This window comes from Myzus persicae, unplaced genomic scaffold, assembly GCF_001856785.1.
Source record: "Myzus persicae strain clone G006 unplaced genomic scaffold, MPER_G0061.0, whole genome shotgun sequence".
NCBI lineage: Eukaryota > Metazoa > Arthropoda > Insecta > Hemiptera > Aphididae > Myzus > Myzus persicae.
The window spans coordinates 1-131,542 of NW_019104046.1; the positions used below are offsets into that span (position 1 = coordinate 1).

General features: G+C 29.8%; 2 protein-coding genes and 2 long non-coding RNA genes across 4 annotated transcripts; all 4 read right to left on the reverse strand.

Annotated features, from left to right (window-relative positions):
• Positions 1-12,280: 12,280 nt before the first annotated feature.
• On the reverse strand, positions 12,281-19,887 carry LOC111038046 (SH3 domain-containing kinase-binding protein 1). The gene is made up of 12 exons (XM_022320972.1): positions 19,307-19,887; positions 19,046-19,238; positions 18,762-18,916; positions 18,634-18,670; positions 18,418-18,554; positions 16,313-16,427; positions 16,120-16,197; positions 15,218-15,405; positions 14,662-15,093; positions 14,314-14,581; positions 13,483-13,754; positions 12,281-13,408 (listed from the first exon to the last, which is right to left on the reverse strand). Exons 2-12 carry the CDS (start codon positions 19,047-19,049, stop codon positions 13,268-13,270), a joined length of 1,827 nt encoding a protein of 608 aa, XP_022176664.1. The 5' UTR covers positions 19,050-19,238; positions 19,307-19,887; the 3' UTR covers positions 12,281-13,267.
• Positions 19,888-36,435: 16,548 nt separating this feature from the next.
• On the reverse strand, positions 36,436-64,884 carry LOC111038045 (tyrosine kinase receptor Cad96Ca-like). The gene is given in 7 exon segments (XM_022320971.1): positions 36,436-37,815; positions 43,986-44,164; positions 45,036-45,188; positions 45,366-45,615; positions 46,232-46,969; positions 51,846-52,093; positions 64,504-64,884. Coding segments are annotated over 7 exon segments (2,145 nt in total). The 5' UTR covers positions 64,571-64,884; the 3' UTR covers positions 36,436-37,305.
• Positions 64,885-71,742: 6,858 nt separating this feature from the next.
• On the reverse strand, positions 71,743-76,820 carry LOC111038050. The gene is made up of 3 exons (XR_002604934.1): positions 76,339-76,820; positions 72,958-73,010; positions 71,743-72,537 (listed from the first exon to the last, which is right to left on the reverse strand). It is a non-coding gene; the product is annotated as an uncharacterized LOC111038050 (long non-coding RNA).
• A 34,102-nt stretch (positions 76,821-110,922) lies between these two features.
• On the reverse strand, positions 110,923-115,715 carry LOC111038047. Its single transcript, XR_002604933.1, has 3 exons — positions 114,645-115,715; positions 112,128-112,412; positions 110,923-111,049 (listed from the first exon to the last, which is right to left on the reverse strand). It is a non-coding gene; the product is annotated as an uncharacterized LOC111038047 (long non-coding RNA).
• Between the last annotated feature and the right edge of the window lie 15,827 nt (positions 115,716-131,542).

Sequence of the window (131,542 nt, forward strand, 5' to 3'; positions counted from 1 at the left end):
AGTGAATAAGGACGTATATTTACCGAGTGGCTCAAAACAACTGCCAGTGTTTAAATTAAACTATTATAATATGTTAATGAATATCATATTATTAAGATTCACCAAATCGTGATGAAATATCCTTCGAGTTTTTGTTACATGCAGGTATACTAGCAATTAATTTATAATTAATTGGTTTTTTTTGTTTTTAATTTCAAAACTTTTTAAATTTGTAATAGTTAATACTTAGTAGTAAATCGATTACAAATTAAAATAATTAACATACTATATTATGAAAATAATTAAATTGCACTTTTTGTTGGTCATATTACACAATATTCAATCACAAATAAATTAGGAATAAACGCGCGGCAACACTATACCAGTTTAAAGCCTTATTGCGACTTTTATATATTATCTTTTGACCTTTGTTAATCTTTGTAAATATAGATATTGTATCAGCTGTATAATATTTTTGTGAAAGCTTGAGACCCGCCAATAGGCATCTATAAATATACGTTCTCTCCAAGCATTCCAATCCGTCACATTAACTTTATCACTGACGCCCTCTGGTATACATAAAGAACACATCTTTACATATAGTGGTATTCAATTACATAATGTTATCAAACTTACATAAATCAGTTATTTTTTAGTTCTTGCCAAAATAGGCACTCGGACACCACAGGCCCAACCGTGGTTGAAACAGGTGCGCGTCTGTAATCCAAAACATATCCTTTTAAGTAATGTCCGACAACACTGATAGCCGATTAAAACGTGATCGCCCCAGAGACTTACAATACATTGATATGCAAAAAAACTTGTTAAATAAAGAAATCCTCAATATAATATGAAGAGGATGTCAGCGCACCATTTGTTTTCACTATCCGCGGCCTACGTACAACATACTACATTTTCGTTTAGTAGACCCATCTTTGTGTTATTAATTTCAATATTAGAGTGAACTCATCTATTATCAAACTCTGAGTTGAGGACATTATCTGTATCCCTAAGTTCGCAATTTTATAATATTCTAATTGTTGTGTAAGTTATAAGCTTGTAAATTATTACAATCCAAAAATTCCTTCAAATTGTATAGAAATTAAAATACCATACAAAATCCACACAGGTTGGGACACAGGTAATGTTCTTAACTTAAAGTTTGATAGTAGTTGAAATCGCTATAATATTAAAAGTAATAGCACTGCAGAGCAGGTTCTGCTAAATGTAAATATGTTGCGAATGGGTCAGTGAGAGATAACAAATACTGCGCTGACATACTCTTAATATATATTAAGTAGGTACATCACACATTTAAGCATTCCTCGGGAATAAATCCTGCAGTGCCATATTGTGTGGACAAACTTCAAAAAAAAAAATATCTTTCGAGAGGTGTGACAAATATAGATCTGTCCCTCTATTATACACTTGTCCTTTATGTCCTGTAAGTATTTAATTCCTGTCGTTCACTTACGTAGAAATGTAGAATGCGTAATATTTTGTTGCAAATGAATAAAATCATGTGGCTCGGTGATTTAGAACTCGATTGCAACTTTCTGTGATGAAAAAAATAGTTTGGGAACCGCACAGAGTTGTACAATATTATCTGAGTATTGACTAATTGTAATAGCCATGAGTTATAATGTGAAGTATAAATGTTTCAATGCCTACCATAAAATGTAACATTTCATTTTGAAAATGAGTAATTACACAATAAACATTAAACATGAAAAATTATTGGTCATACGCCGATTTACTATAGCTATGTGCCTATGTATAAGTATGTACCTAAACAGTTAAAACAGCATAAAAAACATGAAATGCACGTCATAAAAATTGATAAATGCAAAAAAGTCGCAGTCTATAATTATATAACTGTCGTATAATCTCTATTAATAGTGCAGTAAGAGCACACATTTTCTATAACATTTATATCATATCCTAATTATTGTATAAATATTTTGTTTATTTGTTCAACTGAAATTCACGCCCGAGAATAGTTTTTGGCGAGCAAGCCTAGTAAATTTGGTTATACCTCACTTGTACGTGCCTATAATTTATATTCGATAGTATAACAGGTTTTTTTTGTTTATAATTATTTTGATCCTGCTAGAATTTCTAATTTTTCATAGAAGCTTGGTCCAGCCAGGCATGTAACTTTGAATGAGCTATGTAATTTATACCAATAGATTTTTGTTGTGATGTTTCAACATGTGGTTGTATAATATTTTAGTTAGTAATTTAATAAAAGTAATAAAATAAATAAAATAAAATGTATGTTTTGTTAGTATGTATTTAAGTTTAATTTGTAAGTGCATATAACTTAATAGTGCACATAAAATAATTTGTATTTTTTATTTTTTTTACATAAAACATTAACAAGTATTTGATTAATAACAGTGAGTCTTTAACTTGTTTTTTTATCGTAGTTTTTGTTTTTCTAGCTTATGATTAAAATAAATAAAATAAAATATGTAATTAAGTAGATGCGGCTTATGAATCTCCTTCTTATTCTTTCTAATTCCTCGCATACCTAAGGAGTATCCTGTAATAATACATACTTCTTTTTTTCGATTGACACAATATTTTTTTCTATCAATTGTTTTGATGATTTTTTTAAGTATATTGATGTACTTACTTAAAGCACAGTGTTTCTCAACCATTTTTATTCTAAAACCCATTGTTGATCAAAAGTGTCACGCCCTTAAATCATTTAAAATTGTTAAAGTGTTTTAATAGGTAAAACTTAAGTTATAAAGTTGTCAGTTGAAGACTTTTGTTTGTTTTAATAAATAAAAACTTGAATTATATAATTATATTTTTTATTCAACCCCTAACCTCATAAAATTGGCTCGGAATTTTTATTGTGAGATCTGGTCATTAATTATCCGAAAACTTACAAATCTACAGTAAATATAATAAACATCACAGCCAAATGATATTGTTACTTTATAATTTAGTCTGAAAACAAAATTAATTCTTCAACAATAATATGATTATTGTAAATTAACTTAAATAACAAAATCTAAAGTTTAAAAAAAATGTACACTATATTTTAACAATACATATTTAACAAAATGTATACATTTAGTGGTAGAAAGTACATATTTAATAGCATGTTCAAATATAAACCATAATTTTATTCTAAAATAAACGAAAAAATTGACATTACAAAAGTATTTACATTACATGCTATATAAGTACATACATATAAAAAAAAAATGAGTGAAAATGAGCTTAACTTGATATAATAAATTATAACATCAATATGATCAAAACAATAATTTAATTTACAAAATGATTGTAGAGAATCCATTTGAATTACAAAACAATACTATTTTATTAAATTTAGTCAGTGTACATATTTATTTTAAAGTACTTGGTATTTACTTTATAAAGCAGAAGTCACTTTATTGCATTTTTACATTTAATAGTTCATTGTTAACTAATAATTCATGATATTTACAATGAAGGATTTTTTTTCTTAAATATTTTAAGAACAATAAAATTGTTTACACACTTATTCATCCAAACAATGTAATTAACGTATAAAAGAAAAAAAAATTCGTCCGGCGCATGTTTTACTGCGCCGCTTAGAGGGTGACCGCAACCACTCAGTTGCTGAATGTAATTCATTATTACCGAAATAATTAGAAAACAATTTTTGTTCGTGAACTTGATTTACATAAATAAACTTGCAGCTTTGTTATGATACTTGTCTGGTTGGTTTTTTATTGAAATAGTGTTATTATTAATAATAATCAGATGCATCAACATTCAACACCCTAGCGTAAAATTAATTTATGTAGCTTGTGAAAATCATAACTATATTGTAAATCTCTAACCTCTATAATATTGTATCAAAAAAATCCTTGAACAAAAAAAAATAAATTTTTGTATTAAAATTGATATTCAAATAGATTTCCAAATAATTAAGTTCTTTACAGTTATATCTTATATTACTTAAAATATGTTTGTACAAAGAAAAACTATGTTCTGAAATGAAATATGCAGAAAGTACATAACTCAGGTTGATACTTAATAGTTAATACAACACAATATTTGATCAGATTTGATTCATCTTGTGTGCAAACACAGGTGCAATGTCAATTAAAGTCAGTCTTTTGTTATAGGTGTTTAAACTATTATAAGCAGTGCTGGAGAGTTGCAGCAGTTGCTAATTATTATTTATTTTTGGCTCTGTCAGATAGTGCCACTGAAACTCATGTCAACATTATGTTACAATTATCTCGAATATTAAATTTGAAAATTCTGTTCTTTTTTTGTACTTTTGTTATTTTAAAAATGAGGGAAATATTTTATTCCTGCGTTTTAAATTTATTGACCAGTTGTCCATTGTCACACATTATTAGTATCATGTTTTGCGACAAAGTCAGTCGCTCACAAAACTCAGACGACATTTGGACGATACTTTAATAAGTGACTCGCGCTGTAAATATTATCACATTTTCTTATTCTTATATCAGTATAATATCTTAAGAAGACGTTTCGCCCACGTATGTGTAGGTATATTGTCTTCATATTACAAGTGCATAACTTAGCAAAATATTCAGCAGCTGTCATATTAATTAGTCTATTCAGCTTCGTTAGTTTTAATATTAGAATAAATTTACCTAACATCACACTTAAAGATATAAACATAATCTGTGGTCGGTTACAAGACGTGTTTTTGTGATATTTTAATTTCGAGGCGAGTAATCAGTGTACCTATATTGTGATGATAATATTTTACTCGCTTAAAAATTAACATATCGATTAATACTTTCCCAACAAACCACGAAATATATTGTTACCTTTAAGTTTGATAGTAGGTGAGTTCATAGACGTCCACGTGGGCGGGGCAGCAGAGAGGGACGAACAGGTCCAACTGCCAGAGCTGGTCCACTGCGGTATAATGTTCTACAGGAGATATTAAGTTATTTATCAAAAAAGTGTGTTGAATACAGAGCTAATCTCTTTTTTGTGTTTAAATATGTCTATATTTAATACAGCTGACCAGTGACCACTGTATAGTATTATTATTATTAACATGCATTGAAGGTTGATATGACGTATATCTAGTATAATAAATCGATCAAAAACTAAAAATAACTAAGGTTTCTCGTGTCCCATCACAAACGATACAGTAGGTACACTATAATATTCATTAATTTATAATATTAATTTCATTAATCGCTCAGGTCATGTATAGGCCATTTGTGTAAAAATTAAATGGTCTCGTAAAAATGTTCGATGCACTTGACTTGAAACTCTGGGCACGCCTATAATGGGTGAATTCACTTTAAGGCCGAGTTTCCAATATGCCACGAGTGTATAGTGTAGAGTTGAATATTGTGGTATTTAATTTGTAGTCTGTGCCCTGTAGGTAACCGTGTTACCGACATTTTGTATGACCTATATTATAGGTACCTATTAAATGTATGGAACAAGACACGCGTGGAAGTGAAAAAGCGACTTTATATATTAAAACTAATGAAGCAACACGAGAACTTCTGAACTCAAATTTGAAATGTTGCGAACTATCAGTAATAAGATGAAGACAACACGCATGCGAATGAGGTGTCCTCTTTATTGCGTATTTACACTTATGTATGCGTGCAGACGTACAGCGGTATATCTATATTTATCAATTTATAAGATAGTTTATAAAAGCCCAGTAAAGGCTCAAGTACAGTGTCTATGGAAATATAACAACTTAAAATTAATATACAATAATGACTCTCGTTCAAAATTCAGGGCATATGTGTACTTGATATTGGAAAATGACTATAAACGTATCAATTAATAATATAAATCGTTTATGGAGCTCCTCTTTAATTAATTTAATATGAGAGTGCACTTCTAATTATTTCCATTAGAACGGTGGGACGAAGCGTTTTATTTTATTAAAATAATGTTGTAATTGCCAATTGGTAATTATTGTTTCGCAAAGTTGTACCTATTCAAAAATATTTTTTCAAATTCAATTTGATGATGTTTTTTCGTGATAACGCGGTCAAAAATATTACATCTAATGAGTCCGTGATCATTAGTGTTTTATCTATTAATCATTATTACAATTTATGATTAATTACCTAATTCGTTAGAAATGTTAGAATATACTTTCATATTTTAACCATCAGATTTATGTTAATAAATGACAGGTAAAATAATATTTATCATAATTGATGGTAAATGTAAGTAAGTAGTAGGTAGTACAATTGGTATTTGGTATATTATATTTCGACTACCTATATTGTTGAAGGTATAGATCAGAGGTTCCCAAACTTCTTATTGTGCGACCCATTTTGAATTTTTTTTTAAATATAGCGACCCACAATATCAATGAATGACCTTTTTTTTTTTTACCATACAACAGAAAATTAAACTATTTTATTACATTTTATGTAATTACGAAAAAAATGTATAATAAGTATAATATATAGTATTTGACACGGCCGCTGGTAAACTCGTAATTGTCATACTCACAGATAAGGATTGACGATAAAACTGAATTTGAACTTTGAACATCAACGAAAAGTAATAGATGATTATATTTTTGTATTATTTAAAAAAATAGTGCGACCCACCAAAAGTATAATCGCGACCCACTTTTGGGTCGCGACCCACAGTTTGGGAACCTCTGGTATAGATGGTTGGGGCACGTTAGGGGTGTGTAACCCACTGGCTAGGTTGAGTTTAATTATTTTAAGGAATGCTAATTTTTCGAATTTGAGCACTAGGTCATTGATTATACCATTATTATAGGTACCGTAGTATTATTATTTATAGCCAATGATAGAGTTCTTATGAAAATAGATAGGAACTCGTTAAAACGTTATGTTGCTAATTTTCTAAATATTCCCAATTCATTACATAATATTTGCATTGAAAAGTAAAAGCATAATAAAATAATAAAAAAATTACCTCTCCGGGACTCGGACGAATAAAATAGAAACGAAACGATGTACCTACGATGTCCATATATATGCATTGCTATAAACCTATATTACATTAAAATATATTTATGTGTAGAGCGTACCTGTACCTGTGCGTCTCTATTATTTATGACGCTGACCGCAATAATTAAAATACGAAAATTATTACGACCTCGACTCGAGGGCCCGTTCCGGGTAGTTAAACTACCTATGTATTATTATTACTATTATTGTTATTATTTTTACACATTATCTTATTGGAACGCTCAGTCGGGAGTCGAGAGCGGCGTGAACTTAGGTCATGTATATATATATAACACGGTTATATATTGCATATTATATGGTCTGAAAAAAACAAAACAAATTATAGGATTTCGTGGATTTTTTTTTCGTCTGCTTTTTATGGGTACGAGCAAAATAATACAACACAATATAGCCTTCGTTTCTGCAAATGAGTATATATAGTCACGGACCGATCGACTGTAATTATATAGGTATGCGCGCCGCCGTAAGTACGTATATTATGCATTATATGATCTGTACGTCTATGTATATACTTAATATAATATAATATTTTAAAACTACCATAACATAATATAATATCACTATATCAACTATAATAATATAATATATAGTCCCGAAATTATTTATTGCACAATATGTTTGTAAAATATGTGCCACATTCGTGTTATTAAAGCGCTGCTTAGCATTGTGCACGTGATGAGTCTTTTCAGTATATTTATATAAATTATAACTTTGTGTTCGCTTTTTATTGCATTATATTATGTCAAGTACTGAGAGACTTCTGTGCTAATCATTATTTTTTTATAGTAATATTATATTATATTATTATTAGTAAATTGTAATCATTTTTTTTTTTTTGGAAAAATAATAATAAATATGCATTCGTCAATGCTTTCTGTATTCGTAATATTATAATATCTTCCTGATGTATCTACCTATAGGGCCTACTATACTCATGTACCAACCTAATAATAATTTACTCTCCGGAGATGTCTTATTGTTGCACTGAAATCAAAACCAGACATCTCAATTTATACATCTTTGTGGGTACTAAACAATCGGGTTGATCTACTAGTCGCTGCACCAAACGACACAGTTATTTTTTTTAATAATATACAACCAAAAATCAATTTTGATCCAAATATGGAGATATTTTTTTATTGCACTGGGGTGTCTTCAAATGCATTTATTTTCATTGAAAATGAATAAATGTCAAACTGTGTCGCTATTATGACATATATCAATTGTCAAATTTTGTAGTAACATTGGTTAAAATTTATAAGGTTACCTTAACCTAATAAATTTATAAGTTATAAAATATAACGATTACCAACAGATGTACGCAAGACCACGGTGGGTAGCGAAAAATCTGGAAAAATTTTTACTGTCATTCGAGTCCGGCGAGTCTGGACGTCAACGGGTTACCTACGAAATAATCGAACACATATGTAGATAATCGTTTTGGTGTAAATTACAAACACTTTTTTTCAACTATGCAACGGTGCAAATCATACATACCTACCCTCATTTTTGGTGCAAATTACAAACACCATTTAGGATGGTGCAAATTACATGATATCTTTATTTTCCCCTCTTCCAGACATATTTTGTTACCTATATTTCCCTAATACAATCACCCTCGGTTAATATTATTTTTTGATTAAAAACAAACATCATATTTTCTATAGGTATAATAGGTACTACTGCTATTCATATAATCAATAATATTATCAACAACATGACCTATACCAAGTCTGATTCAAATTTATATAACAGTAATCATATTTAAATGGCTTACAGTTTTCTTGTCTTGGGAATATTTATATATTTATGTATCATTCTTAAAAATAAATTCAAATCGTTCAATTCCAAGATTACGATGATATTATGTAGCTGATGTTAACATCAGTATACCTACTGGCTACTATATATAGTAGCAAATCGCAGGTATTACGCTAGTAGGGTGCCTAATATTTTTTAGTGAGTACTTGCACTATACTAAAATTTTACTTCCTATTTCAATAGATCTTAGGACTATCAATAATCTATTTACCCTCCGCAAAGAAGTTTCACTACAGTAATTATATTTTTATTTTATGTTATATACAAAATATAAAAATAAAATATTGTAATATTGTCTAAAATTAAATAAACAGAAGTAAATTGTTAAATTCTATATATTATTTTTTTTATTAGTAATCCTTTAATAAAACAAAAATGAGTTGACTATATTGTCATTTGTCAGTAGTCAGTACATTTTTCTCCGCAATGTTCGATATGTTTTTCTACATCCATCATCATTCACCCAAATGTGCTGTTTTTATTTTTGTCATTCTTTTACTTTTATAATCTTGTAAATTGTATAAACTTTCGGAAAAACTCTCTTACCTATTTAAGTACAAGACACTTATGCAAATGGAAAAATCAATATAAATTTGTAAGCTATATGAATAAGTTAAAAAACAAAATTAATTGAAAATGTAACTCGATATATAGCAAAAACACAATAAATATTAAATGCAATAAATCTCTTCATTTATTACAACCCGTTTTTATACTGGTAATTTATCTTCATTTTCATGAACTATTATTTTTTTATACGAATAAAATGTACCATTAGGCTTTTGCACGATATATATACATGAAATATCAGATTAATAAATTAATAATATGATAACATTATTAATTACAAAGAAAAATTGATCTGGTCTTGGTAGGAATGATTAATTGTTATTGGCTACTGTGGACATAATTTTTTTGATGTTGGGGAATTTTTCTCAAACTTTGTTCTACAAATCGGTGGATAAAAATTACCCTGTAACCTAGTATTAACTGAATTACGAATGCAGAGTCGTTCTTGTAGACGGAGAGTGTCAATGTGCCCCTTCAATAATTTCTCAGTAAAGTCAACACGAGATTTATTTCGCTGCCGTTCTGATCTTATTTTGTTTTAACGAAATTACTTATTCAATTCGTACAAATTAAACAACTATGATAAAGCCTCATCCGAAAAAAGACTTGTCGAGGCCTAGTAGCCGACACTGTCAATACGTCTTGCCCACATTTTTCGCAGTAAGTACTCGCAATTGTTTTTTTGTTAAAATTAAACTTAACTTTGCAATATATTTTTCCTTTTACATATTATATCCTAAACAAATATATAGTATCCATGTACCGTCCGATGGGTATTGGACAAGATGCATGTAGGAGTAGGTACGTTAAAATAATATCTGAACATTTGGTCGAGATACTCAAAACTCCTCCCACAAGTCAAGCACCGGGTACCTATGCACGATGCGTCTAAATATATTCATAACACCGAGGTGTATACATATACATATATCTCCATAGGTTTACCTACCCACGTTTTATTCGTTTCGTATAAGTACCCACTACCTACGACCTATCTAGGTATACATTATAATACTCGCCGACGGACCAGCGAAATGTTTATTAATAATATTATTATCATCGTTTACAATATTATATATTTTTCCGTTTATATATTTAGCACATTATAATATATTATTATTTTATTATACATTTAATGCGAGTATAAAATATATAATATATATTATACCCATTATATACGATTACACGAACCGGTTTATCGATACGTTTACCAATTTATTATCACCGAAATCCCGTTAAATCGACGGACGGAAAAAATATGTAGATGAGCGATAACTAATGACACAAAAAATAAAAATAAAAATGTATTATTTATCTTGTGTACGTTGTATACGTACCTACGTACCTACCTACCTACCGGCTACCAACCCACTTTTAAGTTTTCTAAAGAGTAGGTATAATGTGTACAGTGTACAGTCACTGTACATTATTGGACATCCCTACATCAGTACCTATCGGGATAACTCGAATTATTATAATGTAGGATAATATTATGTAGAATAGAAGCCTGAAGTGGTACATCGTACATAATATAGGACGCCAACAATTTTTATGAGTTTCTTAATCAAAATAATTTGCAAAATGTTCGTGATTTAAAAGAATTTTGTCAACATTTGAACTTTAGAACCTCATAAAAAATGATTGTGGATTTACGTTCGACTTTTTTTTAATTTCCTCTAGCAAAACCTTACGATCAACCATGTATTACATTTTCAAGTTTAGCGAAATTTCCTAGCAAAATTTTTTTTATCGTCATTTATTTAAAAAAACTTATGATAATCAAACATTTCATGTGCCTATACATAGCTCAATATGAGTCAAAATTTAAAATATTTTGAAGATATCATGGTGTGTAGAAATGCTAATATAAACATTAAATATTCACTGAAAATGTTATGCATCTGCAGTAATTATTTTTAGACCTTTTGCACTATTTTAGGCACGAGAAACTTTCTATTATTTTAGTTGTTTTTTTCAATTATATACGATAAGAGTTGTTATGTTTGACAATCACATAGTTCCTCATAACTCATAAGACGTAAATTCATACTAGAACCAAAAAAAATCTTAAAAATATATGAACTAGACTAGGCAGATAGCTTAATGGTAATTTTTTTTGTCAAATATGCATTTCTTAAATGTAAAAATTTTTTTTGGCATTTGTTAACCATATTATATATGGTTGGTGATTATGGATAAAATGGAAATCAAAAAAGAGTTTATATATTATAATAACCATAATATAATTACATATGAATATATTTTTAATACTTTTATTGGAAATAAAAATTAACAATTTATAAAATATATATGACACCGTTGGACAACTTACAATAGTTAGTAATAATAATAATAATAATAATAATAATAATAATAATATTTCAATAATGATACATTTTTCTATGATAAAAATATTTATAATAATCAATGGTATATAATCGTATAACATTGTTATTGGCATAGACATTTCATATTTCGGATAAATAATGTTTACAAAATGTTCATAATTATTTATCTGAATAATCACTATTACAAGATTTTATTTATGAAAATATAGGTATGCATTGTAAAATTAACTAAATAAATATTACTGGTCGTTTGAGGGACAGTCAATTAGGGTGAGGGGAGAATGCATAATATTTTTAATTTCGTAAAACATGACATGATGTCGTGTAGAGCATATTGTGTGCAAAATCAGTCGTTTGCCTATTTTTTAAGCATATAATTTTTCTTTAAAAAATACAATCAAATACATTTTATGTACACAATTCGTTGAACAAGAATATTAAACTAAATATTTTCTAAAAATAAATTAGTATAAAATAAAAACTATTAAAATTATTAAAAAATTAATACAATTCATATAAAATTGAAAATAAGAGCCTATCATAATAATGGTAGTAAACGGTTTAGCCATGACTGAATAATTTTTTAGCACATTTAATATTTAGCGGTATAAAAATTGGACTAGGGATTTAATTAATAAACATATAAAAAATATAATTTATATTATAATAGAGTATGTAAATGGATATCAATTTGCAAGTCACATAAAATTACAAATGAACATCCGATTAACAACATTAACTTTTTCATACATTGATTTTCAAACACCATAGACCCCATATTCCTGGCAGTCTAAATATACATAACGAAACTCAACAGAATACACTAATTGCACACTATTGCTAAAAACATTTCTGGGTAAGTACATTTTTTTGAATATATAATGAATAATAATGTGTGTAACTCTAAGGAATGTAAAAAAATCACTGAAAAATTTATTTTGTAAATAAACTCTGGTGGCAGATACACAGTTCAAAATTGAACTTATCTCTATATGCTACTTTCAAGATATTATAATAGAGGAAAAATTGAATAATGTTTATATTGAGAACTAAGAAGTTAGAGGTAATAGTGTGAAAACTGAATTGATAATTTACTGTCAGGAATGCCACTGTTTATCACATTTGGTGTTCAAAATGAACTAAAAAATTCAAGGAATGATTAGAATACAATAATAATAATAATAATAATAATACTTAATTAAAAATATTAATGAAGATGATGAACAATTTGACTCTAAAGACTAGAAGAATAAAACAAAAATATATATAATGTGCAAGGGACATGTGTATTGGTAATCACAAAAGATAATAATCAGTACTAATTTTTCCAATGAGATAGAATACAGAATCAGGATTAGAGTTCTGGATTTGACTTTTGGAATAAATTTCAATTATCGATACTAATTGATTAAAAATGAACAATTAACGTAATCATGATATTCAATGCATGGCTACTCGTGAAATAAATAAATTATAAGCAACAAATTGGTAATGGTCTTAAGTACTTGTTTGATTATCTTTTCATTATTATAACTATTAATTTATACAAAAATACTGTTGTCCAAGTCAAACTCTTGTTACGAGTTCCATAATCTTTTTTATTTCTTTCTCAATATCCATACGCTTTTCCGTTTCCACTTCCAACTTTGTCGACAACTTATCAAGTAAACTGTTTTGCAGTTGAACGGTAGACTCCAATTGTTTCACCTAATAACCGCAAGTTAGACGATTTGAAATAAAATAAAAAGTAAAACATTTACACTCTCAAATGCATTAATTACCTTTTCATTTAACACTGCTATTAGATTTCCATCTACTAATGGTGTCGACAAACTAAAATCGGCTGACATAGGTGTAACAGGACTGGTTGGTGTGCTAACTGTGACCGGTTCGGGTGTGGTTAGAGGTGGCACGTAACCAGGAGGTTTAAAAACAACACCACCTAAGCCCACTGAAGTCAAACCTGATCTGGATGTAACTGTTGTGGTTTCTGAACTCTCTGATGTTATGGTGGTTGTAGATGGATTGATCATCACTCGTGTTCTACCACCACCTAATTTAAAAATATTATATTGAAAACAAAGCAGGTAAGTAGGTAAAGCTTTGCTGTATATTAGGTGTCTAGAGTCGCTGTAATGGTTGTGTTAAATTTGAATTCAATAATTGTATACGAAAAACAAATCTAATCGGAGACTGTATACAAGATTTTGTGGTGCATAGAAAATGCTAATGCATTATGTGAACATTGCATGTATCTACTATTATTTTTTAGTGTTGCACTAAATGACAAAATCATTATTCTCAAAAACTGGTTTTGCGTAAAAATCACAGTTTTTCTTCAGTTTTAACTTTAGACCACTCAAAGTACCAACTTAATAACCAGAAAAGATTTTGTTAAAGAAAACTGAAGCATTTTAACTACTCCAAAAAGTGAAGACAGACACACAAAAAAAACAAAAAACAACACACATACACCATTGTAAGATCAATACATTCATTGCTTTGCTCAGAATCTAAAACTATATTAATTTTAGTCAATATTTTTTGAATTGTAAAGACAGATGAATAGTGTAAAATCATATAAGTTAAATATATAACTATAAGAAACATACCTATCACAGAATTAGCAATTGATGATTTCTTTGCCTGATTCATCTTCAACTCTTGAACCCATGGAGCCTTCTCTTTATCCACACCGGGTATTCCGTTCGTTGGTGGTGAATCCAATGCAGGATCATCCTCACTGGATACATTAAATGCTGCAGATGGTGGCCTTCTTCTAGGTGCCTTAGCACGAGATGCTGTTGGATGACTAAGCATGGCAGTTCTCTCTATTTGATCAAAATCAGGACTCTTGGGCTCAGAAGAATTATTATCATGCTAAATAAAATAAAATATGCATTAAACAATAAATTAGCAAATAATACAGCCAATGTGTATGTTTATATTAAAATACATACATTTGTAAACACTAATGAAGTAGGGGATGATTCTGGTGTAACATGGTATATTGATCTACTCATACTTGAGCCATCTGGCGAATCAGACGATTTCTTCATGGAACCCACAGACTCTGAACGTTTTACAGCTATAGAGCCGTATTGTTTAGAATCACCAATTTCAGACGTTATATGCTTCATCTTATCTGTGTTATTTTGTTCAGAATTCAACATGGATTTAATACCACTTATAGTTTTTGACAAGGAAGACGTGGAAGAACTTTTGGCAGTGGGTGGTTTTTTGGTCGTAGGTGGTGGTGGTGGCAAAGCTGGTTTTTTGCTCACCCCTGGTCCCAAAGATTTATTCTCCATTTGGCTCTGAAAAACTTTGCGCAGTGAAGCCGTTGTGCCGCTACGTGGACTACTGACTGTTTTTTCGGATTTTGTTGCCAACTGAATAAACAAAAGTAAAAAAAAAAACAAATAAAAAAATTTAAAAAACGTGTGATCACGATGTATTGTAATTTGTAATATTATAGCCTATAGGTAAAATAATTATAGTAATAATAAAAAATACCTCATCTTGATTCATAATTTGGACAAAATTGTCAGGAAACACACCAATTCTTCCTTTGAGCTCTCCTTTCCACCAGCCTTTGTCTTCTACTTCACGTGATAAAATAGTAACTATATCGCCTTCAGCCAGTGAAAGTTCATCACTATTGACAGCTTCGTAAGGGAAGAGTGCAACACATACTTCTTTAGCTGTATAAAATTAGAATAATGATAAAATAAGAGATAAATTTGTATTTACCCATCCCATGAAATAATAATTAGCTTAACATTTAAATTAATATTATTTGTATTGTGCATATAAATTGAATATGACTGGATGATAACTGTAATTTAAGAATGTCAAAAAGTAATACACATTTAATTGTATTTAAATTATTTGCAATGATTAGATTAAATTTATTTTAAATACTGAAATAAAATGTCATCAAATGCTCATTTAGGATTAAAATATTAAAAACGCTTACAATGAAATAAGTGAGACAATCTCTGTTTGATTGATTTCATAACTTATGGACAACTTTTAAAGTGCGTAACGAAAATTAGAAAAAAAAATAATATGATAGAATCTAAAAAGAAAAATTATTAGGTATACTTTGAAAAGTATCATTTCTCATTATCATAATTGCTGTTAATGTCAGGAATAACTGAGGTCTGAAATATCACTAAAATAATATAATTAAAACTTAACATATTGAAATACGGTTTATCTTTCAAGTGATTACTAATAATCAGTATTGCAGTCATATCCTTTTATCAGTTTGTGTTGGTGTAAAATAGTAGTTTATTTACTAAATCCAATTTATTATAGTACTACACGAGTATTCAATTGATACGTTGAATACATTAAAAAAAATTATTTTTATTAATAACTTTACTTAGCAATGTGATACTAAATGTTTATACCTGGTTTTGGAGGTAGAACTGGAGCATTGGATTCAATATTATTATCAGCAGTTTTGATTGGTTCCACAATAGATTTTTCTAAATAAAAATAATTTTATTGAAATGTAATACACATTTATGTCATATTTTTAAAATTGAAATAGAAGTTGTTAATTTTTACACAGATTATATACTTAAAAATAATAAAAATTACCTTTCTTGATGCTTTCTTCCTTCTTGAGGGATCCAGTTGAAGTTTTGGAGTCGCTTCTACTAATACTCTTAACATCTGATATTTCAGTGACATAGTTGGATGGAAATACACCAATCTTAATTTAAAAATAAGAAATAGGTGTACACATTTATTAATAATATCAGATGGTCAGTAATAAATGCATTACAAATAATAATTGTGTAAGAACTAAACAATAATACAATTTTTGTTTTTAAATACTTTAAAAAAATTATCAAAGATTTTAAAATGGAAAACTGTTAAAATGATGTCTAAAGAAATTATTTTATAGACTTTCACATACAAATAGTTTTCTAAGTATTCAACTATTCAACTTGAACAGTGCCTAAACAAATAATTAAAAATAAAAACTTAAGTTTCTTTAATTGGGTCAGAAACTTTATATGAGCATAACATTTTAGTCTAGTAAAAATATTAAGTTTTTCAAACATGTTAAGATATTTTAACTGAAATATGTAAACATATAAACATTTAAATTGTTTATCTGTTACTTTTAAAGAAAAAAGTAACACATGACAAAATATTATAAGTTATGGTATAATGCTCATTTAAGAAAAAAATAAATATATATACTACACACAATTAATTAAGGTACTTGAACATTTTTATGTCTGTAAGAGTAAAACCAAAATTTAGAGAGGATAAATACAATTTATTTTTCAACTTTAAATTTACACCTATTCAATTTAAATTGCAATCAAACAATATAAAATATTTAGTATTTACAGATTAAAACTGTTGTAATATGAAAATAATTTATTTTATTTTCTTGTATTTTATAAACTGATGAATTTAAAATAATTTAAGTTTTGACAATTCTAATACTTAATACTAAAGCATACACAGTTGTTTTTTAATAATTTAAATTAAAAAATAAAACATTTTTTCAGGGATAGTAATATTCACTATTAACACCAGTTTATTGAGAAATGTATTTTAATAATTAAGGTAAGTAAAAAAAATAAAACTCTTATTATCTACGGCCATTCAAGTTTAATAATAAGAACATAAATGTCAGTTTAACCTTCTAAATAATCATTTATTTAAATATTAATCATTAAGTAGGTATTTGTGCAATAAAAATACTGTCGTTTTCTTTATTGTAGTAGATAAATGAGTGTTTCGATAATATTATTATTAATCAAATAGTATTCTAGCCGTCTGAATATTTTAGAATGAAAGTAATAATTGGTAATTAAAACAATTCAATAAAAAAATCCACTGATTTATTAATCAACAATTAAATGAAAAGAAAGCACCATTATTCTGTCAAACTAATTTACCAAGACAATAAAGAAACAATTTATTCATTTATTCACATGCAATCAATGTGAATTAATTTGCTGTATAGAACTGAGTTACAATATGAGTAATTTGGTCATAGACAAATTCAAAAAGTTGAGTTTGTGTACTGTCAAATAATATTAGTGCTTACCTATTATTATCATGAAATGTGGAACTTTAAAATGGTAAATACTAAGTTGAGCATAATTTAAAAATCATAATATTTAATAATACAAAAAAGACAAATTGTTAAACAAAATTGATGTTCATTGAAAATATTAAATTTACCTATATTATTTTTTAAAGATCAAAGTTTACATAATGTTTGACACAGTTAATTATTTAATTTTAAAACAAATTATCACTTGTTAATGCTTATAACATTTAAACTGTATTAGGACAATGTGTATTACTTACACAATAACATCTAACAAAATTAGTATCAGAAGAACAGGTAAAAATAAGAAATGGTATTTAAATATCTACAAAACAATCAAATTGGTGATAACTGTATTGTAAAAACATCAAAAACATCAAATCATTCAATAGATTATAATATCAACCAAAAATTTAGATTTTTTTTGTGAAGTTAGTTAAGGAATTAAAGATTTTTGAGAGGATTTTATGAGAAAAAAAATAATTATTGAAGAATTTAATAAGGTGTAGAATAAATGGAGATAATGAGGTCAACATATATTTAAGGTTGGATAAAGATAAAATACTTAAGTATTTAAATGTAAAAATGTTATTAATATTTTGTGTATAATGAAATCAGTACTCACTTCATTCCTAAGCTCTCCTTTCCACCAACCTTCCTCGACCTCGCCAAGAACCTCAATTACATCGTCTATGTTCAACTCCAACTCGTCTCTGTTTGCTGGTTTGTAACTGAACAACACTTTACACTTTCTAGCATTTTCTAAAGATAAGACATTTTTGATAAAAAAAAAAAAATGACAAATAAGACCAAACCATTTTTATAAAATGGAATCACTCACTTTTTCTCAAAACGACGCCGGCCGAAGTATGAACAATCTATTGGTACAGTAACGACACAAATATTAAATTTTATTAAATTGATGAGGGTTTCGGGTTACAGCCAATGAATAGTTAGAATCGTACTCACCTTAACGTAGGTGTCGGGAAACATTCCTTTCTTGCCGTCCTTGTGTCCTTCCATCCATCCGTCGGGCATGGGCTTGACATCGGTGATGACGTCCCCTTTCTTCAACGTCAACTCGTCGGGTTCGCTGGGCGCGTAATCGAATTGGACCACGGCTTCTGTGCACACGAAACAAACAGATAGGTAAACATGGCACGATAGCAGTTATAATCGGCTGACGATTAACAAGTACAGACGCACAGACGAACGAACAAGCAAACAACGGACGAAATGTCATCAGCACTTACCCATGTCTGGAGGTCGGCTGCTGTGTTGAAACGCAACGGCCGATGGCGTTTTTCATCTATCGCATCGGCGGCGGTGGCGATGGCACGTCGTCATGACGTCGACCGAACGAACGAGCACGCGAAAGACTACCTACGTGCGTTCCCGGAAGGTGATCGCGGCGCGGTGTTGCTAGTAGTTAATACTCCGATGATTCTACAGCGATGAGATCATAATATTATTATTATTATTATTATTATTGCTATCGTTGTTTATTTTATTACTTATATAGGTAAGTGACTATATATATTATTGCTGTGCTGTTATCGCCGTGATAACTCTGCGAGGATTTTCGCGTTTCGTCGCAGTCCGACCGACCGACCGACAACCGCCACCGTCGTCGCAGTCGCCACTCGGTGCGTGCGCGTGTATATCACCGCCCGTTATCGCCGCCACGCGCAATCGCCGGCGACACGACTTTCCCGCGAAGTCTACGACGGCGATCGACACTAGGCGGCATTGGCCGATCGAATTCGCGATGCGAACCTCGTACGGTTTTTTTTCTCTATTTTATCGATAAATCGCTGGTAGTTGGGTTTCAATAAAATACGTTTCCCTCGTTTCCGTCGAACGATCCCAAACGCTCATCAGTTGTCGGCTATATTATTTTATTGTATTGTTAATACAATATATTATAATATTAATCTTCGCGTGTCGAGCGACGCGGAGGAGGAGTGACGGCGTGACGTGTCCGCGTTGAAGACGTAACGACGTCGACACGATATTATTAATGATAAAAAATATGTAAGACTCGGGAATTTTTTTGTTTAGAGTCGTTGACGACCGACGACGACGACCGATTCGACCGAATGACTGGCGCGGCGCGCGACTCCCATTTTACGCAGACCGCCCGCCCGCCTATGTTCCACCCGTCGTCCACGCACGCTGGAGCTGCTGTTGTTGCGGCGGCGGCGGCGACGTGTAGCCACATCAAGGACGCGAATTTTCCCCGTCCCCGTCCCCCCTCCCCATCGACACCGATGGCAACGCGTTTTCTCCGTGATAACGGTAAAGCCGCCGCCGCCGCAAAAAATATAAAAAAAAAAAAAAAAATAATATACTAAAAACGTCGTGTATCGGCTCCAACCTGCTGCTCACGCGTCTCCTGCCGAACAGGTGATCCCCGCCGCGTACTTGGTTTATATTTCACCTGTACTTTTCGTATTTCTTTTTCTAGTCGTACACTCGTATCACTTCGGTTTTACACCGCTCGACTTCGTAATTTCAGTTGTGGTTCAGCTCAGTGCTAACACAGATATTTTCAATAGGGGGATGGGGGGATGGGGGGTTACATATATAAATTATATGTTTAAATATATCAACTTTTTTTTTAAAAAACTATTGCATTTTTACATTTATACGTCGTGTATGGAATAGAAAATGCCAAGGGGGTCTTAATTCCCTCCACCACGCACGAGTTTGGAAGTCACTATATCTATATATTCATTTATATCTTTTCAAAACGTTTATCATTATTTCCTTTAAACAATATACATTGTATAATTTATTTTTAGGAAATGTGTTACCCTAACCTGACTATATACTGACCTAACTGCGTTTTTCACTGTAAGATTATTGACGTGTCCGCGGGGTAACCTATTTTTATTTATTATTTTTTGTGTCCATAGAAATACACTTCTCTACCTGTCATAATATTTCTCAACAATTCGAACATCATAATTTATTTACACCATTCCGGGCGGTGTACGGAAGACGTGCGGCGATGTTACACTTACATATTATTATATTATTATATACCTATTATGATAAATGTCTATAATATGCTCTCGATTTGCGTTACATAAGAGCTTCGATGTTTTTTTCTTCTATTAAATGCAATATAATATGCGCATTTATTATTATGTCATACGGCAACCCCTTTTTTTCTACGTAGATATTATTACAATGGGTGTGTGTGTAGTGTGTGCACTGTATATATATATAAGAACTGAGAAGGTATATACCTATTAAAACAATTACGCACGCATCATCGTATAATATATGTATGTATGTGTGTTAAATGTATATATATGTGCGTGTGTGGTGTAAATGTGTAATTCGTTCGAATGACTGCGCAGGATCGACCGGGGAGAAAAAAAAACATTCAACGGCCCGGTGTACACGTCTTATACAGGTTACTGCTGCACGTTTCTCGGAATACGAGTACCACATCATAGGACATTACTATGTAACCTATATTATGTATAATGCCTATATAATATAGGTATACCTAGGCTGTAAATCGTGTGTACCTATACATTATATTGTGGAGTACCGCTACAGTGGTATACATATAAACGTATAACGTGAGGTAGTTACCAATAATATATTATTATCATCATCGCTCTCGTACCTATAGGACCAACTCCATAGGACATTATTACTTTTTATCAGTATAGTTCAATTACTTTTTGTGCACTGCATTCTGCGAACCTTGTAATATGCCATAGCTATTATTTCGAAAAAGTTACGAGAAAGTACGAAAACCTGATGGGCATATTGGTGAATCAGAATAAAAACTGTTAAGCTAAAGCTTTAAACTGTTTTAAATATCGTAATTCTAAACAGATTTAGACTTGAATTCTGCAGTAGGTATACCTATCATCATATTATAATTATAACTTGTAACCTAGATAGCTAGATACCTACTACTAAACATGCAAAAACAATGATACACCGCCTAAATGTGTAACCTATAAAGAAGTAAGAATGACGATTGTATTTGTAGAGAATTTCGCAACTGTCAAATACGTCTACTTACTTTATACAGTTAAAAGTAAGAAGGTACATTCGTATTTATAAATATTACGAAGAAAATATAATCCCACTATATTTTTGAATTCTTAGCGGAGCTATAGGCAATGAATACGTTTTACTGCAATAACTTATAGGGTGATTTCTGGTAGAATTTTTGATGTTGTTTTAGTTCAGAAGGGGGAAGACGAACTAAGAAATTGATAGAAAATGAATAATATTAATTTTTAATTTTTAAGTAATTTGGAAAAACTAACAAAAGACAGCAGAATAACAGGAATATTTACTCAACACTCCAGTGCGGCGTGTATCATAAAAAAAATTGGTGTTGCTCAAATAATTGTACGTGATCTACTCCTCAAATTATTGTTACACAGCCTATAAAATGTTCTATTTTTCTTCTATCAGTACCCACTCACCCACATTAAGATGTTGCCCAAATGTTGCCTGACCACGTGAGCAACACTTGTACCCCAGCTATATATATTGCACGCCACTGCAACAACTGCAGAAGTTTCGAACAAATCAATTTTGATTTTGTTGTAATTCAGAAAGTGACAATCGAAGACTTAAAAGTTTAAATAATACTTATATTGTCATTTTCTTAGACACGATGTAGGTACATTTTAAAATATTTTGGCTCTTTTGTGCTATATATATATAGATAATTGTTTTATTTGAATTTTATTATTATTATTTATTTATTTATTTCTCAAAAAACAAGAATACTTTTTGTTTAGAACATTTTTTTACTGGGTTAAAAAGCTTAAAAATTGAATACATTGTCCCTACAACATTTTGATGGACGAATAAAACGTATACGATAAGCTATCTTAATTTATTTTATTATTGATTAAAATTTCAGATTTCACTACTATTTATAATAAAAATTAATAATAATATGCTAATGCTATTATAGGTAAAACATTTTATTATATAGGTATATATTTGAATTCTACATCGTATGCCTAAGCCTAATATAATATTATATTTAAAAATAGTATCGATAACTTAAGATTAAAAATCACCAACGGAATGTACACACTTGTGCAATTGAGCGATTATTTGTTCTAAAAATTGAACTATGAACATTGACATTCAGTCTTTTGTTATATTTAAACGTTAGATATTTCGTTAGATAAATAATGTACAAATTTTAGTAGTTTTAATTTGTTTTTAATTTGTAAGCTATTTAGTAAAACAGAGTTTTCAACTAAAATAATAATGTTTGAGAATACGATAATAATGTTATTTATCATACATTTTAGAAAACTTAGTTTTTTTTTTATAAAAATCTTATCTTTAAAATCTACAACGATTTATTTTGGGCGGTACTGGTTTACGCACAAATACCAAAAAGACAACTTTTTTGGGCACAAAACTACCACTCGTTTGGGAACAGTTGAGCCGTAAACATGCACATGGTTTGCGCACAGTTACCTTATGGCCTAACCTTTTAATACCAACTTAATAAGTAAATTATTAAAGTACCTACATACATTTTCCTTCTCACTTAACAGACTTAGGACTGTCTATGAATATATTCATAGGTGTGGTTAAAAATGCATGTTAATACTTGCTTATTATTAATAATAATTGTTAATAAATTATGTTAAAAATGCATATAATATAATGTTTGTGTAAAATGAGTTAATTTTAATTTTAATATAGTGATATAGATCTATAGTCGATATGATTGGGAAACGTGACTATTATTTTCCGTAATAACAGTTTCCCATTATTTGTAAGTATTTCATTCGGTCTATTTCGCCAGATCTATATTTTGTCCATAAGCTTATGCGATGTTCGACTGATTCTATTGACTCCTTACGGCGATAATTATTTATACTTTTGTTGATTGATGTTATTTTTAAATCTGATTCCGTTTGTATTTTAAGAATAATAAAATAATAAAACTTCACTAATTTCTAAATCCATGTTCAGTAAATATAGGTTAGAGTCATAAATTCTATGTATGCACACTATAAGTTCTCGAGACGTACTGATTGTAAGGAATTTAATAACATTTCCGTACTCTTTATCGATGATTATCATTGCCTACTAAATATAGTTATTTTCCGGTGGAAGACATAAGCACCAAAATGAGATAAGAAAAAAAAAGTGGTATCGTACAAAAGCGCCAAAATCGTGTATCGTACATAAACTCATACTCCAAGTTCATACTCAAAAGTTTAATCTTAATCGACAAATGTATAAGCTGATTGTCACATAGACAGTTGTGTGTGAGCAGTTTTGTGTTGTAACATATTGTTATAGTACCTATTTCGTAAGCATTCGTTAAAATGGATTTTACAAAAATTGTTACGAATGAAGGTGTTGTGTGTATTTTGTTTAAAGAGCAAAAATATAGAAAATATTCTATATTCTAATATTCTATATAAAAATATTCTTATAAGACAGCAATTTTCAAATAACTATTTATAGAAAATAATATTAATATAATATAGTATACATATATAATATCATTTTTATAAGATATATCAATTTAGAAAAACTACTTATATAAAATATTTATTTTGGCGCAAATGATATGTCATTTTTAACAGTTAAAAGTTAAGTTAATGAAAAGCCAAAAGTAACTAGTTAAGTTAAAAAGTTAATATAAAATTAACTTATTAACTTAACTTTAACTTTTTAACTCGTTATTGCCCAGCCTTGCATTTTTGCACCTTTGGCGCTTATGTCATATAGCCTTATTTTCGTGTGCGCAAACCAGTTGTACATTTAGGATAACCGTGTGCGCAAATGAGTTCCTATTTTTCAGGTAAAAATTATAAAATGTGCGCAAACAAGTTGCAGCCTTTATTTTTAAACAATAAAAATACAGCCACATAGAAACAATACCATTTTTAAATATACAAGTGATGTTTAATATCATAAATCATAATGTAATAAATAAAGTATTTACGAACAGGAGGAATTTCACTGTTTTTTCCTGCTTTCAGACATGACTACATCATCGTCAGCTGCAGCAGCAGCATGTACGTAATACTATAATAATATTACCTTGTTCATTGCAGAAATGACTTGTTCATTGTGAAAAACTAAAACAAACATATAAAATATCGATATGCACCCAGGTAGGTTCTGTCTATTTAATATTTTCATAATAATATATGTCATATGAGTATATGACTATGAAACATTTTGTGTGCGTCTATACTCTACCGGCATTATGTAGTATTTATACCGTGTTATACCTACGTCCTACATTACATAGTACATAATATTACATACCCATACTATTTTTTGTATTCATCATTCACAAATTCAGCAGCTAAGGTCATTAGTCATCAGTTTAAACATCATATTTTTTATTAAACGTCTAAATACATTAAATTAAATTATTGTATTTATATATTTTATACGATATATATGGAACAATGGAATATTAATGGAATATAGATTGCTATTGACTATAATATTTTAAAATGTTTATATCTAGTCCAGTGCATGATTTTTGCCTCGGGGCAATGAAACGTCTACTGAAATTTTGGGCGAGGGGTCAACAAAAATTCCTTCAGCAAAATGTGATACTGTTAATATAGATTTCAATAGTTTAAAAGATTACTTATCCCATCAGAGTTTGTCTGGTTATCAAGGTTTTTAAATGACCTAGAATATTGAAAATCAAACGAGTTCCGAACCTTTTTATTGTTTACAATTATCCTATATTGTATTAAAAGGAAGGCTTAAAAATAATTTTCTTTAAATTTCATTAAATTACATGGTGCATTAAAAATGTTGATAACCCCAAGCAGGGAAGCCTATGTTTAATTAAGAGTGGAACTGCAAATAATTCGTTCGATTTTGGGGCACATTTTGTTACCCACAATATTCACAGCTTAATTAATCCTCTATTTTATGTTAAAATACATAGTTGTTTAGACAATTTCAGTACCTATAAATTTGAAAATTACTTGAGGCTTAGAAAAAATATTTCTCATTCAGTTTCCGTTACAAGAAGTTGCTAATATAAGAAGTAAATAATATGTACGCTGGTCATGAACATAATAATTTAAATCAAATTTTTAAATTAAGTGAGGAATGTAATATATAGATTTAATAACATTTTCAGTAAAAATCTAGATTGCACTTTTTATTTAACTATACAACTTAGCAATTCAAATGATATAGGTAATATCCACTCAGTATAGGTTCCCAAAAATAATAATGAAATGTTAATTACAAGTAGTTGCAGCAGTTGAGCATATTTTAAAATTAAAAATGGAGATATTTTTTAAATATTTTAAACGTTTTAAAATTATTTCATTTTTTTTATGATCCATTTGAACCATCAGTTATTGGCTATATTATTGTAAGTAATAGAGGGGGATTGAAACATTTATACTCCCACAAAAGAAAAAAAAAGTTGGTTCATATCATAAGGACCTCTCAGTACAACCATTGTGATCTGTATAATGTAAGTATACATGCATAAATGAATCATACGTAATTAAATAATTGTAATAAAGTTATGTAGATTCGTGATGCACTCAGCAGTGCCACCCAACCTGGTACTTTTTAGGTGTTATTGTATTATTTTTATTTTATTTATTTTAGTAGGTCTCTAGGCCACTGTATTTTGAGTCTCCTACGTACATTGCCGGAAAGTGAGATGAAGGATAGTTGTTTGATTAGCGGGTACTGTGAGAGTTTAAGTTAGTATGAACTTTTAGTAATATAATTTTACCCATTAATTATAAAGGTAGGAATTTTTAGGTCTTTGCAAATGGATTGAAATGCCTAAAGCATTTTGGCGTTGGATGGCTTTGCAGAGCCCTATAATTGATACCGTATTTCCAATCGGGTCGAATTATTGACTTGTACTAGGTAAGTTTATTGGATTATAATATTTATAGTTAAAATAAGAACTTAAATATGGTTTGCCTGTTTTTTAAAAAAAAAAAGCCATGGTTGACATGACATTATATAATATGTTATCCTCCCGCATATACCAATACACCCTGTACTAAATGTATTACTAAAAGTATATTATTATATGTTTGTCTTACAAAATATTGATCGTTAAAATAATTGTGTTGACTTTTTGGGTGTTTTATTCACATATTTATTAATATTAAAAAAAATTATAATTATGTTGTGAGTAAACGTCGTATCGTCACTCTGTCCATCTGTGAGCACATTAGGTCAATTGAATTAACCTTGACCGTTTGTTAACAATTGCAGAAAAAAATAAATGTCGAAAGAAAATCCATTCATACTAATTACTAAATAATATAAACTTACACTGCGTGCACGTCACAATACGCGCGACAGTTTAAATTATATAAATTATATATTTTACTTCCACACACAACATCTATATATTTAGGTTAGGTAGTTAGATGTTTTTAGTAGTGTGATTTCTTTTTACGTTAACCTGGTTATTATATCATGCTATTGTAACTTGTAAGATTTCAAGTATAAATTAGATTTCAGTTTTTTTAATCACTGTTAAATGCACTTAATTATGGTTTCTTGTTTGTGTTTTGTTCGAAATAAAAACAATTTTTCAAAGACATTTTAGGGTAATGATTTGAGTTACGACTAAAAGACTACAACAACCTTCAACCTCTAAACAAAAATCTTAAGAGTTATGTTGATAACATTTAGACTAACAAATATAATTATTGAATGTTAAAACAATAGCTAAATAGGTAGGCACTTAAAATATGTTTATGTAAGGTTCAGTTATCTATTTGGTAGCCAATTAAATTGCTGGATTGGCAGAAATCAGAATCGGCATATAACAAATCCAGATAAGAAATTTTGTTTAGCATATTTTGGATTCTTCCGAAATGATGTAGTTATTTAACTGTTACATTTTAATGTCTAGTAAATAATAAATATTATGAAGGTTAAATGATGTGAAAAATTTTTCTGGAATTCAAATACTATTGAAAAATTGAAAATGTTCACTATCTTTTATTAGAAATATATTTAAATTTTTACCTTTATAGATTCACAAAAGTTTTATGATAGGTATATATGGATTTTTATCTACAACCATTTTAATTGCAGATTGGTAACTCGAGGAACTCCAAATCGTATAATCGTTAATCGCCGTCAAGTTTAAAACTACAGTTGAACCTTTTTTTTATCAGGTATATTTTAAAGTGTTTTGCATAGCAAGAAAAATGTACAGTCCTTACTAAAAAATAACAATAAATACATGTGTTGAACAGCGAAACCCTTGGCAACGCCTTTAAGCTATTGTAAAATACTTAAGTTCCCAATAGCTTTTCAATGGGTTTTCTTGAGTTTGTGGTTGAACTCAATAACGAATTATGAGTTTCTTATTGTTTATTGTTTTTATATTTTATACAAAGCATAGTATATTACATACGCAGCATTAGTAAGTCCCAACTGCCTTCAACTCATCATCCAATAATTTAATCTCAAAAAATAATAATAAAACAATTTGATTTCATACCCAAATTTAAAAATAAGAGGTATTTATAGGAACTTATAATTATTTTTTCTAGTTAACCAAAACTCAACTTGTCGTGTATATTATATAATATGTATACTGTTATGACACGTACTTTATAATACCAAGTATGTATATTAATATACTAACAAACAAATTTGGTCAGCTGACAGCTGTTCTATAAAATATATTTATTTTGTAGGATTGTCGCGTTGTGCAGTGCGTAGTTAAAGACTTAAAGCACAAGTCACCACATGTCCACATTATAGATATAATGATAATTATAATAATAATATAAAGAATTGATAATTTAATCATGGTTATTATAAATTATGATATTTATTTCGTGGTTCCTATATAAGTAATTGGTGTTGAGCCCTTAGTAATATATACATCACGAGTATTATTAAAATATTTTTTACCTACTTATTGTTATTATTATTATTACCGTGTTAAGAATGGTTTGTGGGGAGCTAAACCTAATAATTTTTTATGTTGTAGCGTCCAATTGAAAATAATAGCCGCGCCGTGTATAATAATTAATAATATTATAGTATTATTGATATTATTCAATATGAATTTTCGCAAGAACTAAGTTGTGCGGTCTGATTTACAGCTGCTGCTAACTGCTCGTCTTGCGTCTAGGTGTTTTTCCGTCAAGATTTAAAACGAGCAGCTGCGGTGTGCGTCGATCTCTAGAATCTTTATTATTATGATTAAATTACAGATAAGCAGATTATAAATCATAATGTTGCATGCACAGTCCGACAGACACGGTGGATTGTAATGCTGCATGTATATATATTATCATACTTTTATTGTTGTTTATTGTGTATCGATTGTCGATCAAACTTATTAACTTTTATTTTCCTCCTTGTGCCGTATATTATTATGTACACGCAACACACTGTTGCAGCCACAAATCATAATATCTAGTTATATTGAGAGAACTGAAGTTGTCTTATCATTAGAAAAAATATGTACATAATAGGTACCATAGTATTGGAAACTGCAGGATCATCCTTAAGTGAAACTAAAAATCTCAAGTATTTCAAATGTATTTAAAAATTCCAAGAGTCAGAATTTGAATATATATCTATCTGACTATCTGCGTAATGTAAGCACGCACATAGGGTGAGCAAATCCCCCTGTACAACTATTTATATATATATATATATATACACCTAGGTATAGTTAACATAATATGATTAGCTTAACGCATTAACTGCTACACAGGTTAGGTTAAGGAATATGTCATCGGTGCATTCTGCAGCGAAGAATGGACCGCTCTGTATTATAAGGCACCTATGTATATAAAATAATGTATACAGCTATACAATCATTATTGAATTTATCTACTCTCTTTAATTTTTTTTTTTTGTATCGACTCGCCAGTCGCAGAGATAATTATTCGTCCGACGTGCCAAGCCGAGCCTCGCAGTGATTCGCGCCTATAAATATATTTATTATTTATGCATATAATATATTATGTATATAATACCATCGATATCGTATATATATAATTATTAATGTGTTTAAAGCGAAAACGCGAACACGCCGCATAGGTACTTCTATGCATACGACAGATGAATCATCAGTAAGAATTTCGCGTTAGGTTAGGTTATCCGCGATCCTCGAATAACCTGAGAGCGTGGTGTGCGCACGCCCAGGCGACCAGTCGAAAGTTTTTTTTTTATTATTATTTTTATATTCAAACAAATTATATGACTACGCCGTGACGGATTTCAGCCGATTTGCATAAATTACGCGTAGGTAGCTCTAGTATACGATATATATACCTAAATAATATAATGCATCTATATAGGTATATATATATATAAATATGAAATGGTGGTTTTTCACCGGATTTCTAGGCAATAAAAACGCGGCGAATACGGTGCACGGAGCGGAAACGAGTCTATCGTCGTCGTCGTCATCGTCGTAGCTATCGAGAGAGCCGAGTCATTTGTCGACGAGTCGGAAAATCCATTCCAGATTAATTTGGCTCGTTTTACAACCGAGACGACGGCGACGATCGATTATATTATTATTACATTGTTTGACGTACAGTGAGTGAATTGTAGTGCTATTATAATTATTATAATATATAGGTACCGTACTACCGTTGTGTGCACTTGCTGTATAAATAGGTAGGTAATTAGTAATTACAATATAGGGTGTAACAGAAAGATCTGGAAAACGATGCTAGTTAAACGTATGACAAAAACTGTGAAAATTATATGGATAATTTAAGAAATATACTAATGCCAGGCCATGTACCAGAATTAATATTTAAAAAAAAGTTTTAAATTAATTTAGGTAACTGCTCTGAAAAAATATTGATATTTAAAGAATGAATTACAAACTGTTCTTATAATTCGAGTTATAAAATACGCCGTTTTGAAATTAAAAAAAAAAATTGAAATCAATTTATAAAATTTTTATTTTCAGCTTTAAGAAAAAAATGTATGCTATAAATATGTCGCAAAATTTAAAATTATATATAAAAAAAATTTTAATATTGATTACCTATGACGAAAGTTATTGTATTAGTCAGTTATTCCTGTTACATCCTGCATATTGTAATACAGACGTATATAGTAGTAACTGCAAACACTCGTGCGGTCGGAATTAGCAGCAGTTATAATACGTATTAATATTAAATAGACTCATATAGAAATGAGTTTTATTTTCGTAATCGACGTCCTAAATATAATAAAAAAAACAAATAGACGCCAATAAAAACGTTAATTCAGATATTTTATTGTTTTAAGAGTTTGCACGTTTTACGATAATTTTTAGTGAAATCGATAGCTATATTTATACAATTATATACAGCAGAGCGTATTTTATTTATTTGGTATAACACCTGTTTCAGCAGAAAAAAAGCACTATACGATTCTATTTTATAACTCCTACTTATACCATATCAATTGTTGAAATTTTGTCAAATATGGTTATAATATAATATGGGCTACTATAACTGCATACTCATACACGTAACATTTATATTTATCAAAACACAATACTCATGGCTGTGAATATTTTCATTGAAAATATTATGATGTATCACTTATTGTTATATTTATATTATTATAAAAAATGATGTAAAATATATAAAAATACGTTAGAAAGTAAAAAAATGCCTAAATATGTAAAGTAAAATTAGATTTTTCTGAATAAAGTAAGTATGCAACAAATTTTTAACTAAGATAAAATTGTTTATGATCAAACTAAAAAAGTCATCATCATCCTATATTATTTATAAGTTGTTTAGCTAACCCATCAGGCATTGCTCGAGCCAAAATTTTTTTTTTTTAAAGTAATGTGTAATGTATTATTTCTAATAAGTAATAGTTATTATAATAGTAATATAATATGTAATCTATGGCTAACCTATAAATAAACAAAGATATTATTGAGATAAAAACAAATTTCTGAATGAGCTATCTTTTAGGCTTTAATTGGATAGGTATAGGGATTGAAAAATCAAACTATAACCACCCTTTACATTTCAAGGAATATATTAGTAAAACTTTTTGTAGAAAACGGCCCAGTAGTAAATTACTAAAAAAAAAAAAATATTAAATATAAATATGAACACATGTACCTATGTACTCATACTGTCATACTTATAATTAGTAATTACCGTGTGGTGTTCCTATAACAAAATACAATATATTATGATGAAAATAATGTAAATTTATAAACTAGTAATAGGTAGTAATGATTAATTTATCATTCATTAATAATTGATATTTATATAATATCATAAAATATTGTATCGAGAAAAGTTTTACGAAGACCTCAACAAGACGCAATTATATTATAGTTGCGTTGTTTTCCTCTGCAGTATATTATATCCATAGGATCTACTGTTATTAGATCAGCTTAATAATATGATGTCATGGTGGTCATAATTTTTATGTACAATAATCGTGCACAGTGCACACGTATCATGATGGCGTCGGATGACTTTCGTGCCGACAAAACGTTACGGTATACGATATTGAATAATGCACATAATATTATTTATAATAATACAATACACGCGTCCGTCGTGTATAAAACGCTAAACTCGGCGCAAATCACACGAAACATAATATTATTATATTGTATGCGATATGATTAATTCGTGCAATTTACTCAGTGCCTATATCAGCCTCACTGCGGCTGTTGACGACCCGAGGACATAATATAACATAACCCCTCGAGAGAATGATTTCGAAAATCCTTGTCTGAACTGCACCAGGAACATTATTGTGTAAACATTACTTACTTTCTTTCTGCGTCATTTCTTTGTACGCGCATTTGTGTGTAATTATGTGTGTATAAAATATAAATAATTATACCGATATTACCTACTCGTTGTAAGTACCTACACTCCATATTTCCGTTATTCGGCAACGTTAATACCAAATACCAATATTGTAGCCGAAGATAACATTTTAACGATTAAACGAAAAAAGTGTCTTACTCTGTTTTTACCCCGGTATTAGTTAGAAATCTCACGGATAAGATAATTGCGCTCCTAAAAATTATTTTTCTGTTTACTGGACACAATCATAAGTTATGGCAGGGGGTACTCGATCTAAAAATGGTGAAATACACAGCCAATTTAAGATTTATATATTTTATACCATGTAAGATACGACAATACATTGCACACGGGTTGAGCCAAAACATGATCAATCATTTTTATAGTCATTGAATATCTAGGATATTTTGTAGTTCTTTAATTAATATGAAAACGTTTTCTCAGGCGTATTATTCTAATTTAATGTGCGGTATTTCTATTTAAGAGCTCACAAAAAAATATACCTAAAATATATCTTTCTGATTTAACTCTAGCAATATATTACTATACAGTTCTTATTATACACGTATCGGTTAGCGTTTTTTCCTATTACAATCATTAATGTGAGATTTTATTATAATTTGGTCATGCGTGTTAATATTTGACAAAACAATTAATGGAATAAAAGTCGATTTATTTTTATTTATAATACTAAGCTTTTTTTTACCGTACCATTTATTCATTAATGACAGTATTAGGCATATATGATATGGATAGGTACCCGTAACTGTGTACGTGTACGTGTAATGTTTATATGTTATAAGTTATAACTCATAATACATTATTATTATTATCATCTATTAATATGCTTACGTTTTTTATAGAGAATGTATTACACACTAAGGTGTCTATAGGTTTAAAACTTTGCCTGTTCAGTTTAAATGATTCAAAAAAAAAAAAGTCTTTAAAATCTTATAATAATGAAAGGGCTCATCGTACATGTGGTTGCCCGGTTGCCGGTGGCGTACTAACAATCCCTATACTAGAAACTATAGCCACGACATCAAATCCGCGCTTCTGATTGCCCTATTTGAATTACGCACAAAATTATTCAATAATTCAATATTAATAAATACACTAAAATAATTAGATACAATTATTGGAAATATGTTCACTAGGTAATATTGAAATAAAATAAAAGTACAACTTTATTACAAACACTTGTCATTTTTATAGGTTTAAAAAACAAAACGCTGCTTATTTAAAAACGAATTTTCTTTAAATATTGTTAGGTTAAAATACATATTTTATTGTACACCATTTATTTGATAAATTGATTGATTTAAACATTTTTATGGATAGGGCATTGGACTTTAACACATGTGAATTAATTTTAATATTTTAGTTCATTTTATTTAAAAACAACCCTACGATGTCCTCGTGTAGCAGTGAGAAATCAAATCGCTTTCTTTCACATTAAAGACTGCAAGTACTGCGATCCACTTTGATGCGTATAATATGCAGATGGCAATTAATATTTTCATAAAAATCGGGAATGAATACAATCATGAATGTATGAACTTATAATGGGAATTGTTCAATAGTATAAAAGAATAATCGGTTACACGAAAGAGGTGTAGTTTATTTTAGTTGATGGCAGCTTTTGGATAAGATTGGTGGTTTAGAGGGTATTTATTATAATATACTACCATAAAATAGACCAATATATCACTTTTAAAATTGTTTTGGTCAACAAGTAATATTTATAGGTTATTTTTAATAGACAATACTCTAAAAAATTAGAAACACAATATTATGAGTGCAATATAATGCAATAATTTTTCTTTAGTATTAATAGTTTCACTAGTATCATTGACAGTGTATAATATTATAAATTTGAGAAATGTGAGATTGCCTACTGGCAACCTAGGGATTAAAAAGAATCAACCGATTTTAGCACGTCTGCCGCCAACATACCAAATGGTTCTAAATTATTTAGATTTTTCTTAATTATGTTGTACAAAAATTGGCAGACAAAAGTTCAGACCTAATCCTATAAACTATAAAAATATCAAGGGATCTAAAATGTGTGAGATCAAACTATTCAAACTGTCAGTGGCTTCTGGAAAAATGTAAGTGCGATGATTTTACTGTATAACCAATTCCATTGATGAATACGAATAAAGTTATCCCTGTGTGAACATGAAATTAGGCATGAAACATGATTACCCTTTTTTTTTTAATTATACTTTAAGACCATATATTTTCATATTTTTGTGATTTTTTGTACTATTTAAAAGTTAAGGAGTGTCATATGGATATACAATCATTTCTGTTTTTCGAATGAGAATACCCCCTTTTATAATTATAAATTATATAGTGGATGATTTTTCTGAAAATGTCGACGAAAGTATCAGAATCAAAATTCGTAGATTTTGAATTATTTTACTTGGTGTTTTAAAAATAAAATGTCCATGGTAATGGGTTTCTAAGATATACGGGGGCTTTGATAATTTTACAATTTTATTCAATTATATTAATCCATAAATATGTAATAATAATAATATAATAGTGATATATAATAATTTGTAAAAATTTCCCAAGTATAGAAAATGCTATATCCAATTTAACGTCTATTTTATACTTTTATTAAACCAAAACCATTTTAAATTTTTTAAGAACTTTTATCTTAAGCACAATAATTTAATAACTAAAAACTGCTAATTTAAATTTTGAATTAGGTACATCAACATTTTCCAAAAATGTATAAACCAAATTATTTACAGTAATAAATTATAAATGGATGTTCGTATTTAAATAACAGAAGTTTGTATCTTATTGTTTGTACACTCCTTTAGTTATGCAGAAAACAAAAGAATATGAAAAAAAGACGTTGAAGTAAGCATATTTGAAAATTCTAAAAATCAAAATTTGAATACATTCAATACTTAAGGAAAAATGTTGGTGAACATGCTTGGTGAAACACTCTGTATAAGCATAGGTACGTAAATAGGTAATTTATAACAATATTAATTATTATGTACCTAATGCGAAGTGACTATATAGTAACGTACCATAATAGCTTTTGAGGTATGACACAAATGTACGTAATTGTGTGTCCGTTACTCGGGTCTAGGTACATAGTTTAGCCAATTTAGGTATGATACACATTTTAGTATTTATGATTTATCTAAACATATTTTTCAACAGGTACCAAATACGAAAAAAAATCTTGTCATAACTATCGTCTACGACGATAATATTGTGTTCGGTATTTTTGTTTGATTTAAAAATTTGAAATTGCGTCACGAGTTTTAAATTGCTTACGTTTAATTTATTATGAACAGACGTCACGCATAGAATATTTTATTGTTTCGGTTTTTTCCCATAAAAATAATAATAACTATATTAATCGGGATTCCGGTGTCGCGGTGTACTTATTATACTCGTAGGATAATAATCGACTTGAAGAACAAACGGAAGTATGGAATTTTATCGTCAACAAATTCACAAGACACGTTGACACTTTTATGTTTATATGTGTACCTTTTATACGCGTGTTTCTATACACAACAGGAAAATTGTGTATCATTCGTTGGGTAAAAATATTTGTAGGTATGCATTAATTTGTATTAAATTGGTATTAAATTTGTATACTGCCAAAATTTAGGTGCACTTGAATTAATTTAGTTGATATTTTTTTACTAATTTTATTGGTACGTATGTATATATTATATACTATTGTCAGTTCAGTCGTCAGAGACGTGGAGTGAAATAACAGAGTACAAAGTATAAATAACAATATATAATAATAATAATCATTAAAAAAAAAAAATCATAAAATCAAGTACTTGCAACTATATATTATATTATAATTTATAGATACAATACTATGCATAAATACGTTTTCGGTTCTAAATACATTGTTATAATGCTACAATAATAACATAATATATATGATCGTATTATCCGCACAGAATAATATAACATTCGTACATATAATACCTATATTATATTAAATAAAGCTTGCAGAAAAACATCACATAAATATGAATAGGGTACTATTATAGTCGCGATAGTAAGTACAAAAATTAAAAAAAGACTAGTGATTTTGTTTTCGAAAAAAAAAACAACGAAATACCCATTGTATATACATTCGTGTTCGTAACGATAAATATACGTTTCGATCTATTCAAACATCATATTTGTATAATACGTAATAAATTATTTTAACATATTATGAGCAATAAGAAGTTAGGGTACATCGTGAAAACTAAATAAACGACGTTGACGAAGTTTTTAAATTCTTAACATAGGTATATACAATAAGCGGTAATAATATTTTTTTTATAGACAATGAAAAAAAAAAAAAAATACATACAATAATAATATTATACAACTGACATATTCACGTACACAACGCGATCACACGCAGTTTTATTGTTTCATTATGTATCGGACAGGCAGGATGTGTCGAAAAATCGTATAAAAAAATCTGTATAATACACCAGCCACTACGAAAGCGATTTTTAAATATTTTTTCGTTTATAGGCGTGTGACTATACCGAAATACGTGTAGTACCTACGTCAATATTATAATATCATCACAATAAACGAAAACGACTGCACGGTGGTCGTGCTGCAGCGGAATATCGTTGTCGCTGCAGCCGGTTGCACTTCCGGGCGGAAGTGGCGTCGGCGACGGCGCTGGGGTTCCGTCACAGGCGCTCGCCACTTATGCAGGTGGTGATGTTGTAGTACGCGTTGTCCGGGAACCGGTCAAGCTGTATGTAGTCGGTCTCGTCGACCAGCAGCTTGTCAAGCAGCCCCATGAGCTCGGCGAAGTCGGGCCGGTCGTCCGGACACTTGTCCCAGCAGTAGAACATGATGTTGTACACCTCGCGCCGGCAGTGCTGCGGCTTGTCCAGCCGGTAACCGTCCCGGATGCGCTTCATCACGTCCGCCGCGGCCACTCCCGGGTACGGCGTCGAGCCGAGCGTCACGATCTCCCACATGAGCACGCCGAACGACCAGACGTCCGACTTGGCCGAGTACATGTTGTCGAACAGCGACTCCGGCGCCATCCACCTGATGGGCAGGCGGCCCTCCGACTTGCGCTCGTACACGCGGCTGCTGGCCACGTCCCGCGCGAATCCGAAATCGGAGATCTTGCACGCCCGTTCCTCCGTCACCAGTATGTTCCGAGCCGCCAGGTCTCTGTGTATGATCTGCGAACAACGAGCGTACGTGTCACGTTATTAATATATATATACTACGACGTTAATGTATACTTATACCTACTACCCATACTTTGAGTATATACTTTGATGTTATCGATTGTAATATTATGGCCGTAAATATTATTAAACTATCAAAGAGTGGTTTGGAAAATACTGCGATTTGAGGGGGGGGGGAGGTGAATTCGGTATCAATACGGGAACAAAAAAAAATGGTTTTCATTCCGTTTCCAAAAACTGTCCGCAACGCAAACACTCAGGTTTTATTCTATTTTTTCATTTTAGAGGGGACCGTTGTGTAAAATAATTTTCTCTGATTGACTGAACCACGTGGTTCTATTGAGATATACCATATGGTCTATCGTAATTGCATCACACGATACTACAGTAACCAAACGCTATTGCGTGATAGATTCAACTTTTGACAGAGTGGTTACATCTATCTGAAGTGATAACAAAAAAAAAAAAAAATGATGAAATGTGTTATTCATGTATAATTGATAAAGATTTTGGTATCATTGGTATTGACGTATTGTATTTCGGTATAAACATAGAAAACGCACGAAACGAAGAAGATCATTAAAAACACGTCACGACTCACGACACCGTGAAGTGTGAACTCCCTTAAAACTATGATATTTTCTGGTAATAATTTAATGGTAATATACCGGTATATTAACAGGAACGTTTTTAAACACCATTATATTATTTTTGTATCGTAAATACACTACCTATAATACACGTGCCACGTATTCCGTATAGTATACTCTTTAATCCGTTTATTCAATTTTATATAGTGGCTGACATATTCAGTGTGGTGGCTTGGTAGAGTGGTGTAAGCGACACTTCGGAGTCGGCCAACGTCGTACGAAATTTACGTCGTAAGTTTTGATGCATTATCGCTTATATAAATATTAATAATATGGCAGCTCTCTTTAATATTGTCGTCGCGGGTGTAATGTTCATATTAGGCTATTTAGATATACTTCAAAATCACACTAGGGTCTTTGAACGCGTGGAAAATACGATTTCGTGCATCGTTGCAACAATTTTTTTTTGTCCGAGTCTCCACCGTTACCCACCTACCGACACCCGTATCTGTCACACCTCGTCTGTCACCCACTACTATGCCGGAACCGAACGCACACGATCCGTTTTCCGTTGCGTAATATTGTGTTCGTATAATACGCGTCGCTATACTATCGACATAGGTACTACGTGTTTGAAACGTCATTGAATATAATATTATAATACGTATACATTTATGATTAATCATGTTCGGTTTTTTAAAACGTACTCATACTATATTTGAAGGGGCCTGCGCATGTAACCTGTTTTTTTGCTCAAAGACAGGAAAAACGTTCAAGTCTCGTTAAGTGATCCTATTTCGATAATTTTTTGTTTGAAAAGCGAAACATTTCTTAGTGCATTGGACTTAGATTTTCAAAATTCTATTTCTATTAACTGTAGAATACGATTTTGAATATGACCAATTTTCACAAGCTTTTGTTGTTTTTATTATGTCTGTTTTAAACTTGTAACCAACGAAATCAAAAATCAAAGCCCAATGCGTACTTTAGAAAATTATCATACTCTTTTTTAAGAAAAACGTGAGACCTTTTCCAATAAAGCGTTTATTGAGCAAAAACTAAAGTTTTTCTTTTTTGGTCAGCGGTGCCGTTGACATGTGGGCGCATGCGTTGTAGAACTTACATTAATCATCATTCACGAATGACGACTAACACAAATCCCATAACGAAATTCCATCCAGAACAAAATTCCATATTGCCTAAATATTGTCCTATATTAAAGACACACGAGCAGGTTCTTTAACGTTCTCGGTGGGTCCCTGCATGGGCTAGCTGACCAATTATTCTGACTCGAGTCGAAATATATTTATTAAAGGCCTCGGTAAGAAAACTCGTGTGGAAAAACCAAGTCTTCGTCGCTCATAGCAAAAAAAAAAAAAAAAAATGTTACCGATAAACGAACGCATTTGTATACGCTGCAAAACAGGGGTTAAATAATAAGTATTTTTTGCATTGATCGAGGTCCAATAACGCTCGATTTTTACAAGATCATATCTGTTATATATTCGATATTATATTCCTCGACTCTGCGGGATACTTCAATATTCATGGTGGATTTTCTTCTTCTACATAATGAGTAAATTACAAATCGACGGATCGTGAAGTGTTGAGACTATTGTACGATGTACATTATATTATTAAGAACAATAATATTATTCACGATAGCACGTGATATGGCTCCTTTGATCGAGGCAGTCGGTTAATATTCGATTCGTATGTTAAAAAATGTACTTGGGAGACCCGTCGTGACAAAACACAAAAGTGTTTCACAGACCTGATAAATGAAATACGTTTTTGTTTTAATCAATATTTTTTATTATTTAATTTTATGTTGATAATTTATTGACTCTTTTGCTACAGCCTATAAGTATAATATAACATATTTTATTTTTTTAATACTGTAAGTGAAAATTTGAAATCGTGATTTAAATTGTTTTGAAAAATCAAAATTAGCCAATTTGTAAATCTGGATTTTAGAAAACTTTTGACTGTAAAAACATTAATTTAAATGGTATAGGTAACTAGCTTATTTTATTTTTATTTTTTAAATATCAAAATTGTTGTTAAGTTATTAATTTGATTCATTCGTAGAAAATATTTTAAACTCATTAATTATAAAGTTATTATTCTATGAGAATTTTTAATTAGATACTTGTTAAAATCTATATATATATAAAAAAATGTTTGACATTTAAGTTACCACAAAAAATAAACCACTTGACTTAAATAAATGTTTTACAATCAAAGTTTTTTAAAATCCAGATTCAAAAATTGGCTATTTTGAATTTTTCAAAAAAAAAAATTCAACCAGATTATAATTTTTTTATTTTCAGAATTAAAAATAAAAAATATTTTATTATACTTCTTTATACGTGTAGCTCAAGTCAATAAATAAAGTATAAAAAAACTGTAAACATAATATTGATATCAGAACAAAAGTTATATAATTTGTCGGGCCTTCCCGTTACACCATGTATATGAATGTGTTTTTAATAATTTGTCGTTATTAGTGCGTTGTTTTGGTCAGAGTGGGGCCTAGGACTGCTGTACCGTTGCAGTAAACTCAGTCATCATCTGTCCGGAAAAACGTCCCGTTCGGTTTATCGGCTTTATTGTCAATCATCATCGAGTCGTAGGTACACTTATCGCATGGATTTTGGGTAGGGACGAGGTTTTTATTAATTGCACAATCTGTTGTGCTCGATGTGTTTTGGAGTTCCGCCGAGTGGGAATCCGCCTTAATGAATTTTAATGTTATTAGTCGCGTCACCGCGCGCGGTTCGAATTTACCGGCTATTGCCCTCGTGTGCCCCCGAATGATTTCGCACTAAAACGAAACTGCACAATCGCGGGCGTGTTTTTCAGAAACATTTCGGTATCTGAATCGAAACCACAAATATAATAATAATAATACGCGACGGTCAATGAACGACATTCCGCACCTCAGCAGTATTGTACTGATGACTGCCACCTACTCTACATTATATAGATGTATATATAAGTCCGAATACACGAACAATAATTATTATTGTGGTTAAAATGTACCTAGGTACCGCTTAACTGTAATAGTTGGTACATAATAAATTTGACGTTTTTCCCAAATTCATTATTTCTTTTACTGTCAGCGTATGTATATACGACATTTTTACTTTGGAATCCTGTTTTTCTATTTTCTGTAAATGATTACTTAACCAAATGTGAGTAAAGATGCGAATAGAAAAAATATCGTCTTCAATCTAAAATTGAATAGGTGCAATATCAGTTGTGAACAACATTAAAGGTTTCCATTATTGTCTAATACTTAATTGTATTTTCGGCGAATAATTTTAAAATTGTTTTCAGAATTCTATTCATCATCGACTATCGTATAAATACTTAAAGTGATTATAATTATAGAGTCGAGAGCCACTTTAATAACATTAGGTACCTATTTTATTCGTTACTCGTATAGACCAAGCAAACCGTAAATACATAATACATGTTTGTAATTACACACATGCATTCAAGGTCACAGGTTTATTTCATTCTAATATTGAGTTTTTATTCAAAATAACTACCAAATAATGTATCTCACGGTTCATGGGAACATATTAGTATTATATTGCTGATGTAAATCCAAACGTAATTTTCTGGAATGTGAAATTGTTGTTCAACGCGTGTATTATTTTAAGTCATACGGTATTCTTTCGAGTGATATATTAAAAATCAGAGAACTCGTTTCAATGTATAAATTATTATTCGCGTCAATGGAGAATTAGGGAAACCGATTGGATAACTAATCGACTATAATATGTTACTAGATATTAATAATTATAAATTGTCTATGGGTGGAGCTGTATACCTCGAAAATATAATAAATATAAAATTCATCAGTTGGTCTTTTTTTTCTGCAATATTTGTTTTTGAAAAGTTAATTCCAATTAATTAATGTATTTTGGTAATTTTTGTTCTGTTCCGTCGCATTGTTGATACGCATAAGTACTTATTTTGTTATTACGAACTCAAGAATGTTATTATGGTAAATGTTACGTCCTCGACAATAATACACTTGAAAAGTAATTAATGTATTTTGTATGATATGATTTAATATATAAAAATCTCGTGTCGCAGTATTTGTGGTCGCACTCCTCCAAAATGGCTCCATCGATTTTAATGAATTTTTTTTGTATATTTGGTAGGCATGAGAATATGCCGTAAAGTATTTTTTACCCTCCTACTATCACCTCCAATTTTTTTTCTTAACCTTTTGAGATTTACGAAGGAAATTTTTGCTTATAAATGGTTGTTATTGGTTATAGGAGAAATATAAATATTTTTAGTAGAAATTGGTATTTTTGTTTTGTCTATTGGTTGCCAGTGGTTAATCGGGCAGATCAGGTATAAGCAATAGACATGACGTATCAAACTAAGTTTTTGCACATTGCCTACCAAGGTGGCTCAGTTGCACTTATAGCCTCTCATCAGAGTGTCCGCAATCAAAATCAAAATAAAACTTATTATTTATACAAAGAGGACGCATCAAGCAGGGTCCGGAATCCACCGCAGGTCTGCTCTCATTATCACAAGCGAGTCTCATACAGAATTGGAATTTTAGCGGACAGAGATGTGCACGGGATCAGCTACATATATTGGTGTGAAATATATGGTATTAAGGTATTGTAAGATTGCCGCAAGATTAGATGAAAAATACGTTTTGAGCATTCTAAAGTTGTGCGCAATAGTTTTTCGTCTCTTGAGTTACCATTCACACTTATTTATATTGCACCATGATAATAATTGAACTACAATAAATTACGTTAGTTATTACTTATTAGTCTTAATAAGTTAGAATATGGGTACTCGTACACAGACACCATTGATCACGTATAAACTATGACACTAATAAGTAATAATCAGGGATGCTAATTTAATGCGCTTAGGCTCAGAATATAGGTATGTGTTCAATCAATTGTGCATTAAAAATGAGTGAAAATATAAACATTTGCATTTTAAAATTATGAATGCTGAGTTATTATTTTTTGGTAAAATTAAAATATATTAACATACTAAAATCAATATTTTAATCAATTGTTCGACTATATTACGTTTGTCATTCTTTTTAAATATCTATAATGAACTATTTATTGAATTATTGTATACGTATTATGTAATACTTTTTATCGGAAGCTGTATTCTTCGACGAACGCTCGTGAATAATAATAATTTTAAAATAATGACATTTGCCTTTCGAAACCAAAGTCAAATTAATATTGGAGCGTTTAGAGCCGAACCCATAATATTTCAAAACAATAACAAATATATGTAACATTTATTTTTCAGATTTGTGACTTTTGAAGGAATTTCAATTTCCTGCTGGTACACTATAATTATATCGTCTTTGGACTTCCTACGCGCTTACGAACTGAACGCTACGTGCACCAATTACAATAGCATCATAATAATAATATATTATAACAATTTACGAAGCGCGAAACGCAATCGTTAACATTGCAGCGTGCAGTCGTCTGTGCACTGTATATACAATGTAATACATCTAATATTGTAGGTATGTAGGCAGTAAGTTCAACGTACCCCTTTCGACGACAAGAAGTCCATTCCTTTGGCGATCTGATAGCAGAACATAATGAGTTCGTGCGACGTCAACGAACTCGGCCCGTGCGTATTCGTGTAGTAGTTTACGCCACGAGAGTTCCGCAACACGCTCTGGAGTTTGCCCAATTTCGCGTACTCCATTATGACGAACAAGGGATCTGCAGCGGAAACGAAACGAAAAAAAAAAATTTAGACACGTTATAAATCATCATCGTTGAACCATACTCATAATATATTATTATTAATGCTAATCAACATTACATATCAGAGTATAGGTATAATCGCATTATAAGTGTAAGCGAAAAAAGCTTACAAGAAACCGGGACCGACGAAATGTATCAAATAATCATATTATATTGTTTGTGAGAGTACGTCCAAATCAATATTTTAGAGATTTTATTACTAAAAGGAATGGGCTGTAGGTACTAATTATTTTTACCGATATCCGATACAACGATATAATATAATAATATTTATCGTTTTATAAAAACGATATCAAATATAAATTAAAATACCTAACGTTTTTGGAAATAACTATAAAAAGAAAATCCGATAATATTATCGCGAAATCGTTGCAATAATTAATTCGTTTGTGTAATATGTGATTGGGGATTTTTGTTTTTACGACATTGAACATAATATAGTCTTATGTATCGGCCCTCTTCTTATTTAAACCATATTATGTAACCACTAACCAAAGGTTATTTTATTGTAGATGTAAGAACTATACCCATATAGCATTATACTTGTCTGCGTCTTATGTTATTTATATAATCTGTTAGGCCGTTAGAGTATGCATGTATTATATGTGTACAAAATAAATATAGTACTGAGAATTTTCTAACTGCCATGGACATTGTTATCAAATTAGGTAAAAATAAAATCAGTTTTATTATAATATATGAGACTATTTCTTATATTAAAGCGAAAATAAGATGATTATTTGATATATTATGTACAATTATGATATTTTGCTTTTTATTTGTTAGCTTTTTGTCACTAAAACTTGTTTAACTGTAATAAATATACCTCTCTCCGAACAACATCCCAAGAGTTTTACAACGTGCGGATGTGGCTCCAGCGATTTCATCACCTGCAGTTCCTGTATCAGGTCGAGTCGTTCGCGTTCGCCCGCGTTGTCCTTGAGCGTCTTTACCGCGACCACCATGTTGCCCTTGAACCCTAAACAAATATATGCAAATATATATTAATCGTGTTCAACATTTTACCACGGTCGAGGTGATATCATCACGATCGCTGTAGCAGATAACAGTGTTTATAATAACAATAATTGTTATTGTTATGGTTGTTGTCATTCAACGGGTAATACATAGTCGCGGCAGAATGAGCGTCTCTTACCCATGATGTTGTACGCCTCGCACTTCCAGACTTGCCCAAAACTACCCTCTCCTAGTATTGAGCACACCCTTACGTGGTGCCTGGGTATCTCCCATGGGTCGCTTTCTTTGATCACCGATTCCTTGCCACCGATGTACTGCCCATTGGTCGACGGATCCGAGCCCCAGCTCTCATACCTGGTGAAAGCCCGTGGTCCGCTCCAGTGGTGCATGACCATCGGGTCGTCCGATCTAGAGCTCTTCTTTTTTCCCTACAATAAAAAGTATAAGAGCATAAGCATAATAATTTTAATGTACATACTTCGACACAGTTACCTATGTGCGACCGTTGGCCACAAACTTTATATTATACTCGGTATATATAAATAGTTCTAATACAATGTGATTGACATTTGACACTAGTCTTATAATAATAGCCGGATAGGTTAGATCAAACAGGTTCTATCCAAATATTTTATTGATAAGACGAAAATTTCCAAAAGTTTTCTAGAGAGAATGTCCATAGATGAGAAAAGGGCGATGACTTGCAACAGCAGCAGTATAAGCACGATAAGGTTTTAAAATTCGACAAATGGCGTATTTTTTTGCTGCATGAAAACATCAGTATGTTTCAATATTTGTACTTTTGTGTCTACTCGTAAATATTGTTGTAGTTGTCAATTCTATTATGTATGATATACTATAACCAATATAATAACGTATTACTAAACCAACAATTAAATTTAAATTCGGTTAAGTCGTATATTGTGAACTTAGAATTTGATTTAGTATTTTAATTACTTATGACTAGGTGCCCAGTATCGTATTGAACAAATACCATGGTTATATATTATATCTTATAATAAAGGTATATATTATTATACTCACAATTGAATTGACTTTTTTAGACTTGACTTTGGAGGAAAACAGTCTTTTTCGGAACAAACAGGCAAGCACGCCAGCCGTGGTTAAGAATACGGTAGCAATCACTATGGGGACCAGAGCCAAGACCAGGTTATTCTGAACTGGTTGCTGGGTGGTCACTGTAGGAGGGGTGAGCGCTGGTTCTGTTACGTTTCTTGTCTCTTCGGGCCGGGCTGTGGAAGCGGCCGAGGTGGTGACGTCGCTGAACGCCGACTATGAGGTGGTGACGTTGCTGAACGCCGACTCAGTGGTGGTTGAGCCGTTAACCACATTGACAGCTGCATCGGTTACCACGGTTGAGGTGACTGTGCTAGCAACCGCGGTCGGTGATGTGGAGGCCTCGGCGACGGGTATGTCAGCGGCGACTGTCTTTTTCGTGGCAACGACTGTGGGCGTCGTCGGCTTCACTGTAGGAACTTTGTTCGTTGGCCTGGGCGGCGTCGTCCTGGCCGGTCCGGAGGGTAGAAGTTTGTTAGGGGGCGTGAAAACAACGCCCGGAAAACTTCCTCCAGCTCCGTTGATCGGTATTGACGGCGGGGGTGGTGGTCGGAATTGTCCAGACAAGAAGTTGGTCGGAAGTCCTCCGCTCCCCGGCTTATTCCTGCCACCGCCGCCGGGTCCTTCCACTTTCGCCCATACCTGAGTTTTGGACGTCAGGTGTCCGTCATTGATCGTTACATACAGGTAAATGTTTTTTCCCTCCTGTGAAATGAATACAATTATTATAAAATAAGGATGAACGTTGGTTGATAGGGAGAAATGTATTAATATTTGGAACTATACGTTAGTACCTACAGGTTACAGTAAAATTTAAAATGTACAAAGTAAAAACTTAACGTCAATTCATAATAGTTAGAACTAGGTAGTGTATATAAGTAAATGTTTTCATACAAGTGATAATTTTTATTTGTATTTAATAAACTGCTTTTCTGTAGTGTATGTTATTTAAAATTCACCATTTATTCATCTTTTAGTTAATTTTATGCAGTCGTTCTCCTAAAAAACGCGTTCGTAATAGGGAAGTCTAAATCCTGATCAATAAATCGTACATTTCAGTACATACGTAACCATTTTGTGAAGAATCTTTTCATATGTTTTAATTATTTTTTCTTCGACACTCGTTTTGAATAAACAATTATTATTTTTATTATTATTATTATGATATTATTACGCAATCATAACTATGGTTTTTCCAAAGTAAGCTCTGAGAAATCACTAAGGTCCAAACACAATAGTAATGAAATCGTTTTTTAACTTCGCTATCACAGAAACAAAACACGTAGTAGAAGACCGTGGTTGCAGTAAAACACTAATTTATACGTTAATACAATAATGTCAATAACAGGCACACTTGGTGTAACAATAATGTGTAGTTATACATATATAGTACACCCATTATACACGCCGCAGAGAAACACCGTGTTCTACTTTTGGCTTTCGTGTACGTGTAGGTTATAATATATTATATTATGCTATCATTATATTAAAATGTACACATACAAAGTTATTTTGGGGCTACGTTAATTCGTAATAAATTATTTACGTCTTACGCGTTAATAACCTAGTTAATAATTACGGATGCTAATTAGGACGTACTCTAGTTTACTTCAAAACTTCGTTTTATACCAAATAAATTCGGCATTTTACTAACGGAACAAGGTGTAATGAAAAACAAACGAAACGATTGTTTTTTTTTTAAAAATAATTAGTCCTTAATAGGAAAGAAAACATACGATGGCAGTTATTTGATTCGACACGGGAAACGATTAGGCGATTTAGTTTTATTACGTATGTATAACTAATATATTGAATAGGTAAATAACGGTCTAATTATTTATTTATTTATATGAAACGGCATAAGCCCAATACAAATATTGATATTAAATATTAATCTTAAAACGTAACAGTATAAAATACAAATTAAAATATAAGACATGGTGAACATAACATATAATACTGGTTTAGTCCCCCAATAGAAACGATGGATTCTCGTTCGCTAATCTCATCATGCGTAGTATAGGACTGTTTCGCAAATAATTCACAGAACTAAAAGGAATATGGGAAGGGTAGACACTGCGAGAATTAAAAGTTGGGATCCTAAAATTACCCTTTTTTAAAAGAACTGGCGGGTTAATTCGACTATGTCAATTCAACTCACCAATATTTAACATTTATAATTATAATTATTTATTAGTTTATTTAATTTATGCCCTGAGAGAAATATATTTATTATTATATAGCTATTTAATTACGAGTAAAATCAGAACACAATATAAGTAATTTAAGTACAAAGTTACCAAATACCATTACATACACCAAGAACTGTAATAATGAGTAAAATAAATTAAAAGTGCACATATTATTTAATAGAATAATTGACATTGGCGAGTCAAGTGTAAGAAATTATAGATTATTATTTATTAGTAAAGTTAAAATGTATTATTTTTGGCAGCTAAGAGATTATTTTTATAATTTTATTATTGACAAATTACTTTCAATTTTTTGTTAGGTAGTCATTTATGTTAGTATTTATGTAGTTTTCAAAGGTATTGTATAATATTTGACATAATATCAACATGGCAAATAACTATTAGATAAATTATTATTTTTTAACTATGGTAGTTTTCTAAAAATGACGATAAACAAGATTTAAGTAATCAAAAGCAAGAAAGTGAGCTAAAATAAGTTGTTTCAGTTCAAGAAAACTATTGTCAAGTGTATTTAAAAAATATGTTTTTTCCAAAAAAAATTTGGTTAAGTTAAGTATTAACATGTAAATCTCAAATATAATTTTTTATTTAGTGAAAGGAAAAAATTTAATTCATTTCATTTTTCTAAGTAAAATCCTCACTTTTTAGAACATACCTATTATTTATTAGTTATTACAGCGTTACGCATGACTTATTTATGGATTGAGAATGGATAAACAACAGAATAGAAATTAAAATTTGGTAATTTTTTTTAGTTAATAAAAACCAAAATAAGTTTACTGGATAATTATAGAACACTATACTTACACAAACTGAAAAAAATTGAATAATATTTATTATTTCATATAAAATAGAGCTTAGTTAAAGGATTGGTAAGACGAGTAAAAATGATCACCTTATATGGCTATATTATATGTTACTCTTATCAATATATTCACTGTTATAGACCGATATACCTAGTTTCTTACTCAGGAAAACAGATGTATTGTTATTACAATCTATTATGCATACATCGCCCATACCGTAAAATATTGCATTATATCACAAGCTCTTATATTGCACGGTTTTCGGTCTCGAGATCATGTTGAAACGGGACGGGCGAAAAGACAGTTCATTGTGTTTTATCAATAGGTAGTCTATAATCCACGTAATACAACCAAGAATGTGTAGGCAGGTACCTATCATGATAACATGTTAGACCCGGTACCATTATTATGCTTACGTTTAACACAAGACGTGTCTAAATAATAGTTGAGAATTCGATTACAAACCTTTTTGATTAATTTAGACATAAATATGGCAAATTAACCAAATTAACTATTAAGAATTAGTTTTGTAGGTGGCGTTATTATTCTAGTCGTGACTTTGATGAAGATATCGAAGCAAAACTGAAATACTACCGATGAACAAGTTTTGATGTATGTTACGCGCGTTACAAGTTATTATGTAACGATTGCTCTCAAATTATTAACTAGGTAGGCGTAACACAAAAATATGATTTCGAAAATTGGTTAAATGAAACAATACCTACACAGAGATAAGAAAATTCGAAGTCATTTATGAAGTAATAATATAGGTTGGTATCTAATTATATATTATAAGGAAGTATGATATATTTTTAGTAATAACTGTGTACGAGTAAATATATTTTTACAATCGATATAGATCCAACTTAGTTTATCATTCATGTGCGGTCGTATGGAGAAAGTGCAGAATTGATTTTTGTTCTTTGCTGCCTTATTCTTACTCAAAATCAAATGCTCTCATTACAATCCATCCTACTCTAACTTTAACCTAACGGCATAGTTTCCCTCCGAATCATTGAGGAAAGCACCTCTTTTATCACATCATTATGTGTTCTTATTGGCTCTCTGGATGCTCCCGACATACTCTCTATTTTCAAGGTTATTTCCTTGAATTTTCTTACTACTAAATGAGTGTCCTGCTGTGGTGAAACAAACTTCTATTTTTAAAATAAAAGCCTCCATTGTTTACTGTAAATTATTTGTGAAAATTTCGATGTAGGTACCTAATTCAAAATTCAAACGAGTAGTTTCTTAGTTATTAAAGCGTTTATATTAAGGATAAAAGTTTTTAAAAATATTTTTATAAGCATATAAAATAAGTATAATATTGAGTCTATTACTTATTATAGTATTGGATAATTTTACAAATTATTAATGTTGACACATTGATATTAATCACTAATATATTCAATTGAAAACTTCCATATCTTCAAAACTCATTATCGTGGAAATACTTCCCTAATATACAAAATTAATCAACTTAAAAACTTTTCGTTCGGATTTCGATTCTGACACGTCGAAATGTTTAGAAAAATTATTATTCACTAGATAATTTGCAGAAGAAAGGGATGGGTTCTAATTTGAAAAACTGAAGTTTGTATCGCCACAAGACAATCCTCAAGTTGTACAATGAATCTCGAGAATTTGAAAATATATTCTATAAGTATGTTTAAAAATTTCAAAAATCAGATTTTAAATAACTACGTTAATGAAAAAATCTGTTTTATGTATTCTTATTCTAATATGATTAATAAATGTATAATTTATACATTTTCTTGATGTTTCAATCTTTGTATATACTTATATACTTAACTATAACATATATGCTGTTATCGTCGTACGATATTATTATTATTATTATGTTGCTGCAGTTGTGTTTCCATTATTACGTCGTGTTCCGGCCATATGATTATAAATATTTTTATTTTTACGTATCCGAAATTGATATACCCTTTCTTCCCAATAAAAAAGGTACGTAGTACGTACTTTGTCGGTACACAATAAGCTTACGAAAAGTGAGTAATAGTGTTATTATCTACATGATATTATGGTACACGTCTATAAAATAATTGTCTAGCCGTGATTAGACGTGTCGGATCGTAAATAATAATAGTCGCGAATCTCGATACGCGCAGTATAATATAACGCAGGTAGTTATAGGTATATTATGTATAAATTTGCCGTTATTATAATAATTCCTATATGTGTAGAGTGTATACAGTATACACTATACACGCATATGTGATACCGGATATTATATGCAATAATATGTCATATACTCATATGGGTACACGTAATGTTAGATAGGTACGATAAGTTTATTTTGACGTTAGTACGAGACACCGTCCTACAGGTGAGTTCACTGCGGGTTATTGCGCTAATGTAAGAACAAAATTGTTCTTCAAAGATTTCGGATCGACATCACTAAACACGTATACATGTAAGTACAACACCGCGATTGGAGGTAATGATAATCGACTCAGACGCATAATACTATTATGGTATATGCACTATATGAATGATGATTTTATTTTTAATGACGATAATAGTATATGATTATACCTTGTTCGTCAGGGACGTGTTTGTGGTGACTCTTCCGTTCTCGTCGATGGTGAACGGCAAAGGGTCCTCGTTCTCTTGGACGATGTTGAAGCCCGTCGAGTGTTCCAACCCGTACACCAAGACCGTCTCGTGGCCGACGTCGGACACGCGAACCCGGGCCACCACCGTGCCGACGGGTGCCGTGGAGTCGACCACCCAATTCCGATCCACCCATATGGTCGGAGGACTTCCAGTCAGATCACAGAGTCCTGTAACAAAATAAACAGTATGAAAAAAAAACTCACAGATAAATTATAGTGTCGGAAGAAAATATATTTTTCGAAAACTTGTGTCTCGAGCTCACAATATATTATGACTACATATTTTTGTTATTATTGCTATCACTGACGTTTAATTATTTAAATATGTATCTTGATCAACTTATAGACTACGTGTATATATACATACAGGGAAACTCAAATTGACTACAATTTAACCCTCGAATTGGCTCCTGCTTTTAAAAATATCATTCTATTAAAATGTCTCAATAATCATATTGAAGCTGCAGTAAATAATCAATACCACGGTTAATAATAAGTTATAAAAAAAATAATAATTGTTTAAATAAAAATACGTTAACACAGTAATACAACTGAATATAGTAATAAGCACTTATGCCTATGTGGACTAATAGTACAATAAAATACTTAAACACAATAAAATAAAATATTTTTGAACATAACGATCATCGATATAATAATCGATACAGGTACCTAATACTCCACGAACTATCGACATATTAACTTACAATCTAGGTATGCTTTGGGCGGAAATTCGTGTAAGTACACTATTTGAGTATACTCGTATACTCCAAAAACACCTAGAGGCAATTCTAGTGAAAAAAGGTCACCAACATAGATTTGGAATTTGTTTGAGCGGTGTCCATGTGCTCTATTAGCGTCGAGTAAATATTTCAACCGTCCATGAAATAGTTTTTTTTACATTCATATAATCGAGTAAGTGCGTTTTCGTACAAAGACAATCCACATGAAGTTAAAAAAACAATGCGAAGGACGACTTAAAAATCAATCTCATTTCAAACTTAAAAAAATAGGTTATTCAGAATTTAGTATAGCATAGATATCTTATAAGAGTAATATTGTTTACGGTCAGAATTAACTGACAATTTGTTTTTTATAGCTCTCTTAAATAATTAATAACCAATAAATAACAAAAATGAAAATGTTCGAACAATTTTCATTCGCACATAATATATAGATAATATTGATTGGAACTTCACTTAATTTTCGAACAAACGACGTTTCGCTGGCGACGGGTCACCTGGCGTTTTCCCATCTACAATTTCGCTTCGCGGAAAAAACGACGTACCTCTGCTACTCGGCTGCGGTATTTACTCGCCCGGTAATGGTGTCGTAGCAGACACGATGAAGTCAAGCGCAGATTATGTACGCTTTCATTGTGGCCGCACGAAGACGGAGCTGTCGGGCGAAAACGCGACGACAAAACGACAGAATAATAATAGTGATCGGTGGAAAATAAAACGTAAAAAAATGTACGTAAAAAACGGTATATGGGCAGTTTGTGTGACGCCGAGCACTCCGCTCATCTACAATTTACCCATAATATATTTTACGTAGGTACAGCTAATGGCAGTGTGGCGCAATCACGGTGTAATTTTACTTAGAAAAAAAAAACGGTATTGTCGGAGACTTTAATACATAATAATATAATGTAGGTACTGTGAACGTGTAGCTCGGAGAGGGATGCGGTGTATATAACGTTTTTTTCTTTTCCTCTACTCGTCTGTGATGATGAGACACGACAACTGCATCGAAATCGAATAATAGACGGCCGGCGGCGTCGACGGAAATCGATTTTCAATATCCATACACAATAATATATTGTATGCGGTGGTCGGCAAGGTATATATATATATGTATATTATGATGATTGATATTACATTGTTGTCGGGGGCTATCGTATTTTTCGCGCGAGTCAATTCGTTTATTGCGGATTTCGTCGTTCTTCGTTGCTATATTATTGTTTCTACCTATACATACTATACCTATATATTATCACACGTTCACGTATCACTTTTAAAACTCGTGCAGTCATGTCACGACGTAGAATTTCAATTTTAATACATAGATACCAAGCAACCCGCTTATATACGTAGCTTTCTCATCGATAGTCCAAACCCAAACGAAGAGTAAAAACCTATACATTTTTTTTTCACATCAGACGGACAACCGATAAAATACTAATAAAAAATATGAATATAATTTTTTTAGATCTGTATAAATCAGTCAAATGTATGCCGTTGTCATCAAAGCTGTCCCGTTATTGTTCTAGGTAAACATTAAGTTATATAAATATACATGAGTTAAGACGTGTGTGTGTGTGTTATGTCATATATGAGTCACTGTAGAAATTCCTATAGGAACAGAATTATTTACCTTTCCAACTGTCTTCCAGCTATAAGCCGTGGACGACGTACAACGAAGGATTTTCATGTAATCGCGCAGGGCAAAATGCACCTTTTCAATCGAATAATGGTAAAAATAATTGACATTTTTGTATATGTGCGATAATGGTATAAATTATTATTGTCAGCGTGTCGCGACAGAGGTGATACATCAATGTTCGTCGTTATAGATTTTCAGATTTTATTATATTATAGAATCGCATTAATATTAATAATGTCATGTACTCATGTGTGTTATTTCCAAGTTTAAAGAGCTGCAGGTAACGTGGCGTAGTTGGTTTTCATAACAACCTGGGACCGAATAAAAAAAATCTCCCGAACGAATTATTATTCGATTTTTTTTTTTAGTTATAATTTATAATTATAATGATAATGGCCACATTTGAATGGTATGGTAGCAATTAGCATAAAAGTGTATAGAACGGTAAATGCATACACTTATAATACTTAATTAGTGAACACATTCACGAACACATCACACTGCCTAGCATAAGCACACACACAATATCTAGATACTACCTATATGTGTAAGGCCGATGTTATGCTTTCTGATTGGGAAACGCACAGTGCAAGTTACTTTCACATTATATATTACCATCGGCTAATAATAATAACAACATTATGTTCTCTGCAGTTTGTGTGACTGCCGTTTTTTTCTCGACTATTTTTCCCTGTGCATATACAGCGGGTGTATCTGGTATATTATATTATATGTTTAAATGTTATTTCAGTAAAATCGTTCAGATAAATCATACTATATTATCAATAAAATTATAAAGTGGGGGCAAAACAATTTATAAAATAAACATTTGTAGTGTAAACACTTGTGAGGTTTTTGCCGGAAGAAAAAACGATTTTATGTGAACAAATAGAGAGGTTTTGCTTGCACAATACACTTAAAAAAAATAAAGATGACGCGTTACGGTAAAAATATTAAGAAATTAGTCGACGACGGTAACCTGCATGTTACAGTGCAGGCCGCAACGGAAGATCTTTTATCATTTTGAGCCCAAATGACTTAAACGCCTAACCTAACCTAACCTAACCTACCCCTAGGTTGACTAGAGATACATATAATATGTTTTGGACACGAAACTATATTATATCGATTATAATATGAACTACTGAACTACTAATATAGACGAACATGACACATGCTGTATATCACTGACGGCGAGAAACAAGCGTCGGTCAGTCGGTTACGTAAAAAAAAATTGTTTAAAAAATGTCCTGTATACCTATATCATCACAGGCGGTGTCATAACCGTATATGCGCGATGAATATAGTGTTTCTTTTCTGAAATTTTACCGTGACCCAACTGCTTCGGCAACGAGCTGTTCGTGGATTGAACAATGCGTGGCGACATGTATAATGGCTACGCGTGTATAATATGCACTGCATATACGTCGTCGTGGAATTGAAAACCCGCCTATAACGGTAGTTAAATAATAACTATAGTGATAAAATAATAACGATCGTTACATTATTATATATTATGATGCATAATAAAAAAACAAAATTTTGTCCAAAGAAAACGCGAGTAGCTAGTATGGTATAGTCGACTATTACCTAGCTACGTTACAGCTGCCGTCCGTCATCGTGCTGTTTTCGTATATCCGGAACGGCAAATCGTCCGAAAAATATAGTTAAAACTCTCCCGACACGCGACAATATCATGTTATTTTGTTACATTTTATAAGACATAGATGATGGACGCATAATTTTAGTTATTTATTCACAGCGGGACTCGCTTGCCGACTATATTATGCGGACGCTGATCGTATATTATATGATAAAATAATAATTATTATACATATTTATATAATTTACACATTCTTCTCTCAAGAAATTCGATTACATGATTTTTTCAATATTGTTTATACATGTGGGTGCAACAGCAACTATCATATTATACATTTTTAATTATTATTTATTTACCTATATAATGTACTACATTTTAGTGTTTGCTTGATTTTTGTTGGTGGTGGGGTTAGGATGAATTCGAGTAATGCGTTGTCTCTTAGTAAGCACACAACCACCCCTATAATTGTGCTTATTATGTTAGGTATTGTATACTTGGATCGTTCTATATACAGAATTGACTGCAGTTAAAAATAAGGTAAATTAATTATACCTATTTAGAAATAGTTAACCGCTTTTATTAATTCAACATAGAACGAGTGTACGCGCACAGGTAGTTTAATAATAACTAATATAAATCATCGCATAACGTTATTGACGGTCATAGCACAGAATAGGTGAAACTATTCTGTGGTCACAGTCCGGTCAGATACCGATGACCGATAATGGAGAATGTCGATGTTTTTCGTTTCCATAAGAGGTATAAATATTGCTGTCATCTTAATTCCAAGGATTTTTTTCGGAATCGCAAACGTGCGTAAAACGACTAAAGAGTGGTAAAGATTCATATATAGATTTACAGACTAGGACAAAACGATACGTGCTACATGTAACTAATAACAGATTATCTGTGCCGAAATTATTATATATATATATGTATATATATATGCAATGAATCTACTTTGAAATACGCATTACTAAAATACTTAATATTTGCATATAAATTGAAAAAATAGAATATAGGTACATATGCCTAATATTATAAAATATATAAAATACTAATTTTCAAAATCATATTTTGAAAATAATTTGTTTTTATTTAGTTTCAAATATTTATGTTATAATAAGATACATTTTTATAAAAACAAATCAATTTTTAAATTCATTTTTTGATATTTTCGATTTTTATAATAAATTGTTTAATCACAACATTTTTAATTGAATAATAGGAAACAAAAAAATTTGTCTAAAAATACGAGAGTATATTATATGGATTGTAATGCTCTCGCGTCATAGCTTAATTTTTTTTATGCGTGATAAACTGTGTAAAATAGACAAGCAGTAAATAAATTCTCATTTATTTCTAGAAATGTAACAATCGGAATAGTTACTGTTATTTTATTATTGTATACTTACTGATTATACTAATGCGTTTCTGAAATAATAATTCATACCATGTAACTATCGTATGACACTATGACGTCGTTTTGAGGATTTTTAATATTTTATTCAGTCACAACATACCGGAAGTATAATTACATTTATTATTGCAGTGATTGATGGTGTTATATTACACTGCAGTAAGTTGTTGCGACGTATTGCGAAAGGTTTGACAGCTTGACCTGTAGATTCACTAAAATCGCGACGAAAATAGTTCCGTTTTCCCGGAAAACCGACACCTATGTTCACTCATACCCTTATTCCTGTTTGTGGACTATAATTATGACTAATCGCTAATGAATGTGTACATGGCCCTGTGTTAATGTTAACCATTAAAAAAATTAAACGCTATTCTACACCTTGCTATACTTAAAGAAATATAATACATATATTATATAATATTAAAGTATACACTAGTTTCCGCCCTTGAATGCATGTTGACGAGCTCACGTCGAACACAATTTTTTCCCCCGATTTCCTAGGTAATCCACACGTCCCAATTATAATATAATATTTACATCGTGTTCACCTTAATCCGTGAAGTTTATTCAAGTGTATAGGAGCTATATTATGTGCTGTCGATCTATTATTTTGACGATTATGTATTTATGTGTCGAGTAAACGATTTGACGATGACGTGGAACTCTCAATATGTATTATATTCATACTGATCGTTTCCCAAGGGGAATCGGGATATACTATTATGTCCAGAAAAACACGATATAATATTGTTGTATGGCGTTATTTGTACAATATATTATATTATTAATACCAGCACATGATCATAATAAATAACATATTTAATATAGTAATTAATAATAATTATTAATTATGCCGTCCATCAGAACTACAGTTTGGCGCGACATATAATAATAATATAATAAAATACTGTTATAGTTTCGTCCGGATCGAACCACGTTTTCATTCAGATGTGCAATGTAAAACATGGAAATCTTACGCTGCTACTGCGGCTGAGCCGACCAAAAAATATAGTGGTAATGTCGGCTAAAATTATAATAATTGTGTCAGAGTCAGAATTCTTAATTATATCGCATTTATAAGCAATCGCGTATCTATTTAATAATTATTATAATTATTAGTATCATTATATACACAACTAAAGCACACTTTGTCCGGATATTCACAATGATATTATCATATCGACGGATCGCGTAAGTTTCAAAGGTAAGCGCGATGTTGTTTGAGATGAATGACATAGTAAATTCCCAGCATTTCCAACACGAGACAACTATACTACGCGTATACCATGGATATTGTCTACGGCAAAAACGTTATTTTACTACCGTTTCATCATTCCTTGAAACCGGCGTGAAACGCGTCGTATTAAATTGTATGCTCATAGTATGTACTCAGCACACTTATACGACCTATAAAATAACACCGCAGCAATAATATACCAAACATACCTGCCAAGAACGGACTCTATAGTTTCTGCAGTGGTTGCAGTACTGCAATCCTCAGTGTCAACTATACTTGGGTAATGGGTATATATCATTGTATATAGTGCATATACATGTTGCTTCTTTCGTTAATTAACCAATGCACGTACGTTCTACTATTATAGTGATAATGTAATAATATGATGGCGGCTCTGCCGCTCTGCCCGGATACCGATGATCGACAACGGGCTGAAGTGGCGAAGTGACAAGTAGATGAGTATCAAAGTTAAGTCTACGATATAGATTTTTTTATACGTATAAAACGAGTTACTTTTGTTTTTTCTCCATAATCCTAATTAAGTTTTAAAACGAGTTTAATTTTACAACCAAATTCCGTTAAACGAGTTTAATAAATAACTTTTGCAAATTGATATATTGACACTTAGACAGTATCGTATTTGCTCTTCAATCCCAGAAAAAATGGGAAACCATTTTCAAATCAAAACCACGTGAAAATAATAAATAATAATATTAAAAATACTCTTAAATAATTTACCGTACTAATTTATTTGAAAAGTATATATTATTTACTAATTATGAAAATTGTGTACCAATAAGGTATGCACCTGATAAATTTGTAATCCAAAATCCATAAAATCAAATGATTTTGAGTATGTGGGTAAGTTAAAAAAAAAATATTAACTGCACCTCCACAAGGGAGTTATAATTGTTGGCTGACTCTCACATGCTATCTGACCAACATATAATTCATCAAAAACATAATCACATAATTGTGGTACGAAAATAAGACGTACAAATTTTAAGACCACCAAAACATTCAGCAAACAAAGTATTTATTCAGACAATATTTCCTACTCCGAGGAATGGGTCATACTCGAAACTTGAGGAAATGGGAAACTTCTTCCGTCATACAAAGCAGTGCAATACGTCTCGCTCACCCGAATTATTGTCTAGTCCCGGTGCTACGATTTCCCCTTCTCCCACACCTGACACACCAGTACGCCACGCACATTGAAATTTTCAGTGGTACATGTGACATTTTTGCAATCGGCACGCGAAATAGAATGTCAGCACGCCCGTCGCTCCTACGCGGTAAACACGCAACAATCACGGTTGTCAATAGGCAATAGCATATAGGTATCCCGGCAGACAAATATTGTGTAAGTTTGTATTATGACGTTTGAATTTGAAACGACGTTCCTACGTATTATCCTTCGACAGTTAAATAATAAGATTAGTTCGAAAGCAATAACCCTCCTATATCTTCGCCTACCCACCAACACCCCACCAACCGTTCCGCAACATGAAGTCCGCCAACGATTGTATAAGATTAAAAAATTACATTATTATAATATTATACATACACCGGACTCTCGACTTATACGCGCACGTTCACCTTGACAACGCATATGTTGTACTCACATCGACATCGTCTGCTACAATATTATGTACCCATACATTCTACGGAAATCTGCCATGAATTGGTAACCCGGATACATGGTTAATTATTTTTTCCATCGAATATACCTACTATTTTTTTCTAACTATTAAAATATTGTAGTATTAATTTTTATTTTAATATCTTGTTAAAATATTTCGACCTTGATCATTGATTCATGTAATTTATCATATTATTATACAGTGTTATTCGATGGTATATTAAAAATCTACATATTATCATAGTTTTCTGTGATGCATCAAAATGCAGATTTTTAGCAATACGTTTTACCACTTAAGTTCTTAATTCCTGTATTATAATAATTATAATTACAATATAATATAACGCTATAATTTTTGATAATGCCATATCATAATATTATCACCACATTGTCCATAATGCACTCTGTTTTACGATTTGGCAGATATATATTACTATAATACTGATGGGTTTTGTATCGTGCTTTCCACGTATACACATAAATCAGTAATGACAATATTATGTTCATTCGATCGAGAAAAAACATTATGTGTGGTGTAAATCCTGTACTAGTTACAATTATGCATTTTAATGTATAATATAATAACTGATCCATAGCCAAAAGGCTTTCGTCGAAACGATTTAACAGCAGCAGAGCTATACGGTCCAAATAATAATGTGTAAAAACATTATGACCGGTTTTATTCATTGAGCGTATATATACATTATACTCCGAATTAGAAACAAATCATATTTTATACTCTTTTTTTGCGTTCGAGTAGATGAAAAGAGAAAGGATTCAACAGTAGAAAAATCAACTTTTACATTTAATTTCTTCAATATAACACTTATTTATTAAAAAAATAACAATAATAAATTATCAGTGTTGGTATTTATACTTGATAGGGTAAAATTATTTTAGTGTATAATATCGAATCTGACTGTATACTATGTCCATAAAATCGATGAAATGAAGAATTCTAGGTACTAATATTCTATGTATATTGTATACCCAATACAAATCGGTGCCTATTACCATAGTAATATATTCGTTTACTTTCGAATAAAACGTACGCGGTGGCTGATTAATATTAATTATATATTTTTAGTTAGGTCCATATAAATTACGATCTAAATGATTTCTACGCCCGTTTCTGAATTCAGATCTAAACGATATAAACAGTAAGTGATCCGCAAATCGTGCGCCATTTTTTTTACCCGAGTCTCAAAACTCGGCCAAAAGTATTCAGTGAAACACTAATCTGAAACATGGATTTCAAATTAAAAAAAAATCGTAATCCACAATTTTCAGAAATTGTCAAATTTTTTTAAGATTAATTTCTCGCCGATATTTGAATCACAGCAAGTCATAGTAGCGAGTTAGCAAGTTATCTAAGGAACGTCACGCTATAAGTACCTACATGAAAAACTACCTAAATAAACATTTTAGCATACAAATATTATATTGAAGAATCCCAATTATTATCGTTTAGATAGTTTAGATAGATCATAACCATAACAAGATTATAGGTACCGACAATTTAACTAGGTATTAAAATCAAACTGCAACGTATCTATTCACGATAGCATAATATGTAACTTTCATTGCTTGTATTTTTGTTATTGATTGACCACAACTAGTTTTCATAGTTGAAAAAAGGTATTTTTTTCGAAACGGATTTATAATTCTTTCATCGTAAGCAATGTCCGGACTTAGACCATTCTGAGAACGCGCAAGTTAGAACACGTTTTGCGGTCCGGTCTGTAGCATAATGTACAATATAATTGCAATCAAATATTATATATGGTAGCCTGTAGGTATCTATGTTTTCTAGTTATAATAGTACTAGTCTCAATGATGCGTATACATAACTTTTGTATAGAAATTGGGGGGGGGGGGGTCAGTGGAAAGAAACCTAATATAATATAAACAATGAATACTCATTATAAGGCGCTTAAATAAAAAAAAAACACTATTAATGTATCAACAAATGATTTTAGGTGAGACTTAAGCACCCTCCTTCCGCGTTTGATAGCTCTATCAAAAAACTGATGTCAAAAAATTATCATATTGTTCACTCAGTAACAGTTTCTTTAAACTATTGTAATTTATGGATTAGCTTTAAAATTATAACTGTGTTGTATCATGGTGAACCTAGCTTAACAAATGATGGCGAAATTAACAAACGTTGTTTACTGATTAATTTATTGTATATTTGTCTGTATAATATTATTATATGTATTATGTTATATACATGAAGATTTTGGTACCATATTATGTTAATAATAAAATAATAATAGTAGAACTTCATTTCAGAAATATTTAAATACATTTTTAATTTTTTTTATAAAATTCATTCTGACCTCTAAGTAAACTTGTTTTAGGTTTTGTGAGTTTTAAGAATATGACAATATAAGATAAAATATATGTACATATATTTTTTTTATCAAAAAAGTAAAAGGATCGTGTAAAAAAAAAAAAATAAAATACGACAATGTATTCATAGTTTTACCTTAAATAATTAAATATCTATTATTTAACACATTTATTGAATTAATTTAAGTTTTTAATATACATTTTAAATTTAGTTAATGTAGGAACAGAATCAATTAATTTTTTTTACTATGCAATAAATTAGTACCAATATATTTAAAGGGGACATCATTGTACCAAATAATTTGTTACATACAAGGGGATTTATATTGCGTTTTTATTTAAGTATAGTATTAAAATTATGCACTGATTTACATCTATGATATTTAAATTTATACATATAACTATAATAATAGGTAATTTTAAAATGTAGTATTTCAAGATTATTAACTTAAAACAGCTTATAAATTAATGACTTTTTTATAATGTATTTTATTAAAAAGTTAATTGTGGCGTTTTTAGTAAGATAAATTTTGAAAGTACCATCCCATATGCTTATACCATACAAAATATAACTTACCAGTTACCAATGAATAATATACTGTTTTTAAAAACGTCAGAACCCAATATAATCTATGTGTTCTAAAGATATTAAAAAATGTTCTTACTAAGATAGTTAAATCTTCAATATGGTATTTCCAATTTAGTTTATTAACATAAGTCCATAATAAATATTTTATTTTTGATAATTCTTTCATTTCCATGCAATTACGGTCATTCTTTATTTAGGTTAATTTTTATTTGTGGGGATCTATCTTCAGACCCCCTGAGAGTTTTGTGTGATTGTGGTGACTCGTCGAGTCTCTCATTGGGGTCCGGTAGAGGTTTTGTTTTAAGACTAGCATAATAAACTACAAAGTAGCTGTTAATTCACATTATATAGATACATGTAATCTATAATGTATGGGTTAGAATTTGGAATAACATGATTGCCATCGTGTAATGAGTACGAGGCCTATCTACGCGGGTGGCGTTACGCAAACCACTAAGTCTTTAACAATAGACCAGTAGACGAAATATGTGTTTCTAGGAAAGAACTTGGAAAGAAAAATACGAACACCTATACTGCCATCGCCTTGACCTCACCGACCGTCGTGTATAATAAGCAAAATAATAATACCTATAGAGTATAGAGTATAGACTGTGTGTACCAAATAGTAGTCGAAAACCACGGCGTTCATTACAACAATAATAATTTGATTTATCATGTCAATCTTATATTGCTCAGCGGAGAGATGTTCGTGGAAGAGGTTATTTCGAAGTATCCTTTAATATACTACATAGGTGTATCGGTCCAACCCTTGAAGTCCTACTGTAGCCATTGTGTGCGTACCTACGTGCATGTACACATGACTCGTCGAAGACTCGGAGGTTCTTTCTATGGGTGTACTGAGTGACGAGTGTACAGAAATGTATTATAAATTGTTCTGAACTTCTTGCTGCAACCATGTGGCATACATGGTGAGTTTCAGCGTTTTACCATATCACATCTGTAGGTCTAATATGTAAACATGTGTTGACTGACTTATCAACGTACAGACAAGACTATGACAGTTAGAGCTTTGAAATGTATATGGTACCTTACTACCTTCATACCACAATACTACCATGTAAGGGTGCACTAAGAAAGAATGTTCCAAAATTACAGGGGCTTGCACAGAAAACATTTCTACATTTCTCTTAGGGTCTGATGGTTACCGCAGAAAATAAAATAGTCATTATAATGGGTAGTCCTGCATATTATATGTGGTGATAACCATCCATGGCCGTGTTAAGAACATGACATTGTTTTTAGTTTATATTTAACGGAGCTAAAGACAGGGTAAATCCACTGGAATCATTTAATGCCCATTACTCGGGGGTGAGCATTATTACTAACCTGGTCTAGGGGCGCAGAGGGCCACCAGTATGACGGCCGCGGCCGGGATCCAAGCGGTGGACTTCATCGAGCTCGGCCGGCCGAACTCGTCCGTAGCTGGTGCGTCACTGTCGTCGTCGGTCGGCGCATCATAATCGTAACGGCGACGACCGTTGAAAACGCCGAAGAAAACGGCCCGCCGCCGGCGCGTCGGCGACTCGTGAACCGAACTTATAGCAACGGCGGCAAAAACCGATACGAGTATCGGAAATGAAAATTCTAAAAAAAAATACCACACACACAATATGTTATCACTTGCGCACAATTTTAACGAGCCATTCGGCGGACGGACGTCGACTCGGGCGCGCGTATCGCGGACTACTAAGCGGCGAACACCGCGCGCCGAGCGCACGCCGCGTCGTCGGCCATGTTGAATATTATTATATTATTATTATTGTTGTTGTCGTACAGCCCCGCCGCAGGTCCATCTCACCGGTTATAGGTAGGATACCACTACTTTTAATATTATTATTATTATTATTATTATTACTATTATTAAAGTGCGTAGATAATAATATTATATGCACTCAGCCCGACCACTTTCTACGACGTGTCCCCCCCACTGACGGTCGCGGTCACAATCCTCTCGTTGCTGTCTTGTGGGCCGCCGAGGAATTCAACCTCCGCCGCCGCGCCGCCGTTGACGCAGTGGTTCGCAAAGCGCGCGGTGGTTCACCGCCGCCTCAAGAATGTCTACCGGTTACAACTGGTTACAACTGGTCATACGTCTTATAGTTGCAGTGGCTGAGGTGCACTCTTCGCCGCCACGGTCACCAGCCATATTATGCAAACTTGATTCGTCCGCCATAATAATATAATAAAGTGATAACGATTAACAGTGTAACATTATACACGCGTGTGTACCAATGTGTTTAAGTACACACTTTCTAACGCCGACATGTTATTAGCGCGGGCGCTAGTCAATGACAATTTTTTTTCATTCCTTTGTACTTCAACAGGTACACTACGCGTCACGCCTACGTCAAACAAGGTGGCGACGTTCGGAAATCGTCCGATTGTCTTACGAAAACGAACAGTGTACTCTGTACACATTATTATATATTATTCGGGCGAGTACATAATTTGTAAATTTCACTTTCACACTCTTCGTCGAGAGAGATCACCACGTACAATTTTTTTTTTTACTTCAAATACTCGTGTTAGAAATTAGAATATAATATATATGGCCATGATATACTGTTGGATATTATTTGATAGCCAAGCATAATACGATATTACACTGTAAAGAAATCGTTAAAAAGTAACAAGTACTGCTGTAAGTGCATGACGTGGTAGGAGATCGAGAAAACGAGAATTTTCCAATGCGATAATATTGTTATAGAATATAGTTGCAACTTAAAGGAATAATGTGTGTAAAATATAATATACCAGAGGTCTAAAGTCGATAATGTTAATTGAATTTTTTGCAAAGCCTTTTCTTGTTTTCAGACCATGAAAACAACAGTTCTTGACAAAGGCGTATATTATAATAATATTAATATACATTTGTGCATAACATCAGATATTGAGTAGGTAATATATTCGGTTTAATTTTAAGTTCAAAAAATTAATGTAAGCTATACATATTTTAGGAAAACAATAATCATACGAAGCATTTGGTTGTTACTATTTTCCGACTAAAATTCAATATCTTTAATCGTTATTTTATAATTGTATATTGTAATAAAGTTTTTATTCAATATCTTATAATATTTTGAACTGTGAAATGTGAATGTATCTAGAATAGAAAAAAAAAATTATCGTTCATAGTGTTATAATATATCATGTTATTTATAGTACCTATATTGAATTTCAAGTCAAAGGATAGGCAAAATATCACACACAAGCGTATGGCTAATTGACGGTCACCTTAATTAATCAAACCATACAGATATAAGTGGCGGTGTTAGGATTTTCAACATCATACATAAATTTAACTAGACCTTAACTATGTAGTTATTTTAAGTGAATATGATCAAATTAGCATATAGCTTATAATATTATAAAGAAAGATATTTATTTTTCCAATAGTTTAAAGTATTTATAAATTAAAAGTTATCGCACTAAATATTTATTGAAAAATACAAAATAATAACGTATATTTTTGCTCTTCATGATACGTTGAATCGTTAACATTCTGACGTACAGAAACCATTATACTTAATATTTTGAGTTCCAGAACAAAAAAAAAATTGTTTTTATGTTATACAATTATAACTAATATACGTACTTCCATAATTGCTTTTTTTTTTTACTTAAATAATATTTTATTATTTTAATAACCCAAAACTTTTTACAATTTATGGTTTTAGAACTCACTAATCTTAATAAATTAAAATATACACTTTGGTAAACTGTTACACGGCCCAATGTATAGGCAATATGAGTATATACACATTTACTTTACATAATATTATAATGTATTTTAAATAGATTAATGTCATAGTTTCGATTTTGAAACTTCTGATTTAAGTAAAACGTTAGAAGTATTGAGTAAAGTGGTGTTATATAATGCAGCAAGTAGGGATTGTATTGCCATTAAACCGTTCAATATGAATGATGAGCCTGCAAGTCATGACGTATAAATGTATAATATATTAATGTCTAACGTCTGATGTGTTAGTATTCTTGTCCATGGTCTAATCTACAAATCCTGAAGTTAAACAATCAAATCAATGTAAAACTTGATTTTTTTCCTTAACATTTTTTAAATTTAAAGTAGGCAAAAAATAGATTTAAAAAAAAACTATTACATTTTTGGAATACCTAATTATTTAATCTTGAATATTGTCGATTTTACACGAAAAAACGATTAAAATAAAATATGATATTAAGTACTAATTGATGAGGTACGTCATTAGTTTATTAATACAAATATTTGAAATTCATATTTTTTATTAGACGTGGCATACGAATTATTCATCCTATTACAACTGCGATACTAATATTTGATCAGTGGTCGCCATTCGTAACAAGAATAAGTCATACCAAATAAATAATAACTAGAACTTTATTGTTTGTGTTATTTAATTTTTGAAACTTGTATCACTAAAATTTAACACAGATGTGTCAACAAATAATAACTTAAGACATTTGATATAATAAATGTCTGTAAAAAAAAAAAATAATAATTATATGTTTGAAATATAATTTATTTTTATAACACTAAGTGATTTTTCACATTTTTAGTTGATTTTCAAACAATGTTTAAGCAGCAAAACCCTTGTTTTAGGTTTCTAAACATGAGTTTAGAACAACTTAAATCTATGATGTGTCAGTCCGTTAGTTTGTTACAAGTAGTTACGACTTTTAATATTAGGTTTTTCATTTTCATATTCAGTATTCATAACTTAAAACTAAAAATCTAGAAAGGTATTTAACTAGAAACTTATGATAGTAAATATTTTATTACTACAGTTGAATAAATAAATATTTTTTTAACAGTTCTATTCAAATTTCAAATTTCAAAGTAAATTCATATTAATCAGTATTAAAAAATATCAATTTACATTATACATAATATAATATAGTGTATACTGTCGATGGATCGCCCGATTTATTCTTTTAACGTGAATATTATAATAACAATTTATAACATATTTTAAGGTTGAAATATCAAATTGACTGCTACGCCTATTTTGTAAGCTTGGCTAGATTGCCATGAGATTCATATTTAATGGGTCTCACATCAAAATATTTTCAATGCGATCTCGTTACGGGTATCAATAATCAGTATTTTATTGTCGGATTGATAAAGTACATTGTTGCAACTATCAGTAGGTGTTAGAAGCTTTCAATTATAATTTTTTCACAGTATAGTATTTGCTAGGCTAGTCATTAACGATGTTGTGTTTTAAATTTTTGTGGACAGTCTAGGTAGGGTGAAATTCGGAATTGGCTCATTTTGTAATTCTGCCTACCTATTCGCACTATACACTTGTAGTGAATATAACTGGGTCACAATCATAATAACCAAATCGAAACTTCCATCATGGACATATTTGTGAAAATTATTAACAATATTGTATACGAAGAAATGGAAACGAGATTACACAGAATAGACAACTTTGACTAGGAAGTAACAATCGACGATTCGGTTGTTGTTTTATGCTTCACAGTTCAACGCGTCTATACAATTCCTCAACTGGACGATGATTACAGAACCGGACTGGTTGGGGTTATTGAAGACGACGTGGCTGTGCCAGCACCAGCCGTATAGACAGTGGCAGAAATATGAAGTGTCGAGGCGGAGGAAGTCACACCGGCCAAGGCAATTGAAATAAGAAACTGTTTTGGAAATTTGATCAGCTGGCTTGACCCCTGCAGGGTCAACGTCACTAATACGCTCAACTCCTCGTGGCCGAACGACGAGAATAATTGTCTTTGGCCACGTGAAAAGGTGAGGTTAGATTAGGTATTCCCTATCTAACCGTAACTAACCGTACGCGTATTATGCTGTTGCTCCCGAAGCGAATAGTGTCCGAGAACCACCCCGTCTTCGCTCACTGATTGTGTGCAGTGAGCCAGGTGAAGCGACTCAGGGACGAGGTTGGAACGTGACACTGTGATAGTAGTGCACCTTGAGATGGTCAGCGGTAAGTGGCCAACACACGTTTTCAGACCACCGAGACGTTGTGACCTTTATTTTGTTCAACTCATCAACTAAATTACAACAATTATTATCGGGTACAAAGCGTTGTACCGATAGTTGATGTTTTGCATAATCCACATCCTACATCATATAAATTCTCTGCGAACACCTTTACCTATAAACATACGAATAAACATACATTCAATGGTATACACCTTCAGGGCTCAGCCGATGTCAAGATTACCAGAATAAGGATCGGACACAAATTTTTTGCACATTCCTTTCTAATTAGCAAAGACCCTTCATGTCAAACTCGCATTAATGGTTAGGTATCTTTGAGGAATGCCCAAGATCCGAATCGACAAGCATAGCTCTTAATCTTCCATGCAACATTGTAGGAGCACTTAACGAAGATGAAGCTTAAAAATTATCACTTTAATTTCTTTAATACTGTAAATATTACCATTTACGAGTAGTTATGATAAAATACCCGTAACAACGTTTTCAATAACCCTAGCTGTAGAAGCCGTAAATTTAAAATAAGAAAAAAAGAACACACATTAGTATTACTGAATAGTACGTTATATCATTATTATTCTATCAATATAGTGTTTTGTTCTGATGTAAAAAATATCTTAGATTCTTAGACTGATTAATACTTATATATTTTATTGAATTCAATAACAAAATGATGACCACACGGCGAGTTGTATAGGCAATTTAGGTACATCACCATTTCAATATAATATTTTGTATGTTATTCGGGTATCAATTTTAATATAGGTAGATTTTAGAGTAATATAAAAACAATAATAATATTATACTGATAATACAATTTTACAATTTTACCATCGTAGTACATAATATTACGCTACTCGAAAATATTTCATGAATCCGTCACACAGCCGTTCTTCATGCATATTTCGTTGATTTTTTTACCAGTTTATCTTCTGTCCTTGGTTGTATTTTTGCTGAACTGAAAATGGCATAGAAAACTGCCACGGCTAAACATATTACCGTCCTCAGTACACAAACTTGAATATTATTAAGTAGCCATGATAAAATAAAATAACGACTTTACTGTTCATAGTGTGTCATCTTCGTCTCATACAGTGAGGGTTCAAGCAAAAATAGTGCACTAGGCAAAATCAAAAACTGAAGCCCCTCTAATAAATTAAAATTGTTGAACTTAAAATAAGTATAGGCCACTTTTTTGAAAATATCTCTCCAGGCAGTGCCTAGCTCACCTATACTTCGAGTAGCTGGCCCTAGCTAGTTTCATGACGTTAAAACATTTAAAATGTTATTAGTCTTATTTACTTCAGAACTGATAAATGTTTTTAAAATAGTATGCAAATATATGGAAATATTAAATATAGTCAGCTGGGAGCCATAAAGTACACCTATGTACTACATACAAAGAATTTTGGTGCAATATCCAAATGGATAAAATTTAATCCTATAAACAAAGAGGCGTAAATTTTATTAATACAACAATATACAAAATGGTTGTAAATATTTTTTTTTTTATTATTAGAAATAAGCCTCGGCTGCGGAGGCCATTGGCTGACATGGTTTACATTGTTTAGGGAGAATTGTTGTATACACTATTTACATTATTTACATACACATATTAGTATATTACACATATTACACATATTACAACATAATAGGTTATAGATTATTAATAAGGTTGGTCTTGATCAAAAAGGACATCATGCGGCTAATGTTGTCTGGGTGGAGGGCTTCCGATATAATATTTGATACCCCGTCTTGACGTCTGTCCGATTCGAAGGAGCTTGTAAGTAGTGTTTGTATATTAATAGTGTGAAATAAATTTTATGTAAGTTTAAATTTACCAAAAAGTTGAAAACATAAATAGATGTACCTACTATTTATAACAACATAATTTTATTTACGAAAAAATAATAATAATAATAAAAACAGTTTGAAACAGTGTGTTAAAAATCACAACTTAATTTCCTTTCCTACAAAATATAGTATTGTTTCGCTTTCCGATATCATTTTGTCAACTGAGCAGACTTCTAGCTCTCCGTCATCTTCTGTAACTCTTTATTCGTTCTCTCTCTCGTTCCATTATTCTTTACCACGTGTAATTTAAAAACGTAATGCGACTTATTTGCTCATTATTCGTAAGTCATTTTTTTCTCCTATATAATATACAATAATGTGCAAATGTTTCCAAGTACTGCATTTGTGTATTTTATTTTACGTACGATTTACGTTTACTATAGTTGTATTGTTAACGTGTTCAGTTCACCTTTAAGTACCTTTATGTGTTTTTCAAGGCGAATCTTTAAGACAGGCGTTATTAGTTATTACTTAATTCCGTAAAAAAAAAACCCAAAAATGCCTATTAATAATTAATATTATCCTTGTCTTATAAGACGGTATGGTTTACAATGGTGTACCTAAATTGCCTATACGTTACGCCGCGTAACACAATATTACACTATGGGGTATAATTATTATATAATAATAATACAATATATTTATTTAATTATTTACTGTGTACTCAATAATTATGTTATTATTAAATGTTCATGTTTTTTTTTTTATCAAAAAAATTCACTTTTGGAATTATTGTTGAAAAAACCTAAAATTTTTAATCTCTATAAATAGCTTAAACACAGTCAACATACTTAGAACATTTTACTGGAAATGACTAATGGCAACTTCTGGTGGAAATTTGAACTATCTGAAGAAATTTGTCTTTAGTTACAATAAAATTAGAAAAATCGATTTAGTCAAGAACTGGTTTTTACCGTGAAAATACCCGTTTTCCTAATTAATAATTATTAAGTTTTTCTTGTAGCAGTTCAAACATAGGCATTATAATTAGGCACAATTTGTTCTTATAAACATTCATAACTTATGAATCTCTAACAACATACTCTTATGTTTAGCACAGTAAATCTGATGACATTAATACTACAATTAGAAAAGTTGTGACAGAAGTGTTGTTCGGTAGCCGCTACTGAACACGAGGTAATTTGATTTTTGTTTTAGATATTTTATTACTTTTTTTCAGGGTTACCTACCAACTATGAATTATACACTGACATATTATTTAGTATGCATATAAGTCTGGTCAAAATTATTTTAATCTAATGGGTACAGTAATTAATCATTCAATTCAATTTTGACTGATAATAATAATTGTTATACAATTTACTTATAGTAAAAGTTTTCTTGTATACTCTTTGTAAATTGTTTTAAATAGAGAAATAAATATAGAATAAATTCGTTAAATTAAAAAATAGTAAAATTTGTCATACCTTTTAACGGTTTGTAATTTTTGGGTCGGTGATCTGGCATCTTGAAGACGTCATATTCAATGTTTTGCTAGGTAGCTTTTACTAGGTGTATACTTTGACTAATTCCTAACAATCATTAAAACGATTTATATGTATATATTTATGTAGTTGTCAAACTTCATGTTGAGACTATTCATTTCTGATGTCTTTAATATTAATGATTAATAAACATTTAATTAATATTATGCTTGTTGTATAATACAGTATTTTACAAAGGTGTACCTCAATTGCCTATACGTTATGCCGCGTAAGACAATTGTATATTATTTTAATGTTCAAACAAAAACCGTCGATATTTATAATTGGTAGAACACGTAACGTATATATATTTGAAAATAATTTTGTTTCTTAGTTATTTAAATTAAATATAGTATATTTTCTTCGAAAAAAAATAGTAGAGTTGATATGAAGATATACTTAAGAAATGTTATGACATTATATTAATGGTCTCTAAACTTGACATTAATTATTACATATTTATATCACCTCTGCTGACTGTAATACTGACTAGGATCATTCATCCTTGAATATCTAGAACACTGCAATACCAGAAAAGGACAAAAAGTGTATTATTATCTATGGTAGTATCAGACATCTGTAAAATTACAAAAACGATATAAAAATATTATTATATTTTTGTATACATTTATTTTGCTTGAATTATTTTTATTATTTTGCTTATGATTATTATTTATATTTAAAATGAATATACTTCATGCTTAAATAAATTTGTTGATACTATTACTAAAATTAGAAAAATCATAAAAAAGTGAGGGTCAGTAGTCGCTACTGAAAATAGATTTTTGAAAAATATATTTTATACTTTTTTCAGTGTGCAATGCTAATCATAAATAATATAATACTGACATATTTATAAAATATATTTCAGATTACAGATTATTCGTTATTTGATTATGTGAATATTATCGAAACATGATGCGACGTTCATAAATCTTATGATAAATCTGTCGTAGGAAAAAGACATAATATTATTCTTGAATAATCGATTTAAGTGCATAAAACATTTCAACGTGTAACAATTAACGAAAAAAACTATAGACTTATTACCTAACCCAGATATAATTAACAAAAACTAAATAAAAAAATATGTAAATATATTAAGCAAAAGGAAATGCGATCGCTGGATGGTTTCTTCCCCCGCCCTATTCATGTTTCTAAATTTACTGTAGCACATATTCTTATTATGTTTTTATGAATAGATTGTAATGATTGTATATTCTCTTATAAAAATTAAATTAAAAAAACACGTAACAATACAAATTATAAGTTATATAACTTACTACTCAATATGCATTGTATTAAAATAATATTTGTTATAAATATTTTAATACGTACAATAATATAGATGACGAGTTTATGTGTATATATACATTCAAAGCAATACTTAAAGCAATCTACCAAGTAAACTAAATCAATACATATTTTAATATTACATAACATTTATTTTTTATTTTATTTTTATTTTTAAATATTTATTATTTTTATTTTTATTTAGTTATATTTTTTGAACATTTTTCTAAGTGCACTATGCGTTAATTTGAACATAGCGAACCATTTGAGTAAAATTATTATCGTTCATATTTGAGGCCCATTTGAGTACCTACAACCCGGCGGCGCACTTTGTTTGCATATTCAATTCATAAAATCGTAAATTCATTACGTCTGCAGTATGAATAGAACAAATAAATAATCCAACATTTTGGCTGAACACCATAAAATTATGTTTAATATTAATTAAATTCGAGTAAACAAGCGGTGGTTATGTAAACAAAATACTATTAGTCTTAACTCTTATCAAAAGTCAATAACATTTTTTCAAAACAGCGCTGCTTACACTAATATGCTGCTGAGCAATACAATAGTGTTTAGAACTGTATTTTCACGAAGAATTCTCATGTGTTTATTGAAAAAAAAAATGATTGATCGTAATATTATGCATTGATGGTTTGATCTTTGACCTCAAAATATGCAACATAATATTATACTGTATCGTAAATGAAGCTTCCTTCTATTTAATATTGTTACTGTTCAGTATATATAAGATTTGTTTCAGAACATTATTATCTTTACCTACATCTCAACACATAATTAACCTACATTTTTACTCTCCATATCGATTATATTGTGCGTCATTTTTGATTTTAGTTCTGGGTGGGATCAAAATAATTATATATTATATTATTAAATTAATACGACGTGGCTTTTTTTATACTCTATTATATGATTGCAACCAGAGATGGAAAATTTTTAAAATTTTTATAAATAAATATGTTTTGGGCTGGAAAACATATTTATAATTAATTGATTTTCCCTGTAGAAGATAAACATCGAGTAGAACAGAATAGAGTATAATATATGAAGTACACCTAAAATTCAAAATGTTGCTATTATACTCATATTGCAGTTTACTTAAAAATTTATTATTAATGATCAGGACTACCAATTTTTCGATAACAGAATAATTATTTTTTCTGTATCGTGGCTTAATTTATTTTGTTTATTTTGTTTATTTTGTTTATTTTGTTTTTTTGTTATGTTTTTGTATTATTATCTATTACTATTGTTTGTTGTCTTCGTTTAATTTTTGTTTTCGTTTAATAATGCTGTTTACAAAATTTGAAGTTTTCTATCCCTAGTTAAAATTTAAAACGAAACTTCTCATCGTCATCAACTGACGCTAAATTTGGTTGGAATAACAATAATATTGTTTAAAATATATTTTAATCGCGAAAATTAGGTGACTATATAAACATTATATATCTACAATAGCATATTATTATTTTAGAATCAATACCGAATTCGAAGGTTATTATAATAATATACTGTAGTCTGTCACTAACAACTGTTGTTTAACGCATAATTATTGCAATAAAAATGACAAAATGCTCATAATATTTTAATAAATTCCATTTATTGACCGAGAGTGCGATAACGACGGTTTTAGTATTTTCACAGCTCAATTATTATTAAACTTTCTGTGGCCAACCCACACAATGCGAACGATAAAATATATTTTTATGATTATTTTTCTGTTCTTGTATTTACACCATTAATAAAAAAAAATATATATCACATTATGCTTACACTAATTATTATACTTTTTACATTATTTCAGAACGTCTGTCAGCGCATTGTATCACTAACTAAGCCGACAATGCAAGCAATTCGGTCGTCTTTCTATAAATGTATTATATTATTATTATTAATTCATAATGTTGCATGTAAACTACGGCCCAGTGTTGATTTCAAAATTGTTAAGTTGAAAAATTGTCGTTGGCATATGTTCAGGCATTTATTGGAACTATGAACATTTTTTTTAAATAATAATTTAACTTTGTTTACATTTTATCTGGCATCAATTTTATTTTATATTTAATTAAAATATGTATTATTTTTAAAATCATGTTTTCAAAGTGCAACATGTAACGTCACGCTTAGGTATGGTACGGGTTACCGGTAATAAAATATTTTTACCCTTGAAATTGTATTATAACTTTGCCATATTATATAATATTATCTCGGGTGACAGTCGTCCTTCTTCCGGTAAATAGTCCGAAAAATACATTTGCCAAACGGTACAATTTGCAGCACCAACAGCAGCAATAACCGTCATGAATATATTTAAAAAAAATAAAGCCGACCATTTCCGGGCAAACCCTCGTCGCATAATATTTGATGTTTCAAACTTAAAACAATGTAACTCGTAGATAATTTATTAGTTTTTCGATTCAAAGTTGAATCAAAATGAAATTAAAAAAAAAGTCATCGAAAATAATGTTTAAAAAAATAAAGCTGACCATTTTCGGACAAACCGTGGTCGTATAATACTGGACGTTTCATACTTACAACAATCTAAGGCGTAGATAATTGGTTATTCGATTTCAAGTCGAGTCGAAACGAAATAAAAAAGAATGGTTAGTCGAAGCTGCAATACATGATTTATTATACTGCTAATGATATGGAGTGCAAAATGTTGCGGCGCTATATCGGTTATCCGATATTAAATCTAATAAAAACAAATATATTAACCGAGCAATGATTTGACCTAGTTGTTATATTTTAAATTACCTATATATGTATAATATTATATTATAATAACGTACGATGTACACATTGCAGTATTTTTTTTTAATGAAACTAGAACAATGATGATTATAATGTTTTGATAAACAATGCAGTGTATATACACATCGATGCGCAGTTACGACGTCCAATTAATGCATCTTCTTGACATGCCAATTCGGATGGTTCTTAAATGTTTTTCAATTGAGAATATTGTTCAGCACCATCGATATTACATCCAATACGTTTTCGATCGTTGTGGGACAGATTTTATTTTATAATTCACGCGTTCATCCTGTATCATAAGTTATAAGTGTTATAAGTTATAATAAGTGTTAATAACCATTGCTCGGAACTTCATGCATTTGTATACGTATTTCATAGGAAGCCGTATATTTTAAAATCTGATTTGATACAAAACCGTTTTATGATACATACAATCGAATTTAAAAACGATGTACTGAATACACCCTTACATATATACTCATGATAACTTTGTATAAATATATTTAAAATGTAGAATAATTCTGAATAATTGTACTATCAGGAAATGGTACAATGTATGGAATATAGATCAATACTATTTGTTGGAGAGAAAGAGTGTAATTCAAAAATCACCAGTTTCCAATTGACAAAAAAAAGTTTAACTGGCCATTTTTTACTTATTATTGATTAGTTTTTTTAAATTCATATAAAGTTAATATTTAAATCGATTTTTAACAACCAGTGTTAATATTTTAAATTGATTGATTTAATATTTAAAACGACTATAGTGAACGTTATTATAACGCTGAAACCAATAATTGCATGTCGTTTGCCCTTTCTTACATATTATCTATTATAGATTACTGAATTAATATTCCCATGTAATATATTGAATGTATATTTAATTTATGCACATATTGACATTTGACTTGTGTAGTATGGTCGCAAATGAATAAAAAATATTCATTATTGTGAGAAAGGACACATATTGTCATGTCATAATTAATAATATAATAAAATATGGTAAAATAATTTTTTTTTTTTTGAAGTATGAACTTTACCATTTTATGACATTACCGTATTCGAAAATAATAAAAACATTTGTAGTTTGAATAAATTACAGAAATTACCTATAAAATGTTAATTATCTAAATCATAAATAAACATTTGCTTTATTTATTAAACTTTTGCATGATACGCGTTTGATGATACATACATTTATTTATTTAAACTTAGTTCATTATAATTATCATAATAAGAGCTGATACCAAAGAGCTATGTATTCCAATCACTGACCCTAGCTCATATTTGCAGGTATACGGAGTTTTTATATTATATTCATGTAGAACTCGTTACTTATGTAATATAATTCTGAAATTCTTAAAATTGTCACATAATTTACTATAAGTATATACATGTGTATTTAAATTACACTGCAAGTATTAAATTCAATCACGCAATTAAAAAATGTTTGAATAACACAGGTCTGAGGACAATTATACATACACATATATTTAATTATCATATGAATGTTATGAGCATTATAATTCATTATTAATAATATGCTTCATTTCGGAGGTTCAGTACACTATTATAATATTATTCCATTATTTTAGAATAGTTTTTTAATATGTCCATACTGTAGAAATCGAATTAATTAGTCCGTACAAATAATTTTTACTTTGTGTGGTAATAATAATTTTATACTTTAATAAATAAAGCACCAAATTAAAGGAGATAAAAGTGATACTAATCGATGGTTAAACAGATATTTAAATAGCAAAGAAGTCACTGTCCCTAATACAATTCGTATTGGAAACACACTAGATTTACTCACGATTTCCTGATTGCTAGAATGGATATGCCAAACCTGTGGAACCGAATTTTCCGTTAAACACACACTCGCCGACTGTTTAAAATACAATCTACATCGGATTGATCTTAAGATATAAAACAGCCTTGACACCGCAATTGGACGAATCAAACATGAACATAACCTAGACTTAATCAATTTTCTCAAACTAACTAATTTGTGTAAATGTATTAGAAAAAAAATTGTTATTATGTACCAAATTATATTCATAGAACCACAATGTAAAAATCGTTATTTAAATAATGGCTTGTGTTTTCTACATTTTTTTTCGATCAATAATAATAAAAAAAAATAGTAATAATTTTACAATAGAGAGTGATTCAGAATTGTACTCGTATCATAAATCGTACGGTATAAAATAGATCAATAATATACATACACATACGAAATATTTGATCATACACACGTGCTATTATATAATAATATATTGTCAAACCATCAATCAAACAATTTATCGGTCATGGGCTTGATCAGTAATAAATGTTTGGCAAATAAGACGTCCGCTTTCCAAAGCACTAATAAGACGTAATAACGGACGACTTAATGTAAATTGCGTAGATCAGAGTGGTCCAACCTTTTTTTTCAGTCCACAGGCCAATTTATACTTTCAAATTAAATCATTCGAAAACACTGTCGCTCGCCACGGATTATTAATTTTCTTATTAGTGCAAAATTACGACCCATATGGAGTGAATATTATACTGTATAATATATTATAGTATATTAACGATCTGGTGCTACCGGATTTATGCTTTACTACAATATTATTAAATTATTTTAAAATACAGTTCCATACTATATACAAGTTGTCCCGTTTAGCGTTGCCCGTGCCAAATTTTTTTTTCGAACCGATTTGAGTAACACTTTTTTAGTTTATCGCTATATAAACGCAAATAAAGAACAATAAAAAAAATTAAATGTATATATATATATATATATTAAAAATCAATCTATAATTATTCTTAATTCATTAAATACCTAACAAAACGTAGCATGTTGCTATTATAGATATTTTTCACATAATAAACTGTACTAATATCTACGACTCCTCAATTTTATTTTCCATTAAAGTACTATGCTAGAATTATTTAATGTGGCTTGGTGAATGGTATGGCCTGGTCGTAAGCTCGATACGCGGAAATGCTCCGAGTTAGTTACCGATTTGCGTTGCTAGCTCCCGAATGGGTGAACATCCGGGTTTTTAGCGACAAAAATCCTTGCCACACATACATATGTGTTCCAACCAACCTTTCCCCTCACACAGTAACAGGCTAATGACGTTAGTGGTTGAAGCCTTAGTTTTAATAAAAAAAAAAAAGCAATATTTAATTTTTTTACTACTAATCTTTATTTATTTATTACTTCTGTATGAGTGACTAAACTCTTCCTAAACGGCTGGACCGATTTCAATGACATTTTTTTGTGTGCGATTAAGTCGTTAGGGTCGATTAAGGGTCCTTTGTTAAAGATTCAAAATTGGACCCTGTAGGCATGACTTGGAGAGGAGCTCAAACAGGCATTTTGAGATTTAAGATAATTATAAACGATTGTTATTGGTTACATTAGAAATAATTAGTAGATATTAGTATTTTTTGTTATGGTTGTCATTAGTTACTAGGGCAGATGAGGTAAAATCATGCAAATCGTCACTTTTGTGGTTTCGAACAAAGAAATGGCATCTTAAATATGACAGTTTAATGAATGTTTGTAGATAATTTAGATATCCGAAAACGATTTAACTAAAGGGTAGCTCTGTAGTTTACACATGATTTTTTTCAATTTACCTACCTACAAAAAAGAAATTTTTTATAGCATATACATTTATACATTTTTTTATAAATAAAAATATTAAAAATACATTGTATAACGTAGGGTGGGATAGCTAATTATATAACTATGTAGTAATATACAATGGAATTAACGGAAACCTTATAAAGAAACAAAAAAAGTATTATTTTTTCGTGAGCTGCCCTTTAGTTATCTAAAGGTCCTATATACTATAGAGGTTAAAAAATAAGCTATAAATATGTGATATAATTTTTTATTGAAAACGGTGCTTTAGTTCTTGAGGCAATTAACGTCGGATAGACCAATATCCAACATCATAAATAGATTTATAAATATACTGATTTAGATAGTGTTGCTTAAAATGCTTGAGCTAAAATAAAATTCATATGTGACTATTAGGTAGCTGAAGGGTGAGCTACCTTTCAGCTACCTATAGGGTTGAAAATACACTGTAAATACCCTTTAAGTCTCAACAATAGTATTGATATAATTTTTAATTTTTAATAAAAACGATCCAGTAGTTTTTGAGTCATTATCTAACAGGTAGACAAATATCCACTTGTATATTTTACATAATATATTCAAGAGAGCAAAAAAAAAAAAATAATAACTGCGGGATAAGGGCCACACTGGTCTATGTCAACAAAAAAAAAAAATATATAATACAGAATGTACGACTATGTGATGCACGTTCTTAGATGTAAATTCAGATAAATCCATACGAAGGAGAGGATGTAAAATTATTTTGTAAACAAACATATCGTTACAATTTAAAATAAACTATTCGAAAACAAGTCTCATCGGAGGAGGGGAGAATGTCCTTTAATTACCCATATCAACGTTTAGAGTCACATATATTTAGCAGCTAAGCATAAATTAATAGATCATATTATTGTACATTATAATATGGATGAGGTTAATCTGATCGAAAATCGTAAAAACGAAGGTCAAATGATCGCAAAATGGAATGCGATTGAAAATGTGTTATTTTTTCACTGCTATGGATGTTCGATATTTTATAGGAAAAAAATAGTAATTAAAACTTTATGAGTTTAGAAAAATGAAAGTACATATAATTAAAAATATGATAAATATTATCATAGGACATAGATGTATTAGCGATGTGGCACTGTGATCGACAACTGCAGTCTTGTAAAAGACGCTTTTTAATAAAAAATAATTATATCTTATTTTTTGGGATGAGTAAAATTAAAATAGAATATATACAAACTAAAACGAATAAGTATTTGATTTAAAATACTTTGTTCAAGGACTTTTTAAAAAATATTTAAGATACGTATTTGAGTACTTGAAAAGTATTTGTGCACTTTTCCTCAAATAATTCGATTTGAATTGAATTCCACAACAGTGAAGAACAATTAATTACATTCTACAACACTACGATATGAGGCCATCACTAAGTATTGAGATTTAAGGTTCATAGTAATTGAATTCAACTGTAAACTAAACGCTTATGAATTATTTATTTCGAGTTTCATAATCCACAACTTAGATATGTTGTTATTTATTATAAATGTATACGTGTTTACGCTTTAAAATTAAATATACACGTGAATTGCTTTTACCATTTATAAATATGTAGATTATAGTAAATTTGGTCTATAAAAACAAAAACAAAAAACAATAACATTTAAAAAAAAATTGTATTTTTTGGAACACAATAGTCGTTTACCTCGTATACCCTGCAGAATATAGCACCGAGATTGCTGGTTTTAAAGTCTTAATGCATTTAATGGACACATTATTTGTCGTGATTCAACATTATTATAATGAACAATCGAAAAAATGTCTTATAAAATTCTTCTGGAGTTTTCGAATAATAGTATTTATTATAAAAGTCACCCATATTAATAGCATTGATTAACTGTGGTAATAATTAGTATTAATACTTAACAGTGATGACACTTAATAGTTATTACTATTTATTGCATTATCGACACTAAAAATAAAACATATAATTATAATTATAATAATTCAATAAGTGGTCACGTTTTAAGATCACACGCTCATTTACGGTAATCAATATATTAGGAAACTTTAACCTTAAATATTGTATAACACGAATTTAGGTCATTCAGTAATCATTATGACCATTGTGTGGGGTCGTACAAATTGAACAACAAGAAATTAGTTCATACCATTGATAGTGAAATTGGTTCATATAATATATGTTGTTGATAACGAATGTTATTAATTGGAAAATAAGATTAGCTATTTTTTTTCGAAAGACAATAAGTTAAACAATAAATCATTCAACACAAAAATAATACATATTTTATACCGATGAGATGTCTTGTTAAAATGGAACACTGTGTAGCTGTCATTTTAGATTCTGAGTATCGATGAATGTATTGATTTCAATAAGATATTTTTTTTTTTGTTTATTTGATTTGAAATTTAAAAAAAAAATGCTTAGTGGTCTTTGATAGAAAATGTATTTTATTCGGTACTATAAGAAAGTCAAAATTAAAAATTTTCAATATTTGTTTTAAAAGTAATTGGGAAGAATAAAATATAAATTTTGGAAAATGGGAATTTTTGAGCAGACCCAGTTTTTGACAAAATCAATTTTTTTTCGTATAACTCAAAAACCTATAACAGCGAATACTTGAAATTTTCATCAAATGCAAAAATGTTTGATTTATTTTTTCTATAAATATCCATAAAAAGTTTGAACACTTAATACAAGGTTTTTCATAAGTTTTTATTATAGCCATATAAACATTAGAGGCACAATTGCACAAAGTCAGTAAATTATTTTGTAGCTAAGAATATTTTAATATTTAAATCTAGAGCTAAAGCTTCAAAATGTAATAAAAGGTTCTTCACTAACAGTTTGTATTCAGACTAAAAAAAAATAAAAAATAAAAATATAAAATTGATTTTTCAAAGACATTCAAAATTCAAATTTGGTATTTAAAGGATGAATAAATATTTCAGGTATTTTTTTGTACCTGAAACAAAATCATTTTTTGAGGAGATTTTTCAAACCTTCTACCTTATAAGTTATAAGTATTACAATATTTCATTCACAAAATGAAATTTTGCAAAAATGTTTGACTTATTTTATGCCATACCTATTTACCATTACTAATAGTAAAATAAATTACAATAATAATAATAATAATAATAATAGCAATATATATTTGCAATATAAAAGGCTGATGAGTAATCACAGACCGTTTTCACTCAGATTTCGTTTTCCACATATTATGCATTGAATGATCATTGAATTAAAATTTAGCAAATCTATTACAGTGATATACATACTCGATGACGAGTTACACTCGACTCCTAGGCCCTAGCTGTACTATCGAACTGTTACGATAAAGTGCATGGTAACATTATTGTGACTAAGTGCTACAGTACAGCTAAATTGTAATTATTATAAATCGATCAAAACTATTTAAACTCTATTCGAGAGTATTGATTCAGCGTTCCGAAGAGGCAGTCGATCAAATGCTTACATGAAATCTAAAATAGCAAACGACTTAGAAAATAGCTGGTTTCTTATTCGTATTCACGTATTCGTAATTCGCCCTAATCGATGTATAATTTATATTATTTGAATTTATATTAACATAGGTTAGGTTATTATTTTTTCAACCGGTTACATTCCACCATTTCAACAAAATATAATTGTAATGAAATATAAATTTAAATATTTATTACAATAATTTTTAAACGAAAAACAAAAATGGATTGTTTCTAGATCATTATAATAGATTTTACCAAACAACAAATATGAATCTTTTCCAAACTGTAAATAACCCTTTTTAAAATAAGTAAGTATGGGCATATGACTTAGAGTTTCATTAATAGTCTATAAAAGATACAACTTTATCGAATACATATCATCAGTAGGTATACTGATAAGATGTGCCAATGGTACTTAGAAAAATAATAATATTTTTTTAACTCGAGTGATACAACTGATCGCAATCAATAATACACAGTATAGTTATTATGAATCTAATCGACATGACAGCTGATCTTATAAACATTTCTCGAATTTTTTAATCTCAAACCTATACCGTTTTTATCAAGAAAGACATTATCATCGTATAATATACTCTTTCTAAGTACTATAAAGTATAAATACAAATCGCTATTCCCAAAGACAACAGTACAACAAGTTGTTTTAAAAAAATTGATATTGAATATAATATATTAAATTATATGTTAGTAAAAAAATTATAAATACAATATGTAGTTAAATAGAGACTACAAAATTTTGAAATTTTCAATTATTATAAATTGTATTAATAGAGTAGGTACCAATATGTTTCATGAATTATATGACTATCATGTATGTAATATTATAACGTAAAATAATTCTACACGACATTGCAATATAGGTAGGTATCTACTATAAACATCAAGGCTGTGTGAGTCAATAAATACTTTAAAAACTGTTAAAAATGAATGTTAACGACTTTCAATAGTTATAGTTATAATACAGTATATTAATATAATATTATTCTTGAATGCTTCAGTTTAAAATGTATATAATCAAAATAACATTTCTCCAGTACGGTCTGACTTCCGTAAGACAAATATATATTTATTGTCATGCGTATAATGACATAAATATTGGTAAAAGTTACCAATTATTATCCATTGAGGGATTTCAGTTCAAAATTAACTAACTACCCAGGTAGTATTATTGGTGTTTATGTGCCCATATAGGAAGACAGGTCAATGAAAAATATCACGAATAGACCTTGTCTAGTTGGAGAAAAAAGATCAACTTCATTTAATTAGGTAATTACTTACTTGTTAATAAGTATTATAATAGTTAGAATATCACAATTATTATGAAAAATATAAATTATAAATACTACTTACTTATATTATTATGATAATAGTTTGTGATAAACCAATGCAAGACTCGATGGTATCAGGCATTTTTATAGACAAATAAAATCACTGTAAATTTTTTATAAAACTGTGTTCACGAGACTAATATGCATAATAATAATATTATTCTAATATATCCCAAGGCCTTAGTGAGCAGTTTTACGTTTTGCTGCATGTAATAATGTAACGATGGCATACGATGGCGTTATGCTGCCACTACAGAAACACAACATTTTATACACATCAATTAATACAATATTATTATAATACATTGTATATAGGTGCACATCTGATTTGCATATATTTTAGTACGACGTATTATATCACCGTTCACACGGGCAAACCATCGGTAATATAATTTTGGTCCTAGTCGGCTTTTCGACACCTATTTTGACGTCATTTATTCATCATACAATACCACAAATGATGTGTATATTATTTTATTATACAAAATTAATTTAAGATAATATAATAATAATAATAAAAAATATTTTGAAAAAAAAAGATTGAGATCTATAAGTTAGTATTCTATAAAACATAGATTTAACTCGATATTTTTTAAAGTTAATTGGAGAAAAAAATATTAACTTAACTCAGTTTAAAAAAAGTTAATCTACTTTTTTTTTTAACTATGTTGGATCTCATAAATAAGAGTGACTGTGTTCTTTCTAATTCCCTAAACTATAATAAAAAATTATATTGAACTTGTATATTAATGTACAGTGTATAAAACCTACCTGTAGTATTTTATTTTACATCAGAGGTCGGCCATCTTTTTGATGCCAAGTGCCAAAAAATAATTATATACAATTTTTCACTAGCCAAAATTTGAATATACCATATTTTATTTAAAAAAAAAATATATATTGTAGTATAAATAGTATAATATTTAGTTTATTTAAGTTAATGACTTACTACAGATGTTTTAAAGTAACAAGATATCTACAATAATTACAAACAAGCAACGTTATATCTTGTTTCCAGTCTATAGTTTACTTCTTAGTGATTTTTATATAAATTACTTACGGGCCACATAGTGCACAGCGGGATGCCATCCCCTACTTTACATGTTTATTAAATATTTAAGCTAAACATATTTCAATTAATAATTCAACAAAATATAGCAATGCAAGGTCATATAATATTCTATGTACAGAGTGATTCAACAAGTATGCACATCCCCTTTTTTTTTCTTTAATAATGAAGTTTTCAAAATCTGATTTTTGGAATCTTTAAATATACTCAAAGATCATATTTTCATGATCTTAAGATTTTTTGTGCCACTTATGGAGTGTCCTGTGGCGATACGAACCTTTGTTTTTCAAATGAGAACCCCACTTTTTTGTGTATAGACTATAGATAACAACGTATACTGTATAACTGTATAAGCATATCCTTCTTCCCTATTATAAACTATATTATCCTTAGCACGAAATGTGTAACAACTAGAAAACGTCCCGTTCGAATTTTGATATCATTACATCAAAATTCTCAAATAAATTATCCGCTAAATACTTTTCAGTAAAAAAGTGGGGTTCTTATTTGAAAAACGAAAGTTTTTATCGTCACAGAACACTCCTTAAGTGGTACAAAAAATCTCAAGAACATGAAAATATGGTCTTTGAGTATATTTAAAGATTCCAAAAATCAGATTTTGAAAAACTTAATTATTAATGAAAAAAAGGGGTGAGCAAACTTGTTGAATCACCCTGTATATCTGATCCACTGAAATATATCTGTATACAAAATTATTTTATCAAGAAGAATAACAGAAGTGTTTGTATTATTTAATTATTGTATTGTTTTTATTACGTATATGGTGAGTCGCTCTAATGATTTGGGAACATAAATTATTATTCCATTTCTCACCGTCTCGGGGATTTCTAGTATTTCTAAGTTTTTTTTGATTTCCATTTCTAAAATATTAACCTTTATATTTTATGGTGTTTGATAAGACGTATAGAATCATTTTGAGTTATATAGCTTTCTACTGGTTTCGTTTAAAAATAATTTCCGAATAAAATATTACGTTTTTTTTTATTAAATTAAGAATATTTATCATAAACTATACACTTATTAATTTAAGTTTTTATTAAGTTTTTATTTTTTATTTAACTTCTATTCTAGATTTATTCAATTTTTTTTTATTCCAATTAAATAAAAATCTATATTTGAGCAATTATTCTAAATTGAATATATAAAAAAAAATGATTCGATATTTAATAAAACAATACAACTGGAATAAAAAAAGACGATGAATTGAAAATCTTATTTCATTAAAAAGTCATGTTGAGGACAAAAATCTATATTTTAATAATCAAAATGGCATTTGAATAAAAAATATTCTTGATTAAATAAAAATCCTAAATTAATAAAAAAAATATGATATAATAAATGAAACTAAATTACTAAAAATGTAATATTAATAAAAATCAATCAAAGTGAATAAGAAATAGTCTTTATTAAATAAAAAGTCAAATTTAATAAAAAAATATAAAACTTATAAAAAGCGTGAATTAATGACAAATCTAAAATTAATAAAGAATATTCTTAATTTGATTAAATTAGTAAATTAATAAAAAAAATGTATATTAATAAATTAACTTAAATTAATAAATCACATGGCAATAGAATTTCACATAATATAAATCCGATATATATATGTATAATAATAATATATTATGTTACTGATAAATCAAAAAAATTAATTTTTTTCTAAAATCTCTACTCCGATAGGAACAACCTCTGTCTCTGCTACTAATCAGTGGCCATGTAATCGTATTGTATCATAATAATTCTATGATCTGTACACATCGGCTTATTATACGACTGTTTTTAATTTTAATTTTGATCAAGTAATATAAAAATAAAAATTGAGATTATAATTATTATATAATAGTTAATTATTATACTCAACCGAAAATCGAATGATTTGATAAAGAAAATAGTTGATTATTTTAAAATTGCTCCAAATTATAGGCTAAATATATGCTCTATAAAATTAATGTATAACAAGAAAATCAGTTCGGTATATTTATAAGGAAAAAGATATTATAAGAATTATTTGAAAGTAGTTAAGTATCTATACATTTCTTTTTTAAAAATGTATTTGTGTATTTTGTACACAAAAACTTGTATTAAATTGCGTATTTTAAATCAAAATATTTCATCAAATATCAATCAAATTATTTCAAAATAAGTATCTGTATTTGTACTTGAATACTTTTAAGAAGTATTTTTTACAAGACTGGCCTTGGTGCAGAGGGTGCATTATACTGGATCAACAGATCGTGTTATAAACCTATGAAACCGTATAGATGATTTGGTATATATTTTAATAGGATGCCGTCCGAAAGTTTCATGTCAGCTTTTTCGATTGATCGATCTATCGGTGTCCCATATTGATAATATTATGTATACATTTCCAGATCAATGATTTCCAACAATTTCTCCAGAAGGCCTTTAAAGGTTATTGCGCCGGCATCCATCTGGGTTAATGACGTACCAGAAGTACAGTAATGTTTTAAATGAAACGTTCAAGCTATAATTAACGGCTATAACTTCAGGCGGTAGCTCAAAGTATCTGCAGAAGAGCCATATAATTAATAAATACAAGATAATTTCATGAAAATGTATGTATACAGTTATACAAGTGTACGAAGAAATAATTAACCATTTGTTTTTACAAACATTATTATTACTTTTATTTTTTTTTTTTTTTTTGATCCAATTTACAACTCAAGCGGCAAAGGCAAATTGCAATATATAAGCATTTACAGTTTGTTAACTTACATTTTATTTAAATTTGTATGTATTTTTTTACATTATTTTTTTATATTATTTGTATGTTAGATATTACAACTTTTATATTTTTGCTTTACAAATTATTTTACTTAAGAAAAATGTACTTAGGTTCCAGATTTGGTTGATGTAAATGTCCCAATATGGCATGAATATAATATACCAGATTGATTCAATCTTGATCAGTTTCACAGGTTAGAACAATATTTTATGTGGACTGAGGAGTCTTCTTTAGCCATCAGGAATCCATGAGTGATTCTGTCATGTTCTATGCGTAGCCTGTTTAATCAAATTTTATTAATGTAACTTCAACATTCAAGTTCTAAACATTTAATACGTTTAGAAAAATTAACTCGTAACTCATCATTTTTACCAAAAACGTATCCTTCCATTTTCAGAAAACAAAAAGTTACAATAGTTAATATTATATACTTCAAGCCTTGATGTCTTTGTGTTATACTTAGATATAGAAAATTATTAAAAATGTAATGTAAACAATATATCTGATATAATTTTTATATGTAAAAATGTGTATTATATATATAAATAAATAATAATAATTATAATAATATATATTTGTTGTCAATAATTATTAAATATAATATAAGTGTATAAAAAAATAAAATAATATGTATTTTGTGTAGTGTCAAAAATTTTTCAATTTATTTAAAATAAAAATTGTATACAATTTTGTGATTTTCTACAATACGCATAACGATCGGTCTTGGTACACAGGTAGTACATATTATACCTATATAATATAGTAGTCACGATCACAATCAAACTCGACGACCGATCAAATAATAAATGACAAAAATTATATTTAGGCTATAATATAGGTATAGCATAAAGTATATTATATTAAATTTTTTGTTTGGGCCGAAAAGGGAAGGGTGCGTTTTCGGTCGAAAACTGTAACTATTAATATCGTAACTACAAGAGTTTAGCTGATAATACACATAACATATTATATTCTACAGGGCGTCATAAGCCACAGCCATGCGCCGATACCTACACAATCAAAATACTCATACGCATTACATAATATGTATAATACATAGGTAATTAGGTCAAACCGGATGGGCGCTAAGCCACATTCGTGCGTGTGGGTGAAAATAATTCATAATATTCCTTTTGCGATGCTCAGAAAAAAAAAATTGTTATTAACACTATAAGTCATTAATAAAAACTATAATGTTCTTAAATAACCTATGTACTATAATATGTCAAAATAAAGCCAACCATTTTCAGTGGCGTATTTTGGAGTTTAAACCCCTAACTCCTCCTGTATACGCAACTGATCATATCATAAGCTTAAACAGTATTAAAATTTGTAATCGATTTTCTATTTCACGTTTATAGCCATTGTAGTTTTGGGTAAGGTTATTGTAAATATTATAAATTGCGTGGAGCGTAAATTCGTCATTTACATGAAAATAAATTCAATCATGTTGGACTCGACATAGGTACGCAGCCTACAGTCCAATATTATTATACATTTATTGTCATGTAAATTATGAATTTACGGACCAAGAAATTTATAATATAATAATCTTACGTAGGTATAGCAACGATACTAGTATACATACAGGCTATAAACGTGAAATGGAGAATCAGTTATTACAAAACTATTAATGCTAATGTTATGATTGGTCAACACTTTTGACATATACCCATATAATATTAATTCAGTCTTGATAAGTATTCAAATACTTGTATTTAAAATACTTTTTCGGTATTTCAAATGATTTTCAAATACTTTTTGACAAATATATTTTAAACACTTTAAAAATATCTTTTTCATAATATTTTATAAAGCTTCTAAGAGTTTATTACATTCAATTAAATATACAGATAGCACAATGCTTCAAATTCATATTTACCCTGATGAAGTTTAACTTGACAATACAATTTGTATGTGACATCTGAAATGACTAAACCAATTAAAGAATACATTAATTATTTATTATTTATTATGAATTTTAAGAATACATTTAAGATAAAAGTACAAAAATTTCAATGCAGGGACCTACTACAAAAAAGTACTTGTAATGTGTTTCGAATACTTTTAAAATTTATTCAAATTTATATTCAAACCCTTTTTAAATACAGTATTCTGAATCCATTTGAAGAGTGTTTAAAACCGAACATTATAGTTATGTGTGCAATGGTGCTATATATAGTTAGACTTATTATTAAATGTTATTACTATATTTTGAAGATTACTGCTGCTGACTTGACGTCTCTGCGTAGGATTACAATGTTATTTTTTATTACATAAATTTATTGCTACATAACTGCATCACATTCGAAAATAAAACAAACCCTGAGCTGAGGTTTTAAGATCAAACGTCTTGAGTTATTCGTAAAAAAAACTTAACTATTCATAATTAACTCATGACTATATACCTTACCAATTTGTTACTATATGTAACTAATCTAATTATATTTTGTAAACCCGTATTTTAGATGTACATGATCTTTGTACAGTATTTATTTTATCTCGAGCATCGCCTGTTTAAATACATAAATAAAGAATAAAAATAACTTAACAATTATTATAATAGATGTTTGATAAATGTTTAATAGTATTATTGAATATTTTAATACGTTTAAAGCAAATGGTTTTCAGTACAGCTACTTTGTCACGTGAATTAAAGTCAATCAAGTCTTATTGAAGCCCAAAGCTACAAATTTGCTACCATTAACCTTGGATGTTAAGTTTTAAGGTCATAAACATTCCAAATTAATAATAATATTTACAATAACTACGTCTCAATACTGCAATTGATAATACATTAATGTATTATTGGCGTATGTCAAGTTTCCATATAGGGTAGTTATTTTTTGAAATAACCAAAATCGATTACATTACAAACAAGTATACGGTAAAATTTTGCATTTTTTCTCGGTTTGTGGATAGGTTTTCCTTAACACTTCCTTTTACACTTAATAAGGAAAATATCACAATAGAGACAGAGTGCTGTTAATTAGTTTTCATTGAACACAATAACGTCACAAATCGAAATGAGGCAATCTTGAATTTTGACTTCATTAATTAATTGGATAAATTAAAATACGCATACTGCCACAGAGTAATGAATATGGCTATCTTGTTTTTAAAATTAACTGAAAATTATATGATTCAATATTGGCACATATTTTATTGGCTTAATAAGTAATTATGTTGAAAGTGGCGGTCTTGCAGTATATTAAACCATTTTTTTACTATTCGAAAGTACCCATAACTCAAAGTTGATGATTTTTGAAATGTGGCAGTCTTGTACTAGATGCACGAGCCATGCTCAGCTTCTGTGCACTCTCTTGTCGCCTTAAATGCATTTGGTTGTCAAGACTACGATATATCATACTCAGTGTTGTTCGTCTGCATCGAGCCACGAACGGGACTCACTGTATATGTTACGCCTGGCTGCTTATAAAAATAGATCCCATAACAATGCATTGATTTACGGTGACGGACGCGTAGGTTTAAAAGGTTTAAATGATTTGTTGTTGCCAAGTCGTAGGGTGAAACATATACGCTATAGTATACTTTAAATTTCAAGAGAACTGTTACAGATGTTTGTTAAATTTCATTTAATTTTTTATCATTACTTATTTCAATATTTTACCCCAAAATACAGTTGTTTTCAATTACATGGGTTGTATAATATTAAATATAAAAACGCTATTTAATCGGTGCACAAAGGGATTTATGTAATTGTGAGTTATGCGTCTCAACTGAAATTTCTCCATATTTAACGGATCAGTGTCACTCACACTTTTTTAAAGTGACTTTATTTTTGATCGTATATTGCAATATTGACGTTTAAATCATAAGTGTTGTTACATATTTGTTACCGAATTATGATAATGCTACAAGGTTTGAGATTATCTAGGTGTTTTCAAAGCTAGATTACCTAGCTTTACTTTGAGTAAATTATAGAATTTGAATTTTTGTAAAGTATATTCTTCCATTACATAAAAAATTAGTTTGAACTTATTTACATTCATCTGTGATTACAGGTTCTGATTGCGATGTCACATAAATTAATTTATACGTACAGAAAAACGTTTAAAATGCATAACTTATAATTAACTATGAATTTCGATACAATCTATTTGATGTTTAAATATGACGGTTTCCTCATACAATCAATCAATAGTTCTGTAGAGTAGTAGGATGAGGTTGAGCTAGTCTGGAGTTTGAATGATTCGGGTTCATCATCAGCCATGCATTATCAACATTGAAGACTAACTCATTTTTTTTATTCGCAACACTTTTCTAAACCTACTTGTCCACCTTGTTTTTTTTGTACAATATATTGTGTTATTTAATCCACAGTTTTTATGTCTATTTTGAATAAATGTAAACACCAGTTAGAACTATATTTCTGAATTATGATGTTTGATATACCATAAACTAAAAACATTTTTACCAGCTTTTGATTTCATAGACCCCTCTGTACGACAACTAGATCAATCGGTCTCTGCAATTTTTTCCTGACACTCATTCACATATATAAATACGTACAAATAGATTTAAAAAATACCTAAATTAATGCAGGAGATTTCGTTAGATAAGATTTTAGGACGCTCAACGAAAACACTCGTGACACACAGGCTACTCATTATTATAATAAATAAGTAAACTTAATAATTAATAACAATATTATTGATATCATCGGAATAATAATAATAATAAAACCCCACCAAGGATCGTTCACATAATATTGATATTTATTATTACTATCGTAAGTCTGAAATCCCGAATAAGATTGTCAACTGGGAATGTGTACTCGGGTATGCTAATACGATGTCATAGGTGCAATTTCACACGAGATCAGAGTCCCGGCCGTGGCAGGCAGCCTCCAAAAAGAGGAGGGCCTCGAACAAATTAATTGTTTTATCGTAAAATCGTAAAAACTATTTCATTGGTTGGTACACGGTACTACACGCGTTTTATGTTATATGAGCGACAACATTTTCAAACGAAAAAACAAGTTTTTATTCAGTCGTTTATTATACAGAGAATGCTCAGCCCCCCCTTTTTTGTCAATAATACAATTACTCAAGATCTGAAATTTTATATATTTTATATATGGGTAGGTACTTCAAGACCATATTTTAAAATTCTTGATTTTTTTTATAATACCTGAGGCGTGTCATGTGAAGATACCAACTTATGTCTTTCCTCCCTTTTTTACATGAAGTAAATTACTGCAGTAAATTATTTAGCGGATAATTTTCCTGAACATTTAGATTTTTCAAAATCAAAATTCTTACGAGCAGTTTCTAATGAACTTTGTGCACTGGCGATAAAATAGGTCTTTAATAATAAGTTTGAAGATATGAGTACTATGAAAGTGTATATTAATCCATCAACATTTTTAAAAATTGTCCAAGTATACTCTAGATCCAAAATTACATCAATTTTATATTTTTGTAAAACTATTTTTTAAGCACTACACTATCCTTAGTATCAGCATTTTAATAACTGGAAAACTACTCGTTCGAATTAGGTACATTTATATTTTCAAAAAAAATATCTATACAATAATTAACAGTTTAAAAAATTGTAGTTCTAATTTGAAAAACAGACGTCTGTATCGCCACAGGACACTACAATCTGAATATGGTCTTTGGGTGCATTTAAAAACCTACAAAAATCAGAATTGGAGTGAATATACCTATTTTGTAATGAACAATGGGGATATGTTTACGTTAGCGAATTGAATAATAAATAACTACAGCAAATAATAAAATATGTTTTATAAATATTTAGATGGGTGTGTATATAGGGAAACATTGTCTGGTACGTCATTGCCTGCTGGGGGAGGGGAGCAAGGGACACGTTTTTGTCTATCAGCATAATAAAACGCAAGGCTTTATAACATACTATTATACCAGTGTAACTTGGCATACCTCGATTAAGGTAAATTTAACAAAAAAAAAAAAAAAACGCAATGTTTGAAACTTATAAATATTTTAATTCCATTAAACGGCTACATAATATATAAACGGTTCTTGGAGGGGAGGATCAGCAATCTCAATCACTCCACCCTTCCCTACTCACTAACTGCCTCTCCACCGTACTTATATAGAGTGTAATATTATAGTATTATTATAACGCCACATGGTATGAACATTAACGACTTGTAGGAGTGTTTAGCATAACATCGTTAGGTATGTTTATAAAATTGATACGCGGGAATATATTTTACAAAGAAGTGTGCTATTATAATGATTAATAATATTACAGTATCGTCAAGACGAAGCCAATTTCCGCATAATCAGTTCACTTGAACTCGATATTTTAATTTATAATACATCAGACGGCTTTGTAGTTTGAAACGTTCGAATACGTACCGAGACTTCAGACCACTTATGCTCAGGTATATCTAACGTTGTGAACGCATTAAAAAACATCTTCTTTGTGTAGTTCGACTCACGTTACAGTATAATACATTATTATGATGTATTATTATTTCGTCGGAATTAATATACGAGATTGTTATTTCGGATATTGCAAGGCCCTGACGAACATCCGCATATGTAGATAGGCACTCACTGCAAAATACTGCATTTATGTGATTTCTATCATAATTAATAATAAAAAATAATATATTCCTGTATTACTCACGATGGGCTTTATAAATAAATACATTTACAAAGCAATAATTCGGTACTTAAGGTTCTGAGTAATGATGCAAATTTTCATAAAAAGTTGAAAATTATGAAAATTTTATAATTATTTCTCATACCTAGAAATTAATAATTTATTATCAATTAAATAATAATAATATAATATACGTGCATCATCAAATAATATTATTACAATAAATAATGTAGGTACATATAATAAAAATACTTGATACGCATCCAATAACCATAGCTTGTGTTTTGAGTTCAAAAGTTCAAGTACAGAGGTTAGTAGGTTATACAAGTAATATTACGTTAAACCAAGTTTTTTGAAATATGAAATTATAAAGTTACTTAATACAAAAATTGATATTGGATTATTAGTTAGAACATTATAAATGCTTATTAAACTAAGTATATTTAATATAGAGAAGTTATTATAAATCTATTACAAAAATAGTTGTAGTTTTAACACAAAACCATAAATTAGAACTATTTATAATTGATAAATATGTTTTATTTAACATGTATACTATAGGTACCTATATGTTCTGCACATATTCACAATCTTTTAATTCATAATTAAATAATACACATTTAACTAACACACAACCAGTAGAACCACAAAAAAAAAAAAATAACATGAAGAAAAATACATTAAAAATTAAATAATCAAAATTTACATATTTTTAAGGTTGAAAATGTTTCCAATTCCAATAGAAAACAAAAATTTCAATTAAAAATTTTCAAGCTCACATCTCTAGTTCTAAGCAACATTTTTTTCGATTGTTTATTATTTACTAAGTCATATGGTATAATAGTAACGTTTTTTGCCGATCTCACAAAAGAAAACTAAATTTAACATTATATATATTATTGTCATTTACTTTTCAAGGAACATTGATGATTTTCACTGTTTTGGTTCAGTTTATAGGAAATCTACAATTCCGGTTCAGCTTTCTTTCAGTTATAAAAAAAATATTAATATTTGGATTGTCAATTGCTGTCAACTGTAGCTGGTTAATAACAATTTTCAACCAATATCTTAGCAATTGTTTAGGACTAAGGAGAGGACTAAATGAGCAAAACATGTGCCAGTCATTGTCTCTTGATTTACGACCTCGATTCAAATGAGAAACCAAAATTAATCTTTAAAACCTTTAAATAAGAGTAAAAGTATCGGTTCCGGCGAAGTTCCGGTTTTAAAACTGGTTCTTTTCGGTTGGGTTCCAGTCCCTGGTATAAACAAGTCGTTTCCTTTGAAAAAGAAAGCCCTAATCCCCTAAACGATTGTCTATACATTATTATGGTACATAGTTTACAGTCTCTGAATGCAATCGTAACGGTGAATTCACATTCGCACACAGATGTGAGGTGTGTCGCCAAGACTCGATCATTTCACGTTTTCAAATCGCGTCGAATCTTCGCAAAACGTGTTGTACTATAATAGCAAGACTCTCTATCGTACTAAAATCACTATGAAATTAAGAGCGCTTAAAATAGGTCTATGGACGTGTCGTCGTTAAAAATCACATTATTTATTGACTCTGCTAAAATGGTAGTACGAAATTTTTAGTCGTGTTCGTGTAGGTACTCATATTATATACATGCAATCTACATATTATTATTAACACTTGACCGCCCCGGTCGTATAACATGTACTAGACACACATGACACATATTAAACCTACACTCAAATTTATATACGCGTGTACAAGTAAATACAAGTACTTGACAACTGGTCGACCTCTCTTATACAATATATATTATATTATATACGGGATGATTCAACCTGCAGCAACCATGCTCGGCATACCATTTTTTCCTTTAATAATTAAATTATTCATATTTTTATAACAGGAATTCGTAAGTACCTATACCTATATAATATAGGCACCTACTTAAACAAATTATTTTTAAATACTTATAGATTATCTTGTTGAACCAGCGGCGATACACAGTTTTCTGATTCTGAGCTGAGTGATTATAATGTAAGTATTATTGGTCTTACAATGATGTGTTTTGTGCGTGTGTGTGTGTATGTGTGTATGTGTGTGTGTGCGTGTGAGAGCCCGTTTTATTGAAAACACGTTTATATTATAAAATCGAGTAGACTGTCAACTCGCAGGGCGTTTTCTGATAGAAAAGTTAAAACCTAGTTAGTTGGTACTTTTGGGATGTGAAGAGTGAACATAATCAGTGCTTTTTAAAATAATAATTGTGATGCACAAAAGAAATTAGTGAAAAACTTTTAGTGTCACTTAACGCCTGTTTTCGACAAAAACGATTTTGTTTATTTAATGAAGCTCAAAAATAAATAACCGAAGAGACTTTACTTTTCATTCACAATTAATTTCTATTTAGAAATCATAAAATTTTCGAAATATTTTGGGTCTTTTTATGATATTTCTAGATATTTGAAATTTTCCCCTTTTTAGTTTTTATTAATTTATGTATGATTATATTTTTATGTGTGAGTAAAAAGACCTTGAAAATTATCAAAACATGTTTTCCTGTAAGTTGTTCTTACAATAAATAAATATATTTAAAATACTTGGTCACATTTTTATTTTAATCATTCAAAGTTAAATTTTTACAGCATTCATAAAAATTCCAAAATTGTTATAAAATGTCTAACGCGGTCAGTACAAGATTCGTCTTAAGTTTATTTACTGGATATTAAAAAAAAATTAAGCTCAAGTCACAATAATTGTTTATTTTCGATAAAAGTCAATATGTTGACAACATTGAATATTCAAGTAGGTGTATAATTAAGATTTAATCTGAACCGATTTTTGTTATTTTATTTTTATTCGAAAAATATTTCTCATAGAAACTTTAAATATTCCACCGTTACTTTAATGTAACAATATTTTTTTGCCTTGCCAAGTGGATGGTCGAAAATTAAATATAATTCTGCAGAATGTCGCATAGAATAATATATAATAATATACATTTAATATTTTATTGCACATAATATAATAATAGTACAAGTCACTGGAGGGAATCAGTTAACACACAAAAATAACGCCTTGGTTTTAAGTTAATATGTACATAACGTTTATACACAGAGTGATTTTTTAAGCATGCTCACTCTATTATTATGCCTAAATTATGCATGTATTCAAATTATGATTTTTGTCATTTTTAAATGAATAATTGAAGATATCCTTTGACAATCCAAATTTCTGTTTTTAAATAGGAATCACCATTTTCATTTTTAATTATTAAAAAGATTTTTTTTTGTGAAATTTGGATGTATCTAAATCAAAATACGAGTGACAGCGTGTATAGTTTTTGAGTTGTATAACTTTGTATACGAAGGATAATATATCTATAGACATGAGTTAAGTAGATTTGAGGGCTTATACAATTTTCAAAAGTTTGTACTACTCTATCAATATAAATAATTTGTAAAAATTATATCCAATTATAACAAACATTAGGTATCTATCTAGTATTACATATAGCTTATATTTTTATAAAACCATTATGAAGAATTATTAGTCTTTGGATTTAATAACTCTGAAAATACTCATTAGAATTAAATACATAAGAATTTGTATGTATATCATCTGCTAAATAAAGTAAAAAAGATGAGTATTTCTCATTTGAAAAATAGAATTTTGTATCACAAAACGACTATAGTCGTGTAAAAAATATTATAAATATTAAAATACGGTCATTGATCATATTAGTTGTACATAAAAATTCTAAAAATTAGAATTTTAATAAACTGTGTACTCTTAAAAGAAAAAATAGGAGTGAGCATTCTTGAAAATCACTCTGTACATATGTGTGCAGGTACACAGCAGTATAATGTGATATACTTGGAGTAACCGCACTATATATACCACTCGTTCGTAATAATATAGCGAAAAGAATTTCCTCGGGATCCATCGGTTTAGTCTCGATGACCCTCTACAAGGTCTTCCGGTTAAGTTTTCTGTATGATTTTTCGTTTCAACCGGCGCTGTGTTTTCGAGATCCGGATAAACCGGAAAAGTCTCTATCGCCATAAATCTGCGACGGTTAAATTGACAACGACGATAAAATCTGTACCTAAGTAATGATAATTATTAATTAATAGTGCCTACATCGTGATCTAGATTTATGTTTTGTTCGATTTCCCAAGCGCGGTCATGACACTAACGCGGTATGTAGTATAACTGCGCAGCAATAGTATTGTCTACCACTTTTTTTTTCCACATAACCTTACACGAAGTCGACCATAAACAATTAAAAATAAATAATACATACGACATCAGAATAGTCGACGTGTACACACTGCGCCTTTGCTTGTTATATAAAAAAAAATAAAGGTGATATCACAATGGAAAGGAAATCTAAACAGAAGCATTCCCGTAAATCGTAATATTTATTTTCATCACAGATAATATACGATGGATAGACTATCCCTGCACTTAACACCCTGCACGAAGCAGCGTCCCGAGATTTCGGTATATACCTCAGCAATACCATTGTTACCAGTAGTAACCAATACGTAACTATATATTTTGACTTGTTTAACAGCTGTTTCCAACAAGTGCACCGCGAACTCGTTTCAGGGGTACCGCGGCTCGTCCAAAAATGAAGCTAATGGCCTATCCATTATTATTATTTTTGGAAATATTAAAATAGAATAAGCAGCTATATATATATTCATTTTTGCTAAAAACAAACCGCATAACATTATGATACACAGTAATTATTATTACATGTTTCAATGTTATTAGGCAGCTGTTATTAACTTCTAAGTTATAACCATCGTACCTCATACCACGTTGTAAATAATTGCACGGTATAATAAATAGTTTAAAATCAATCTAAATATATTGAAAATGTAATTGCAGTGTATAAAAATCATAATACCCATACGTAGAAATAAGTCCCTGCGTATATTATCACATATAAATTATTACAACGAAATAACTTAATATTTAGCCTATTTTAATATCCAATTTTTTTACAAATAAATGCTTATCATTAGAACACAGTGTCATAAGCTTTTAACAACTTCGCTCATTCATTTCACCTATTTTGGGGGCTAGGTAAATTGAGTCCGAGATAAGTTTGGTACATTTTGAAAGCGGTGAATTGAGTCCCGGGAAAAAACAGGTAGTAGGTAAGTCGAGTCCCGGGAAAAAATTGGTAGTAAGTTAATATTATTTATATAAGAATATAATATTTAGATTAATTAAAGTTAGTAGTAAACCTTGTTGGGTCTATATAACCTCATATGTCAATACCTAAATAATATGTTTTTGGACTGGATACACGTTTTTTGTTTCTGACCAATTTTTGGTAATGTTTTCATCGTCATGGTTATCTATTAACAAAAACATATTTATGATTCATAGATATTCTTTGTAATGGAGAAATATCGATATTTTTTTCTATACTTTTTCCAATTATTGAAGTATTGAGGATTTTTCACTTTTGACCCCTATTTATACTATCAACTAGATTTCCCACGTGAAACGATATTTAAATTTTATATTGAGGCATTCTTACTGCTTCGTGAGGTGTTGATAGACACTAAAAAAGTAAACACTCATCATTGTAAAATCAATATACATTCATTGCGCTCCCCTCAGAATTGAATATTGCTTGACCTTTTTTTGACAAATGATACTACACATCGCTGAAAAGAATATTAGTTCTGGCCACCATTTAAACAGTTCTTATAACCCAACATTTCAAGTTAGCGTACCTCGTAACAGTTAAGTATTATGTTGTTATTTCCATTCAGTTTAGTTGTATTTATTTAGTTGTACTATCTATAAATTAAAGTTATTGCAAATTTGCAACTAACAATATGAACATATTTTACTACGAAAAACACTTGTACTACCTACCTAACTAAATCGAGTAGCTATCCACATTATTTATTAGTTATTGTACCCAACTAAAGACAATGATTAATATAACTATTAAATATTGTTGCCATTACTTTATTAACTCTTTTTTTTATTAAGCATGTTACTGTGGCGTAGTTAGAATGGTCGTGACTGACTGATGTCGAAAATTTGCCATGATCTACAACAAATATTTTATTTATATATTTAATTGACGGTGGAATGAATTTAAAATAAACTTCGATTTTTAACAGATTGTATATTTTTAAAATGATAAGAGAATTTAACAGTTAAATGATATTTTCCAGTTGATTTATATAAGTAAAAGGGTTTTGAATTCTAAATATTTCACTCTTCTTGAAATATTTCAATGAAATTAAGAAAAATATTTATTTTTATATTTTAAACTTATTCGAGTATAGATGATTAGAAATGATAATTGATAACACACAGAAAACATAAATATGTAATGACTTTTCAACCTAGGTTTACGAGAACTATGTTCATGGTTTTACATTAGGTAAAAATAATGGCTATCTATTGGATTCCTATTGGCTATGATGTATTAATTTATTAATTATTTTTATTACACGATATAGTAAACCAATATTATTATTCACACGAATAAAATATTTCACTACAATTTATTTCATGACACTTTAAAACCCTATACATACATATAATGCAAGCAAAGTGTACCTTTACCTTTTTAGTTACATGTACACGGTACATATTATTTTTTGTCGTACATAGAACCTTGAAGGCATATATTTTCTGTACATATAACTTTCCTGTTAATTTATTATTCTGATAATCTGATTAACACAGTTAATTACACGTTAATTTAGTATTGTGGAATGTTAATCATTACGCAACAGGTTGATCAAAATCGGAACTATATATTCAATGCAGTACCCAGGTAATTATTAGGTCGCGGGTGTATCTATTTCAGTGCAACACTACACAGCCGGTCGTAAATATATAATATAATAATTATTATTCTCCGATTTGCTATTTCGACAAAACTCATAATAGTCGATATTGCAATTCGAGCACACCCATCTTTATACATAGGTGAACCTTGAAGCCACGATCTCCTCGAGTAAACATGCTGGTGGGCATATAAGCGTGGACCTAAGAGCTTGTGAGTTACGATGTAATGCTAGTGCATGCCATTTTATACGACGGTTTCTTCTATAATAAATTAACGAAAAAAAATTGTTATCATTTTCGTGTGAGAACATGCGTGTAGGTACTCCGAAATTATAAAATATTATAATCAATAAACGACGTATCCGATGCACAGCCACATAATTTCGAATTTGAACGGATTGCATCATATTATAATGTTTTATACTTACACTCAAGCCAGGACATAAAAGATTAAAAAAATTAAGTTAACTGTTAATTTTAACTAAATTAATTTTTATTGGTATATTTATGTTAATTATAATATAGATAAACCTAATAAATAAATAAAGAGTTACTTTAAATCAAATCCAATACTTACGTTAATTTATAACTAATTAAATAATAAAATATATAGTAAAATTATTATCAAACCTATTACTGAGTTAGAAAAAAAAATTAGGATAATTATTCACTTTAAACATTTTCAAATTTTTTCTTTTTACTCAACTTAATTAAATATTATTATTAACTTGCCTAAGCTTGTAGCAAGTTATGAGTTACACCTAATCTAACCTAACCTACGAAATGATCAAACTACATGTAGGTTGGTAGGTTATTGTTTTCGGTGCTGTTCATCGGTTACATTATATTTTTATACCAATGTGTTTTCACCACGTCAAAATAATTGCTTGGCTCGACTACGGAAGTAACCGTCGGCGATTATATTATATATATATGCCAAAACCTTCGATCTGCGGTTGCAGGTTATACTTGTACATACGATGTGATTTCCTAGTTGTTCGTGCGATATTTATATACGTTGTAAGATCTGCCACTGCAGGGGGGGAGGCATTTTGACCAAGCGGGTAATACACGCATCACGACTGTCACGGGGACGGGTTTTCCACGGCATACCTTGTCGTGTGGAATTTAATCATATATTTAACTTGTGAGTAACTTTTTATACCGACATTTCGTTACCTATTCATTTCAAATAGGTTTACGGAACACGACACTACAAGGTTCTATACTCTATAGTGAAAACCCTGACGTTATCCTGAGGTCCTTATTTTATCCAGATGACATGACCAAACACCGCGTCAACGCGACGTTTCTGGTACCTAATACCCGGTATGCTGGGACTGGTTCAGGTTACTAGCAACAGACATCACGTTTTATGAGTAGATATCTGGTCATTTTGAACAACGAGGTTTTTTATTTACTCTGTTAATTGGTGACTGGTGACTGATGTTTATATCAGTTTCAATGTTTCTAAGACTTACATTTTTGTGAGATTACAATTTAAATACAGAGTTAAATAGATGGAAAATATAACTAACATCTATTTAAAATCGTTTGTCTAGGATTCATACATTTTGGCATTATAAAATGACTTTATCATAGTGAAAATCGGTTTTACTTTTGTAAGAGGTTAATATTTACATTGGATAAATATTAAACTGAATTGCTGCTTTAGAATGCGATAAATAGGTATTACTGTTTTTTGTGTAAAAACACTGACATATTATACATCAACCCGTTGACCATTTCTAGTTCATGGACACTGTACTGTGTACAATGTAAATTATAATATAGTTGTATCAATGTCATGTTCAAACAATTGTCGACTGTCAACATAATTTATAAAAGTACAACTGTTTTAGAATAATATAGGTACTGTAGGTAGGTATTATACAGAGTGATTCATTGACTAAACTATTCGTAGTAAACGAATTTTAATAATTGAGAAACTATTTGTCCAAATTTGAATAGTGTACATTAACATTTTCAACAAAAAAAAAATTCACAAAATACTTTGAAGTAAAAATGGGGAAACTCATTTGAAAAACATAAGTTTGTATTTACACAGGGCACTCCTTAATAGTACCAACAAAATCAAGAATTCGAAAAAAAAAGGTATGAGAATATATAAAAATTCGAAAAATCAGAATTTGAATTTTGAATAGTTTCATTTATAAAGAAAAAAATGGGGGTGAGAATGCTTGGTGAATCACTCTGTATATAATTAGTTGTGAAATATATTTTTTTTTCTCTATATTTATCTCACTCATTTGTCTTCCACAATTCTGTTAGCTTCACTGTCTTGACCTAGAATTTCCTAAAATAGCTACAGTGTTGAAAGTGTTATGTTTTATTGAGTTTTGTCTTTGTTCCATAATACAGGTTGTATATGAAATGTATAATATGTTAGGTACTTCCAACATAGGTACTTATATCGTTATACTCATCATTGTTGAAACGAAGTGAATTTATATTTGTGAAAATAATACAGTCGAAGATGTTTACATCGAAATTCAAAATATAAAACAAAATATTTAAATATGTATTCATTTCGATGGAATTCAACAAGAGCCGATTTTTTAATCACTATATTTATCACCTTATGCAGTTTTGTAAAAGATACTTTTGAAAAGTATTCAAACGTAGATACGTACTTATTCTGAAAAGGAATTAAAATACGTTTTTAAATACTCAGCAAAAAAGATATTTTTCAAATAAGTACCTAAGTATACTTTTAACAATTGCACGAAATATTCTCTTTTACCTTATAAATCAACTGAAATGCTTTCCTTAATTTAAGTTCATTTTATAAATCATATTATTTTTTTTCATCGTATCATTTGATGGAACTTTGAAATCCTCAACTGTTTTCTTTGTCGAAGTATTTGATTTTCGGTTGAGTCTATATCACAGTAAGAAAAAAATTTTTGTACTCGTGTATAGTGTATACATTCTCAATTTGTACGTCATCAAAAATAAAAAAAATTGAAAATATTATACTAACTAAGGTGAGTTATTAAATGTACTTACAGGTATACTTACAGGTTTCATCTTTTTGGTACATTTCTATTTCGATTTTACATTGATCACCTACTTTAAACTATAATATTATTTTAATCTACGGTTAAATTTGATAATTTTGATAATGCCTTATATTTGAATACCTATTTAATCGAATAAATAACTGTATTTTGTTATTTTTTAATATACTACTGAATATTGATTATGAATAACTAATTAGTAAAATTACATTTTCAATGTTTAGCCATCATCATGCCCATTCAAGTGCATTTGTAATTAGTACAATTATTATATGTTATGGCAGCAGACTTAATCGCTGCAATAGTTACCTACTATACGTATTATCCAACAATTTAATAATATACATATTTGTTTCTACACATCGTTATACAATATGTATGATATAGATACATAATAATGAGATTAATGATGTTTACAATATCTATATAGTTATCAATCATAAACGTGTTACCGCCGGTACTGCGATAACTTGATCACGTGAATTTCTTCAATTTTTTTTTATTGAGGAAAAATATGTTTTTGAAGTTACGTTCTAGTTTTTTTGAAATGATGTAGGTAAGCTATATTTTTTTGTAAACTGTCCTTCAAAATATTCAAAGAACGTTAAATGGGATAAGTAAAAAAAATTTTGGAAAAAAATCAGATGAATAAATTAATACACTATACAAATAATTCCATTATATAATATAATATAAAACAAGAAATATATTACATAATATTTCAACCTATTCACTGTACAGTTTATTATAATAGAGATATCATATTGATTATTTTTCGTTCATATTATCTGCAAAATGTTTAACAATATAAATATGTAATTACAATTATGTTAATGTATATATGTAGTGCTAATGGCCAAGTCCTCGAAACGAAACAAAGATTGATTAAAAAAATCAGTGGAGATAATAATATACACATACAATATTATTATATATAAATTATTATTATTTCTTATATTAACTGGAAATGATCTATGAAAAATGTATTACGTAAAACGTTAATTCCTATCGAAGTTCCATTGTAAAACTGTAAATAATTTCGTCAGACTTTAAATTGATCATCGACCGTTGTAGAATTATGTCCGTTAATAAATAGGCAATAGGTAATCACTATAATCATAACAGTAATATATTATTATTATATCAATATTATGTTTTATCGGCCTAATCTAAAGCAGTATACATTGGACAGAAATAGACATTTATATAGGACGATTTATGCGTCAAATATATCTATAATGACCTAAATAGTGTATTACATATTAATTGTAAACTTTGATTAACTATAATTAATTAAACAATTAATGCTAAGTAGTCCGATAAAAACTAATATAGGTACATAATATTACATGCACCTATGTCGAAGTAGTTAGATAAATGCAGTTCTGAGAACTTACAGGTTAACAATTTATTTTTTTAATAGTGTACTTTACACGTGAAGGGTTAGAGATCGGCCTCTTATTTAAAACACCGAAAAGCCGAATTAATTATTTCCCTTGAACACTCCTAAACAGTTGGCAGAAATTCTCAGAATCTAAAATAAGCACAACTGTAGTAAACCTGTAGTTTACAACACAACTGGGAAAATCATTGATTAGTTTTTGTTGTTAATTATCCCCCGAGTTATTAAAGTTTAAGTCCTAAGGTCGATCTACAATCTGCAATTTAAAATTCAAAATTTGTCTACTTCAACATAAATATTTTTGTTTAATTTATTAATAATTACTATAAATTATAGTTTGTTATCATTGTATGAAATGATTTCTAAAAATTTAGAAACCATGTTTGAAGTTCCTACCAAAAATATATTTATGAAAGTACTTACCTATTTAATGTTATATTAATTTTCGATCATCAATTCGATTATCAATATTCAACAAGCAGCAAAAATAATAATGTTGGAGGTACTTAATAACTATTATTTAATCCATTAACTATTTTATAAGTGTTAATAATTACACAATTTTTTTAAAAATATATCATCTTTTTTTTATTTCTGTAACACTTTTAACAATTATATACACTCAAAATCTCACTGCTATTAAAAAGATAGGTTTGATGAAAACGGGAGATACCGGCAGAAATGTAATGATTCAAACGTTACAATATAAATATATATTGTTATATTTATGGGACATATTGAATAGACGAATTCACAACACAGATTAAAAACCCAGAATGTCTGTACACCCAATAGGCATAGTGCCATATTATGGTACTTCGACGTCCCCCTCCCCCCATGACTTTCCACTCCCATTTTTTGTCCTAACCGGGCGTTTCCTCCCTGAGACATTTCTCTCACAAATCAATATAATATATTTTTATTCGTACTCTAAATTACTATTAATTTTGTTTATTTGCTAAAATCCGTATAGGTAAAACAATTGATGAATAATATTTAGGAAAAGTGGAAGAATAAATTTGCAGCACTAGTCCGTATCAATCATCCAAATATGTGACTTATTTTCATCGAACCTCTACAGCTGATGAGCAACTCAAATATATCTATTGAAATGTTAAAACTAGGTATAGAAAAGGAGCTTTTCATATAATAATTTGGGTTATCACGATATGTTGAAAAAGTTATGTGAACGTTTTCCAAATGAAGACATTTTGAAATATTTTTAAGTTGTGTGAGCTTATGTGTTTTCAAAAAGAAATATTTTAATTAGGTTTTTTTGATTTTTATTATTTGATTTTGGTGTTTTAATATGTTTTACATTAGTAAATTTTGTAGTAATATTATTATTATTAAAAGACGTTCGAATTTTAATTACATATTTTGCATAGTAATTTAATTATTTGTACATAAATTTTATCGAGACATGAGGATAACGTCTTAGATTCGCATATTTATATATATATTATATAATAGCACCTCTAGGGAAATTGTATAACCATTGATTATAATTACTATTATTAGTCTTTATAATGAATGGCATAACTACAGGTCTGCATCCACGGCATAGCAAATAAATTCAAATTAAGAGGAACTTTTCACTACACACTAGATAAGGGTTGCCATCCGTCCCGCTAATGAATATATCTGCCATGGTATCCTGATAAGGTTTTATGACGACAATAATAGTTGAACTCCATGATCTATGTTGTCTCATAAGACACACAGTCATATTACAGACGGTCATTAACTTTAAAATATAATATAATATGTATTATGTAGCAGAGGGATACAAAAATAAATATACAATATTATGACAAGTGTATAATATATATTTTAACATAATTAATATGTTTTGGATGCACGTTTTTGTTTCCGACGGATTTTTTGTATGGTTTTCGTCGTCATGGTTACTTATTTACAAAAACGTATTAGATATAACGTATTAGTTATAGATTGTCCTCGTAGAGGAAAAAAAGAGCTTTTTTCAAGTTTAATAATGATTCATTAAATTATCTAAAAAATATATTCATAAAACCTTAAAAGTTTTTCAGTTTATCATGTGTTTAAATGGGTGTTTTTTATCGAAACAATCAACGTGTTAATGTAAATACTCGTGGCAAGTAAAAATAAATTTTTCTAAAAAAAAAACCTCGAACCTTGACGACGATTTAAAATTTGTACCGAAAATTTTCATCGGAAAACTTTTTATAATTTCGACGGAATCTTGTGACCGAGGCTCATCTAATGATAAACTTTGGTAGTTATTATACAACCTCATAGCAACTCACAGATGAACCTCGGTTCAATCAGTTATTGAAAAACAGTCACACCTTATCACATTTGTATATAAACTTTATTCCGTTGCATATTAAATATTAATATAGCGTTTCCTGCTTATATTTTTGAACGGCGCTGTTCCCAGACATTGACGTACTTTTCATTTATTAAGTCTTCTCTGCTAGTAAGCGCGCGCGCCTGCTCGAGTCCGATATTATAATTATATTATTATTATCGCGGCCCGACCCCAATAACCTTCGGACTTTGCTATGAGATGATAAATTTATCTTTTGCAATGATCAGTGTGATGTGTGTGTGTGTGTGTGTGTGTGTGTGTGTGTGTGCGCGTGAGCTGTATCTACAAGTGATCGCGTTATTATTATATTGAATAGCGAGCGAAAGAGCGTAGTACATAGGATTAATTATATGATATTATACTATTAATTTATTATTATGATTATGTATACGAGAAACGGCGATTCGATTGCCATTTTGATTGTTGCCCGTCGGCCAACATCGTTGTTTAGACAAACCACAGCAACAGAGATCTGATGCGAAAAAAAGTTTTTTCTTGGTTTTAAATATTTAACCGTTTGAAAACGAAAACCTTTTGCGCAAATTCTATTGTAAGTTTGCACTATTTTGTAGTTTTGTACTATATAATACTATATAAGGTACCTATGCAGCGTAGTCTATCGATAATTTTTCCGCGGGTATCGAATTTACATAAAACAATAATTTTACGTACAACTTGCAGCATAAATTTAAAGTATAGATTACTATAAATTGCATAATACTTTGGCAAAGAAATTAATCATTCATTTAAACCCAGACAATTATAAATTAAATAATTTGTTTCGGAAAATGTTACTGTTTCTATAATTACCTAAGTATTTAAGTTTTCAAGATGATGTTATAAGTCAAATAAATGGTCATTTAAATATTTATATAGATCGATGTGAGAATGTTATTGATAAATGCTAATTAAAATAAATATTATATTTTCTAGCTAAATACAGGCAATTACGTCCTATAATATTGTGTCTTATCGAAATCGATCAATAGAAAAGTTATTTAAGAGTTTAAACTCTATAGTTTTAAATAATGATGTATATTTATTAAAAAATGTCAACAAACAACGATTTAAATAGCAGTTATGTTGTGATAATGTCAATTATTGCTAATTTATGTATAACTTTTGCGTATGTATATAGGCAAGTGGATGTAAAATAATTTAAAATATTAATTTAAAAACGAGATGATATCTAGATAATGCTATAAATCATTGAAGACTTAAGGTTTTCAATTGAACGTTAATCTTATCTTTTAAAGAAATAATAAAATGTGAGAATTGGGTCAAATAATTTTTTCCCCTTACACATATTATATTATATTAAATTATAATCACTTATTTTTTGTTTATGACAAGGGCGATGTGTATCTTAAACCCAAAGGAGACAATGAACATTTGTCAAAAATACACCATCGCAAGTGTATTGCGAGAAGTATATTTTGACAGTTGTCTACACTAACTATATGTTTGATAAATGTCAAATATTTGTGATACTCTCCGTGTACAATTATACTACAATAAGAGTAATATAGGTATAATGTGTTACATAACAAATCAAATAAATAATTTACCGAAGTAAGTTTATCGATTTTCGACAAAATAACGAAAATCGTACACGGTAAACGCTGCTATGATATATAATAATAAACAATAATAATACGCATACGCGATGGATTGTTTGTAAACGTAAAAAACATTAGTTTTTTTAAATAAATATAGTATATTTTATATAAAAATAGCAAAAGTGATAAATTCATACAAATACAATAAAATTATACAAATAACACAAAAAAAAAAACTACACGTAAAAACTAAAAAATAATATTACAAGCACATACGTTGAAAATAGTATAAATAATAGTTGTCTTAAACATCTTCAAGTAGTATTCGTAATTCCGATAGATTTTCTGACTTAACTGTATAACCAAATAAAATTTTAATCTGGAAAAAAAATAATAACAAATAATAAATATAAATTCACGATTAACATATTATTAGGCATAATACTATGGAGGTTAAACAGTAAATCATTTTAGAGCTCTAAATGAGTTGACGAATTATTATTTATTACATGCCAATATAACGATCTACGCCGAAAGCTATGCATAAATTATTAACTAGCACATAGTTTTAGGTGCTGTGGTATTATTTCAATTGACGCGAACAAACACAATTTAATATTACACCGACGACGGTTGAAATACGCTTTGGTGTTTTTAAAGACAACAGGTCGAATCGTTCGTTGACTCGCAGACTGTTTTCAATTAGCGTGCGTAAATCGTCTGTCCGAAATGTCACTGTATCACAGAATTTGTTTTATAATTTATTAAAATATTATTATGTATCGCGGGCAACGCTCTTGGATAACAGCAGGTGCATTATTCCCTGGCACCATCTTCGAATTTCGATTTCAAACCAAGGGCTTTGTACAATATGTGGATCATTTTTGTGCTGGAATTTAATCGAGATATATATTTAATGGCTCAACGGCATCGGCATGCGATATCTCTAAGAAGCAACGTGTTAAATTCCACAACGATATAGTCTACTGCAATTCAAGATATTGTAATAATTTATATTATAATGAGAAAACACCATTCAAACTCCTCATTTCTACTATTTGCAGTCCCAACCCTTCTGGATGAAATTTATCTAATTATTTAAATATTCATAAAATCATGTATTATTTTTATCTATACTTATGAGACTATTGTAGGTAGCAACAATTATTCTATTTTTCAGTTTTATATCCAATAACCGACAGTTGTCCGATCTTGTCGTTGAAATGGTAATTTAACCGAGATTTCATTAAAGGTTCCTTATTAATAATAGCGCATCTCGTTTAAACAATGAGACATAGTTATGCCAAAAAATATACATTATTATAGAAATTCAAGAGAATCGTATCGATCGATTTGAATATATATTTTCCCAAACGATTGACGATGTTTGATAATAATTATTGCAATTATATATATCATTGTATAATTATTGTATTATAATCAAAAACAGTTCTCACCTGCTTTTACGTAAATCTAATGTGGCTGCAGACGATGCGTTGTCGTTCATTGTCACTCGAGAACGCGAATCTGTCTCCATGGTCGTCGGTATAATAATAATATGGTGGTGATGATGATGATGATGATTATATTCTACTTAGGTGCAGTCCAAATCCGTTTTGACTAAATTGACGGCAAGTGGACCAGCAGAATATGTCATCCGGGTACATCGTATAACACTGTGGTCATATTATGTTCCGGACGTTGAATTGTTTAAATTATATCCGGATGACCCCGACAAACAGCTGTGAAAAACAAAAAGGTACATTAAATTATAGTAATACAACAAAAACAATCATCGTGGCGCGGTGTGCGTTTATCGCAGATTGAGTAAATTGTGTCCCCGAAAAATACGTCACAGTCTACGTAGGTGCATTCCGTCCAGGACATTTCAAATTAAACATACTAAGACTGGAAGTGGTACGCAAATATATAGGTATAGTATTAGTTTAAGTTGTCAGAGAACAAAAAGTAGAAAAACGACGGAAAAAGAAACACAATTTATACACTAAAATAATGAAAGAATGTGAACGAAGATCGTTGAAGATAATAATTACGGGTTTGGTAAAAGACTTAAAGATTTTTAAAATGTGATTAAAAAAAATCGCGTTTATGTTACCTACCTAACTATATTATTATGCTATAATATATTACGATTTAGAATATCATCGAAGATTCTGATGCCTCCGATAGTCGCGTTTTATATATTCGTATTTTTCTAGGCTTCGTGGCAGTGGCATTCTCCGCCATCAGAGGTCAACGAAACGGAAGATGCGTTTTTTAAGACATGACACGATAACTTTCAAACAATAAATATCGAAACCGCTAACGAACAGAACAAAACCGGCTACGGCCTACGAAAAATGCGACTCGAGATCGCGTTTTTTTAGTGGTTTTCGCTGGAGTCCTTGACCATCGAGACCGCAATGTCGTCACAAGTTTTCGTAGTAGCGGTTTCAGGGGCCACATTCTATATACGTATTATATTATAAATTCTTCGTAGAACATAGGTAACAATACGGTAAATATAATATTAAATTTCCCCGATCGTTTTATCACGCGTCGACTACACGTGTGGGTATATAAGTATATACCTATAAGTATTTTAATATACATCTTGATATCCCACTAAACCCGTCCTTATCAATGGTGTATACTGCAAATGGGTTTCGTGATAAAATATCAAATATGCGGTACGCGCATACTATAGGCGCCGTAGGTTATATGTATATCACAACATAATACGATTATATTATTGGCGTTATTATAACCGTCTCGTCGGTCTGCCGAATATTTTTCACGAAAATCCACAATATCTGCACTATATACACAAGGCTGGGTGGTTTTCGTTTGCACTCACACGTACTTATAGTATTGAACGATATTATTTTATTAGTATGAGAAAACATCGTCTGCAATTATATTATATACATATATTATGTGTGCATGAGTTGTATTATACTCAAAAACTGTACTTAAATCGTCGTCAACGAAAAAATTCTATACGGTAAAACTATAGCATATAACGTGTACTATATATTATTGGGGTGCGCTTGTTAAATGTTTTTAAATAGTGAAGGATTGTCGTTACGGTCGAAGGAAAAAATAATATAGTTGACGAAATCTAAGAGTGCGAAAAAAAAAAAGATCGAGCGTCTCGATTCCACCCTCGACTACTCTTTACCGTGGGACCAATTAATGTGTGTCTTGAGAAGGCATTACAGTCAATATTGTATAGGCTTCTGCGTTGAGGTTTTGGGATTTTTTCAATTTTAGTTTTTAAGGCATCGTCAAAATCGGATACGGATGAATATTATATGCATGAATCGAATATATTTATAACGGGCGTACCTAACGCTATTTACATTGTGGGTATGATGTGCACAGGTCACAGATTATGCAGAAGATTTGCTAGTGTAAACAATGATAATGAAAATAGACTAAAAAAAAATATAAAAAATGACCCTTTTCAATCAGTTACTATAGATTGGTTCAACGCGCCTTGACCGTACACGTATGCGGGAGACGACCTTTTCATTTGAGATCATTTAATATTGGGACATGTACGTCTTAAATATTACTATAATATTATCATAAATAAAATTAAAAATATTATTACTACGAGTTTACGATTACTGCGGTTGTGCTGGCGCTTGTCTATCGTAAAACCATGGGCATATGATTGAAAATGTCTAATCGTAGGTACACGGTAAACCGAAGGCATCAACATCACAGGCGTATTGAACACCCGTTAGTCCTAGACAACTTCAAATTTCGATCGATTTGTCCATCGATATAACACAACATAATACTATACTCGAAGAGGTGCGTGTGGGCCGCGGTTTATTAAAAACCATACTATACAGCAGCTGCAAAAGCAGTGCACATGGACCTATTATTCATAGTATACCCAGTCTTGGATAAAAAAAACCGTGAAACGCGCGTTTAAGAAAAATCGAAAAAATTCAATGGCTTACCTCGCGTGCTCGGAGTGTGAGACGTAGTATACTTGTGCTGCATATTATGTATAAATATATTTACAATCGGCGTACATATAATAATTATCATTTTTCATAATATTGGATGCGGCGCCTTCATTTGTGGCCTTGATCATCATATATTATATTATACAGCTATAATAATACTATACTATAGGTTATACTACGATACGAGGGTACAAAACGTATAGCAAACGTATATTATATATATATTATGTTATAGGTATATTATATTATATATTCTTCGGCGGTGGCATTGGCGGAAGCTGTAGCGCCTCTCTCCGGCGTAGGTTTATCATAACCGTGGCGGTTATCATCCAAATATTTGCGGTATGGACGATGACAGTATAATAATATATTAATACATACAGGTAGGAACATTTTCGGACGGACATATTTTCTTGTCGCGTTACTCTACTCGACCGTGCGCGAAAAAAAATAAAAATCCGCTGCACGACTTTCGTCTCGCGCCCGGCCGGTGTGCTAACATTTTCGTCGCTTGTCCGCCCTCGCCGCCGCCGTCGCCGCCGCCGTTCGGTTACTTCCGGAGTGCTTTTTCTTGTTCAGCATCGCGTCGAACTTCTTCGTCTTGTTCGTGTTGATCGACAGCAACTTGTCGATCACCTGTCTGATGGTCGAGTGTTTCCTGATCCACGGGTTCACGTACATGTCGGGCTTCGCGGATGACGAGATTATAAGAGTGTATAATATTGTAGAAGATATAGGTACCTCCTGTGGGTATAATATCACAATGACCGACGGAAAACGCCAAAAACCCGCGATATAACGACTGCGAAACGATTACGACCTCGCCGTGGATGCGAAACGGATGTAGGTACACGTGGAGACGGAAATCGAAAATAACTGGAAAAAACTAAATATCGTCGCGTACGGAAGTCTGCGTTATATATTTATAATGTATATCGCCGAATATCCAAGAACTGTGATTGCGAAGTGTGACGATTGCACTATTGCAGCGGCAACAATTGCGGTTCCTCTGATATTGACATTGAACTCGGTACTGACCACGAGCGACCGCGCTGCCGACCGTTTTATAAAAAAAAAATTATATCGCATTGACCGTGTGCGCGCGCGTGCGCCAATCGCTGGCGGCGGCCGTCGTGGAAGTGGTTGACGGACGGCTGTGGCGGCGGTGGTGGTGGCCGGGCGGCCGCGGCGGAGACTCGTAGCAGTTAATCGTTAGGTTTTACATGAATTATTATTATTATTATTTATTAGTTATTACCTACACCTCGGTAGAATATTATTATTATACACGGGTAACATATATATATATATATATATATATATTATATATGCACTATTTATATATTTATATTTATAATACACTAAACACTTTCCTGTATCGTACTCATTTCATTATCATAAGGCATAGAAGGTAATCATGTCATACCCGCTTGCAAAAAAAAAAAAAATATTAAAACAAAAAGTCTTTTGTCGAAATCGTAGAATTTTAATTTTTAATTTTTTTTTATTCGATATTCCGTTGGTTGGATAGTAATTAACCTTTTAGTTAAAATATTTTAAGTATTACAACTATAGGTATAATTAATCAATACGTATTTTTAACTATAAAATTACTGCTAATTACGTCCAGATATTTGTCTGTTATATAACTAATAGAAATAACCAGTTTGCTGCATTTTTAACCACTTAATGACGTATTATACTATAGGTATACTGGTGTAATTATAATTTTATAAAAGTGTACCGTAAAGCGTAGACAGATATATAAATTACTAGAATAACGTGCTTATTTTATGCACAAGATCCTCCAGGATTATCCACCATAATAACTGTTATTGTTCATTTTGCTCTAATGATATGTTACTGAATCGTAAAATTCCATTAGAAATGCGAACGCGAGAGAGACGTTTCCACGGGATTTCCGGTCGGTCGAGAATCCGGGAGTGTCTGGGGTTTTCCCCGTTTTCTAACGCGTCGTGCGAGCCACTCGGCTGTACAACAACTGTAAACCGGTTTTCCGGAAAACACGATTTTATGATTATTATTTTTTTTTATTGGTCACTCACCATATTCTGCATAATAATATGAGAGATGGTGCACTCATTTGTATGACCATATTTTATAACGTAAACCGCATACCTAATTTCTGCAGACATGTTCATGAGAAGAAAGCGCACAGCGGGAATACAAAGGTACTCATGACCGAATAGGTGCAACAATAATAAACAGTTTTTTCTTATTAAAGAGATCTTTCTTCAATCCGGAATAATATAAAACCGGACAACTATGTAATACTCACATGTATATTAATATAAGCCATAAGGGTTGAGAGACGTATTTTCTCTTTGCGCTTTTGAGAAAAAAATAAAACTACAAAAGTCGACCAATATTCTTATTACTAACAATATTTTTTGCAAAGTAATGTCGTTGTCGTTGTCGCTGAGTTTATTTTACCCGTACAATAGATTTCAAAATATATTGTTTTGTGGAGCAAAATCGTGACGAGGAAAATGTTTTAAAAAAAAAAACTTAAACTACAATAATTGTAGTACGAATATTGTACATCGAATTTATAATTATTATAAATTCGATGTACAATGCTCGTACAATTCGACGTTTCTACAAAAGTATTGCTATATTGTACATATTTTTATTTTTGGTTTTGGTACATAAAATATATAGTAATATACTCAAAAGGTTTCTTGCGTTTTAAATAAAAAGTAAAAATTATTGTTGACCACTTTAAGAGAAAAAATTAGCTTTCAATTGCCTAAACAATTTAGATTGACCACATACTTTTGGGGTAAATGGAAATGACTACCTATTCCAAATATCATGTGTTATATACTGCTTATACTGAACTCATTTATAATGGGTATATAAAAAATTATATATGCGTATAATATTATTAATATACATAATCTATATATTTTTTTTAGTTGGATTAAACGACCTATATACAATGTTTGTATGATAATCTTAAAGTATTATATTACGTATTAGAAAATTTAGGCTTAACATAAAGACTTAAAGGGAGAAGCCCCTTATGGGTTGTGGTTTTAGGGTAAGGTAAAAGGAGTAGGTGACAACACCATTTTATTTACAGTTTTTTAGCTTGGGCGATCCGTTTGTACAATAATACTCCATACTAGGGTGGGTTATCGAGAATTGTTTTGGTTAGATGTTTTGTTAGGATGTTTATGTGATCGATAAGTGAGTTGTGACGACGTGTGTAGGATTTTATAGTGGTTTATAGTTCTGTATCAAAAACTATCTATCAAGACACTTTTATTTAGTAATCCATTTTCTATAATATACTGTTTTAGTATTATAATATTATAATTAATAATTATATGCTGTTCGATATTATGCATAACCGCCTCTATCATACTAAAAAGACGTATATACAATATTTGTATTATAATTATAACGTTTTGGTTTTTAATTTATATATCTCATACTAATTTTTATTTTTAGAACCCGACCATTAAAAAATAATAATTTATTCACCACGGGAAGTGCCGTCATTTATTTTGTTTAACAGGTATTAATATCGGGATTTCACAATAATAAGCTCACGCACGATTATTAGTATTTTCATATAAACAAAATATGCGTTGTTTAGAATAATAATCAATATGCATGTTTGGATCCCACAAAAAGTATTTAATTTAAAAACTACGGATTTCAAACCTATAGTAATATTATTGTGTAGTTAGGTATAATATTATGACCATGCAATGGGTAGGTACAATATAATACCAATATTATACAACTATTATGGTATTGTTATTAAAAAAAAATCCATCCATGTATTGTAAAGAAATTCTTTTTATAGCGAAATAACTTATGATCTACATGTAAAAAATGATTAATTAATAATTACTTCAGCGATTCTATAATAATTAATTAACGGCGTGTACAGAGTGGTTCTTTTATTAGGTGAACGCTAGTTATTTTTTGTACACAGTTCAAGTCATTTATTAATTTAAGAAAAAATTAAAAAAATTAAAACTAAGTTTTTTTTTAATTGTTGTTTTTAATGACTTCAAATCATCTAAAAGAAAAAATATCCCCGAAAACTTTAATGGTTTTCGAGAAAAGAAGTGTTTAGCCTTAATTATTTTCTTCTATAGTAATAATATATTATATCTGTAATATTATTATAGTATTGTGCAATTCGATTGATAACGCGAAACAGTACAGTTGTACTTAGAAACAATAGTAATTAATAAATTAGAAAAATATTATGCCGATTGTAGATTATATCATAATATTGTAAGAATCGGTATGCACAACGTGAACCCGTAATATTATGGTATTCTGATAAAAAAAAATAATAATAAATTACAATAAATCTACATAAATTATTGCAAAAAGTATAACTCTCATTATACCTCTAATATTGAATTGCCCGGTACACGCCAGTTTTCTAGTATTTTATTACTGCAATAATTACTGTAGTGTTGTATAATATTATGATATTAATGTGATAAAACGTATATCGAAACCATGAATTATTATGATGATTCGTCGTGGTTGGCAACAGTACTTCATATGGTAACATGAAATATTATTAGGAATCGAAGTGGACATCAAAATATTGACATAATATCAACTGATATCGAAAGTTCTTCGTCGAATTCTCGTAAAAAAAATCTGTAAAATTGCATCACTCGCACAAAGACTTTAATAATTGATAATCGTTATAGTGATTTGATTGCGTTTCAGAGTTTGATGAAATATTGATAATAATCAAGTAAAGGATCATTGTTCGCTTATGCTTACAGCTATTGATGTAATTGTGATCGCGTTGTACAATAATATTATACACTGCGTATATTGCATTACATTATATTATGGTTGTTAAACATAATAATATATTGTCAATGAAACTACGAGTCGTGACCTTGAAATACTGAATAAAGTTCAGAAATAAAGTATAATTTATTGTATTGATCCGTAATATTGAAATCATATTCTTTATGCCATTTATGTTATGGGGTGTCCTGTGGCAATACAAAATTATTTTTTCAATTGAGTGCTACTCTATTTTAATTTATGTTATTAGGCTATGTATCTATATACTATGTATCAAAATTTAAATTTGAAGGAGTGTAGTTTCTTCTGATTTTTATTCAACTAGTAGGTAATTATAGTAAGTAATTTACATTAATATAAAATAAACATTTTATTATTCGTAAAGACTGTCCAAGTATAATAATTATATATGTAATCCAAGTATATCAACCATTTTATAATTTACTTAAAACACCATTATTAAGGATTGTTTTTCAAATTACCTACTTAAATTTAAGGAGCTAGGAAACTCAGAAGCTGCTAATTTTATTTCCAATTTAGATGTATCAATATTACAAAATAATCTATGCCCAAGGCTTAGACAGTAGACACTAAGACAGTTCTTATTTGAAAAAAAAATAAGTTTGTTGAGAAACATATCAGTTGATAAATTAAAAACATTCTAAGGTCACACGAGTTCAGAGAACCTCTATTCGGTCGCGTGGGTTAAGGAATTTACAAGAATAATTTTAATCCGTTTTTTAGACGAATAAAAGTTGAAATTTTATTCTCTTTTCAAAAAAAATATACAATGTAGTTAACAAATTATTTTAATTCTAATGCTTTTTAAATTTACTCATATTACCGTTTAGCAAAAAAAAACTTGATTTATAATTTTAAACAACTCAACATTATTTATAATGACATATAAATGCTTATAGTCGATTAGTTGAAGGTTAAAATATGGTATAAGTAGATAATTGAAAATTTCAAAAATTAAAATATTTAAATCAATTTATTATTTTAGAGTATGCTTACAATGGGGGCTGCAGAATACCACTCGTGGTGAATCACGCTGTATATGATATATGATTATGAAACACACATAATCTATTGTTATACATTTAAAATATTATGTTTCTCAACCATCAACAATTCTATCATTTCATTACTGCAGTAGAACTAAATGTTTTGTCAAGCCATCGGGATGATTGAATATTCACTTTCAATTATTTATTACAAATATTTCTAATTTAAGCTCTCAACAATAATCAGAGTAATTTTATATTCAATGAGCGCTCTAATTATATGTTTGATAATTCAAATTTGTCGTACCTATTAGACATAACTTAGAAAAAAAATACCACATATACGTATCTTTACACATACCTAGTACTAATTACACATCTTTATTTCTGTCAAGTCACTTTATGTATTATATTTGTTTGTATACACAGGTTGACTTAGAGTGTTAACTTTAATGTATTTAGTGTGGCGAGCTATATGAAGTTTCGTCCGTGATGTCACCTTTATATTATTATTAATTCTGATTTGTATTCTATTTTTAGAACAACCAATAATTGAAAATCATAAAAAAAATTCGATTTTAACACATAAAAATTCTCAGAAAAAAAAATCGCTTAATAATGTACCTTAGAAAGAGGGATAGGGGGTTGTTTTTATGATAAACAAAAGTTTGTATCTCAACGGTGCTCTCCGCAAGTAGTACAAAAAATCTCAAGAACTTGGAAATATAGTGGATTATATGACGAGTGAATATTGCGTCAACCGATGTGTTGTTTCTAAAAATTGTTGAAACATTTGGATTGGTACAAATTTACAATTTACAAGCTAAACGTGTTGCCCACGAAGAGGTCGAATTTTTGTCAGCGCGGAGATTTCAGATCGATATTAAAATCACCTCTGAGAACAATCGGTGGTATTTTATCGTAGCCATGTTTTTTTTTAACAATGTTATACTTTGGACTATATTTATTTTATTTTTATTTTTTATTGTACGAAATTCAATTCAAAGAATGCTGTAGCTTGAGAACACTAGTGCCTGGTGTTATGTAAAGAAAAATCATTGCTTGGAAGGAACTCGTTCCGGTGATTTCATTCAATTTTTCGAGAAACACAAGCACGATTTTTTTTTTATCTTTGTTTCGTTAATTTATTCTTAAATATAGAGAATTTAAATAATGTTTAGAGAAAAAGTTTTTACAATTTTTTTTAGACATTTTTTCAATAAAATGACTATTTTAAATATATTATGAACAAAAAAAAACTACGTAATTAAACAATTTATTTCTAAAAATTATAATACAATTTATTATTTTTAAATTATTGAGAAACGAAAGGTGTGCTTATTGTCTAGGAGCTAGTTCCTTTCTTTAAGGTAAGGACAAGAAACGAGTTATTTTATATTTACATTCGTTTCTTTTTAACAAGGTGGACTTGAACATGAACTTATTTCTTTTATAAAGGAACTTTCCAAACACTGAGCAAAATGAGTATGATTGGATTGTAATATTTATCTTCTAAAAATATCTCCGATACCATAACAACAAAAACCTCACGTAGATAGGTAAAAAACAACAAATCTTGTTTCCAGCCCATCATTACATTTATGTTAAAGAGACATAAGAGGGTGAGCACAGTAGGCGAATCACTAAATTATGTGTATGTGAAATCGTTTTTTGCGTCTCGTCGTCGTATTTTTAGCCAATGGTCTAGTCGACCGCGACGGATGCTGCGCGGTGTTGAATCTAAACTTTCATTTCATTTCTATAATTTATTATTGTAGTATCGGATACGTCAGACATGTTTTGGCTAATTTCGAAAAATACATTCTAATCTAGCAATGACGTCAATGTCGAATTATACCTAATGCCTTTACTTGCAGCGTAGTTGGTATATACAGGTAATAAATTTTACACGGTTATTATGTTTTTAAATGTTCCCATTCCCATAATTCCCAACGTAGGTTGTAGTCTCACTCGCTGTAATAGGTATTTATTAATGTTTATTGTATATCTATAATAATGTGGCGTCCGACGATTGTCTACAGTATATATAGGAGATGCGATTTAGAATTTACTCTAGGATAAACTTTTAGAAAATGAAATTTCTAAAAAACATAACAAAAATTACGACGTGGTTTAGTGAAAATTATACCTATGACAACCAATATATGATAATATATGAATATAATGAATATAATTTAATGTTAAATGATATTATGCTAGAAATCGCTAGAAGTTGTATAATTATTTTATTAAACAAAATTAGTGTAATATGCACAATTACGTATTATAGTCTAACCTGGGCAAGTTAATGAGGATTTTTCATTGGGTTAATTTGAGTTGATTGGAAACATTTTAGAGTTAATAGTTATCCTATTTTTTTTTTTTAAATTTATAAATAAGTTAATTATTGTATACTTTTCCATATAACTTTAAACTCAACTGAGTAACATAACTTGGATTTGATTAAAAGTAACTCATTGTTTATAAATGTGATATAAATAAATATCATTCAAGTTAAAAATAAAGTTAACTGAATTTAAATTTTATGAAAATAAGTTAAAAAGTTAAAATTAACTTAAACTTTTGAACTCGTTTATGCCCAGGCTTGATTATAGTCTCCAGCTGCCTTATTACATTTTTGTACAACTATTACAGTAAATATATTATAAAATATAAATTAATAATGGTACATAATAATAATATAAAAACATGAATATAATATACATTAATACAAGTACATACATGTACTCGTATAATGTATATAAACACCCTCTACCTACAACCAGTTACTGAAATAGATAAAAAAAAATCACTAGGAAATTAAACTAGTTTTAAAAATTTCATTTAAATTTAGCCTCTCGTTATAATATGAGTGCAATTTACAGAATCAAATTCATTATTGTGAGCTGTATTGTATATATATTTTATACCATCAGTATTCAGTATGTAACCGTACATTTTTGTCGTCGATAATAATATGATACTTGCGATGAAACTACAAAATGCCTTGCGTACATTATTACATTATTATTCCAAATAAAATTAATTTATACTTGAATATCGAATATTAAGATAGAATATTGTTTGATATTGGTTGGGTTGGGTATACATTATACAATAATGTAATAATAAACATTACAATTGTCAATATTAAGAGAAAAAACCATTAGTAAAATTAAAACCATATTGACTCCGAGGATTTATTTTTCTTTTTCAAATCACTACGAACTAGACTTTTTCTAATGCCTGACCAATGATTCACACGCCGTGTTCATCGATGATAGTATGTGAAGTGAAATTTAAAATTCATCCTTTTTTTGTCCCATGTACTTGTGTAGGTACAGTTTTAAGTTTAAAACAAACTCACGTATAGCACTTCATCATGCTTTAGTGTGCATATATTATTACCATATGATAATATGCCCACGTTGTTTACCTATATCTATAGGTACAAGAACAAGACGACGAATAAGCGATAAGTAATAATACAAGTTTCACGTAAATTCAAAATGAGTTTATACCTCGCATAGGTATTATAATAGTATTACCTTAATGCACGTGTATTATTATTATTGTTGAAAATGTCAATGATTTTCCTACACATTAATTCAGTCTTGTTAAGAATACTTGTGCTAGCATTTAAGTACAAATATTCGAACACTCAACAAGACTGCACATTATTACTTGTATACAATATGGCTGTAAAAGCACTGAAATATTTACTTGTTTTTTTTTTTTCAAATGAGAACCGTCTTTTTAGTTTTTTACAGTAAATTGTCAAACAGATACATTTTCTTAACTGTCGATGTTTCTACAAAGAAATAAAATTCAACTGAGTCAACTGAGTGTTTAAAGTTCATGTGCCCAGGACAGTAGTCCATTAGTCCTTAATACTAGATTTCGAAGATATCGGGGATTTGTTGATTTGAATATGTTAAGGTAATTATTTTATATTAGTCGAAATTCCATAATTTGTAAACATTTTCGTAGTAAACACTTATACAATACGGACCTACTAGACAAATTACTGTTACATACCCATATTTTTTATTTCATATAAAACCATTATTGAGGAATATAGTAAGAGATCTAGGATTTTTTATGGTGGGTGCTGCTATGTTGATAATAAAGTTTCTTAGGTGCTTATCATGAACAACTTCGGAGTAAAAAACAAATTTAACCAATTGTTTAGTAGTAGTGTACAACTAATACGTTTAGTTCTACGTCATAACTGATATCTAAGTAGTTTATAATAAATGAAAGTTCAATATATTGAATGGTGGGCACTTCAGCTCCAAAGCACCAGTGGGGGGGGGGGGGGTGATTTAGGGGTTCTCTAAAGCTCTCATTAAAGGAATACTACTATACTACTACATAATATAGGTAAAAAAGGTTGATATTTGAAAATGTAGTTAATGGTTGGTGATGGTTAAAATGATGTTATTAAAAAATAGAATTTAAATAAATGCATTCATTAAAGATACATGTTCGGGCGAGCTGCATATTTGCTGGTAAATAATCTAGTAATTAGAATATATATATCATGTATATATTTTAAAACTTTAAAAAATCTATTCTGTGGTTACCGGTTACAGATATAAGGTGTTATACTCAGTAGCATCCACGTCAAGATATTATGATGATATTATTCTTAAATATTTATAATGTCCAATGAATACGTTTATAATGACCTCCGAGTGAAGAAATCTACGATTTAAAATCACTATCGTTATAAATATACATTATACGGTTCTATGTTATATTATTATAATGCAGAGTTAAAATCTAGTAAAGTAGTAAAACAATTATTATCGAATTAGTGATCTATTTTTGGAACATAAAATATCAAGGGTAAAAACGTGTTATAACTTAAAATTGGTCGATAATAAAAAATTCCTGATAATTATGCATATTTTTGTAAATGAGATAATAATATAATATGTTACGTATATTTACTTGCACAAACGATAATCACCTTACGAAAAATAACTGTAAATGGGTACTTGCTGAACGAATTTTATTCGATTTGGCGTCTCTGCATTTATTTTCATGTGACGATCAAAGACCGCCGGGTTATTGGTACATCATAATATATAATCTGTTTAGTGTTTCATAAATCAGAACTGAAACATAATTTTCACGTAGATTTACCGAACATATTTCATCTCATTTCGATTATTACTGAATTATCAATTTTTGTAATGTTCTTAAAATATTTTAATACTGATTTATTGGGCATTAAAATGAATAATTTTTTAATTCTTACCAAAAAATACATTTATTGATTGATTTTTTATTTTCACGACGTTCAATTGTCCCTACTTCAAACAGACAAGTCCATTTATCTCAGATTACTACATGAAAATTGTGCTTCCAGTACGTGTTGTGATACCTACACCTAGTATACCTATTGTTTCCTGATTTCGAAACGCAATAATGCTAAATAATAGAATAACATCAAAACGTATATTATGATAAGAAATACAAGAATATTATAATCATCATTGTCAACTGTTTTCAAATAATCACGAATAGTCAGAATAACGGAAAAGACAACCGATCTAGGACAAATGGAAATAGTTATTCTTACTTATCTTATTATAATATACGTTTTGATGTTTTTCTATAATACAGATTTATTGCGTTTTAAAATCAGAAAACGATATACGTAGGTATGTCGACACGTACTGCAAGAATCATAATATCCAGGTCGTATATACTCGTATACTCATCAGTAATAATTATAAGTTCGTTAGAGTGCGATAAACGATTACTATCGTATCGATAACATTTTTAATACTCTATAGAATGTATTATAATTGAGATTCAAAGATTAAACAATAAAAATATCTCGAGTTCGTGTTTAATCGACATGAGCATAAAATAAACGGAACGCGATTCGTTTCATCAACCTCGAATAGGAATTTGTTCGTTCGAGTATACCACGCATATCCCCATATACGTTTTTGGCACTTAAATCATAATAATATGCTTACTTGTGGTGTTGAACACCTTATTTTAATATGTGCTTACCTGACGTATCATTTGTATCATATGTACCATTTTCTGACAGTCAAATTTTTGTAATAGCTATTTGACAAAAAAATATTGTATTTTTAATAATTACCTAGTTGTAATTTGGGAAATTTATTATTATTCAAAATTAATTTAAAGAATAATAATGTGTAGGAAAATAAATTATTTACTTCTTTTGTCCAAATATGTTTAATTGATAACAAACATTTTAATAAATAATTTCATATTGTTGATTATCATCAATAGAGGTAAGTACTCGTAGCACTTACTCATATCACAACATAATTATTAAGTGATATTTTTGGAAAACAAAATAATAATAAGTTATCTGACTTGACCAACTAAAAAAAGTAACTGAATAATAATTTAATTATAATTTTAAATTGTAATTATTCGCAATATATTTAAAAAAGTAACTTCTCAAACACTAGTTTCATTTATATGTATATATATATATATATATATATATATAAACCAAAAATTAGATAAAAGTATAAAATATAATATGATTAGGAAGCATACCTATGAATAAAAAATGAAAACATAATATTGACAAAATGAATGGTTATGATTTTTAATATTGCTCTCCCATTAATATAATGAATTGAACTCGGAAGTAACTGGATATTTATTTTATTTTATTTTTTTGTTTTAATTGTTACATAATACATAGTATATAATGTATTCCGAACTAGAATGTATTTCAATACTAGACAAATCTAAATAAGTACTTTTTATTTTGCATTTTAAATCAATTTTCGCTTATTTAAACCTTAAAGAAAAATAACCAGTTTTTTGTTTATGATTTATGTCAAAATATGGTATAACTAACTATATTATTACAATAAATTAAACATAACAAATACATATTATTAATGTTTTAGTAGAAATAGAATTATGGTTTAAACTAGGTCAGTATTAATTTGTTTTTTTTTTTAATGTTAACTCTCAGGTAACATATTTGATTTATAAAATTAAATGCATTATAATTAATTAGAAAAAGAATTATTTTTATCGATTTTAAACTACGTGATATAATTTAATTACATTTTAAATTTTGATGGACGCTTTCTGAAATGTTGGACTTAAAGTTGTTTGAAATATCTTAGGTCATCAACTTTTGAACCATAATTATTAAATTATATTATCCAATTTGACCTTTTGTGATCGATATAGTAAAACTATTAAGTAGTTTTTCCCCTTGTCTAATTAGAACAACTTCACTACGTGAGCATAATACAAATTGGATCACAACTTGGTCACTACACAAATTTTTGAAACTTTAGAATCAATAAAAAATTCATAAAAAATAATAATATATTACTAATTTTTAAGCGCAGATAATATGTCTGTGGTTCTAGCAGCATAAGTAAGAACATGTAATGCACGTTAATAATAAAAGAATTATATATCATCATTTTTACCGTGAATTACATAAACTATCAAATCAATACAATTATATGAATCACCAACAAATGTTAATAATCATATGCATATATTGTATATTAAAATTAAAGCATAATCATCAACGGGTGTGACTGATAATATATATATATATAACGTGAGCACTTATTAGCTATTAAGATAATATTCAAATTTTGAGGTGTTCAATTTAATACGACCCTGAAAGTACGAAAACAGATCTAAAACGCGAATAATACTCTTTTCACATGGTTTCCATATCCATTATCCATATCGTTATAGTCTATTATATAATATATGTAATCAATATTTATATTCTAAAACTAATTAAAATTCTAATTCGTTGGTATCTGCGTTAAAACCGCTTTGTACAAATGTACGGATGCAAAAGATTTGACATTTGTCCACTAATGCAAAAATACTCAATATTGCGCAAGTATCGTCTTTTCTCGATTATTGTAATAAATGATGAATAATGAATATGTACATGGGAATATTTTTATAATAAAACATCAAAATACAGATTTATACAACCTTTTAAAATAAAGAAAGTTGAAAACTATAATTTTTACTTTTTAAATATCTGAATATCCGTATGTACATATTATTATGTACATAATACCCACTTCGTCCCGTTAATTGTCATTGGTATAAGAAAGTAAAAAGAGGATGTCAGCCCACTATATTTTGTTTTCTCTCTCTGCGCCATGCGAAGCACAGTAAATTTATGTTCAGCAGAACCAACCCATTGCAGTTATTACTTTTAATATTAGAGTGAATTACCCGTGGTAAGTTGTGCTATAATCCGTTGTGATTTAATATTCGTCAGCCACGTGTACAGCTTAAATCAAAATATGAGAAAAAAACCAATTAAATGAAAATAATTTAAGATGATGTCAGCGGTAGTATATTATTTTGTTTCCTCCTTCTGACCTACCAACAACATACCAAATTTACGTTTAGCAGAATCAAAAGAGTGTCATTACTTTTAGACTTTAGTACTACATGCAGTGAATTCACCTATTATCAAACTTTAAGTCAAAAACATGTCTCTGTAAGTTGGCAATTTTATAATATTTTGATTTGCATGTAAATTATGAGCTTGTTAGTTATTACAAATCAATAATGCTTATGAATTGTATGCAAATCAAATTATTGTAAAAAATCCAACTTTGAGACACAGGTAAATGAACTTAGCTCAAATATGTGAATTCACTCTAATATTCAAAATAAAAACACAGGATTGGTTCTGCCAAACATAAATTTACTATGTTGCGCTAGGGCTGGAGACAAAAAATGCTGACATCATCTTAATGCTGGAATTTGGAGAAAACAGAATGGACTAAGGACATATTGTGGATATAATAGTATGTAAACAGGACATTTGAAGTTTTGAAATAAGAAAAATGCGTAAATGACACGAGAATTAGATATTCACGAAAACTCAATAAACAATTTGTGAAAAATATATTTATTATTTCCTAGAGTGTCCACTTAAATGCGTTTTGTTTTGTGATGACTTCGAGTACATGTCATAACTCTAACTGCACAGCTAGTTTGCATAAATAGTATGTGGAAAGATCTGTAGGTCAACAGTACATAGTTGAAACGAGTATCGTATGGTTCATCCAAATCACGTAGGTAGGTACAATAGTATTTTAAATCCAAAATCCGTTATACTTATTATAGGTACAGACTAGTATATTAATATAATGGGAGTGGCCAAAACTCCTTCAATACAGCTGCAGCCCAATAATGTTGTTATTTTTTATTTTTTTCCCCCATTATAGAAAAAACCGAATTATAAACATACAAATTGTAGTAAATACAGTCAAATTATCAAATAAAATAAAATACACGTCATTCTGAAGTGATCATTAAATTTTTTTTTTTTTTTGGTTGGGCAAGACATTAAAATATATTTATTGAATATTGTCCTGCCTATTACACATTATGCATAAAGCCATGATCTCTCATAGCAAATAAGACCCTCTAAAACGGTATCTAGGAACTATACATTTATTTTAAAACCGGTTAAGAGGAATGACTGCTGAATAACCACGATTACGAAATTAAAAAAAAATACCTCAGACGGTTATTATAATAGTGTTATTCCGGACGGCGATGCAGCTAAGACTGCAGCTGTTTACGGGACAATTAAAAACGTCCTATGACGTCTCCTCTCGATACAAGTAAACATCGTGTTTTTCTCCCTACTCCACACTACACAGGCATTAATAATGCATCAACACCATGGAAAAAAACTAGAAAACGCGGAAAACCGTTCTCACGGTGATGATGACGTGCCAACGATACACACATCATGGGTAATTATGATGATAATAATGATTCGATGGGTTTTTGACGTGTTTCTACCGTGCGGTGGCAACGATCCCGTATAAATAATAATATATAAGTAGATGATTTTACAAGTATACCACAGGTGGTAATGATAATACTCATTTTCCTCCCGACAAGGTCGTGCATACAGCTTATGTAATGAGTTTTTATTGTTATAAATTATAGTAATAATGTATCATAATTCGACAACCTAAACAAAAACAATAATAAAGTTAACTGTATGAGTACGGAAAAACCAGTTCTTTGTTTATATTGGTAAACAAACAAAATTGTTTATATCCAATTGAGCTGTTCTTTCTCATACAAAATTCAATTAACTGATCATATTGGAATGGTGATCTTGTTAATGGTGCACCCAGGATCAGTCGATCAGTCCAATTTTCCAATTCCCCACACACAACTACACAAGACGCAATGAAGGACGAGATGTCTTCTAATATTCATTTTAAAACTGTATTTGAGTGTTGGAATGACTTACCACGCTACGTACTACCAGCTCAAGCACGCGGCCTGTAACTATAATAATTGATACATTTAATAACTATATAATAATATACATATAATACAACATAATATAACAGTAAAATAAAAACAAAATATTTTTACAAGTTTATATATATAATATATTATAATATTCAAATTCGTAAAATAGGGCCCACATAATAATGACTAATAAAATAAAAACTGTGGGTCAGGTAATTCTTAATCAATTTTAATTTTAAAGAGATTTTAAAGATCACTCTGCCGAAGCTTATTTTAATTTAAATACATCATACGTGCACTCAGTAACCCACAATNTGAGAGCGATTCCTAAAGGCATCAAGTACATAATTGGTGAAGATAGCGTTACAGGTTGTAGTAGAACGGCCAGAACGAAAACCATGTTGTTCATCAATAAGAACGTGATTCACAGACTTTTGAATCGATTGTAGAACAAGGGATTCAAAAAGCTTAGCAACGTGGCAAATTTTGGAGATTGGTCGATAGTTGGAGACAATAGACTTATCACCAGATTTGAACATGGGCGAGACTGAACTTACTTTCCATAATAGATGTAAAAAAGGGAAATAGTCATTAACATTTTTCAAACTTTTAAATCTTGAACTAAGTTTAAATGATACGTTATCTATGATTGGTAAACATACTTTAATTTTAAATGTCCTCTTATAATATTCAGTCAGTCCACTCCTCAACTCACTAACCTCATCAAAATGTTTAATTGAAAATCTTGTTCGTTATTTT

Excerpts from the sequence above, each read along its gene's own strand:
- LOC111038046 (XM_022320972.1), bottom strand. Across the intron at positions 15,406-16,119 it reads AGTTCTACCTCCAAAACCAG|CTAAAGAAGTATGTGTTGCA; the intron begins GTATAAACATTT and ends AATTTTATACAG. Across the intron at positions 15,094-15,217 it reads AAATTATGAATCAAGATGAG|TTGGCAACAAAATCCGAAAA; the intron begins GTATTTTTTATT and ends TTGTTTATTCAG.